At 47.6% G+C, this 105,756-nt stretch overlaps 3 protein-coding genes, 5 long non-coding RNA genes and 4 pseudogenes across 39 annotated transcripts; 11 read left to right on the top strand and 1 right to left on the bottom strand.

Moving 5' to 3' along the window:
- Positions 1-2,445: 2,445 nt before the first annotated feature.
- LOC120687351 lies at positions 2,446-5,743 on the top strand. Its single transcript, XR_005680702.1, has 2 exons — positions 2,446-4,994; positions 5,493-5,743. It is a non-coding gene; the product is annotated as an uncharacterized LOC120687351 (long non-coding RNA).
- Positions 5,744-8,273: 2,530 nt separating this feature from the next.
- Positions 8,274-10,087, top strand: LOC120687342 (annotated as a pseudogene).
- Positions 10,088-10,452: 365 nt separating this feature from the next.
- Positions 10,453-10,942, top strand: LOC120687359. The gene is made up of 2 exons (XR_005680703.1): positions 10,453-10,548; positions 10,668-10,942. It is a non-coding gene; the product is annotated as an uncharacterized LOC120687359 (long non-coding RNA).
- A 13,536-nt stretch (positions 10,943-24,478) lies between these two features.
- Positions 24,479-25,522, top strand: LOC120687374. Its single transcript, XR_005680706.1, has 2 exons — positions 24,479-24,773; positions 25,272-25,522. It is a non-coding gene; the product is annotated as an uncharacterized LOC120687374 (long non-coding RNA).
- Positions 25,523-28,016: 2,494 nt separating this feature from the next.
- On the top strand, positions 28,017-29,947 carry LOC120687366 (annotated as a pseudogene).
- Positions 29,948-30,224: 277 nt separating this feature from the next.
- Positions 30,225-30,713, top strand: LOC120687380. The gene is made up of 2 exons (XR_005680707.1): positions 30,225-30,320; positions 30,439-30,713. It is a non-coding gene; the product is annotated as an uncharacterized LOC120687380 (long non-coding RNA).
- Positions 30,714-39,589: 8,876 nt separating this feature from the next.
- Positions 39,590-55,152, top strand: LOC120695484 (annotated as a pseudogene).
- A 769-nt stretch (positions 55,153-55,921) lies between these two features.
- Positions 55,922-60,817, top strand: LOC120695485 (annotated as a pseudogene).
- A 1,651-nt stretch (positions 60,818-62,468) lies between these two features.
- On the top strand, positions 62,469-66,973 carry LOC120687384 (non-specific lipid-transfer protein C6-like). Of its 29 annotated transcripts, XR_005680753.1 has the most exons (8): positions 62,524-63,137; positions 63,247-63,355; positions 64,529-64,657; positions 64,753-64,917; positions 65,031-65,165; positions 65,256-65,333; positions 65,465-65,613; positions 65,766-66,090. XR_005680753.1 is itself a non-coding variant. In XM_039969366.1 (4 exons), exon 4 carries the CDS (start codon positions 66,420-66,422, stop codon positions 66,849-66,851), a length of 432 nt encoding a protein of 143 aa, XP_039825300.1. In that variant the 5' UTR covers positions 62,524-63,137; positions 63,247-64,657; positions 64,753-64,917; positions 65,766-66,419; the 3' UTR covers positions 66,852-66,973. The 29 variants fall into 29 exon arrangements, 3 of the variants coding, with proteins under 3 accessions (XP_039825300.1, XP_039825307.1, XP_039825315.1); XR_005680742.1 differs by having other exon boundaries at positions 63,247-64,657; XR_005680736.1 differs by having other exon boundaries at positions 63,247-64,657; positions 65,031-65,333.
- A 1,734-nt stretch (positions 66,974-68,707) lies between these two features.
- LOC120695486 (vegetative cell wall protein gp1-like) lies at positions 68,708-69,646 on the top strand. The gene is made up of 2 exons (XM_039978721.1): positions 68,708-69,448; positions 69,603-69,646. Exons 1-2 carry the CDS (start codon positions 68,716-68,718, stop codon positions 69,644-69,646), a joined length of 777 nt encoding a protein of 258 aa, XP_039834655.1. The 5' UTR covers positions 68,708-68,715.
- A 5,542-nt stretch (positions 69,647-75,188) lies between these two features.
- On the bottom strand, positions 75,189-77,302 carry LOC120687474. The gene is made up of 2 exons (XR_005680755.1): positions 75,669-77,302; positions 75,189-75,536 (listed from the first exon to the last, which is right to left on the bottom strand). It is a non-coding gene; the product is annotated as an uncharacterized LOC120687474 (long non-coding RNA).
- A 22,743-nt stretch (positions 77,303-100,045) lies between these two features.
- On the top strand, positions 100,046-103,106 carry LOC120687480 (PRA1 family protein H). Of its 4 annotated transcripts, none has more exons than XM_039969491.1 (4): positions 100,046-100,509; positions 100,656-100,795; positions 102,567-102,638; positions 102,714-103,066. In XM_039969491.1, exons 1-4 carry the CDS (start codon positions 100,118-100,120, stop codon positions 102,809-102,811), a joined length of 702 nt encoding a protein of 233 aa, XP_039825425.1. In that variant the 5' UTR covers positions 100,046-100,117; the 3' UTR covers positions 102,812-103,066. The 4 variants fall into 4 exon arrangements, with proteins under 4 accessions (XP_039825425.1, XP_039825441.1, XP_039825431.1 ...); XM_039969482.1 differs by having other exon boundaries at positions 100,090-100,560; positions 102,714-103,106; XM_039969507.1 differs by lacking the exons at positions 102,567-102,638; positions 102,714-103,066 and adding an exon at positions 101,056-101,664 and having other exon boundaries at positions 100,046-100,560.
- The last annotated feature ends 2,650 nt before the right edge of the window (positions 103,107-105,756 follow it).

Below are 105,756 nucleotides of genomic sequence, written 5' to 3' on the forward strand. Positions count from 1 at the left end.
TCCTCGACCCGGAAGCACCGATTCCGTCCCGAAAACTCGGAGTCGTTTTCGTTCCCGCCGTGTAAAAACCTCTCACAAGGACCGTATCTCGTTCCTCGACCCCGTCCCTCGACTCCATCGACACCGAATCTTTGTGACTACCAGTAGAGTGCACGTGCGGCACGCACGTGTTTCAAAAAATCCTAATACATAATAATTTTATATTACAAAAGTTGTAATGACTAATAATATTATATTTACAAAAAAGATATACATGTTGCAAAGGACTTTCCCTCCTCTTAGCCCCTGCTCTCCCTGCTCTCCCTCCCTTGGGATCTACATCGACACAGCCTCAGGGGATGGCCGCCGCACCACCTGGCACGGTCACGATGGCCGGCCGCACCGTCCGCCGCCTCTCGCCAAGCGAACTGGACGAATGCCGCCGCAACGGACTGTGCTTCAACTGCGATAAGTATGTCCGGGGCCACAACCGGATCTGCGCACGCCTCTTCGTCCTAGAGATAGCAAGCGACACCGACGCTGCGGTGGACAACCCCGAACCGGCACCTCAGATCTCCCTGCAAGCCATCTCGGGCGTTCGCACCCGGGACACCATGCAAGTGGAGGTTCAGCAGGGCTGCATCACGGTGACCGCTCTACCTGACTCCGTCTCCACCCACAACTTCATGTCATCGGCGGTGGCCATGAACACCGGCTTGTGCTTCATCCCGCGCACCGATCTAGCGGTGACGGTAGCCAATGGTGACCGTGTCCGCTGTCCGGGGGTGTTCCGTGACGCCGCGTTCTCCATCGACGGCGAGCCTTTCAGCGCCGACGTCTACATGCTCCCCCTCGACGGCTACGACATGGTGCTCGGCACAGATTGGTTGGCCACCTTGGGACCGATCCTTTGGGATTTTGGCCGCCAAACAATGTCGTTGTGGCATTCCAACCGGCGTGTGCGCTGGCGCGGTGTGCCGGGGCCACAAGGCTCGTAGCTCCATGCGACCCAAGGGCCGGACCTCCTGGATCTTCTCGCCGAGTTCGCAGATGTGTTCGCTGCTCCGACTAGATTGCCGCCACCACGTGCCCGGGATCACTTCATCCATCTCTTGCCGGGCACCCCACCAGTGACTGTGCGCCCCTACCGGTACCCGCAACTGCAGAAAGACGAACTGGAACGCTAGTGCCGCGCCATGGAGGAACAAGTTCTTATCCGACGCAGCTCCTCGGCCTTCTCCGCCCCAGTGCCCCTCGTCAAGAAATCAGATGGCACATGGCGCCTCTGTGTGGACTACAGAGCACTCAACGAGCGCACAGTGAAGGACAAATTTCCCATACCTGGGGTTGAGGAACCCTTGGACGAGCTACACGGTGCTCGATTCTTCTCCAAACTCGACCTCCGATCCGGCTACCACCAAGTGCGCATGAACCCGGACGACATCGCCAAGACAACGTTCAGAACACATGATGATCGATATGAGTTTCTCGTCATTCCCTTCGGCCTCACCAACGCGCTGGCCACATTCCAGGCTCTGATGAATGATGTGCTACGCCCGTTTCGCCACCATTTCGTGCCCGCCACGTTCTCCTTGTTGCCCGCGATCCTCGCCACGGCCCACAATGACAAACACGAAGGCGTTCAGCGCACACTTCATCGCCTCTGCCGCGACTTCCACGTGGCGAACGCCCGCGCTGCAGTGTAGGACTTTGTCCGTTCCTGCGTCGTCTGCCAACGGAACAAAGTAGAACCCCTTCAACCCGCTGGGCTCCTGCAACCACTACCGGTTCCATCTGCGGTCTGGCAGGACATTAGCATGGATTTCATCGAGGCATTACCAAAGGTCGGAGGCAAGTCTGTCATCCTCACCGTTGTGGATCATTTTTCAAAGTACGCGCACTTCATTCCCTTGGGGCATCCATACACGGCTGAGTCAGTGGCACGAGTTTTCTTCGCTGAAATCGTGCGCCTGCACAGCATCCCGACATCCATCGTCTCCGACCGTGACCCGATGTCCACATCGGCGTTCTGGAAGGCGTTATTCGCGGCGTCCGGCTCCAAACTTCTGATGAGCTCGGCGTTCCACCCCCAAATGGACGGACAGACAGAAGCAGTGAACAAGGCCATCGGTATGTATCTTCGTTGCATGATAGGGGATCGCCCTCGCCAATGGGTCCGCTGGCTCCCATGGGCCGAGTACATCTACAACACCGCTTTCCACACCTCTCTCAAGGAGACGCCGTTCCGTGTGGTCTATGGCCGGGATCCTCCAAGCATGCGCTCCTACGACCATGGCGATATCAGAGTGGCGGCTGTCGCCCAATCCATGGCCGAGTGCGATGCGATCCTGGCAGATGTGCGACTCCGGCTCAAGCAAGCTCAAGCGGTCGCCAAGGCTACCTATGATCGCTCCCACCAACCCTAGCACATCGCAGTTGGCGATTGGGTATGACTTCACCAACCCCTCCTTAGCTACCTCCAACGCACAACGGGGCTATCATGGCTGTTCCAGCAAAGGCACTCAAGGCTCGCCTCTGTCGCGGTGTTCGTCAGATTTTGGTGTAGTGGGAGGGACTCCCGCCCTCATCCGCGTCGTGGGAAGACCTGACAGCATTCCAGGAGCAGTAGCCTTCCTTCCAGCTTGAGGACAAGCTGTTGCTCGAGGGGGGGGGGGAGTGATGTTATGTGGGGGAAACAGTACGTGCGTCGTTCCAAGAAAGTGGTTGGTTAAACCATATGTATCCTTGCTTAGTCGACAGGTTAGTTGGTTGGATAGATTCGGAGGTTAGTCAGGATAGTTCGGTTAGTTAGATAAGGTTTGTTGGCAGATTTGATTAGTAGATTGGTTTGTTTGCAGTTTGTACGGGAGGCGACAATGCTGGATATATAACCAGCCGTGTAATCTGAAAACACTTAAGCAATGAAAGTATCTTCCTCCTACTTCTAATCTCTTAAGCGTGGAGCAGGAGGGACTAGATCCCTCTCCTCTATCGTCATCTACCCGACTAGGACCTAGCTACTACAATTTTCGTCCATTTTTCTTCCAATTACTTCGTGTTGGGTGGTAGGGGATTTGAAGTATGGTGGATTTGGGCATGGATGCGCATAGGTTGGGTTTAGGGTTGCGAAATTGTTGCCTTTGTTTGCCATGTTATCTAGTCGTCCGACTAGTCGCGATTAGTCGCGATTAGTCGGGCTTATCGGTCTATGGACCTCGATAAGGGGCACCGATTAGGTTGGAGCGACAAGTTTTCTAGTCGTCCGAATAGTCGTCGCCTAATCGCAATTAGTCGCGCCGATCAGCTAGAAAAACGATCAGACCACGAGCCGGTGGTGGGCTATTTTGCGTTGTGGGCTTGGGCCGGTGGTGGGCTGGAGAGGCGGCCCATTAGGTTTTAGGTATATAGTCAGACACAGCAGCTCCCAGCTCCAGACCACGACCGTCCGCCCGCTCCTCCAGACTACTAGCGCCGTCCGCCGCCGCCCGCCAAATCCGCGCCAAAATCGCGCTGCCCCGCCCAAAATTGTGCCGCCCCGTGGACCGCCGCCGCCTGCTACACGTCCGCCGGCGCAGCTGCTGGCCTGCTGCTGCTACCGCGGCAAGACCCGGCGGCCGGCGACCCTCTTTCTTCCGCTTCCTAAGTTCCTGGCTTTGCCTCCGCCTCCGCCAGGCCTTGGGCGCCGGCGTTCTGCAAGGCTGCCACCAGCAGCAGCACCTGAAGATGACCTCCTCTTCCTCCGACGGTAAGTGGCATGTTTCTTCTCTATGCTCTCCCCTCCCCTGCTTCACTATCTGCTCGTGCTTTTTCTCCATGCTCTCCGCTCCCCTGCTTTACTGTCTGCTCATACTCGAGCTCCGCTTCCCCTCTTGTTTGCTATTCTTCTAGCTTCTTTCTCTCCTCTGCTTAGTGTTATGTGTATGTGCAGATGTGGATCGACGCCACAGAGCTATGGAAGTGTTCCCGCACATACACTTCCACCATCATTGTTGCCTTCATGCTTGCTTTTTATTAAGTAATATGTAGTACATATATCATATCGGTCCTGGGACACTAGGACGACTAGGCAGACGACTAGAACCGACTAGGCTCGACTAATCGGCCTGATCGACGACTAATCGCGACTAGTCATCTGATCGGTCCCAAGGCGACTAGGTCCGACTAGACGATTTGAAAACATGGTTTGTTTGGATGTATACTTGGTGCGATGGGGATTGAATCAGTCGAGAATTGTAGGATCTGAAATTGGGTTATGTTCATGTGTTGAAATTTTCCAGCGAGTTAGCGTTGGATGGTATATTCGACAGTTTGATATGTGTTTTGGGTTAATTAGCCATGCGAGTACAAACAATTATTTCCACTTTATGTTCTTCCGATGGTAGCACAAGGAGTCTGAGTTCAACGAAACATGAGGGGGAAAAACTCTGTTCAATTGAAACTACCGTGAAATTTTGATTCATACCATCATAAGTGGCCTTGTCTATCTAGCTTCTAGGTTAATATTACTATCCTTTCACTGTGGTTCTAGCGCAATAATGTTCACATTAGTGATTAGTCAGATTGAAACTGGTAAGCCTCTAATAATTCTGACCAGTTAGAATCAGTGAATAATGGATGCTGCAACCCACAGAATCAAAGCAAACTTTTATTATCTCCTTTTTTTTGTTACAAGGAGTCTAGCTGAAAAGCACACGTATTCTTATCTCCAGCTTTTTCTAAACAAATGCCGCCAAAAGTAGATGTTGCATTGTAAATGCTTGACCATTTTTCGTAATGCTTGAATATTATTGCTGTTTATCTTGAACATTATTTCTAAAATCAGAGGGATTATTATGGTGGCCAATGAGGTTTTTGGCACACAACTTTTTTTTGGATTCGCAGTGATGCTCATCCTTGAATATATTGACTGATCTGTCATATTCTATTGCAGAACAGGATCATTTAGTCTCATTCTCAAATGGCTGGTTCGGACTTGGTATAATCTCCTCTGGCTCAACTGATGCTATTGTCCTCAGGTAGTGTTTAAGACACTGATCAGTAAAGCTTGGTTTGATCACTTGTTATTGGTGTGTTCCATTAATTCCCACTGAGTTTGTATATTGAGTACTCATTTTTATGGACCCATGATTATTCGGTGTGAGATACACTCGAGTAGTCAGATGTAAAGTAGCCCATATGAGCTACAGTATGAGCTTCTTTCCGACAGACTTCAAGCTCACCCATGAGGAATTTTGTAATACATGGTTAAGTAATTTGCAGTGACATAATTTTATAAACTAATTTCAGTTGGACATAAAGGCAAACTTGCTAAGAATAGTAGCCAACATGTCATAGCTGGCCACTATGAGTTTGAATGCTTTTGTTAAATTTTTATTACTACTAACAAATCGTAAGCATGGTTGCTTAATTAATGATATTAATTGAGTCTCATATTCAGTTGTCACCGTCATATAATATAATTTCAGTATGTAGACCCACTATCTGACATAGTTTCTGCATCTCTTTGCTACTAGGGCTGTACAAGGGAATGATTGGGAAGACTTTATTTGCTATCCAATTAAGCATCACTTGTGATTTTGTGAAGAAGTTATAGCTATAAGATCAAATGTATCGCCCAGACAAGTTATATTATCCTTATGGAAGATATGGACATGATTTACTATTTCACTTAATGATGATCACGTGAAATCTCCAAGATCATCTAATTATGCATGTGTGATGATCAACATGTTATCAATTATTTTATTTTTTCTTCGTTGCTTCATTTATTGCTAAAAACTAAAAAAATGAGCTCTCAGTAAAGATAGAACCTCATATTGCCAACGTGCATGGATTTGATTGGCTCCAAATTAATTCATGTAAACTCTCATTGGTTATTCCATCGCGTATCAATTGAGACTTTTCAGTAGCAGTTCAATGCAATCCAATCACTTTTAAACATCTCCACTTTAAACACGTGCCTGGGGCACGTGCATCTCTGCTAGTTGTATTAAAAATCGCATTCGATTCTTTTACATTTCTATCATTTTTACACTTTCCACAAATTATCTTCAAAAGTATCTATTTGTTCCTTAGATAACAGGATTGTATCGTTGACAAGCTAGGAACATTCACAATTTTTTTTTCTTGAATATGCAGAAGAGCTGCGCATCTTTGTATTAAGTAGAAGAAATATAGTTTGTTACAACGCTAGGATTACACTCTCGCCACAACTAGGAGCATTCATAAATTATGTACTTAAGTAAAGAATATATAATCATAGTCGTGTCCATTTACCCATCATGGCACACGGAACCAGTGCATATAGCATTTATTTGACCAAACAAAAAATAACTAAATCTTTTTGTATATTTGGAAAGGACTTTCCATCTACCACACGCTGAAAGGGCTATCAATCTATCCTTCGATCGATGGATAATAGGAACAAAAGCAATTAGCTAGGTAATTAAGAAAATTAATAGTGTAGCTTGGCGATGGAGCATCGGGTGCTAACCATGGTCGTGTAGCCAGCCGATCGATGATGCATGCACATGTGGCTCATTTCCACATCATCAACGTTTAGAAGTGTCGGCGACAGCGGGCGAGGTGCAGGACTTCTTGCAAGTCTCGATGTGAGAAGGGTCCGTCTCTCCCATACCACAGATGGTGTGGCACGCCTTGACGATCTCCGCAAGTCCAGCCTCATATTTTTTTTTGGCATCCATCCTCGCAAGCCTTGATGGAAGGGGGTTCCTTTAGCTCAGGGCATTTGCTATGGCACGTGAAACCCTCGAGGAACGCCGCATTGGCCCGCTGCCCAAGGCCGCACATTTCAACGCAATGGGGGCCTTTCTCAGCTTTGTCCTTACAGATTGGATGCCGCACGATTATCTATCCTCGGCTCCAACCATCCCCCCAACCAGCGTCTCCCATTGGATGTCACACGGATTGTGTTTTCTCCCGTCACATCGTGCATCCCGCAAGCCTCATGCAACCACATGCATGCTGCAGACAGGCACTCTGGATCCCTTGGCTCACCCACCACTTCACGCATCTCCTCGCTAGGCCGCGTCCATCGCCCAGCCTCCCTGCCGCCTGCCACCTTCTCGACCGCCGCGCGGCGCGGCCTCATCCTCCGCGGTGTACAGCGATGACGATGACGCCAGGGAGCCTTTTCTTCTTGGCGTCGATGGACACCGCGGCGTGTGGCGATGATGACGAGGCCGGGGCCGCTGCGCCTGCGGTGGTGAGGAGTTGGCCGACATCGTGGCGGTGGAGGAGGCCCACTCTCTCTCTCTCCACGGAGCACGTCGGCGCCGGCGCTCCCCTCGTCCCTCCTGTCACCGGCCTCTTACGTCTCTGCCCTTGTCTCCTCCGCCTCTGCCTCCCTCTCCTCCCTCCGGCTCCGCTTCCCCCTCCACCCTCGCCTCGTCCCCCTCCGCCTTCGCCTCCTCCGCCTTCTCGCCATGGTCTTCGGGGAGGGCAGCGCCACCGCACGTGGGCGCTCGAGCTCGAGCGTAGCGGCGGAGCTGCGGCGCCTGGCACTCCGCCCTCTCCTGCTCCCTCCTCTAGTGCCCTCCTATGGCGGGTGGCGCTGGCGGACGCCTGCGCGGTGGGGAGACGACGGGGCTAGCTAGATCCGGTGGCCTGGACCTCGGCCCGTGGCGGCGGCAGCTAGAATTGGCGGCCTCGATGTCCAGCTAGGGCGGTGGCGGCGCCCTCATCAAGCTCTGTCACGGCCCGATTAGGCGCGCCCTCCTTCCCCCTTCCTGGTCGGCGGCCATGGCGCGGGTGCCCGCGCGGGGCCCGGCAAGCGGCGCGGTGGAGCGGCGGCGGCAGCTCCTCCAGACGCGACACCGGAGTAGGAGCGCGGGCGGCCAGCGAGGCGCGGATCGAGGGACTGCGAGTTGATTTTCCAGTAGTAGAAGGGTTTTTATGCAAAAATCCTAGGATTTGCACGATCTAGACCGTCCGTGTGCCCGATCGGATAGCCGGGAAAAGCAGGTGATGTGGCCACACTGGCTGGCCACCTTTTGTTGCGCGAATCGTATTGTAAAGATTGCTAGCTTTTTCTATGCAAAATGCCATGACCGCCTGCCTTTCTTACAAGCGGGCCCGATTTTTGATGGGAGCCTAGCCTAGCCTAGCCCCTGGAAAACATAGCACGGCCCAAACATGGCCGCACGGAAGCCCAATCCGCCAAGCAAAGCCTTGGCCAGAGACTGCACTGCGGCCGCAGCCCACGGCAGCGCCGCCAGAACCCGCACCGTCTCCGCGGCACCCACCCCCCTTCTCCCACCGCACCGGTGGCCTCCACTACTCTACTCTCCGCTCACGCCATCGGCGTCGACGGCCCCCGGCAGCTGCCCCGATTCCGCCCCCCTCCCCACACACACACAGCTAAGAAACCCTAAACCCCCGGAACGAATTCGCAGCCCCTCAAGACCTCAGGCGATGCATCTCACTCTCGAATTCGGGTAATCCGTCTTCCAGCACCTCTCGTTTTCCTCCCGATTCCTCTTGCCTTGGCGCTTTAGTCTGCGTGAGCGCGGTTCCTGACGAGCAGAGCTGGTTTTGGGGGTTACAGGGGCGGGCTGGAGCTGCTCCTGGAAAACTCCACCAAGGTGCACAAGGTGGAGGTCTCGCCCAAGGACGGCGAAGGCAAGGTTACGATGAAGGGTTTGCTCTCCTGGGTCAAGGCCAATCTGATCAAGGAGCGCCCGGAGATGTTTGTCAAGGGAGATTCTGTGTATGTATCTGCTTTGCCCCCGTTTCTCTTCATTTCGACCAAAGGTGTCACACCCGGCTTTATAAAAAGCTTAGAAAGTGTTCTACAATGGTCGACCAGCTGGGGTTACCAGCGCACAAAGACAGAGTTTAGCAGCTTATTTCGAGCATGTTCATGCCGTGTGATGTAACTCATCTACATGTTCCTTCTTTGCTACAAAGATGCTCAGTGCTCCCATGTATTCAAGCAAAAATAAAGAAACACCAATCGAACTTATTGATGGAATTTAAAAAGTTAGCATTTATATACAACTAGATGCTATCTTTCACTCTTCTGTTTGAGGAGGGAAAATATAGGTATAAAGCCAACCCACAAAGCTGTAGAGCATTAGAGCTAGATGCCAAGCACAGCTAGGTGTTTAATTTGGATTTCGGAGGAAAGGCACAGGCACAGGCACAGGACCAGGCCCAGGCCCAAGCATGCAATCTAGTGCCTAACAGTAGGGAGTAGCAGTAGCCAGTAGAGTAGTGGAGGACAACACAGCGTGTACAGAGGCACAAGCCAGCGTGGGGCTGGAGGCAGAAGACTAGAGGAGCAGCATAGCATGCCTTAGGTGAGGATTTACCGAAAGGCAACCCTAGGTGCATCAAGAAAGTTTCCAGCTGCAACCTCTAGACAGTTCGTGACCAAGTCTGACCATCTCGACAATCTAGCTATCTAGCTCTACGTTTAGCCCCTAAACTTGTTATTGACACGCTGGCCAGTGCCTAGTTACCATCTAGATTCTAGGCAGACAATTATCCAGGTGAACACTGCATTAACTTCATCCCATTATCTCATTTTTTTCGTTGCAAAAAAAGTGAAGAGACATGAAAAGTGATACCTGACCGCCTTTTCTGTTATTTTTTCCTTCCAAATGATTTGGCAGAAATATATAGGTTACTTTTCTTGCCCATTTAGAGGTGTGTATGCTTTGTCAGTTCAGTAATGTTATAGTGTATTCAACTATTTCAAAACTAACAGTGGCCAGGTATTTGTTCTCATGGATTTTTCTTTGCTTCATGCGTGCAGGAGACCTGGGGTTCTTGTCCTTATAAATGACTGTGATTAGGAGCTGTGTGGTGGTCTTGATGCGGAGTTGGAAGAGAAGGATGCTGTGGTTTTCATATCCACTTTACATGGTGGTTAGTTTAATTATCGGGATGTGACATCTTATGATTCTTCTGATAATCGCATCTTGTATCATGTTGGAAATGGATTGCAAGTCGTGGAACTGAACCTGATGATATCAATATCATCAAACTATAGTTCCATTTTCCTGACTGAAACTCAGTCGCGGAATATTGTACACAACTGATCCTGTATTTGCAATACTGCTGTGCTACTCCTTGAATTGCTGTATACATAAGTGGATGGTCAAGTGACTGTATTTTAGCCACTGTTCCTTCATGACTATGGAGTTATCCTTAAAGTGAACAGTTTCGATGTACGAACGTGCTATTACTAGCGCGGATGCTGTTTCAGTTTTAAACCTAGTGAGTACTCTGGGGATAATTGCTCATGTTGTTTTGTATTTTACTCCTGAGCGCCATGGGTTTATTACTGGTGCGGTGGTGCTGAACTGCCGATGCCTCAGTTATGAATCAGGGTCAATCACTCGACAACCTCTCTGCAATGAAGCGTAACACGTAGCATGGAGAATGTGACTCGCGAATTTGTTCATATTTGAGCATGATTCGAGGATCAGTTATCCTGTACTGCAATAAGTTCAACCGCAGCTGCCTCAACGACGCGCTGGCGGAGTGCGTCATCAAGGCCTGATCCAGATGCATGATATGTTATGGCTATCTAAAGATAATCGGGTATCCATTGCTATCTGCCAACCTTCTCCAATTATCAGTTTTTTTGAACTGAAATTCTCCAATTATCAGTCAATGAATGCTCCAATTGTTTTTCCTTGGATGGTGCATACTGATTTCAGGCTATTGAAAGTTGGCCTGATCAACAGCACGGACGACCTATGTCAGGCCCAGACATGAGCAGCAGTGGCTGAAGCTGATGGCAAATAAAGGACACGCTGGACTTACATGGCGCCCGAGATCCTGCTTGGCATGGCCCATGGTTGGACACTGCCTGCTGCATCTTGTGCTCGTAGCTTTATTGCAATTATGGTGGGAAGTGTGTAAGTCATATTCAGTGACATTGCAATTGGATATCTCCAAGGCCTTGGACCGTGTTAGTTGGGTTTTCCTTTTAGAGACGTTGCAGGCTCTTGGCTTTGGCTAGCGATGGCGTGACTGGATTGCACCTTGTTGGTCACTTCCACTTCAAGAATTTTGCTTATTGGAGTGCCGGGGAGAAAATTCAAACATGTCCGGGGATTACGCCAAGGCGACCCATTATCGCCGATGTTATTCATCCTCGCAATTGATCCACTACACAAATTGATTGAATTGGCGGCAAGTAGAGGCATGCTACATCAGGTTCTCCCTAAATCAGCTAATCTACGTTGCTCCCTGTATGCGGACCCTCAGGCATCAGACGTGGAATAGGAGCGAGCAACAATTATTTTATTTAATTGCGCTAACTAGAATTCGAACTCGAGACCTCTGGCCCTGACCAATTCAACCCAAAAGCTTAAGCTGATGGGGAGAGGTGCGCAATTCACTTATATTCTAACAGTAGAGAGTTAAATAACATCAGCCAAGTGCTCACAATCTATAGGTATTGCTCAGGGCTTAAAGAAAATTTGAACGAGACCGAGATCTTCCCAATTAGATGTAGCAGGAGATTGTTTTGGACGTTTTGTTGGATTTTCTTGGAAAGGTGTGCAAATTCCCTGAAAAATACTTGGCCTTCCTTTGCACACGCGGATGTTTCTCCAAGAGAGTGGATCGAGTTTATGTAACCGGTGGTCCCCCAAAAGATAGCCCGGCTCACCTCTAGCGGTTAGATGAGCTAACTCCCTAGTTAATGTGTCTGAATGCAGTAAAAGGCCCATGAGAAATGTTGTGTCCTGACAAATAGCTGTAATGTGGCTTCTATGCCTCACTTTGAATTTGTACCACATTGACAGGACTCGAACATTAATCTGAACCATGGTTATTAATAGACATGAGCCAAGGGGTTAGCTTGTCAAAGTACCACTACCTGTGCCGTTTAAACTTTCATGATTAACGGTAACTTTTGGATTAATAAAAGTGGCAGCATCAACATTTATCATTATCCTCCCAAGGGAACAACTCCTAACCAACACATTTGGTTTGTGCATATAAAAATCATGTCGTTTGACTTATTCTGAAGGTAATTCGACAATTTTCGTAAATCACCATAGATATTATTGTTAAACTGTAGTAGAAAATTGAGGTTAATTTTGCATCTCAAAGAATACGAAATAAACTGCGCATCATCATGTTTTGCAGTTATTACAGAGTCAGGCACCTAATTGTATTAAAAATCGCATTCGATTCTTTTACATTTCTATCATTTTTACACTTTCCACAAATTATAATCACAAGTATCTATTTGTTCCTTTCCTATATCAATCCTTCTCCGGTACTTAGCGTCCCGACTTCTTCACCAGCGAATCACAAGATAATAGGATTATATTGTTGACAAGGTAGGAACATTCACAATTTTTTTTTCTCGAATATGGAGGAGAGCTGCATATCTTTGTATTAAGTAGAAGAAATAGAGTTTGTTACAACACGACGATTACACTCTCACCACAACTAGGAACATTCATAAATTATGTACTTAAGTAAAGAATATATAATCATAGTCGTGTACATTTACCCATCATGGGACACGGATCCTGTGCATATAGCATTTATTTGACCAAACAAAAAATAACCAAATCTTGTTGTATATTTGGAGAGGACATTCGATCCACCACACGCTGAAAGGGCTATCAATCTATCCTTCGATCGGTGGATAATAGGAGCAGAAGCAATTAGCTAGGTAATTAAGAAAATTAATAGTGTAGCTTGGCGCAGGAGCATCGGGTGCTAACCATGGGCGTGTAGCCAGCCGATCGATGATGCATGCACAGGTGGCTCATTTCCACATCATCAACGTTTAGGAGTGTCGGCGATAGCAGGCGAGGTGCAGGACTTCTTGCAGGTCTCGATGCGAGAAGGGTCTGTCTCTCCCATACCACAGATGGTGTGGCACGCCTTGACGATCTCCGCAAGTCCAGCCTCATATTTTTTTTGGCATCCATCCTCGCAAGCCTTGATGGAAGGGGGTTCCTTTAGCTCGGGGCATTTGCTATGGCACGTGAATCCCTCGAGGAACGCCGCATTGGCCCGCTGCCCAAGGCCGCACATCTCAACGCAATGGGGGCCTTTCTCAGATTTGTCCTTACAGAGCATCTCGCAGATTGCTAAAGCGGCCTGCTCTCCTTCACTAGTCTCTTTTGCCTGCAGCACTTTGGGAGATTGTAGAGCGAGGACCAACATGAAGAGCACGGGTAGGATGGTCATTTTCTGGGTCATTGATGCTATTTTGTTGAGCTTAGTGTTGCTGGATGATACTGACTTTCCTTGTGGAACTAATTTGTGTGGTGGCTATATATATAGAGGATGGTACACAAATAAAGTAGCGGTGACCATGCGGCCATTAGAGTTTCCCGCTCAACCTCACGGTCCTATTTGCATGTAGTTATATATGCCTGTGATTTATGACTCCTTGCATGTCCATTGTTTCTGGATGACCGCAAACAATTGTTGTCATACTCATGTAAATTTGCATATGACCTTGAAGTGCATGGCCGTAATCATTTATACATTTTTTTGCAATTTAAAGATATCGTTTACGGCACATGTACTTCGGATGTGTAGTAATTCCAAAAAAATATGTATCAACACATGTAAATTAGAAAAAGCATATTATTTAAAAATAATAATCCAACTATTTTCATAATTAAATATGTAAAATAGCTGATGTTAAATTTTCATGTAAAAAGAAAATGTTGGTTATTAATGGCCTTGCATCTCCCTAGTTACGATAGGGAAGAGAGGAAGACTAGGAAGATTTACTCTAATGTCGGGGTCAAATGAACCATATATTTGCAAATTTTTATTTTCTTGGTGAATCTTTTTTTTGGGATGTCATGATGATGTACTTTGGTATCCATCCAAACTTAGAATTTGGAGAGAAGATTTGCGTATTCTTATGGGGCTGGTGAACCGTACCTGAGTGGTTCTTTGAGCCAGCCCCCAAGCCGGCGACCTGAGTTGGAGCCCCGGTGCTGGCCACCAAGAGGCCCCTTTCCAGCCTTCTCTTTGAAAAAAATCCTTCTCTTTGAAAAAAAGATTTGTGTGTATTAAAAATTTAAAACTTTTAATGGGTTAAATAATTACTCTATAAGGATAAATTAGTACAACTAGGTGACACTTATTTTGTTGCATTCATGAAAATATATTCTTTTTAATGTTTACGATAGTAGTTTTGATTTCAAAATTTGTTGATATTTCAGAAGTAGAAAAGCGTGGCAGCCAACAATCAAAGATGCACAGAATTGTAGAGTAAATATTAGAAGATATGTAAATACGCCTTAGGTAGTCCAGTGGTGCATGTTCTTTTCCTTTCTGCAGAGGTCATGGTATCCAACGACCCCTGAAAGTCTTAATTTTTTTTTTCTCATTTGAACCAATGTATCCAGCAACCGTTTCTTCTTTAAATTTCCATTTAAACTAAAACTAAAATGTGGGACCCACACTGACACTTAGGACACCATAGTCAGTGGAGGTACCTGACTGCTGGGGCATGATTTCGCATGTGACAGTGGGACCTGCACTTAAATATTTTAAGTGCAACAAGACCGTATACAATTTTTTGCATAGATGGTTTGTAAATCGTGAGACGAATCTAATGAGCCTAATTAATCCGTTATTAGCATATGTTTACTGTAGCAATTTAGTGTCTAATCATTGTCTAATTAGGTTCGTTAGATTCATCTCGCGATTTACAATCCATTTGTGTAATGCAATTTTTTTTCCGACTACATTTAAAACACCATGCAGGCGCCACAAAAATCTTTTGGAATTTTGAATTTTGGATCTAAGCAAGACCTGAAACTGAGAGGAGTAGTTGGTAGCTGCCTGTATATTAAATTATTAATTAATTCGAGGCCATGACAACAAACAACATGCGAGAACTACTCGTAGCTATGGCTTGTGGTGATGAGGTGCATGCGTGGCCATCGGGTTTGGCCATGAGAGAGAGAATCGGCAAGAGCTAGCTTGCTACTGTAGCTTACTAGCCAATCGAGGCCACGACCACTCGGCTCGCCGCGCGCGCCTAACCTTCATTCATCACATCAGGCCTGCATCACATCACATCACATCACATCACATGGCACTGGCACTGGCATGCCATGATGGCCGTCGTAGAGAACAGTCCCCGGCGGCATGGTATAAATAGAGAGCCAGCAGCAGCCTAGCTTCGAGACGGAGACGCAGAGAAGAAGTAACTAGCTGGGGGCACCGATCGATCGAGAGAAAGCTAGAGTGCTCCGCGGATCGACGACGATGGCATCCGGCAAGAAGCTCGCGGTGGCGGCGGCGGCCATGCTCGCCGTCCTCGCTCTGCTCGCGCGTCCTGGCGACGGGCAGGAGCAGGCCCTGGTGGTGGGGGCGGCGGGTCCATCGTCGTCGTCTGCCCGGGCTGCATCAGCTGATCCACTGCGCGTTGTTGGTGAGTTCTCCCTGGGTGACATGTTCCCCGACCTCCCGAAGTACATCCGAGACCTGCCCAAGGACCTCCGGGCCAAGGTCGTGGAGTGCGTCAAGAGGATGGTGTCCAAGTGCGTCGTGCTGCCCACACGCAGCTGCCTCAAGGACGCGCTGGCGGAGTGCGTCATCAAGGCCTGATCCACCCGTTGTTGGGTTGTCTCGCTCACTCCATGGGACAACTGCATTTAATATGTGCGTGCTTAATTATATTGCTACTGGCTGACTGTATGTATGCAGTCGTCGTGTGTGGCGATGATCGAGCCTAATATGAGGCCGCAGCTTGTGAGAAAAGCAACTAAATAAAATAAACCATATATGCATGCAACTGAATGAGTTCTGAAACGCATCCACCAGGCACCTCTCGACGATCTAATAATTGGGAGATAAGTAAAATTATATATATTGTTTCATCAAATTAAACACACAAGTGCTACTACTTGTGGTAATAAATTAAAGGAAAATAATAAAGGTGAGCGAGATGCCATTGTATGATGGGCCACAGGCAACTCGGGCCACAGGCAACATATCTATTTCTTCCCCAAAAGTAATTCATCTCGGGTCCCCGACGAGATGAGGCAGGTGTTCTTCTAGTAGATCGTGCTCTCCGCGTCGCCTGACGCCGATGGCCGGGGCTGCGTGGCCATGGCCGTTCTCCCGAGCTCCACGGACGACTCCATGATAAAAAGAACTAATACAAGACAGGCAGAGAGCTTGCAAGTGACGTATATTCTGTGTTTGAAATTATGAAAAATAGCACATATAATATTTGTTCATAAATAACAGTGAATGTGCAATACTGGAGTCTGTATCTTTAAATAAATGACAACTAGCAAACTGAACATACTCATTTAAAAAGATTAAAACTTGGGTCAAATGTAGCAATTGACTGAGTCAAGCTGCTTTCAAATTTACGGTGGGCTATGCTCTTTTCCTACTCATGCTGCAATGCATTATGAAAGGTGTCGGCGATAGTGCGCGTGCGCGCCAACATGGGCCCGTACTTGGCCACGGCGTACGCGTCCGTGCAGCCCTTGCCGCCGGCGGCGCGCATCGGCAGGAGGCCCTTGCACCCGATGATGCCTAGCTCCACGACGCCAAGCGGTGGGTGCCAGAGCTGCCGCGACGGGAGGAGGTCGAGCCATTTGGACGCCACCTTCCTGTCGTCGACGTGCCGCTCGATGGTGGCGAGCGAGATGCTGGCCGAGCCGAAGGGGAAGGCCTCCTCGCCGTGGCGCACCTCAAGGGAGACGATGAGGCACCTGGAAGCCCAGCCGCGACGCGCACCGCGACACCGGCGTCGCTGGGAGGCGGCGCCGTCAGCGTGTCCTGCGCCTCGATGACGGTGAGGCGTAGGAGCCAGAGCTTCGGCGAGACGTAGATCTTGGCGCGCGAGGTGGCGGCGACTGCGGTGGAGTAAAGGAAAATAATAAAGGTGCTACACTTGTAAAATTATATTGTTTCATCAAATTAAACACACATGTGCTACTACTTGTGGTGAAGTAAAGGAAAATAATAAAAGATGCCATTGTGGCAGCCACCGTTGCAACTCGGTCACCGGGAACATATATATTTTTTTTCCCAAAGTAATCGATCTGTAATTTTTTACTAACAGAACAATAATGGAGTAATAATCCAATTTTATTTCGACCACGTGAATAATTAATTAGATCGTGAGTCACCTTTGTATGATGGGCCTCACCGTCGGCTTTATTACACATAAACATCCAGCTAGCGGCCTGTCACTGTCTTGTAAACTGGCCGACAGTATGTAAACCCAAAGATCTTGGAGGACTTGGCGTCCTTGCACCTGGAGAGGCTAGCAAGGTCCTTGCGACTTCGTTGGTACTGGTAAAAATGGAAAAACGATGACAGACCTTGGGCAAGTCTGGACTTTTCCTGTGACACCACGGATAAAGATCTTTTTAACGCCTCAATGATCGTCACAGTTGGAATAGGAGACAAGGTTTTTGGCACTCAAGTTGGATCAAGGGACCTTAATCGTGTTTATACAAATTACAAAACTTAAGCCATCTATTATTGCACCGACCGGTCAGGCAGACCGATCCGACCAGTCTATCTACTCCCTCCGTCCCATGTCAAGTGCAATCCTGAGTTTGAAAAAATCACACAAAGAGTGCAATTCTAGAGATTGGATCTCAATTACCTGCCTAATTAAGTGGTTAGATTTGAATTTCATGCCAAAACTAACCATATGTGGCAAACAAATGAGGGTATGAGAGTCTTTTCACACCACCACTAATCAGTCTGAGAAACATAGAATTGCACTCTTCACAAGACGGAGGGAGTAACACTTAAAACAGGCTGAACACAAGCCAACCGGTCAGACTGGTTGGAGTGTAGTCAGACCGGTCCACTGCAGAAACTGCACAAATATCATAGTTAACCCTTCCTCGAGCTCTAGCACCAAAGCAACTTGGTGTAGTGCCTCTGCAGGTGATATCTAGTATATTTTAAGACCATGAACACACAGAAACATCACACCAAAGTAGATCGACGTGGAAGCACAAATGCAGGCTAGAGAAATAAGATGTGAGGCAAACCACAAAGAAGACACAAATATTTGTTTCATTGAAGTTTGGATTCAGCCCGCGTACTCACGTATGAATCCTACCCTCTTGCGGAAGCTTATCTCGACTGCAAAATCAACCTATTTCCTCCTTTCCATTATATATATATATATATATATATATATATATATATATATATATATATATATATATATATATATATATATATATATATATATATATATATATATATATATATATATATATATATATGACCATACACCCTCTTGGCACAAGATCACTGCTGCAACAAACTTACCATTGCTCACCACAAGAGGACGGGGGTGACTGCACGGCGGCAGGTGGCGACGAAGGTGAGGGCGAGGGCGAGGGCGTGCGGGAGGCGACAACGGCGAGGGCACGGCGGGAGGCGGCAGTCGGGGTGCCTCCCGAGAGCATAGCGGTGGCAGGGAGGTGTCCGTGGGTTTGTGGGAGGCCAATTACCCTAGTACACTTCATCAAATAAATTTAATTAAAACTACTAATTTTGATAAGCACCCACAGGCATTAAAAGGCACCCATAACCACCATAAAAAGAGCTCAAAATCTTGAGAATATTGATGAGCTGTGGCTTTATCCTGAGATCATTTTGCTCTAATGCCTAAAAATATTGATGATCTATATCAGGCCCAGACATGAGCAGCAATGGCTGAAGCTAGTGGCAAAGGACACGCTCTCTTTAGTTCTGTTAGTTAGGGACAACTGCACCTCCTACTCCTAGGTATGGCTCTGACCGATGATGTTGCGAGGCAATGAACCTGCATATTTTATCTGGAACTTTCCCAGCCGGCCCTAGCGAGTGGATTAGGTTTGAGGGTATATTGTTATGTTTGAGGGTAATTTGATGTTGTGTTAACTCATTGTACAGACTGTAGGTTCCACTCTTCCGTCATTTTGCTGCTAGGGAGGCTGGAGCGTATCGTCTGCCTGCAATTGCAATTTCATTGAATCGGCGAGCATGCCTCAAACTGGGTGAGGCTAAGGTGTTGGTCTGCCTGCAATTGCAATTTCAATCTAATTCGAAGTGTATGCATCTGTCGCTGTATGTTGCTAGAGTTAGAAATATTTTATACCATGAGTATGAATGCTTATAGAATAATTTTTTTGCCCGTAGGAAGTAGGAACGCACGGGCCCAAACCTAGTAACAACTAATTTTCTTGCTCATGGTTTTTTAGTCGGGCCACCATGATACTTCTCCAAGAGAGAGAATCGGATCAAGTTTATAAACTAATTTTGGAACCCGCCGTCCGGCATTGCGACGCGCCGGCGGCCGCCGGGCCGGGCGCGCGCACTGTGACGCCATGTTTGTTCGGCTGCGACGGCGATGGCTCGTGACAGGGTTAGGCGGGAGGTCACCACTGTTTATGTAGCTATGGTCTTCGTGTGTTTGGATGCAGCAATGGCAAATCGGTTAGATGCTTACTTGGCTCAGGCCACGCCGGCGAGGACCACCACCATTCCACCTGCCGGCCATCGAGCGAGCCCGTAGTGCGGCGGCGGTACCGTTGCAAGCTAGCTGGCCGCCACGTCCTACAGATATTAGTTTTAACAGCCGCCACGTCCTGCAGCAAGCAACTCGATCACACAAACACTTAACCCTCAAGCTGATCAGCCGATGCATGTCTCTAAGCCGAGCACTGCGAGCCTCGGTGGGAGACGAGCACTTCGCGCGGGAGCTGATCGAGCAATCAGCTGGGCATCCATGCGGCGTACATGTAGATCAGGGCTGCACAGAGGGCGTTTTGCAACATAGTCACAGGATTCGGGTCGAGGGTACCGTTCCTCGACCTGGAAGCACCGATTCCGTCCCGAAAACTCGGAGTCGTTTTCGTTCCCGCCGTGTAAAAACCTCTCACAAGGACCGTATCTCGTTCCTCGACTCCATCGACACCGAATCTTTGTGACTACCAGTAGAGTGCACGTGCGGCACGCACGTGTTTCAAAAAATCCTAATACATAATAATTTTATATTACAAAAGTTGTAATGACTAATAATATTATATTTACAAAAAAGATATACATGTTGCAAAGGACTTTCCCTCCTCTTAGCCCCCTGCTCTCCCTGCTCTCCCTCCCTTGGGATCTACATCGACACAGCCTCAGGGGATGGCCGCCGCACCACCTGGCACGGTCACGATGGCCGGCCGCACCGTCCGCCGCCTCTCGCCAAGCGAACTGGACGAATGCCGCCGCAACGGACTGTGCTTCAACTGCGATAAGTATGTCCGGGGCCACAACCGGGTCTGCGCACGCCTCTTCGTCCTAGAGATAGCAAGCGACACCGACGCTGCGGTGGACAACCCCGAACCGGCACCTCAGATCTCCCTGCAAGCCATCTCGGGCGTTCGCACCCGGGACACCATGCAAGTGGAGGTTCAGCTAGGCTGCATCACGGTGACCGCTCTACCTGACTCCGTCTCCACCCACAACTTCATGTCGTCGGCGGTGGCCATGAACACCGGCTTGTGCTTCATCCCGCGCACCGATCTAGCGGTGACGGTAGCCAATGGTGACCGTGTCCGCTGTCCGGGGGTGTTCCGTGACGCCGCGTTCTCCATCGACGGCGAGCCTTTCCGCGCCGACGTCTACGTGCTCCCCCTCGACGGCTACGACATGGTGCTCGGCACAGATTGGTTGGCCACCTTGGGACCGATCCTTTGGGATTTTGGCCGCCAAACAATGTCGTTGTGGCATTCCAACCGGCGTGTGTGCTGGCGCGGTGTGCCGGGGCCACGAGGCTCGCAGCTCCATGCGACCCAAGGGCCGGACCTCCTGGATCTTCTCGCCGAGTTCGCAGATGTGTTCGCTGCTCCGACTAGATTGCCGCCACCACGTGCCCGGGATCACTTCATCCATCTCTTGCCGGGCACCCCACCAGTGACTGTGCGCCCCTACCGGTACCCGCAACTGCAGAAAGACGAACTGGAACGCTAGTGCCGCGCTATGGAGGAACAAGTTCTTATCCGACGCAGCTCCTCGGCCTTCTCCGCCCCAGTGCCCCTCGTCAAGAAATCAGATGGCACATGGCGCCTCTGTGTGGACTACAGAGCACTCAACGAGCGCACAGTGAAGGACAAATTTCCCATACCTGGGGTTGAGGAACCCTTGGACGAGCTACACGGTGCTCGATTCTTCTCCAAACTCGACCTCCGATCCGGCTACCACCAAGTGCGCATGAACCCGGACGACATCGCCAAGACAATGTTCAGAACACATGATGATCTATATGAGTTTCTCGTCATTCCCTTCGGCCTCACCAACGCGCTGGCCACATTCCAGGCTCTGATGAATGATGTGCTACGCCCGTTTCGCCACCATTTCGTGCCCGCCACGTTCTCCTTGTTGCCCGCGATCCTCGCCACGGCCCACAACGACAAACACGAAGGCGTTCAGCGCACACTTCATCGCCTCTGCCGCGACTTCCACATGGCGAACGCCCGCGCTGCAGTGTAGGACTTTGTCCGTTCCTGCGTCGTCTGCCAACGGAACAAAGTAGAACCCCTTCAACCCGCTGGGCTCCTGCAACCACTACCGGTTCCATCTGCGGTCTGGCAGGACATTAGCATGGATTTCATCGAGGCATTACCAAAGGTCGGAGGCAAGTCTGTCATCCTCACCATTGTGGATCATTTTTCAAAGTACGCGCACTTCATTCCCTTGGGGCATCCATACACGGCTGAGTCAGTGGCGCGAGTTTTCTTCGCTGAAATCGTGCGCCTGCACAGCATCCCGACATCCATCGTCTCCGACCGTGACCCGATGTCCACATCGGCGTTCTGGAAGGCGTTATTCGCGGCGTCCGGCTCCAAACTTCTGATGAGCTCGGCGTTCCACCCCCAAATGGACGGACAGACAGAAGCAGTGAACAAGGCCATCGGTATGTATCTTCGTTGCATGATAGGGGATCGCCCTCGCCAATGGGTCCGCTGGCTCCCATGGGCCGAGTACATCTACAACACCGCTTTCCACACCTCTCTCAAGGAGACGCCGTTCCGTGTGGTCTATGGCCGGGATCCTCCAAGCATGCGCTCCTACGACCATGGCGATATCAGAGTGGCGGCTGTCGCCCAATCCATGGCCGAGTGCGATGCGTTCCTGGCAGATGTGCGACTCCGGCTCAAGCAAGCTCAAGCGGTCGCCAAGGCTACCTATGATCGCTCCCACCAATCCTAGCACATCGCAGTTGGCGATTGGGTATGGCTTCACCAACCCCTCCTTAGCTACCTCCAACGCACAACGGGGCTATCATGGCTGTTCCAGCAAAGGCACTCAAGGCTCGCCTCTGTCGCGGTGTTCGTCAGATTTTGGTGTAGTGGGAGGGACTCCCGCCCTCATCCGCGTCGTGGGAAGACCTGACAACATTCCAGGAGCAGTAGCCTTCCTTCCAGCTTGAGGACAAGCTGTTGCTCGAGGGGGGGGGGAGTGATGTTATGTGGGGGAAACAGTACGTGCGTCGTTCCAAGAAAGTGGTTGGTTAAACCATATGTATCCTTGCTTAGTCGACAGGTTAGTTGGTTGGATAGATTCGGAGGTTAGTCAGGATAGTTCGGTTAGTTAGATAAGGTTTGTTGGCAGATTTGATTAGTAGATTGGTTTGTTTGCAGTTTGTACGGGAGGCGACAATGCTGGATATATAACCAGCCGTGTAATCTGAAAACACTTAAGCAATGAAAGTATCTTCCTCCTACTTCTAATCTCTTAAGCGTGGAGCAGGAGGGACTAGATCCCTCTCCTCTATCGTCATCTACCCGACTAGGACCTAGCTACTACAATTTTCGTCCATTTTTCTTCCAATTACTTCGTGTTGGGTGGTAGGGGATTTGAAGTATGGTGGATTTGGGCATGGATGCGCATAGGTTGGGTTTAGGGTTGCGAAATTGTTGCCTTTGTTTGCCATGTTATCTAGTCGTCCGACTAGTCGCGATTAGTCGCGATTAGTCGGGCTTATCGGTCTATGGACCTCGATAAGGGGCACCGATTAGGTTGGAGCGACAAGTTTTCTAGTCGTCCGAATAGTCGTCGCCTAATCGCAATTAGTCGCGCCGATCAGCTAGAAAAACGATCAGACCACGAGCCGGTGGTGGGCTATTTTGCGTTGTGGGCTTGGGCCGGTGGTGGGCTGGAGAGGCGGCCCATTAGGTTTTAGGTATATAGTCAGACACAGCAGCTCCCAGCTCCAGACCACGACCGTCCGCCCGCTCCTCCAGACTACTAGCGCCGTCCGCCGCCGCCCGCCAAATCCGCGCCAAAATCGCGCTGCCCCGCCCAAAATTGTGCCGCCCCGTGGACCGCCGCCGCCTGCTACACGTCCGCCGGCGCAGCTGCTGGCCTGCTGCTGCTACCGCGGCAAGACCCGGCGGCCGGCGACCCTCTTTCTTCCGCTTCCTAAGTTCCTGGCTTTGCCTCCGCCTCCGCCAGGCCTTGGGCGCCGGCGTTCTGCAAGGCTGCCACCAGCAGCAGCACCTGAAGATGACCTCCTCTTCCTCCAACGGTAAGTGGCATGTTTCTTCTCTATGCTCTCCCCTCCCCTGCTTCACTATCTGCTCGTGCTTTTTCTCCATGCTCTCCGCTCCCCTGCTTTACTGTCTGCTCATACTCGAGCTCCGCTTCCCCTCTTGTTTGCTATTCTTCTAGCTTCTTTCTCTCCTCTGCTTAGTGTTATGTGTATGTGCAGATGTGGATCGACGCCACAGAGCTATGGAAGTGTTCCCGCACATACACTTCCACCATCATTGTTGCCTTCATGCTTGCTTTTTATTAAGTAATATGTAGTACATATATCATATCGGTCCTGGGACACTAGGACGACTAGGCAGACGACTAGAACCGACTAGGCTCGACTAATCGGCCTGATCGACGACTAACCGCGACTAGTCGTCTGATCGGTCCCAAGGCGACTAGGTCCGACTAGACGATTTGAAAACATGGTTTGTTTGGATGTATACTTGGTGCGATGGGGATTGAATCAGTCGAGAATTGTAGGATCTGAAATTGGGTTATGTTCATGTGTTGAAATTTTCCAGCGAGTTAGCGTTGGATGGTATATTCGACAGTTTGATATGTGTTTTGGGTTAATTAGCCATGCGAGTACAAACAATTATTTCCACTTTATGTTCTTCCGATGGTAGCACAAGGAGTCTGAGTTCAACGAAACATGAGGGGGAAAAACTCTGTTCAATTGAAACTACCGTGAAATTTTGATTCATACCATCATAAGTGGCCTTGTCTATCTAGCTTCTAGGTTAATATTACTATCCTTTCACTGTGGTTCTAGCGCAATAATGTTCACATTAGTGATTAGTCAGATTGAAACTGGTAAGCCTCTAATAATTCTGACCAGTTAGAATCAGTGAATAATGGATGCTGCAACCCACAGAATCAAAGCAAACTTTTATTATCTCCTTTTTTTTGTTACAAGGAGTCTAGCTGAAAAGCACACGTATTCTTATCTCCAGCTCTTTCTAAACAAATGCCGCCAAAAGTAGATGTTGCATTGTAAATGCTTGACCATTTTTCGTAATGCTTGAATATTATTGCTGTTTATCTTGAACATTATTTCTAAAATCAGAGGGATTATTATGGTGGCCAATGAGGTTTTTGGCACACAACTTTTTTTTGGATTCGCAGTGATGCTCATCCTTGAATATATTGACTGATCTGTCATATTCTATTGCAGAACAGGATCATTTAGTCTCATTCTCAAATGGCTGGTTCGGACTTGGTATAATCTCCTCTGGCTCAACTGATGCTATTGTCCTCAGGTAGTGTTTAAGACACTGATCAGTAAAGCTTGGTTTGATCACTTGTTATTGGTGTGTTCCATTAATTCCCACTGAGTTTGTATATTGAGTACTCATTTTTATGGACCCATGATTATTCGGTGTGAGATACACTCGAGTAGTCAGATGTAAAGTAGCCCATATGAGCTACAGTATGAGCTTCTTTCCGACAGACTTCAAGCTCACCCATGAGGAATTTTGTAATACATGGTTAAGTAATTTGCAGTGACATAATTTTATAAACTAATTTCAGTTGGACATAAAGGCAAACTTGCTAAGAATAGTAGCCAACATGTCATAGCTGGCCACTATGAGTTTGAATGCTTTTGTTAAATTTTTATTACTACTAACAAATCGTAAGCATGGTTGCTTAATTAATGATATTAATTGAGTCTCATATTCAGTTGTCACCGTCATATAATATAATTTCAGTATGTAGACCCACTATCTGACATAGTTTCTGCATCTCTTTGCTACTAGGGCTGTACAAGGGAATGATTGGGAAGACTTTATTTGCTATCCAATTAAGCATCACTTGTGATTTTGTGAAGAAGTTATAGCTATAAGATCAAATGTATCGCCCAGACAAGTTATATTATCCTTATGGAAGATATGGACATGATTTACTATTTCACTTAATGATGATCACGTGAAATCTCCAAGATCATCTAATTATGCATGTGTGATGATCAACATGTTATCAATTATTTTATTTTTTCTTCGTTGCTTCATTTATTGCTAAAAACTAAAAAAATGAGCTCTCAGTAAAGATAGAACCTCATATTGCCAACGTGCATGGATTTGATTGGCTCCAAATTAATTCATGTAAACTCTCATTGGTTATTCCATCGCGTAACAATTGAGACTTTTCAGTAGCAGTTCAATGCAATCCAATCACTTTTAAACATCTCCACTTTAAACACGTGCCTGGGGCACGTGCATCTCTGCTAGTTGTATTAAAAATCGCATTCGATTCTTTTACATTTCTATCATTTTTACACTTTCCACAAATTATCTTCAAAAGTATCTATTTGTTCCTTAGATAACAGGATTGTATCGTTGACAAGCTAGGAACATTCACAATTTTTTTTCTTGAATATGCAGAAGAGCTGCGCATCTTTGTATTAAGTAGAAGAAATATAGTTTGTTACAACGCGAGGATTACACTCTCGCCACAACTAGGAGCATTCATAAATTATGTACTTAAGTAAAGAATATATAATCATAGTCGTGTCCATTTACCCATCATGGCACACGGAACCAGTGCATATAGCATTTATTTGACCAAACAAAAAATAACTAAATCTTTTTGTATATTTGGAAAGGACTTTCCATCTACCACACGCTGAAAGGGCTATCAATCTATCCTTCGATCGATGGATAATAGGAACAAAAGCAATTAGCTAGGTAATTAAGAAAATTAATAGTGTAGCTTGGCGATGGAGCATCGGGTGCTAACCATGGTCGTGTAGCCAGCCGATCGATGATGCATGCACATGTGGCTCATTTCCACATCATCAACGTTTAGAAGTGTCGGCGACAGCGGGCGAGGTGCAGGACTTCTTGCAAGTCTCGATGTGAGAAGGGTCCGTCTCTCCCATACCACAGATGGTGTGGCACGCCTTGACGATCTCCGCAAGTCCAGCCTCATATTTTTTTTGGCATCCATCCTCGCAAGCCTTGATGGAAGGGGGTTCCTTTAGCTCGGGGCATTTGCTATGGCACGTGAAACCCTCGAGGAACGCCGCATTGGCCCGCTGCCCAAGGCCGCACATTTCAACGCAATGGGGGCCTTTCTCAGCTTTGTCCTTACAGATTGGATGCCGCACGATTATCTATCCTCGGCTCCAACCATCCCCCCAACCAGCGTCTCCCATTGGATGTCGCACGGATTGTGTTTTCTCCCGTCACATCGTGCATCCCGCAAGCCTCATGCAACCACATGCATGCTGCAGACAGGCACTCTGGATCCCTTGGCTCACCCACCACTTCACGCATCTCCTCGCTAGGCCGCGTCCATCGCCCAGCCTCCCTGCCGCCTGTCACCTTCTCGACCGCCGCGCGGCGCGGCCTCATCCTCCGCGGTGTACAGCGATGACGATGACGCCAGGGAGCCTTTTCTTCTTGGCGTCGATGGACACCGCGGCGTGTGGCGATGATGACGAGGCCGGGGCCGCTGCGCCTGCGGTGGTGAGGAGTTGGCCGACATCGTGGCGGTGGAGGAGGCCCACTCTCTCTCTCTCTCCACGGAGCACGTCGGCGCCGGCGCTCCCCTCGTCCCTCCTGTCACCGGCCTCTTCCGTCTCTGCCCTTGTCTCCTCCGCCTCTGCCTCCCTCTCCTCCCTCCGGCTCCGCTCCCCCCTCCACCCTCGCCTCGTCCCCCTCCGCCTTCGCCTCCTCCGCCTTCTCGCCATGGTCTTCGGGGAGGGCAGCGCCACCGCACGTGGGCGCTCGAGCTCGAGCGTAGCGGCGGAGCTGCGGCGCCCGGCACTCCGCCCTCTCCTGCTCCCTCCTCTAGTGCCCTCCTATGGCGGTGGCGCTGGCGGACGCCTGCGCGGTGGGGAGACGACGGGGCTAGCTAGATCCGGTGGCCTGGACCTCGGCCCGTGGCGGCGGCAGCCAGAATTGGCGGCCTCGATGTCCGGCTAGGGCGGTGGCGGCGCCCTCATCAAGCTCTGTCACGGCCCGATTAGGCGCGCCCTCCTTCCCCCTTCCTGGTCGGCGGCCATGGCGCGGGTGCCCGCGCGGGGCCCGGCAAGCGGCGCGGTGGAGCGGCGGCGGCAACTCCTCCAGACGCGACATCGGAGTAGGAGCGGGGGCGGCCAGCGAGGCGCGGATCGAGGGACTGTGAGTTGATTTTCCAGTAGTAGAAGGGTTTTTATGCAAAAATTCTAGGATTTGCACGATCTAGACCGTCCGTGTGCCCGATCGGATGGCCGGGAAAAGCCGGTGATGTGGCCACACTGGCTGGCCACCTTTTGTTGCACGAATCGTATTGTAAAGATTGCTAGCTTTTTCTATGCAAAATGCCATGACCGCCTGCCTTTCTCACAAGCGGGCCCGATTTTTGATGGGAGCCTAGCCTAGCCTAGCCCCTGGAAAACATAGCACGGCCCAAACATGGCCGCACGGAAGCCCAATCCGCCAAGCAAAGCCTTGGCCAGAGACTGCACTGCGGCCGCAGCCCACGGCAGCGCCGCCGGAACCCGCACCGTCTCCGCGGCACCCACCCCCCTTCTCCCACCGCGCCGGTGGCCTCCACTACTCTACTCTCCGCTCACGCCATCGGCGTCGACGGCCCCCGGCAGCTGCCCCGATTCCGCCCCCCTCCCCACACACACACAGCTAAGAAACCCTAAACCCCCGGAACGAATTCGCAGCCCCTCAAGACCTCAGGCGATGCATCTCACTCTCGAATTCGGGTAATCCGTCTTCCAGCACCTCTCGCTTTCCTCCCGATTCCTCTTGCCTTGGCGCTTTAGTCTGCGTGAGCGCGGTTCCTGACGGGCAGAGCTGGTTTTGGGGGTTACAGGGGCGGGCTGGAGCTGCTCCTGGAAAACTCCACCAAGGTGCACAAGGTGGAGGTCTCGCCCAAGGACGGCGAAGGCAAGGTTACGATGAAGGGTTTGCTCTCCTGGGTCAAGGCCAATCTGATCAAGGAGCGCCCGGAGATGTTTGTCAAGGGAGATTCTGTGTATGTATCTGCTTTGCCCCCGTTTCTCTTCATTTCGACCAAAGGTGTCACACCCGGCTTTATAAAAAGCTTAGAAAGTGTTCTACAATGGTCGACCAGCTGGGGTTACCAGCGCACAAAGACAGAGTTTAGCAGCTTATTTCGAGCATGTTCATGCCGTGTGATGTAACTCATCTACATGTTCCTTCTTTGCTACAAAGATGCTCAGTGCTCCCATGTATTCAAGCAAAAATAAAGAAACACCAATCGAACTTATTGATGGAATTTAAAAAGTTAGCATTTATATACAACTAGATGCTATCTTTCACTCTTCTGTTTGAGGAGGGAAAATATAGGTATAAAGCCAACCCACAAAGCTGTAGAGCATTAGAGCTAGATGCCAAGCACAGCTAGGTGTTTAATTTGGATTTCGGAGGAAAGGCACAGGCACAGGCACAGGCCCAGGCCCAAGCATGCAATCTAGTGCCTAACAGTAGGGAGTAGCAGTAGCCAGTAGAGTAGTGGAGGACAACACAGCGTGTACAGAGGCACAAGCCAGCGTGGGGCTGGAGGCAGAAGACTAGAGGAGCAGCATAGCATGCCTTAGGTGAGGATTTACCGAAAGGCAACCCTAGGTGCATCAAGAAAGTTTCCAGCTGCAACCTCTAGACAGTTCGTGACCAAGTCTGACCATCTCGACAATCTAGCTATCTAGCTCTACGTTTAGCCCCTAAACTTGTTATTGACACGCTGGCCAGTGCCTAGTTACCATCTAGATTCTAGGCAGACAATTATCCAGGTGAACACTGCATTAACTTCATCCCATTATCTCATTTTTTTCGTTGCAAAAAAAGTGAAGAGACATGAAAAGTGATACCTGACCGCCTTTTCTGTTATTTTTTCCTTCCAAATGATTTGGCAGAAATATATAGGTTACTTTTCTTGCCCATTTAGAGGTGTGTATGCTTTGTCAGTTCAGTAATGTTATAGTGTATTCAACTATTTCAAAACTAACAGTGGCCAGGTATTTGTTCTCATGGATTTTTCTTTGCTTCATGCGTGCAGGAGACCTGGGGTTCTTGTCCTTATAAATGACTGTGATTAGGAGCTGTGTGGTGGTCTTGATGCGGAGTTGGAAGAGAAGGATGCTGTGGTTTTCATATCCACTTTACATGGTGGTTAGTTTAATTATCGGGATGTGACATCTTATGATTCTTCTGATAATCGCATCTTGTATCATGTTGGAAATGGATTGCAAGTCGTGGAACTGAACCTGATGATATCAATATCATCAAACTATAGTTCCATTTTCCTGACTGAAACTCAGTCGCGGAATATTGTACACAACTGATCCTGTATTTGCAATACTGCTGTGCTACTCCTTGAATTGCTGTATACATAAGTGGATGGTCAAGTGACCGTATTTTAGCCACTGTTCCTTCATGACTATGGAGTTATCCTTAAAGTGAACAGTTTCGATGTACGAACGTGCTATTACTAGCGCGGATGCTGTTTCAGTTTTAAACCTAGTGAGTACTCTGGGGATAATTGCTCATGTTGTTTTGTATTTTACTCCTGAGCGCCATGGGTTTATTACTGGTGCGGTGGTGCTGAACTGCCGATGCCTCAGTTATGAATCAGGGTCAATCACTTGACAACCTCTCTGCAATGAAGCGTAACACGTAGCATGGAGAATGTGACTCGCGAATTTGTTCATATTTGAGCATGATTCGAGGATCAGTTATCCTGTACTGCAATAAGTTCAACCGCAGCTGCCTCAACGACGCGCTGGCGGAGTGCGTCATCAAGGCCTGATCCAGATGCATGATATGTTATGGCTATCTAAAGATAATCGGGTATCCATTGCTATCTGCCAACCTTCTCCAATTATCAGTTTTTTGAACTGAAATTCTCCAATTATCAGTCAATGAATGCTCCAATTGTTTTTCCTTGGATGGTGCATACTGATTTCAGGCTATTGAAAGTTGGCCTGATCAACAGCACGGACGACCTATGTCAGGCCCAGACATGAGCAGCAGTGGCTGAAGCTGATGGCAAATAAAGGACACGCTGGACTTACATGGCGCCCGAGATCCTGCTTGGCATGGCCCATGGTTGGACACTGCCTGCTGCATCTTGTGCTCGTAGCTTTATTGCAATTATGGTGGGAAGTGTGTAAGTCATATTCAGTGACATTGCAATTGGATATCTCCAAGGCCTTGGACCGTGTTAGTTGGGTTTTCCTTTTAGAGACGTTGCAGGCTCTTGGCTTTGGCTAGCGATGGCGTGACTGGATTGCGTCTTGTTGGCCACTTCCACTTCAAGAATTTTGCTTATTGGAGTGCCGGGGAGAAAATTCAAACATGCCCGGGGATTACGCCAAGGCGACCCATTATCGCCGATGTTATTCATCCTCGCAATTGATCCACTACACAAATTGATTGAACTGGCGGCAAGTAGAGGCATGCTACATCAGGTTCTCCCTAAATCAGCTAATCTACGTTGCTCCCTGTACGCGGACCCTCGGGTATCAGACGTAGACGTGGAATAGGAGCGAGTAACAATTATTTTATTTAATTGCGCTAACCAGAAGTCGAACTCGAGACCTCTGGCCCTGACCAATTCAACCCAAAAGTTTAAGCTGATGGGGAGAGGTGCGCAATTCACTTATATTCTAACAGTAGAGAGTTAAATAACATCAGCCAAGTGCTCACAATCTATGGGTATTGCTCGGGGCTTAAAGAAAATTTGAACGAGACCAAGATCTTCCCAATTAGATGTAGCAGGAGATTGTTTCGGACGTTGTGTGCAAATTCCCTGAAAAATACTTGGGCCTACCTCTGCACACGCGGATATTTCTCCAAGAGAGTGGATCGAGTTTATGTAACCGGTGGTCCCCCAAATGATAGCCCGGCTCACCTCTAGCGGTTAGATGAGCTAACTCCCTAGTTAATGTGTCTGAATGCAGTAAAAGGCCCATGAGAAATGTTGTGTCCCGACAAATAGCTGTAATGTGGCTTCTATGCCTCACTTTGAATTTGTACCACATTGACAGGACTCGAACATTAATCTGAACCATGGTTATTAATAGACATGAGCCAAGGGGTTAGCTTGTCAAAGTACCACTACCTGTGCCGTTTAAACTTTCATGATTCACGGTAACCTTTGGATTAATAAAAGTGGCAGCATGAACATTTATCATTATCCTCCCAAGGGAACAACTCCTAACCAACACATTTGGTTTGTGCATATAAAAATCATGTCGTTTGACTTATTCTGAAGGTAATTCGACAATTTTCGTAAATCACCATAGATATTATTGTTAAACTGTAGTAGAAAATTGAGGTTAATTTTGCATCTCAAAGAATTCGAAATAAACTGCGCATCATCATTTTTTGCAGTTGTTACAGAGTTAGGCACCTAAGTGTATTAAAAATCACATTCGATTCTTTTACATTTCTATCATTTTTACACTTTCCACAAATTATCTTCACATCTATTTGTTCCTTTCCTATATCAGTCCTTCTCCGGTACTTAGCGTCCCGATTTCTTCGCCAGCGAATCACAAGATAATAGGATTGTATTGTTGACAAGCTAGGAACATTCACAATTTTTTTCTCGAATATGGAGGAGAGCTGCGCATCTTTGTATTAAGTAGAAGAAATAGAGTTTGTTACAACGCGACGATTACACTCTCACCACAACTAGGAACATTCATAAATTATGTACTTAAGTAAAGAATATATAATCATAGTCGTGTACATTTACCCATCATGGCACACAGATCCGGTGCATATAGCATTTATTTGACCAAACAAAAAATAACCAAATCTTTTTGTATATTTGGAAAGGACATTCGATCCACCACACGCTGAAAGGGATATCAATCTATCCTTCGATCGGTGGATAACAGGAGCAGAAGCAATTAGCTAGGTAATTAAGAAAATTAATAGTGTAGCTTGGCGCAGGAGCATCGGGTGCTAACCATGGGCGTGTAGCCAGCCGATCGATGATGCATGCACAGGTGGCTCATTTCCACATCATCAACGTTTAGGAGTGTCGGCGATAGCGGGCGAGGTGCAGGACTTCTTGCAGGTCTCGATGCGAGAAGGGTCCGTCTCTCCCATACCACAGATGGTGTGGCATGCCTTGACGATCTCCGCAAGTCCAGCCTCATATTTTTTTTGGCATCCATCCTCGCAAGCCTTGATGGAAGGGGGTTCCTTTAGCTCGGGACATTTGCTATGGCACGTGAAACCCTCGAGGAACGCCGCATTGGCCCGCTGCCCAAGGCCGCACATCTCAACGCAATGGGGGCCTTTCTCAACTTTGTCCTTACAGAGCATCTCGCAGATTGCTAAAGCGGCCTGCTCTCCTTCACTAGTCTCTTTTGCCTGCAGCACTTGGGGAGATTGTAGAGCGAGGACCAACATGAAGAGCACGGGTAGGATGGTCATTTTCTGGGCCATTGATGCTATTTTGTGGAGCTTAGTGTTGCTGGATGATACTGACTTTCCTTGTGGAACTAATTTGTGTGGTGGCTATATATATAGAGGATGGTACACAAATAAAGGAGCGGTGACCATGCGGCCATTAGAGTTTCCCGCTCAACCTCACGGTCCTATTTGCATGTAGTTATATATGCCTGTGATTTATGGCTCCTTGCATATCCATTAATTCTGGATGACCGCGAACAATTGTTGCCAGACTCATGTAAATTTGCATATGACCCTGAAGTGCATGGCCGTAATCATTTATACAGTTTTTTTGCAATTTAAAGATATCGTTTACAGCACATGTACTTCGAATGTGTAGTAATTCCAAAAAAAATATGTATCAACACATGTAAATGAGAAAAAGCATATTATTTAAAAAATAATAATCCAATTATTTTCATAATTAAATATGTAAAAATAGCTTATGTTAAATTTTCATGTAAAAAGAAAATGTTGATTATTAATCGCCTTGCATCACCCTAGTCAGAGCAACTCCATCAGCTTATCTAAATCTATCTAGTCATGTAAAAATAGAAAAAAAAAAACAGCAAAAAACTCCGTCCAACAGACTCTCCATCCGCTTCGCTCAGCTATCCGCCACTCCATCCCCGGCCTCCCGTGAGGCATATTTCCCGAGCTGCTCTGCTAGCTATCCTGAGGACCCGGGCCCGTCCTCTCATCCTCTCGCCTTGCCGTCACCGCCACGCCAGCCACCGCCGCCATCGTCCCGGCGGAGGGCGAAGTCGAGCGCGAGGGTGCGGACGCGGGGTCAGGTGCGCGTGGAGCTCATCCACGAGATGGCTGCGGAGGAGGGAGATGGGTCTGCCGGTGGTAGAGGGAGATGAGGTGGCCGCCGGTCGAGTGGAGGTGGAAGATGCGGCGGCTCGCCGCGCGTGGAGCTCGTCCACGAGATGGCTGCGGAGGAGGGAGATGGGGCGCGTGGCGGTGGAGGGAGATGAGGTGGCCGACGGCCGGGCGGAGGAGGGAGATGCGGCGGTCGGCGATGGAGAGGGAGGGAGGGCGCGGCGATGGGAGATGCGGCGGCCGGCGATGGAGAGGGAGGTGGGGCGCGGCGGTGGAGGGAGATGGGGCGGCCGATTGCTGGACGGAGGAGGGAGATGGGCCGGCGATGGGAGGAGGCGGATGGAGCCGGAGGAGGGAAAAGAACAGGAGGAGCAGATGACACTGTGGGTCCACTTGTCAGTGAGATGGAGAGAGGAGAGTAGGAGATGAAGAGGGAAATTTCACTAGTCTGTTGGTTTCCAACCCCTTGGAAAGCTAAATAGTTAGCTAAATGGAAGTTTAGCTAGTGTGATTTGAAGAAGCTCTTGATAGGATATGGAAGAGAGGAAGACTAGGAAGATGTACTCTAATGTCGGGGTCAAATGAACCATATATTTGCAAATTTTGATTTTCTTGGCGAATCTTTTTTTGGGATGTCATAATGATGTACTTTAGTATCCATCCAAATTTTAGAATTTGGAGAGATGATTTGCGTTTTCTTGTGGGGCTGGTGAACCGTACTTGAGTGGTTCTTTGAGCCAGCCCCCAAGCCGGCGACCTGGGTTCGAGCCCCGGTGTTGGCACCGATAGGCCCCTTTGCAGCCTTCTCTTTGAAAAAAGAAGAAGATTTGTGTATTATTAAAAATTAAAACTATTAAGTGTGGGAAATAATTACTCTATAAAGATAAATTAGTACAGCCAGGTGACACTTATTTTGTTGCATTCATGAAAATATATTCTTTTTAATGTTTACGACAGTAGTTTTGATTTCAAAATTTGTTGATATTTCAGAAGTAGAAAAGCGTGGCAGCCGATCAAAGATGCACAGAATTGTAGAGTAAATATTACAAGATATGTAAATATGCCTTGAGTAGTCCAGTGGTGCATGTTCTCTTTCTTTCTGTAGAGGTCATGGCATCCAACCCCCGAAAGTCTTAATTATTTTTTTCTCATTTGAACCAATGTATCCAGCAACCGTTTCTTCTTTATAATTTTCCATTTAAACTAAAAATAAAATGTGGGACTCACACTGACATGTAGGACGCCATAGTCAGTGGAGATACCTGACTGATGGGGCATGATTTCGCATGTGACAGTGGGACCTGCACTTAAATATTTTCCTTTAAAAAATCATTACATATCATGTCGGACTAGCTGTGTGAAAAAAAAAATCATCACAAATGTGATCTAAGCGTAGTTTATGATGATTTCGCCACTAAGTAGAATCGCCACCTACAAAACATCATTCACTAATAGAGTTATTTAACAACTAATAGACAGAGAGCACCATTTCAGATGGGAGAGAGGTTGGGTTGCTACTGAAGTTTTCAGAAGAGCAGATGTTCCCGTTAAACAAAAGAGAAGACGTCAATTCGGCAGTTTAATATTTTTTTCTTGTCAACTTGCAGATGTGGTCAGTCAAGTGATGTACGATGTATCAGAGGTGGAGAGGATTCTTTTTTTTTTTTTTGACAAACTGCTTCCTGCAGACAAATGGTGTATCCTTTTTATTCAGTGGTGTGAGGGACAAACAAATGAACAAGCACCTGCACTACAGGATACACTATATCTCGCAGCTCTGTAGCAGGTCGATACACGAACACGACCATCTAATTAAACTTGTTTCTCTTCATACCTAATTAGCATCTAAACTTGGTACTAACACACTGACTATCGCCTGCTAGTTGCCGTCCAGACATGCTAGATGATCATCCAGGTGAATCTGATGACATCAAATATACCATCAAACTATAGTTCCATTTTCGCAACTGAAACACAGTCACCAAATGGTGTACACAACTGATCCTGTATTTTTGCAGTACTGCAGTGGTTCTCCTTGAGTAGTGCTGTATGCATAAGTGGATGGCCAAGTGAAGTGTTCCTAGAAGTGAACAGTTTCACTAAAAATGAACTGTTTTTGTCGTGCATGGCTGCACTGCAGAGAGTTCAGAGTAAGCGCTGCGTGCGCGAGGCGCGCTGCGGCCGCCGCGAAGCGCCGGTCGAGGAAGGAGAGCATCAGGAGGACGATCCCCACCAACCACAGCAGGAACCCGACGGCGGCATGGGCCACCACGGTGACGCGGCCGAGCCCCGCCGCCGCGGACGGCGGCGCCGAGGACCAGGAGGAGCGTGCCGCCCATCGTCATGTACGTTGCGGCGTAGGCGCGGAGGCTCCGTGAACGTGCGATGTCGTTGCCACCACGCCGCCGCCGGTGGTGGTGATCATTGGGAACGCGCTGGCCGCCATCCGCAGCCTGTGGAGGAGAGCGTCGCCGTTGAGCTGGCGGCGGCCGCCATACAAGCAGGCTAGCTGCTGTCGTGGTACCTAGTAAATCTGAAATGCTGCGTTGGTGCTGCTCTGCTTTGCTTGGCGAGGGAAAAGCAGGGGTGCTGGGCCAGCTTATATATGGCCATATGGGGCTTGAGGATCGATATCGTGTCGTGACCTTTGCAAGGAGAAGTTGTGCATATTCCTTTTTGTCTTGATATCCTTATCTCAGTATATGGAGTAGTATAGATTTGGAAGACAGTAATCTCAGCACACATTATCCCATTCTTTTTTACTCCTCGTTTTGGTCACTGACATGCAGTAGCGGAGGAAGAATTAAATCTGAGGTATGGCGGGCAACAAATTTGAGCATGTATATATTATCCATTAGAATATAAAAAAATAAGGTAGATAGATAAACATGTAGTGTATTTATCAAAAAACAAGGTATTCCCTCAATATTTAAGGTAAAGAAAGTCGTTTTAGACGCGGTGATAACATCAAATAATCATGTGCGTGCTCATATCTCCATTCTGAGGAACTCATCGATCAGAGGCCAGTTACACTTCAAAACAAGCATATCATTGCCAGTAGTTTACGTTTGCCCTCAAGCCCGCCAAGAGCATATATACGATAACAAAGAAACAAAAGCACCATGCATACTACAGCGAAATATGCAATGTTGTAGTTTAAACTTAGATCTCGATCAGGTCCTTACTAATGCTGTTAATGGCAGCATTAAATGACATGTTTTTGCACGAACTAGAAACAGCGTCATCTAACTTACATAACAAGGATACTGGTTCAAACATGAAATGATACTTCAGTCATCAGTCATAGCTAAAACAGAGTAATTCAGCCAGTAGAGCAAAAACTGCCTACTTCAACACGGTTACATCACCATCCGTGTATGCATATTGGATGCGGCGACTGCTGGTTCTGCGGCGGCTGGCTACGACTTTGTGTTCCTCTTCAAGTTCACGTTCATCCATACTACCTGGATCAGGTAATATCCACCTCCCATTCAAAATTTCCCCACAATGAAAAACGATGATAAATTTACAAAGACGGTAATGAGATGTATCAACATACTGGTTTTGCTCGCAGTCCTTGTCTTCAAGAATGTGGCGCACCTTCCCAACCATTGACCGATACTCAGCCCTGTCAATCAAAATAAAAGCTAAGATACATATAGAGAATTATGGCGACTGTATCTCCTTTAACCAGATAATGGAAATGTTCATTCAAGTACAGTCTAGTGCAAAGCAAAACCAAATACTAACACTGACATGCAATTTAAATAATAAAAAAGAAATCTAATAAACATACTTTTTCGTCTTGAAATATTGCGGATTCCACCGACAACGTCAAAAAAAAAAAGAAATGGAGTTCCCATTTTCTTGTCATAGTAGTTCATGCCAACAAAAGTCCCATCGATACCAACAAGGGGGCCTCCAATCCCAACCTAAGCAAGGTTACACGGAGGTCATTAGCTGTGCAAATAAGGTTATGGTACTCATTCACGTAACATGTAAGTGGGCAGAAAGAAAATCAACAAATAGTACCTTACTGATCTTAAGTAGAGTAACAAAGATCCTCGCAATCAAAAGGGCCAGACCAGCAGGTCCCTTCCCCACTTGTAGCCATTAATACACCTGATTCAAAAGAACGGCCCACAGCTACTACCGTGGAAGAAAAATTTACTGCACATTGTTCAAGATTCACATGATGAACATAACAGCAGTTCTTGACACTGATTAGAGCAACATTGTACTGTAAACTACAATGTTTCAATTTCCCTTCTTTACTTTGATTGTTTGGAAGCAACACCTTAATCTGCAAATGATATAATGATACTTAAGCAGTATCCTGGACAAACAAGTATCAGAGTGTATTAGAAGCACCAACCTTCAGGCCCTCAACAATCTTATTTGAACCATCAGGATCCCTAACCAAGGTTGCTGAAGTCAGAATAGTCTGACATTCATCATCAAAGTTAATTGTAGAAGGGATAGAATTGGTATAATGTGGTCGATTGTATTGCAATGAGCCCCTTGGGCGGTATATATAGGAGTACAAGGCTTGGAGGGCAAGACACCTCACATAGAGATAAGGAAGGCTATCACGGGATTACATCAATCCTAAACTACCATATCTGGAGTTGCCTAATATACTCTAACATCCCCCCCCCCCCCGCAGTCGTAGCGGTAGCAACACGAACGGTCAGACTGGAGAACAATGGAGACGTATCCCCCCTGCAGTCGGAACGCCGGTGCGAAAGCTTTGACTGGAGACTCATGCAGATGATAGCCCTTTAGTGCCATAGTAGCCGAAGTCGAGGTGGACGTGGTCGAAGCCGTGGAGGGGACACGGGTCGAAGCATCGTCGAGGTGCTCGAGTACACAAACTCAGCAGCTTCTTGCCGAAGATAGCAGCAGGACGGTGCGGCGGATGACGATGGTAGACGGCGCGGTTTGCGACTTAGGTCACGCTCAGGACAGGGGTGGCGACGGCGTAGGTTGCAGCAAGTGTCGCACTCAGATCAGGGGTGGCGATGACGTCTTCCTTCAGGAACATCGGCGGCGATGTCCGCGTGAGAAAGGCTGGAGGCGCGGAGGCGGATCGAGCGCCTGCTTGACGAAGACCGGCGGCGAGTGGCGCTACCGCCTGAAAAGGCCACGACACCGGTAGGGTGGCTTGATCATGAACATCATTGTTGTAGCCTGGAGGGCACAACAACAACCTCGTCCTTCGGGAGTGTCGATGACGAACGGCGACGAACGGCAGGGCGACGCAAACCCGATAACGAATCGGGAAAAAACCTAAGAAAAACACACAGCAGCAACATGGTGACCTCCGGGTACAATCTCGGGTGCCGTAGTGAATTCCTCTCTCCTCTTTGTCTCTTCCCCGCGTGGTCAACACGGGACAGAGAAAACAGAGGAGATTGGAAAACCCGAGCGGCTCTCCTCCGATCGTCAGGCCAAGATCCGCCCCCACAGCCGCGTCTTCTCGAGAAGCAGAGGCGGCGCTGGGGGAGGTAGCCGGCGAGGAAAGGGCGGTGGGGCGGAGCCCACGACGCGGCGGCCTGACAGCGACGTCGACCGGCGATGCTGCGGCCCGTCCGCCCGACGGCGCGGTCTTGGCTCCTCCCCTCCAGCCGCGCACGCGCGCGGTGCGCAAGCCGTGCGGCGGCACTGGGAGGGGCTCCTTCCCCTCGGCAGCCGCGCACGCGCGCTGTCGTGCGGCGGCGGCGGTGCTGGGAGGGGTAGCTGGCCTGAGGCACGGAAGGGGCGGGGAAGCCGTGAGCGGGGCCGGGGACGACGACGCAGAGGCGGCGACGGCCCAAGGCGGGGCCATGGCGATGCCGACGAGCGACGCGGCCACGGCGACGGTAGAGGTCAGCTCTCCTGCTGCTTGTGGACGACGACGGCGGCGTGGATCAGAGGGATCCACGGCGCATCCTAGGAGGGCGCTGCCCCCGGCGGAGATCAATCTCGATCTCCCCGGGGGCGCGCGGGTGCAGCGGAAGCGGCGGCGCGACTATGAGGGAGGCGGGCAGCCGGCTCCCTGCGGCGGCGCTGGAGGTCCTGCGCCGGGCGGCTCCCCGCCGGGAGAGGCCGCGGAGGGGCGGTTGAAGCCGAGCGGCTCCCTCCCTTGCGGTGGCTGGAGCTCGCGCGGGGAGAGGCGTCTGGAGCCCGCGCGGTGAAGGGGCGGCGCCGTCATGCATGCCGCCGGCGACGAGGTCGACGTGCTGTGTCGGGGCCCCTGCTGCCACCACGGCAGCACTGGGTAGGGCACGGACGCCGGAGGAGACTGCGGCTGCCACCACGGCAGCGCAGATCGGGGTCGTCGACGACAGCTTTCATGGCGGCGGTGACGAGGTACGTCACGATCTGCTGCTGCTAGACGCGAGGATGGCGGCGGATTAACTCGATCCGCCGCGATGGAGGGTGCTGCCCCCGGCGGAGGTCATGGGGGACCTCCCGGGGGCGCGCTAGGAGGCCGTCGATGGGGCGCCCTGGATGGGAGCCATGGGGGACGGCCGGCGGCGCTAGGGTTAGGTCAACGGAAGATAGCCTAGGAACTCAAACCCTAATCTCGTGATACCATGTAGAAGGGATAGAATTGGTATAATGTGGTCGATTGTATTGCAATGAGCCCCTTGGGCGGTATATATAGGAGTACAAAGCTTGGAGGGCAAGACACCTCACCTAGAGATAAGAAAGGCTATCACGGGATTACATCAATCCTAAACTACCATATCTGGAGTTGCCTAATATACTCTAACATTAATGAAAAATCATGTGCATGAAAAAAACTTTGTTCCTCCTGGATACAGTAATTTTGATTATTAGCTACAGATGGTCATAATATAAATAGGAATACAAGTTTGAACACTACTATAAACTCACCATTGAACGAAGCAAGTGCAACAACACTTTTTGATAAGAGAAGAGAAAAACTTTTATCGAAATTACCCCAGACACCATCAGGATACACATCACCAAAAGGATCACGATGAGCATTAAGCAAAGCGATGCCACCTGGTACAAGAGACAACGATATAATAATTGTCAATTGTACAGCAGATCTGTGAAAAGGCTCAATTGCCAGATAACTAAGTGTAGAAACATTGACTCACGATTGATCGTATCCCTTGATGTACTGGGGGGGGGGGGGGGTGGTGGTAACCCCTAGACCCATTCTCAGACTCTGCATTGCTGGGAACATCCTCATATGCTGAAGAAAGAAGGGAGATTAACAGACATGCTAATTCTAAATACAGTAATGTAGCAATCACATAGGTTTCTGCAAATAGTATTGTATGTAAGATTAGAAATATATGGCATATTGTGCAACCAACCACTCATATTAGATGTGACTAGGCATCTTGGACAGATTTAGCCCAAGAGTTGTTAGGCATGGGCTAGCATTAGAAAGAGATTTAGCCCAAGTGCATAGAAAAATACTTTTTTTTTTTACTTTTACCATTGCGTTAGCAGGGGCACACTACTAAATTAGAAGTGACTAGGCTTGAATATACCCATGATCATCTCTACGTTTTACGGAGCGGCTGATGCTCATGGTGTGCAGGCCTTTTCTGGACCAATCTATAGACATGCTGTAGCATTTTATTCTACCACAAACAATTGCACTACCTGCATGTGCATACGTATGAATGATTGATGATACGACTTCATATAGTAGTATAAAATTAGATCATAGTACTTCTTGATGAATCTATAGACGTATGCTGTGGTATTACTTACAATGCAACGCACATGCGCAATGTAGGCATGGTAAAAACATTAATTGGTTAGCGCTAACACTACGATACAAACTGTAAATGACTAATATTATATTAGTATAAATGTTATGCTTAATTTGAACCACTAGAGGACCTTACAAATAGTGATTTTGTACTCACCTTGAGGACGGGAGTAGTGTTTCACATCTTGAAAAAATAAGCATGATACCCTGGACATAGAAATTCCAAGAACACAAGAACTGAGCAGACCTCCATAGTCAAGATACACCATATCCCAACTAATAATGTGAATATTTTAGTCTCAACAAAAATTCTATGGTTTTAAGTTAGACAAACATATATGGCTACTAAACAACAGAGTAAATGTGACACATGCCACTAGGACTAATTGGTCCTGTTTTCAGTAAAGATACCGAAGCATCATGTTGTTATTAGGGGTAAACATTAAATGCTGCAACTAGAAACATAGATAAGCATATTGGAAATATATTTCCACACCTAAAAGTGACAGACTTCACCTTTTCACCAAAAAATACTGACCTTTGAGGCGTACGTAAATGCTTCCACCGTTCAAGAATTGTACTCCTTGGCAAGATAATGGGTAATCTCATACCCAAATCAAGGTTCATGCCAACAAAGTTCCCATCAAAATCAAAAGACCACCCCCCCTGCCAACCCTAGAACAAAAAATAAAGCAGCGGGAAACAAGGGTTACACTGAAACAAATTTTACAAGGAATATGCTTACTTTCACATGACATCATGGAAATCGTAAATGCTACTGTTTAACAATAAAATTGAAAATAGAAATATAATTTTGAAGTATGTTCCATTGCAGATCTAGCCATACGAAATCCATTCAGCTTAACTATAACAAAGTTTAAAAGGTATTAGAGGTCAAACTTTTTGCAGTACAGTCAACAGTGACAAATAAAAGTAAAAAAAGAGGGAATACAATGGGTCTGTCAAATGATTAAAACACTGATAATAATGCAAGTGTACCTCAGGTAGTTTACAAGTAGTAGAGAACATAATAAGATAACCACCAGCTTCACCATCTGAACGTTCAAGTTTGCCGGTTGTCACCATTAGTTTCCCATATACGTCTCAGGCGACTGCTACTACCGTAGTCTCCGGCATCCATTCCACAACAGGATTGAGAGGTACGCAATAAACATCAAGGGCGGTCATAGCTTGGACAAAAGCAATTTTATGATCCAAATCAAATTCTTCCAGAACACCTATGACAACTTCATAGCACACTTCAATCTACAATTATAAAAAAAGAAAACAGTATAGAATGGTTACATTTATTTTGAGTAAACAAGGAAAAAGAACACTAAATGGCCATCATCAACACCAACCTTAACGTCACTATGTAAAGGTGTAACCAAACTTGCTGCGGTAACAAACCTTGTGAACTACCTCCGGCGTTCTATAGCTACGCCAGAGCATGCAAATAGCACTTTGTGTCCTACACAAGATCATAGTTTATATCATTCACATCTAACAATGTTCAATTATCTGAAAACTAACAATGTTCAATTATCAGAAAACTAAGGGTAAAGCAGTGTAATCACCATGAGAAAAAAACAAGTGTGGCAACACTTCTAAACAGATCTGTTGAAACTTGTTCACCCAACACACTCTGTATACGTTGATAGTCGCAGCATAATTCATCCAGATACATGATACAAGACATCTGTGAGTGCTCTAACGGTCATAGAAAATACATGCATAAAAAAAAGGAAGAACAAGCAGACCTGAAATCAATGACTCAGTTGTCCCTCCTTCCGCACTGCACGTTCTTTTATTCTCATTTGAGGATTTCGTGGGATCAGCAGCAGCTCTCTTACCTGCTACCATCTTTCGAACTGAAGCAGAATTAAAGAAAGTTAAATGTAAGTCATAACGAGTAAAGTTTGAAAAAAAAATTACTCAGATCAATCAATCAACAATCTAGAAAAAGAAATGTTCACCACAAACGCATCTTGCACCAACATGAAATAAAATTGATTAGTTATACAAATCACAGCTCCTTTGAAGTGAAAATCGCAAACAAATCAATAACAAATCTCACAAATACAAAAGTGCTTGTGTCAGTATGAGAAACTAGATGCAAAAAGGCAAGAGACGCCTCTTATGTTCACTACGAGGACGAGAAAAAGGAGACGCAACACGGCTACCGGCGAGGATAAGTAGCACCACGCGCTGCGTCGTGCGGCGTCTGGCGGCTGCGGGGGCAGCTGGGGTATGGGGATTGAAGAACCGAGCCCTCCACCGACCCGTTGTCCGATCGCACAGCTCCCGACCACGGACCACCTCCCCTCTGCCGCCCCTCCTAGCCGCACTCGCCCCTCCCAGCCGCACTGGTCCTGGTTGCCGTCCTCCTGTGTCTCTCTCCTGGCGGTCCGGCGTGGGCGCTCTCCCGCTGCCGCCGCCCACCGCCCGGCCCTCCGGGAGTGGTCACCGCGCTCTCGAGCCCCGTGGTGCACCGCACGCTGGCCGCGCTGTCCCGCGCCGTCGACGGCGGCGCGGCGGTGATGTACTTCTCGGTCGGCCTCACCCACGCTCCTCAGGTGCCGCCCCGGTTATTTGATCGGTTTTGGGAAGTTCAGGAGTAGAATATCTGGTTTTTAGATTGGGGTGAAGTAGTCTAATAGTCGAGGGGGTTATGTAGATTTTTTTGGAACAGTTTTTTCCTCACCAGCCCGGCGTTCGGCGACTGCCCCGTCAAGGATGCGGTGCGCCACCTCCTGTTCCACCGCACCATGGGCTTCGCCCCCGTATGGCGGCGCGCACTCGCGCGGGCTCCGCGGCCTTGCTACCGCCATGGCGCCGCCATGGCCTCCGACGTCGCCGCCGCCATGGCCCGCCACGGCGAGGTTCCCATGAAGCGCGTGCTGCATGCCGCGTCGCTCAAGCACGTCATGGCCGCCGTCTTCGGCAAGCACTACGACGACCTGGAGATCCAGGAGGGTGCCTTGCTAGGGCGCCTTGCTGGAGGAGATGGTGGCCGAGGGGTACGACCTCCTGGGGACTTTCAACTGGACCGACCACCTGCCATTGCTCAAGTGGCTCGACCTCCAGGGCGTGCGTCGCCGCTGCAACAGGTTAGTTCAAAAGGTCGAGGTGTTCGTTGGTAAGATCATTCAGGAGCACAGGGAGAGGCGCGCCGGCGGCTGGGGCGTCGCCGACGAGATCACCGGTGACTTCGTCGACGTCCTTCTCGGCCTCGAGGGAGACGACAAGATGTCAGATTCCGACATGATCGCAGTTCTTTGGGTACGACGATCAAGTAATTTCTTTGTAGCACAATGCATGCTCTTTAATTTATTTTTATTGCATTTCAATTTTTTTGTTCGATCTTCAATGTTTTGTATGTTTTGTTTTCATCATCAGGAAATGATCTTCAGAGGCACCGACACGGTGGCGATCCTGATGGAGTGGATTTTGGTGAGGATGGTGCTGCACCCTGACATCCAGGCAAAGGCGCAGGCGGAGCTGGACGCCGTGGTGGGCGGCGACCGCGGCGTCGCCGACGCCGACGTCGCCAGGGCGCCAGGCTCCCCTACATCCAGTGCATCGTCAAAGAGACGTTGCGGATGCACCACTACTACAGAACAGGTCTTTGTTACAAGCCATTTGTCCCGGCAGCCTTTGGGCCCGGGACAATAGGTGGCTTTTGTCCCGAGTCTAACGGCTAGCCGGGCCAGCGGGGGACAGGGGCCTTTTGTCCCGGTTGGTGGCACCAACCGGGACAAAAGGGGGGGGCTTTTATCCCGGTTGGAGCCACCAACCGGGATAAAAGGCCCCCCCTTGTCCCGGTTGGTGTCTCCAACTGGGACAAAACTCCTTGGCCCCCTTATCCCCTTCCCTATCTCCCCGTCCGAGCCATTCAGCTCACTTGTTCTTGCTGTTTTTGGCTCGGGAGAGAGAAGTTCTTGCTCATTTCTTCACCACATTTGTGAAGATATTTGATTCCCCGTCCATCCATCGGCGCTAAAGGTTTGGTGCTTGTTTTTCTCTTCTTCCTTGGTTTGTATAGCTCATTTCATGCTTTAGAAATAGAGAAAATGTGTAGCTAGCTCATTTCTTGGACATTTATATTGCATATGTAGGTGTGATTTTCTTTTAGATTTCGATGAGTATGTGGATAGTAGAAATTTTTAGAATGAGTGTAGACACTTCATGTGATGTACTTGTATATATGACCATATTGTGGATAGTTGATTTTTGTATTCATGAATGAATTAATGAAATGAGTATATTACAATTTTTTGTATTATGAATGGATTATTTTGACACTCTAGTGATGTATTTATTCAGGCTCACATTGAAACCATCTAGAAGGTTACGGTTCGTCACCACAAAACTCGGAGGTTTCAGCTCCGCCATCTTCTTCTGCGCCAGCAAGAAATCCGTTAGAGCATTCTGCGTTCCAACGCAAGGACGGTTGAAAACCTATGTGTTGTTGTCCGAATTTTTAAGTTTCATGTATAGTACTCCTTTGTTAGGTTCTGTAATGGATTAAGTACTCCTTTTAATTAATCAAGATGTATGATGGATATTGCAGATCTTTTAATTATTCATGTTATGTTACATTTAGTTTAATTTAGGTTTGATATATTTTATTTATTCGATACGTGTAAAGAATTCAAATCGATTTATTTAAAATGCAGATGGACCGGCAATGGATATATAATGCTGACCGACGTTCGATAGAATTCATTGATGGCCTGCATTATTTTTTGTCTGTGGCTGAGGCAAACAAGCAGAATGGTTTTATGTGCTGCCCGTGTGTTCATTGCAACAATAACAAGGATTACTCGTCTTCAAGAATCCTACACAGCCACATTTTCGCAAATGGTTTCATGGAGAAGTATGTTTGTTGGACAAAGCACGGAGAACAGGGGGTTACCATGGAAGACAATGAAGAAGAAGATTTTGACGACCACTTTTCCGGGAATGCTGGAATCGGTGCATTCGATGACGATATTCCCATGGAAGAGCCCGAAGTAGATGTAGCAGAAAATGATCCCAGCGACGATCTGGGGCAGGCATTGCACAATGTGCAGGCAGACTGTGAGAGTGAAATGGAGAGGTTGAAGTTCCAGAAGTTGTTAGAGGACCACCGTAAGTTGTTGTACCCAGATTGTCAAAATGGATTGAAGAAACTTGACACCACCTTGGAGTTGCTGCAATGAAAGACGACACATGGTGTATCCGACAAGGGATTTGGTGAATTACTCAAACTTGTTAAAAAAATACTTCCTAAGGACAACGAATTGCCTGCCACAACGTATGAAGCCAAACAACTTATTTGCCCTTTAAGATTGGAAGTGCAAAAGATACATGCATGCCCTAACGACTGCATCCTCTACCGAGGCGAGTACGAGAATTTGGATGCATGTCCCGTATGCAGTGCATTGCGTTACAAGATTAGAAAAGATGATCCTGGAGATGTCGAGGGGGAGCCTCCCCGGAAGAGAGTTCCTGTGAAGGTCATGTGGTATTCGCCTATAATACCACATTTGAAGCGTCTATTTAGAAATAAAGATAATGCTAAGTTGATGCGATGGCACAAAGAGGAACGCAAGAAAGACTCGATGTTGAGACACCCCGCTGATGGGTCGCAGTGGAGAAAAATAGATAGAACATACCCTGAATTTGATTTGGATGCGAGAAACATAAGGTTCGGTTTGAGTACGGATGGCATGAATCCTTTTGGTGAGATGAGCAGTGGTCATAGCACTTGGCCCGTGACTCTTTGTATGTACAATCTTCCACCATGGCTCTGCATGAAACGAAAATTCATCATGATGCCAGTGCTTATCCCGGGTCCAAAGCAGCCCGGAAATAACATTGATGTGTACCTAAGACCATTGGTCGAAGAACTCTTATTGCTCTGGGGCGATGAAGGTGTACGGATGTGGGATGAATACAAACAGGAAAACTTCAACCTACGAGCATTACTGTTCGTAATAATCAATGACTGGCCTGCTCTTAGTAACTTGTCAGGACATTCGAACAAAGGGATACAAAGCATGCACACACTGTTTAGATGATACCGATAATATATGGTTGACTCACTGTAAGAAGGTTGTATACATGGGTCATCGTCGATTTCTTCCCATCAGGCATGCGATACGAAAGAAGGGCAAGCATTTCAAAGGCCAAGCGGACCACCGAACAAAACCGATGCACCGTAGTGGTAAAGACATCTCCAACATGGTAAAAGATCTAGAAGTTATTTTTGGAAAGGGATCTGGTAGCCAACCTGTTCCGAACGAAAACGGAATGGCGCCCATGTGGAAGAAGAAATCTATATTTTGGGAGCTACCTTATTGGGAAGTCTTAGATGTTCGTCATGCAATTGATGTGATGCACCTCACGAAGAATTTTTGCGTCAACCTGATAGCATTCTTGGGAGTGTACGGAAAGACAAAAGATACAGTAGAAGCACGTCAAGAATTGCAACGTATGGAAGAATGAGATGCCTTACATCCACAACAGCGAGATAATGGACGACAATACTTAAGTCCTGCCAGCTATACTCTTAGCAAGGAAAAGAAAGAAACCATGTTTGACTGCTTGAGCAGTATAAAGGTTCCATCTGGATACTCATACAATATAAAAGGAATCTTAAATTTGGCAGAGAAGAAATTTACAAATCTCAAGTCCCATGACTGACATGTGCTTATGACCGAACTTCTTCCGGTTGTGCTGCGGGGGATTCTGCCTGATAACGTCCGGTTAACCATCGTGAAGCTATTTGCCTTCCTCAACGCAGTTTCTCAGAAGATAATTGACCCGGAGAATTTGATAAAGCTGCAAAATGATGTGGTGCAATGTCTTGTCGGCTTTGAGCTGATATTTCCACCATCTTTCTTTAAAATCATGACACATCTTCTAGTGCACCTTGTGAAAGAGATTGATATCCTCGGACCAGTATTTCTACACAACATATTCCCATTCGAAAGGTTCATGGGGGTACTCAAGAAATGTGTTCGTAATCGAGCTCGTCCAGAAGGAAGCATCGCCAGTGCCTACGGAACTGAGGAGGTCATTGACTTTTGTGTTGATTTTATTGATGACCTTAAACCGATTGGAGTCCCTGAATCGCGATTTGAGGGGAGACTAACTGGAAAGGGTACATTAGGAAAGAAATCTTATGTCTGCATAGATGATTTCTCATTCAAGAAAGCGCATTATACGGTTCTTCAACAATCATCCTTGGTTGACCCATATATCGAGGAACACAAGAAAATTCTACTGTCCAATTTCCCGGAAAAGTCTGAGGCATGGATTACACGTAAGCACATGAACACTTTCTGCAGCTAGTTGCGGAAGCATCTAATGCATAACATGGATATAAGTGAACAACTGTTCTTATTGGCTAGGGGACCATCTTGAAATATCGTAACATACCAAGGGTATGAGATAAATGGAAACACATTTTATACGATAGCCCAAGATAAAAAGAGTACCAACCAAAACAGCGGTGTTCGTATGGATGCCACGGACAATAATGGAAAAAAGGACACATATTACGGCTACATTGAAGAGATATGGGAGCTGGATTACGGTCCCAATTTCAAGGTGCCTCTATTTCGTTGCCAATGGGTTAAGCTATCTGGAGGAGGGGTAACAAAAGATGAGTATGGGATGACAATAGTTGATCTCAACAATCTTGGATATAGAGACGAGCCATTTGTCCTAGCCCAGGATGTCGCTCAGGTTTTCTACATTAAGGACATGTCCAGCAAGCCAAAGAAGGGGATAAACAAGCAAAATGATTTAGCCTAAGCGACACATAGTTCTATTAGGAAAGAGAAACATCGATGGAGTGGAGGACAATACAGACTTGTCAGAAGAATATAATAATTTTGTTGTCATTCCACCTTTCGAAGTAAATGCTGATCCATGCATCCTGCTAGCCAATGATGATGCTCCATACTTGCGCCGTGATCATAATCAAGGGACATTTGTGAAGAGTAAGTCTGTTACCGCTAATCCTTCATGTACTTGAATCATTTTATATTATTGTATAAAAACGTAATCGCAATTCGAATACTTTTATTATATATGTACTGTACAATTATACTTTATGTGTTATATATATATCATTTTTTATATTTTTCACTTGATTACCAGACTCAATTATAATTTTCATTCAATAATGGATTACTCAACTAATTTTATTTATTTCATGAAATTACATTCACATTAACACACTATACTCTCTCACTAACACACACAATCTCTCTAACACACACTATCTCTCAAACTCACACTACTCATTAATATCATGAAATTACTTAATTTTATGTAAAATTCACTTTTTAAACGTTAATATCGTGATAGAATCCACTTTCTGTCGAAAAGCAACAGTTTGAAAAAATTTGTTCACTTAATATATTTTTGCATGGTAAAAATAGCAAATATGATTTCAAAAAAGGTAGATATTTCGTTGACCCAATCACTTGAATGAAAATTAATTATTTTTGTTACGTGTATCAAGTTTATATAGAGATAAGAAATTTTGTTCCATAATTTTTGGAATCATAATTTTATTAACTGAATTAACAAATGAAAGTCTATTTTAAAAGAGAAGTAAAAATAAACAAAAACAAACATAAGATTTGGCGGGAATGAGGGAAAACGGGCCCCTTTTGTCCCGGGTGGTAGATCCACCCGGGACTAAAGGTGGGACGCGGGCTGGGAATTTTCCCGGCCCGCCCAAAAACACCTTTTGTCCTGGGTGGTGCCACGACCCGGGACAAAAGGCCCTTTTGTCCCGGGTGGTGGCTTCACCCGGAACAAAAGAGGGACCCCTATATATGTCCCTTCTTCCTCCGCCTTCTTCCAACACTTGGGCACAGTTCTTGATCTGCTCCGCCACCGTCCCCGAGCGCCGTCGACGTCCCCCACCATCCCCGAGCGCCGCCGCCGCCACGCCCCGGCCGCCTTGGACGATGACCCCGCCAGGCCACTCACCGGTGCGCCGCCGTCCTTCCCCCATGCCACCTCATCTTCGCCGCCCCAGCCTCCACTCCACCGTGGAATTTCCTCACCGCCGGTGTCCCCCCAGCCGCGCTGACCACTTCCCTGGCTTCGCATCGCGACGCAGAACCCGTTCGTGGGGATCAGAAACCCGGAGCCGTCCTGCAATGACCTCGCCCACGAGCTCTATCGAGCGCCGCCGCCGTATCTCGACGCCGGCCATCCTACACTGCAGCATCCTCCACTTCAGGCCCTCGGTGAGCACCACGTTGCCTCCCTGATCCTTTTTACGCCGGTTCCGGTAGGCCATAGCTACCCCTGCAGCCAGAACGCGAACACCGGCGCTCCGCCGCCGCCGCTCCACCGCGGCCATGCCCCTGCGGCCCTGCACAGCACCGCACCGATCCGGTTTCGCGTCACCCTTGCACTGCGCACGCGCACACGCCCTTTTGCCCAGTTCCCGTGCCTAGAACTGTGTGCGAACGCGCTCGCCGGTGAGCCCGCCGCGCAGATCCGCCCCCGCAACTTTGCCCGCTGCTCCGCGCCCTGGCGAGCCCCGCTGTGACCCCAGGTGGGTTACGCGTGTCGCACTGAGCCTCCATGGTCCTTTTCCCGCTCGAATCCCAGCCCAGAGGACTGAGTTTGGCCAACTCCGGCAGCACCCCGCCGCGGGAGCTCTGTCTCCGGCGAGCCTCGCCGCCGACCCGCGCTCCGATGAGCCCTGGCCGCCCGATCCGCATCCAACGCTCACGATTAGATCCTGAACCATTATGATCCGAGCCGTTCATTCGCGATCTGACGATCCGGACCCCTTGGTACCGGTTCGGCCTAGAAACTTTGCTAAAGAGTCCCTGGCTTTTTCTTGAATTAACCCGCAGTCCACGTTAGTTAAAAAATAATTCCAGATCGGCCCAGAATCTTTCACAGAACCCCCTGAGCTTTCCATTTTTTGGGTCCGCTGTCCAGCCCCTGTCTTTTTGCATGTTAGACCCTAGATCTAACCTTTAATTACATTTAGGTCCCTGGTTTTTGCTCAGAACCCCCTATAGTTCCAGTTTTCTCGCAGTTTAGTCCCTGGACCTTGTTTTAGCCCTAGATTTCGCGTTCTAGCTCCGTTTTAGGCGTTCTTTATGTCCACGCGACCATTGTAACGCGTAGAATAGTTCTATCTCAGTTTTGTTTGCTGTTTTTATGTATTATTATACTGTTTCTTAGTTTTTTCCTTGTTTGCATGTATGTGTATGTGCTGGACTTTGTTTTGGCGTTGCGATCGTGAGTAGACGTTGAGCAGTCGGAGGAGTACCAGGAGCTACCTTCCGCGGGACACTTCAAGCAGCAGGAGCAGTTTGAGGAAGGCAAGTTTATTTCTCGAATTACTTAGAGAATATTACTCAACCTCGTCCATCGATCGATACTTAGTCAAATGCTCGCAAATATGTGGATTATTTAGAGCATTTTTAAGGGTTTTATTTGTATTCATATTTTAGTTATGATGGACCCGCGACATACAGATGCAGAAGACGAACAGTTCCTATTGAATATGATTGCCGAAGGTCAAGGAGATGTCCCTGAACAAGCTGATGATGGCAGCAATACCGACATATATTTGAATATGTCCGGTGATGGAATTGAGCCACCATCTATTCAGGATGATGCTGCTGGTGAACAAAGTGCTAATGTATATATCACAACTATACTTATTTGTAACCCTAAAAAAACTATACTTATTTGCAGTGAAAATCATATTTTCATCTAAATCTATATGAATACTATGAATGTTTTTTTATAGACGTCTGGATCATCGTCGCAGCAGAAAAAGACGAAGCGAGGCCCGACAAAAAAACTGGAAGGGCGGTTCATTATAACGGAAGTTGGTCCAGATGGCGAACCGATCGCTCCAGAAGCTGCCGCCAAAAAATTCATAAGACAATCTGGATGTATTGTCAGGGACCACATCCCGATCAGCTTCAGGCTCTGGAAAGGTTCCAATCCAAGCGAGGAACGGGATGCGGTACCCGAAAGAGAAAAAGAATGGTGTTGGCGGGAGCTTAAGAAAAACTTCACGGTTCCAGCTGAATCCGAAGAGATATGCAAGCGCTGGACCCTGAGTAAGATGGCCGAATAGCTGCAATCATTCAAGAAAATTTTGACGATAAAATATATCAAGACCGGGACCACACCTGTATTTACCGGCGAGCTCGAAAAGCTTAGGGGTCACTGGGATGCATTTGTGGAATACAAGTCTTCAGAGCTTGGGCTTCAGAAGGTGCAGAAGGCCAAAAACAACGCCTCGAAGAAAGTGTACCATCACACTCTAGGCCAAGGAGGCTACAAGCTTGCAATACCCAAATGGGAGAAGATGGAGCAGGATCTGCTTGACAGAGGTATCCAACCTGCGACCATGAACTGGCTTGAAAGGTCAAGGACCTGATTTTATGGTCACGGGGGAAGCTTGGGCTCATTGACTGGTGACTGCATCTATGGGCCAAACATCCAGCGTGCAGCCCAGAGACTACAGGAGGCCATACAAGCAGCGGCCGAGGGAATATTCCAGCCGGATAGAGAGAGGGACGAGCTGACTTACGCCCTTGGGAATCCAGAGCATCCGGGCCGCACAAGAGGCAAAGGCGTGGTTCCGTGGAAGTATGGGTTCAGGGATTACATTGAATCATATAGAAGCCGGCAAAGAAGAAAGAATGATGAGCGGGAGCACTTGCGAAGGCTAGAGGAACGGCTCATGTCACACGATCAAAGACTGGAGGAAAAGGTTCAATGCCAAGTGGCCATAGCAATGAGCTAGCAACAGCAAGCGCAAACGGTGCCTCCAGAGCCTAATGTCGCAGCCGATCATCTGTCTCAGCGAAAAAGCAGCTGCGCTTCCACATACGTCGCCGTCGCCGAGCCAACGGGGATCCAGGCCGCAGTTGAAGCGACGGCCCCGCAGCGATTTCCAGTGGATGAGATCACCCAGCGGACACCTCGTGACCTGCAGACTGCCCTAAGAACTTAATGTTCACTGTTGTATACAGTACCGCCATGCCAACCCAACCAGGCGACGTGTACCACGGGCAGCAAATTCCGCCAGGATACACAAGAGTTGGCGTGGAGCAGGTGTGCCAGGGTTGGGAGACGCTCGAGCTTGATATTCCTGTAGGCGGTTGGGAGAGGACACTAGCAGAAGCCATTCATGCACAGGATTTGAAAACAATTCGCTAAAAATCATTCAGGCAAATTTGACAAGGAATTGGAGATCAAGACAGATTTTGCGGTACGCACTTAGATGATTCGTTGCACGATTCATTAGTTTTATTATATATTCATGTAAATACCTGATAATTTCTTCTCTCTTAAAGTGTATGAGGCAGAAACAAGGCACTAATTTATGCGCATACTATGTATGCGAGAACATTCATGGTCTGGTAGGTCCTCCAAGGGCCTGGACAGATTGGGAGGAGGAAGTAAGTAAAAAACTTGTTAATATTTGAACTAGTATTTTAATTAGTCGAAATTAATTATCCCATTTTTTCATAGGTCGAGGAGATGCGCGATAAACTCATACCGGAGGAAAAGATTATGGCGATTCAAGAACAATTGTCCGGATTTATTGTTGAGCAAGTCCTCGATCCAAAAGGCGAATTCTACTATGATGGACTATCTAATATTGACAATCGCAGCAAATATGATAATATACGCGTATATATGTAATTAAGAACGAATATACCTATGTAAATATATATATATGTGTGTATTAAATTTTTATTTATGAGTATGTATGTATTATATATATAAGCACTCCAATAATATATATATGTGTGTGTGTATATATATAATATATACATATATATATAAGTAACTATATATATATAATATTGTTCCTGGACATTTTCATATGTAAAGGAATTCACATGTATAGATATGTGTATACATATATATATAAGTGAATTAATTTATATATGAAAACTATCTAGGACAAATATTATATAAGTAACTATATATGTATATATTAGTGGAGATCATACACACTGAATTCCAATACATAAGTTTAATTGAAATGTAAAAGTATAATTGAAATAGAAAAAAAATTGAGAAAAAGAAAACATGGAAAAAAGGACTTTTTTGTCCCGGACAAAAGGGTGCGCCAGCCACGTGGCGCTGGCATCACCTTTTGTCCCGGTTGGTGCCAACCGAGACATTTTCATATATATAGTAGTGCACCCTTTTGTCCCGGTCTAACGTTCCCGGTTGGGATACCGGGATAACAAGGGTTTCCCAAACAGAACAAATTAGCGTTTCTGTAGTAGTGCACCTTCCGAGCCCGCTCCTCTGGTGGGCGCACCTCGCCACCCACGACGCGCTCAACGGCGGCCGCCTGGTCCCCGCCGGCACGACCCGGCGGTCTGGGCCGAGCCGCCTGCCCGGAGCGCTTCCAGGAGGAGGACGTGAGCGTGCTCGGCGCCGGCCGCCGCGTGTGCCCGGGCAAGATGCTGGCGCTGGCCACCACCCACCTATGGATCGCCCAGCTGCTGCACCGGTTCGAGTGGGCGCCCACGGCGGGCGGCGTCAGACATGTCTGAGCGCCTGAACATATCGCTGGAGATGGCCACGCCGCTGGTGTGCAAGGCCGTCCCCAGGGTCCAAGCCTGACCAGCCGCCGCCAGGTCTCCGACCATCCAACTCCATGCATGGCCGAGTGGTCTCCTACTATATGTGTTCGTGTCCACTGTTCTTTATTTCGCATGCCCCCAGCCGCTAGGTTGTGGGTGGTTTTTGTGCTCTGTCGTGTCGGACAATATTGTGGTGTGATCGTTTGTGACCTTGGTTATATGACGGAAGATGAGCGGCAATATTAAGAATGATCAGTTATGATATAAAAAAAATTTGGCCCAGTCCCATTTCTCTTTTTTTTTAATGTATACATCTGTAATTTGTTGATGGTTCTTTGTTCCTCATCCTCGCGCATGCAAGACGCAATGCAATGCATCTGAAATCAACAAATAAATCCTTAAGCATTTTGTTGAGGGGTTCTTGCAAGTTACTACATGGCAACATGGCCACATGCATGCAAGACGAAATGCAAGCAGCTAGCATGCTATGGGACTTTGCTGAATTCCTTGGTGGGGAAAACCCAACCCTTTTTTTTAGAATAAGGAAAAAGGCAACCTGCATGAAACAAATCTTCGGTGCCCCCACAGTGTTAATATCTTCCGTGCCGATCGAATCCTCGAGATCTAAACCAACCCCCACAACAAACAGCTACGATCACATCCAAAACCAGCAGAGAAATCTAACCAATTTCATCTGCAAGGAACCATTTCATCAGAAACTAATCTCTACTCGAAGCATCATATAAATAAACATGCCTCGCACGCCCATCGCCCATACACACGCGCACCAAAACGCCTCCACAGCAGCCATGGCGTCCTCCAAGCTCGTCGCCGGCCTCTTCCTCGCCTTGGCGATGGCCTTCGCCACCACGCCACAGCCCTCGCAAACCGCCAGGGCCGAGCCCGGCTGCTGCGCGATGGGCATTAGATGGGCCAGGAACTGAGAGATTAGGGTTACACGTTTCTATATATACTCAAGCCACCGTTGGGCATTAGATGGGATGAATTGATGCGGATCTAACGGCTATATGTCTGCGGTACATAGATTCGCTATACCCCTTCGCAGTACAAACCCTTGCAGTTGCGGCGGCTATCTAAGCGGGGAAGTGCGGCGGCGAGGAGGTGTCCGGCGAGCAAGACGTCATGGTAATATCTCCACATTCCACATTTAGTTTCTTCAAGCCTCTCATTCCAAGTTTAGTTTTCTTCAAGCCTTTGGATTGTGGATCATCAGCAGGGCTTATCCGTACAAGGGTTTATAGTAGGTCGGTTAATGGCTCCATCACGAAAATAAAATAGAAGGTCGAGGAGCAGGGCCGGACAGGGCGGGCAGTAGCAGGATGGTCGTCGCACTTTTCATGCGATGCATTTGAACTGGTAGATTCTGCTAGATTTGGATTTGATTGGGACATCCATCTTCTCTAATCCAATAGTGTCGTGTCAGCGCAAGGACCACGCCCCCTTTGCTGCCTTGGCGGAGGTCGGCTGCGCGCCGTTGCCACCATGGATGACCTCACTCGCGCTGCCCGTAGCCAGGCCGAGCTCACTGTCGCCTTTACCACTATGAATAACTAATATGTGCTCTTTTATTTTGCCGCAAAACCAGAGTGAGCTTCTCCTAAATCTCTCAACGTCGGTTTTGCCTTCAGTTGTAGCAGTTGAAGACAAGTATCATGGAGAGTTTTAGGTGGGTTGTATTAAGGTTCTAAATAGCCGGCTATAGTCTTTAGGAGAGGAGAAAGTTAGGATATTCATCTCTTAACTCTAAAAAAGCTAAATCTGCTAATAGCTGGCAATATTCCGCTATAGCCAGCTATATCCTATTATAGCCGCTAAATTAAGAGTTATTTAGCCAGTTAAACTATATAATTAGTCTTTATTTATTATTTTTTCAGTATTGAACTTTGTCATTTACAAAATTTAATATTTCCTCAATAATGTAATGAGGGAAAGAAGCCCAAGACGTACTTCAATACATAAAATTTTCTTGATTTCATGTTTATATGTAAAATTACTCATAAATTTATGCATGGTGTTGAAGTAGAAATGCATAATTGTGAGAAGCTTCTAAAAGATTAGATAGTATGCATGAACCATGGTTACCATACTTCATGGTGAAATACAGAATACTCTAGAAATTAGATATTTGTATGGTTAGATAAGTGTGAGAAAAATTCTAGAGTTAAATATTTTCTAAAGAAGTGTGTAGAAGATGGACACATGGCAAAATCATATGAGCCATGAAATCCTATAAATATGGGTACTCCCCTCCCTCTTGCTATGTAGTGTAGCAGTAGTGTCATGGTAGGATAGCCACATAAAGAGTGTAAGAATCTTGTGTTGTACTAAGTTACAGTGAACAAAGAGTTGAGTTCTCGGTCTCTCATATTAGTGTCTAGGTGAAAGTTTTCTTGGTGTACCGTGAGTATAGGGCCCACAGAAGAAGTGGTATCACACTGCTTCGGTACAACTTCGCAGAAGTCATTGTCAATGTTAGGATCGTTGATTTCTCAACACATGATATTTACAAAACCGCTAAATAGGTTAGCTAGGCTATAGCCCACTAAAGTTTTTCTTAGCTTTTATTAACACCAAACGCTAAATGTCTTAGCCCGCTATTTTAAACACTAGGTTGTATCATCCACAAGTTTGCTGGTGGTATTTTCATTCTGACTCAATCAAAGTTCATCAAATAAAAATCTTAGCTATTTGTTCATTTCCATGACAACTTGGAGGCAGAAGCTAAGCCTTTAGTTTGTTATTCATCCCAATTCGTTGTGTTGTATTTGGAGGAACAACATGAGAGCAATACTGCAGTTCAGTTCAGGGACCAGGATTGTACTTTCTTTGAGGTTCTGTGCATTATTCCAAAGTCAGTAACCACATTTCAGAGCATATCAGATTTTATTCGTGCCATCATGTCAATCAAATGGTGCTAAGGGAGTTAGGCAGGGGTCAGGCGATTACTTTCTCTTCATGTGTCATCAAGAAGACACACCAACAATCACGCCAGCCCCGGCCTTTCACGAAGATGGAGATATCAATGGATTTGTCATTAGGGACTGTGCCATATATCATGATGATAACAAGGTCGACATCCATATGAAGATCTGTATTAAGTCTGGTGGAGTGGTGGTTTGGTTGAAGAAAATTATCAATCAGAAAGACTGGAAGCTATAATTTATTCATACTTTCTCTCTTTTAACTTAGAAAAAGTGAACTTACTATTAGATCCGAAAGTGGATTTTCAATCTAGTTCAAGTCTACTAACTGTCTTCGGCAAGCATTACGACGACCTGGCGAGCCAGGAGGGCGCCTTGCTGGAGGAGATGGTGGCCGAGGGGTATGACCTACTAGGGACTTTCAACTGTGCCGACCATCTACCATTGCTCAAGTGGCTCGACCTCTAGGGCGTGCGTCGCCACTGCAGCAGGCTAGTTCAAAAGGTTGAGGTGTTTGTTGGCAAGATCATTCAGGAGCACAGAGAGATGCACGCCAGCGGGGGTGTCGTCGTTGATGAGATCGCGGGTGACTTCGTCGACGTCCTTCTCGGCCTCGAGAGACACTACCGGAATCGAGTAGTTTGCCGTGTGCCTGGGGCACACGGCAAAGCCCATATTGCACACGGCAAAAACTTTGCCGTGTGCAACACACGGCAACGCGCACACGGCATACATGTGTCGGTAAAGTGCTCATGGCACACGGCGAAGCTTCCGACACACGGCAAAATAAATGAACAGTAAATAAAAAATTGGGCCTGGCCACACCCCCGCCACCGCTCGCACCCCCGTCGCTGCTGCCCTGCCGGCCGCCGCACACCGCCGCCACCAACAGATTGCCACCACCGCTACCACTAGAAGCCGCCGCCGCTAGAGCCATATCCCCCTCCACCGTCGACGTCGAGCACCGGAGGAAGAGTTCGTCGCCATCGCCGTCGCCGTCCCCCAGTGCGCCCTCCCGGCGGGGAAGAAGGGAAGGGCCGGCACGTGGTGGCTCCAGCGGCGGGATCCAGCGGCGGCGGGCCGGATCCGGTCTCCCACAGGGGAAGGAGGGTCCGGGCCCACAGATCCGGCGGCGGGAGAGGAGAGGAAAGGGGTCGCATGGCGGAGGAGGAGCCGGGGCCGCAGATCTGGTGGCCGGAGAGGAGAAGGAGAGGGCCGTGCGCCAGAGGAGGAGCAGGGCCGCCGCACCGTGAGAGGGCCGCGCTGGGAGGGGGCTGCCGGACCTTGCGCCGTCCGCCGCCGCTGCCGGAGCTCGCGTCGTCCGCCGTCGCTGCCGGAGCTCGCGCCTCACAGTCCGCTGCCGCTGCCGAATCTCGAGCCGAAGCTCGCGCCGCGCCTGGAGCTCGCTGCCGGCAGGGGCGCTCCCAGTACGCCGCCGCCGCTCCTCGCCCCGCCGCTGCTCCTCACTACCGGTGAGGGGCGAGCGGAGGGGGAGGGGAGGAGAGGCAGAGGAGGGGCCTCCCGGCCTGGCAGGAGAGGGGAGGAGAGGAGAGTAGGGGAGGGGAGGCGACCAGGCAGGAGTGGGGGCCAGGAGGGGGGCGAATCTGAGGAAGGAGAGGTAGGGAGGTGGTGCCGATTAAGTGTGTGGGTGGGTGGGTTGGTGGGGTGGGGGGTTGTTTGCCGTGTGCCCTAGATCTGGGCACACGGCAAACAGTTTACCGTGTGTTTTTTGCTCGACACACGACAAATGGTCCGTTTGCCGTGTGCTCGAAAATTTGCACACGGCAAAAGTTTGGACACACGGCAAATTGGCCGTTTCCCGTAGTGAGAGACGACAAGATGTCAGATTCCGACATGATCGCTGCTCTTTGTGCACCATTGAGTTTTCTTTCTTTGAACTAGCACAATGCACACTTTTTAATTTATTTTTCTATTGCATTTGAATTTACGCTTGTTTTTCCTCGATGTTTTTTGTCTTGTTTTCATCATCAGGAATTGATCTTCAGAGGAACCGACACGGTGGCGATGCAGATGGAGTGGATCATGGCGAGGATGGTGCTGCACCTCGACATCTAGGTGAAGGCGCAGGCGGAGCTGGACGCCGTGGTGGGCCGCGGCTGCGGGGTCGCCGATGCCGACATCACCAGCCTCCCCTACATCCAGTGCATCATCAAGGAGACGTTGCGCGTGCACCCTCCGAGCCCGCTCCTCTCGTGGGCGCGCCTCGCCATCCACGAGACCACGACCCACACGCGTTGGTGGCCACCTGCAGGGGCGTAGACAGGGGGCGGGCAGGGGCCTGGCCCCCCTATGACTCCCAAATTTACATTGAAAATTTGAATTTTGATTAAATTTTTATATAAATTAGCATGGTTGGCTCTCCTAATAATAAAATAAATAAATTCCTGGCTCCGCCCCTGTCCACCTGGTCCCCGCCAGCACGACGGCGATGGTGAACATGTGGGCCACCGCGCATGACCAGGCCGTCTGGGTCGAGCCGGAGGCATTCCGCCTGGAGCGCTTCCAGGAGGAGGACGTGAGCGTGCTCGGGAGTGACCTCCGCCTGGCCCCCTTCGGCGCCGGCCGCCGCGTGTGCTCGGGCAAGGTGCTGGCGCTGGCCACCACGCACCTTTGGATCGCCCAGCTGCTGGTGCACTGGTTCCGGTGGGCGCCGGCGGCGTCGAACTGTCGGAGCGCCTGGATATGTCGCTGGAGATGGCTAGGCCGCTGGTGTGCAAGGCCGTCCCTAGGGTCCAAACCTGACCAGCCAAGGCCAGCCGCCGCCAGGTCTCCGACGATCCACCTCCATGCTTGACCGCGGCGTCTCATCTTCTTGAATTGGTCTCTTCGGGCCGAAGAAGGAAGCCACTTATGGTCCGTCATAGTATCTCCGATCCTACTATACGTGTTCGTGTCTTAAGTCCTTTATTTCGCATGCCTCAGACGCTAGGTTGTGGGTGGTTTTTGTGCTCTGTCATGTCTGACAATATTGTGGTGCGGATCGTCGATTGTGACCTTGGTTGTATGGCTGAACATGAGCGGCAATATTAAGAATTGAGTTATCATAAAAATTTGGCCCCAGTCCCATTTCTCTTTTTTATGCACTGTATCTATAATTTGTTGATGGGTCGCATCTGAAATCAACAAATAAATCATTAGCACTTTATTGAGGGGTTCTTGCAAGTTAATTACTACTCCGTACATGGCAACATGGCTACGTGCATGCAAGATGAAATCATGCAAGCAGCTAGCAATAGGGGTGGTAAGCCCAACATGATTCTTAAATTTTTTAGTTCAAAATTATATAAAATTAGAGTCTCTTAAATTTTTTAGGCCAAAATCTAGAACCCTTTACCACCCCTAGCTAGCATGAACTTAGCCGAATTTCTTAGATGTGAAAAACCCAAACTGCATGCAGCAAATCTTCGGTGTCGTCACAGTGTTCATATCTTCCGGTGCCGATCGAATCCTAAGATCTACACCAACCCCGCAACAAACCGCTACGATCAGATCCAAAACCGTACCACCAGAGAAATCTAACCAATTTTATCAGCACGGAACCATTTCAACAGAAACTATCTCTACTCGAAGCATCAGAATTGTTAATAGCTGCTGCCTGGTGCTCGCACGCCCCTATTCCACGCCAAAAAGTGGACGCGTGGCGTTCGGCGTTGCTTTGACAAATTTGCAAAAAAGCCCTCCTTGTTTCCAGTAATAACAAGTAAGCTCATCTCATCCAAACAGTATATGATCCACATTCATATATTTTTCACATAGAACCTTGCACTAATGTTTATTTCGACATATAGAAGCGAAAATTTGATAATGCTGCCATCTTCACAAAAACCTCCCTGCGAGGCACTTTTGCAGTAACCCCCTCCCGCAGCCCAAACCCTTACCTTCTCTCTCCTCCCCGACTCCCCGGAGCCCTCCCCCTCCCTCTCCTGCGCTCCCCGCCGCCGCCCTCTCCTGCTCCCCGCCGCTGCCTCCCCTCCCCTTCTCCCTCTTCGCCTGCCTCCTCGTCCCTCCCCGCCACCGCTCCTCCTGCTCTCCTCCGTCGCCACCCGCTCTCCCGCGGGATCCAGATCCGGCGCGGGGAGCAGCTCGGAGGGATGGGGGTGTGGGCCGGCCTGGGCACGCTCGAACAGGTAGCCGTCCGCATCGCCGTTGGCGGCTGGTGGCTGCGCATCGCCTGGGCGTGGGCGTGGCGCTCGTGGCCGCGTTGGCCGACGACTTCCTGGCGGCCGTCGAGCTCCTCGACCCGCCCTCCGGCATGCCGTTGCTGGACGAGCTCGCCATCAGCCTCGGCGCCGAGGGGACCACCCCACGTGCGGCGTTCCTGAGGCGGCCATGCACCCACTCCTCCATCTTGAGCTACAGGTCACCACCCCGTCATCTCCGAGTGCTTCGCCCTTCATCTCGTGAGTGCTTCGCCCTTCATCTCGTGAGAGTGCATGGTCAAGGTAAATCAATCCACCACAATTGCCGGTCCATTTGGATCTCGATTACATGATATTTAGTCCATCTATTGATTCTGTTCCTAGGATCTGTTTGAATTAATGCTTAGGCCATCGAACTCAAACTGAGAGAGAAGGCACAATGCCCCCAATTGATTTTTTTTGCAGAATTCAATGGATTGTGTTTTTGCTGCTCTGTCTCGTGGTTTATGCTGATCTGAATGAGGAGCTTAGACATCTAAAAGTCCTAGAAGCCAATTTACAGACTAAAGAACTTATGTGTAACTTGGCAAAATTAATGTGAAGGTCTCACGAATGTTGAATGGGGACTATTAATGTAGATAAAAGGGAGACTCAATTTATTTTTTTAGTTTGAAATTTGATGGTTATTGTACCTGTCGGTTATGGAGCTTGGTAGGGCCTATTATGATTTGTGATGATTATAAAAAAAATTGCAGTGTCAAGAGCATGTACGTTGATTTCTGACAGGTTATACCGGCTTGCTTCCATTGGCTTTGCAACATTCGGTGTCTTCGTTCTTGCAAAGTGTGCTATACAGCATTTTCTAGAAATAAAGCGCCAGGCCGCCAGCATGCATGGGTTGGAGAGTATCAAATGCATACAAGGTGTGTTAAATTTCTGAAGATTAATATAGCCTTTTGATCCATTGATAACTGAATATTGATATCTGAAGTCTCACCATCATTGATAGTATTCATTGGTGCACTGTTGCAGATTTCTAAAGGCTTGCTTGACAAGTATGGTCCTGATAGGATTCTCCACATGCTTGTAACAGAGTTGAGCTATTAAAATGTTGAATTGTTGCTGTCTACTTTCAGTATATGTAAGCATGATCGCACACTTACTCATTTCCCTTCATATCTCAGGCTACCACACATTTCCAATTACTCTGGTTTCTGTGGTCATTCCATGATTCGAGGGTAGATGTCGAACGATCTCGCATGTAAGGCACAAAGATGCTACCATAATGATGTCATCTTTAAGTGTTGCTTAAATTATGAAGAGGAATTCCAAATCTGCATTGACCAGAAGGACACTGCACATATTCACTAAGCTTCCACGTCCACCTATTTGGTCAGGACCTCATTTCAGTGTCTCCTTATCTGAACCTTAATACAGTACACAATGATCGCAGGAATAACAACATATTAGTGTAGTTCCCAGGTCTACACCATAGGGATCTAATGTTCTTTCTTAAGTATTTTAAATAGCATCATAAAAGGCTTAGCATGCACAGTCATATTCTTAATCAGGTCTTCTGCAACCAAAGTGTAGCATTGTTCAGGTCTTCCTTTTAGAGGTAAGCCGGCAGCAGCAGCAGTCAAACACAGGTAGGAGGTGGCCAGCAATTTGACTTACATCTGTGTTGTCTTTGGTCCATTCCTAGATATATGGGTTTTTCTAACAGTGCTCATGGTACCCGTAAAAATAATACTTCTCTTGATCTCTTCTTCATGCTTTGCTAGCTAGGAAATATAATTTATCACATTTTGTTTCTCTCACAATTACAGAACATGAATTATCATTACAATGGAATACCATTCTACTTAGTGTCTGAATTTCATATATAAAGCAGGTCACTGATGTTTCCTGAATATCTCAATAATTGTTGTTTGCCTAGCTTCTTTGGTTCTATGACTTCATTTAATTCTTAGAAATACCACCAAATTGGATCATATAACGATTAATATTTTCATTTATCACTTAACTTATATTCAGCTTTCCCTTTCCCCCCTAGCTCTAGCTTTTAGAGCCACATGTAGAGAGCTGACACCATAGAAGCCATATGTGTTAGTGCATAATTTTTTTGACTGCTCGTCAAAATCCCCACTATAATCAGATAAATGTGCACCATGGTCTATTCTTTCAGTTTCAGATGCTCCTACAGATCTCAATCTTCTTTACCTAATGTGTGGTTTAGTCCCCAGTCTTAAGAACTTTCCATTCACTTTGTGAATTTTCTCCATAAGTAAGGGGACTCATTTTAATGAAACAGGCCAATGTCGCCAAATCCGGAGTGAAGTGGGCGGCTCACATCAGAGCAGCGGCGCAGCATGTGGAACTGGCAGGCTCCACGAGCGACAAACAGTTCGAGTGAAGCTGCAGTGACTCTCCTTCATATCCTGTAAGAACCTAACAAGCATCCTGAAATCGACATTATATTTCATTCCTTGTCACCTGCTTTAATCAATAACTAAACCCATCATCTATTCATGTTAGGGATATTTTTTTGAGATTATTCATGTTAGGGATATGGATGAATGAATACATGATGAATGAGCTTTGGTTGCAAAGAACCTGGAAGATGGGTGCCAGCTAGCCATGAAATTGTTGACCGATGCGAGTGGGAATCCTGGAAGGACTTGGAATTGATTCGATTTGTTGGTAAGAAGCCTAACATCCTCGGATAGATTTTTCCCCTTGGGAACCTTTGGAATTATTAGCCGTACAATGATAAATTAGAGCTGGATTAACCCAACTGATTTATATGTTTCCAGATATTAAAACTTGCATTGAGAGACAAGATGATGGCGTACAACTGTGATAAATTTCTTACCTTCCAAGCGTTTATGCTCTTGCTCTCTACTGACAGTATTTACACATGTTTCATGATATTTATTCTTTTTTCTTCGGTAAGTATGTGTTTTTATTTGTCATGTTTTGCAAGAAATGAGATATTCTATGAGCATTCCAATTGTAACATAAAGTTATATTGAACTTAGCAAAACTAGAATCCAGTGGAAATTGTCAATCTTCTAAAGTTCTGCAATGTGTTTCATGCGAAGCATCAAATATCAAAGGTGTGTGCTGCCGTCCCATCTTTGTTTTTCTACTAATATTACCTGAGTCAATCTGTTGTGCCTTGATTTGCTAATTTCGACCATGGTTAGATATATAACCCTCACTGTCTCACATGATTGATTTTTATCAGGGGCAATGGATGTATATTCTTCGGTTGCAAATAATGAAAGAAAACAACAATAACCTTACTGAGCTCAGTTGTCGTTTCTGTTCTGGAGAATATTTGAGCTATAGTTTGCCAAAAAAAAAATTGAACACCACTTGCATGAAAATTTAAAGGTATTCAGATTTGAAGATGTTAATCTCACTGAGCTCAATTGCTGCCTCTGTTCTTTTTCTTTGGGATATATGTGTGGTGTTCAGTGCACTGAAGATCAAAAAAGTGGATTGCCAACCTCTAGAGATTTTATATGTTTTCGCTTCACTTTCAGGAAACATTTAGGAAAGCAACACAGAGAGGCGTTTTGCTGGTTGGTGTTATGAAGCTTGATGATAAAGAACCGTCGTCAATGGCTGATGTGCCAGGCTTACAATGACCAAAGGACAAGGCAAATTATTACAATCATTTGATGGGTATTGCCGGCAGTCTCCCTGGTTTAGCTTGGGTTGCAATTTTAGGAAAAGATTGTGAAGTTGATTTTTTTTACACGGGTTGAGTATGTATTTTAAGTTAACAAGTAATGGAGTGCATATGCCCATTTTCTTTAGAAAAAGTATGAATGCTATATAAGATATGTGTGGCTAATCTTTGCTTTATATTCTCACCATAACACATGTTGCAATATCTAGAAGAACATATTCAAAAAATAGCAATAATGAGATTGTTTATATTTTGAGAAAATAAGAGAAGTGATTCTACTTTGAAAATGTTAACAGCATTAGAACTCACATTCCAGTGTCACAACTTTGTCTTGTCTATGTGTAAACTCAATCTGAAAAGTGTTGAATCAAATATGAAATATTTTAATAAATTTTTGTTGTTGCCATGATAGGGCGCGCAACACGCGCCAAATGTTCTAGTGATATAAATAAACACGCCTGCGCACGCAGGCCACACGCCCATCGCCCATACACGCGCAGCAGCCATGGCGTCGTCCAAGCTCGTCGCCAGCCTCTTCCTCGCCTTGGCGCTGGTCGTCGCCACCACGCCACAGCCCTCGCAGGCCGCCAGGGCCGAGCCCGGCTGCTGCGGCACCCCGTCGCCGGCACCGTCACCGGAAGCAAGCCCGCCGGAGCAGGCGACGGCGTCGTGCGTGTCGTGGTTCCTGGGGATGACCCCGTGCATGGACTTCTTCACCGACGCGAGCGTGCCGGCGCCTTCGAGCGCCTGCTGCAGGGGCCTCGAGTCGCTCGTCGACGGCGCGGCCGTCTGCCTCTGCCACGCCATGAACGGCGACATCGACAACCTCATGCCGGCGAACACCGACTTTACCCGCGTGTCGGACCTCCCGGCGACCTGCGGCGTCGCGTTGCCGGTGGAAACGCTCTCCAAGTGCGGAAGTGAGTCGACCGTCTAGCTATGCACGTGTCTTAGTACTAATTAAGCAGTTTCATGTTTTTTGTGTGTGGATATATAGCATCTAATCTATGATGAACATTGGTCTCATTGATCAGCGGAACCGGTGCCGCCGTTGTTGCCTCCTAGTCCTGCCCCATGCATGAGCATCGATCTCATATGGTATTAATTTCTTCTTCTTTTCAATTACTTTTCTAGCAATTGTTATCGTGTGATACCAGGTTGTTAGTGTTCTTACCAAACCATGCATGCATGCTTGTTATGTTTTGCAGGAAAGCCACACCGTACCACCAGTAGCAGAAGGCGGTTGAAGAACAGCAAATTTAGTTTGGAATAGATTAGCTAGATTAGATCAGATGCGTGGATTAATTGCAGAATTGCAATAGTGTTGGAGGAAAAAAAGAGTATTATGAATAAGAGTTAACTTTGTGTTAAGAGAGCACGTGCAAAATTGTTCCAAGTTAAGATTCCATTTTGATTCACTTTATTAAAGATGATAACGGTACCTTTCGTGATTTTTTGCTGTTTACATGTGGCAGAATGCCACGAACTGAGTATAGCTCAGTCATTTTTTGAAATGAATTTATACTGATTTTTTGGGCGAGAAACATAACGTTTCGGCCACTTTATCTTTTCCTCCTTTCCGGATCTAGCAAGAGTTTTCAGTTATGAGTTTTCTAATTCTTAACTCATCTCTTTTCCTTGCTGCTGGTCCCTTTTTCTGAATCTTGCACGCTGCAATCACTGCTTACTAATGTCAGAACTGCTCCAGAAAAGCAAACAAACTTTGTGATGCAATTACATTCTTTTAAATTTTGGACACTGTTTGGAGTGCACTACTCCTGTAGGATACAAATATTCTCAAGTTGCTCACTGCTTCCAATTTTTTGAAGGGAACGGCAAGAGAATTGCTGTAAATTTTATTAGAAAGATTTTTTAAAAACAAAAAATACAAATAATTCCAAACCCCCACACAACTGAAACCGTTCTAGGTGTAAGACCACTACAAAAGAACAATAAAAATAGGTGAGGACAAAAAGAACAAAAAACGGAATTCCAGCAGCAACTATGCTAAAAATAACAACAACAACAACATTTTCTAAAACCTAATCTGTAAATTCTAATCAAATTATGTGCTGAAATCTGTTCAGGTCGATAGGTTTAAGCTTTAAATAGATCACCACGCATAAAAGTAGAGGTGATAGATTCTAATACTTTTGGTAGATTGAAAACCTTGCGATAAACTGATCTTCCGAACGACATGGCATATGTGGTGATTCTGTCAACCCCAGTATTTGGTTGTCTATCCTCCCGTAGAAGTTCATATGAGTGTGATTATATTGTTTGTTTATCTACAGTGCACATGTTTAATTGTTTATGCACTACATTTTCTTTCATAAAACCAAATCTTTATTTTCTAGAGTTAAATTATGCAACAGGTGATAGAGTCCAATCTTTTTGGTACAAGAGAGGATAGAAAACCTCGAGATACATAAACTGATCTAGGAGCAACAACACTATTACCGTTTAAATCCTTCTCTATCTTGAGAGTATTTGGCCATCCAATAAATAGGTGTGCGTGTGTACGACGGTCTGCGTATATACTGTTTTTTCAAAAAAAAAAACCTCTGCACCCTAGAACCAAATATAGCGATTAAACTCGTGATAAAGCAGAGGTGATAGGGTCCGATCTTATCGGTACACGAGACAATGGAAAAAATCTTGAGATAAACCGATCTTCCGAGCAACAGTTTTGCCGTTTAAATCCTCTATCTCAACACGACGCCCTCCAATAAATAGACGCCCCCTTGCACGCCTGCACCTACACAACGAAACAGCAATCCTTCGGCACGGGCATCCAAGCCATGGCGCCGTCCAAGTGCACGATTGCCGCCATCCTCCTCGTCTTCGCCGCCGTGGCAGCCAGCCTCGGCCCCTCGTCGGCGGCCAGGGTCCAGCTGCAAGCGGAAGAGGCTGCTCCGCAGCCGCCGTCCTTCTGGCGGCCCCGGATACCGCTCCCGCAGATCCCCTGCATCCCCGGCCTGCCGCGTCCCCGGTTCCTGCCCCCCTGCGACGGCTCCGCCGGCGCGCCGCTGCCGCCACTGCCACCGGCACGAAGGGTACCGCTCCCGCCGATCCCCTGCATCCCGGGCCTGCCGCGTCCCCGGTTCCTGCCACCATGCAACGACTCCGGCGCGCCGGCGGTGCCGCTACCACCGGCACGACGGCTGCCGCTCCCGCCGATCCCCTGCATCCCGGGCCTGCCGCGGCCCAGCTTCCTGCCACCCTGCGGCGGGTCCGCCGCGGCGCCGGCCCCGCCTTCGCCGCAGCCGGCGGAGTGCAGCACGTCCCTGTCGGGGCTGACGGCGTGCGCGGACTTCCTCAGCGCCAACGCCACCAGCTTCCTGGCGGCGCCCGCGGCGGCGTGCTGCGACGGGGTCAGGTCGCTGGTGAAGGACGCGCCCGTGTGCCTGTGCCACGTGATGAGCGGCGACCTCGGCGAGCTCCTGCCGGCGCCCGGGCTCCGCCTGCGCGCCGTGGCGCTCCCCCGCGCGTGCGGCGTCGCGGTGCCCTTCGGCACGCTTCGCCAGTGCATCAGTAAGTCGCATATATAATTATATATACCATATATATACGTATGTATATATAAATCTCCATGCATATGCTAAGCTTGATCGAGGTAGCAGCAGTCGACATCATGAATCCATGGCCGTGAAGAAACTTATCCATGCGTTGTGGTTGGATTGAGCAGGGGGGCCTGTGCCGCCGATGGACGCGCCAGCACCGCCGTCGTGAGCGTAGAGGGAACCAACACTGCCGGCCGGTTGCAGCAGTTGAATATGGTACTACTACTATTTGATTCTTCTTTTCAGATACTCTTTTAAAACAGATTGGTCTCTGGCACAATTTGATTCATATAAATCTGCGTCTGAAACTCTGAACTCGTTTTTGCAGTTGGGTGTTGATGAGGTGCAGAAATCGGCCGGTTGGATTATATATGCTTCGCCATCAGGAGTAGTAGTTAGATTAGATTAGGTATCGATAGATGTGGTGGCATGAGGAATCGTAGCTAAGTCGTCGTTTACACCGTAGCAGTGTGTCAGGGGTATCTTTGACAATTGTCGTGTCAATCTAGAGAAGTCATATTGCACTGAAGTAATATACACACCATTATCAACCTCAGTTTATTATGCGTTATTTTCTTCAGATTAAGCTTGTGGGGTGTGATTTTTGCGATTTAATTTAATCTACTATTTTATCCGTGAGATCTGATTCGTACAAATTACGCCTAGCTATGCGATAAATACGGGCAATAAACACCCGAGATGTCCACAACGCGTTGCTAATAATATAATTGTTAGTAGGCTACTGTTGTTGGATGTTGCCATATCCAGCCAGTGATATGGTAATAGATCATAACTCTAGTGCTGTCTTCATAATATAATATAACTGGGCTCTTATATATTTGTAGCTAAAAAGATTGTATAAGAAGTCTGACCGTTTTTAGCTCCCGACCTTTAGATTATTTAGACTAAAATTTGAGATCCTCCTGTCATCTAATCCAGATCATAATATGCTCGTACAACAGGCTGGTTGAGCTGTGAATTGTGATGTGTTTTCGGAGGACATGTTGGGTGCTCCCATGGCATAGGCAGAGCGTGCCTTTTTAAGTTTTATATATGATTCTCGAGTGCTCGACAGATCAGCCATGCAAAAACCTCTAAGATCCATGGATCATGGACATGGTTGGCCACGGGGCTCACCCTGTGAAAGTGTGTAGTTGCATAGTACGACGTGAGGCCTGGCCTGAATGGCAGGGTACCTGGTTCTTTAATTACGCGGCGATCCTACGATGTGGTGCGCGGGGGTCAAAGAAACTCTCTCTTGGAATCTAAATCTGCGTAGATTCATTCTGAAAATATTACTCCTATATATAGATCACATATTTAATAGTTAAGATAAATATACAAATATAAGCTGATGTGGCGAGACGGCAGCCTGCAAGTCGGTGTGTGCATCCTGCTGACCGTTGCCTAGACCCTGATCGATCGATCTGGATTCGATTACCAGCTGATGGTGAGAAATCAAACACGACACCAAGATCAAAGAGGTTGAATACGAAGTTTGTGTGCCAGAGCTAGAACAGTTTCAAGCGCAAGCTCGTCGAGCGCAGCCTGTGCCACGGCGGCGGCCACCGCAGCCACCGCGGGGAGGCGGGTGGCGACGGAGGAGAGCAGCAGGAGCGCCGTCCCTGCCATCCACAGCAGGAAGCCCACGAGGATGCGGTCGTGGTCGCCGGCGACGAGCACTGAGGCGCCCAGCGCCAGGTACGCGGCCGAGCACGCGCGGAGCTGCCGAGCCACGTGGCGGTCGGGGTCGAGGTCGCGCGCCATCGGGGGGTTGCGGTGGTGGTTGAGAGCAGCAGCGGCGACGGCGGCGAGAACCGCGTCCATCTTGGTACGTATATGAGATGTGTGTGTACTCCACTGGATCAGAGCAAGCTCAAGCGCTGGATACGTGGCTATATAGTCGCGGTGAATAATCGGGTACGGACATCCCGTCTGCAAACTTTTTTGCCACTTGATAGTAAAAAACATGAATTGTTACTACTGGCCGCCAGTGACATACGCATTGTTACCTAGCTACTGGGCCGAGCGTTCCAAAACAGCTTCCATTATATTTCAAAATTATGAACAGTTCCAAAAAGAATGAAGAGAAGTAAATTGCATTTCCACACCAAGGAAAGATTTTTGCTGGATTGCTAAATCCACTTATCTAGTTGTAAACTAATCTCCATGGGCAGTTTCAGTTTGGCACTAGCTAGCAACATCCCATATATGACATAGGAGTACATATAGCAAGTTAACCAACTATTTTCCAGTTATATGTTCGCCGAATAGCGTGCCATGAATTTTCAGGTGAAATTGCAAAACAAAGACACTTTATGCTTGTTGAAAACTAACAAACCTCTGATGAGTTGCTGGTGTATTGTCTACTGAGTGCTGTTTCAATTTGGTATCTAATTTAAGTGAAAAGAGAATAGTAGTGATGAGACTGGATAAGTACTATATAATGTGACGACATATAGCCAAGCATATGGGAGCACACAAATTAAACTAGTCGTGGAGTTCTTTTATGCGGCAATTATGCGCTCCAGGTGTGGGGATCGGAGCAGCTCGAGAGGAATCTTTTCTTCTTATTGTTTTTTTAGAAAAGGTGCACTTACTCGTATCTAATTAAAAAGGCTGAAATGATGCGCATTATAAAACATATAGATCTGCATCTGGTGACATGATCACTGCCTTGATTTTCCCTGGAACATTAAGAACTTACCATGCAATTACCTGATCAGCTTACTATGGCATTGTGGACATGGAAACTAATAAAGCTACGCACGTTAAAGATCTGATAAAAGTTCATTATTTCTCATACAGCAATATAAATAGATGAAAATCCAAGGCTATTCATCATTACAAACCTAATTGGATTTCATAAAACATGCACTCCATGTTGCTTATTAGCTTCAATTGAAGTAGTCAGGTGGACAGCAAAACAGGATCGATGTTAGGTTTTCCATAGAAATTCAAATTTCTTCAATTGAAGTAGTACAATTATTTAATGTGTTAGTGCTAGAAAGCAAAATGATGAGGCTGTGCAGATGTGTAGTTTCTGTATCAACTCATATTTTCTCTGATGAATTATTTGTCCCATGCAAAGTTAATGATCTTTTGTTGTTTATTGGCAAAGTTTGGTGACAGAACGCAAGGGAGGTTTGTCACAAAACAGCAAGATCTGTAGTGACGTAAATATGCTATTGTATACAAAGTTGTTATTTCCACTATCTCCTCCATCAATCAGCAGTAAGCTTTGTCTTTGGATGATGTTCAATTCTGCGCGGTGACCTGCCGCCGAGCCAATGCTTATGTAATGGCTTGAAAATCAGGGTTCCAAAGAGTACAAGTGGGCATGCCTTTTGCTTTTCCTAACTTCACACATATAGGCAATGGTAGTTTCTTAGACACACAGGTTTTATGTGTGACCTTATAAAACTAGAGGCAAGTGGATGGACCAATCTGCCAAGAAGCTCACTTGAGTTATTGCCATTCGTGATTTGGCTCGGTAAAAGTGGATAGATGACCAATATATACTCGACACTCAAGCAACATATGTTGCATTGGGAAAAGGCCTTAGCAATGCTTGTTTTCAAGCAGTATTGAGCTAAGAGTCTTCAGTGATGAGGATGCTGGCATCTCATGATACAGCCAAAATGTGTTCGCTAATGTTTTTTTTTTGCGAGTGTGTTCGCTAATGTTATTAAAGAAGTTATTTATAATGGAGGACAGTTTCTGCCGTTATGAATCAGAAAAAAAATTACATACAGTACTTAGCTTACAAATGCTGTATCCCTAAATCTTGATTTTATTAAATACTATTGGTGAAGATACGCCTTCCCCCTTAAGTATTTGTCCATTCCTGTACTTATATAAATGCTTTAGTTATGTCAGCACAACTGATCGATTAATATCCTCTCCAATTAATTTATCTCATCACTAAGCTTTACTGATCGATTAATATCCTCTCCAATTAATTTATCTCATCACTAAGCTTTACTGAACTTCATTGGTAAGTGAACTTCATGATGGGATGACAAAGAGGTTCGTCATCAAAAGAGGATGATCTGATTGGACAATCGTGCTGCAAATATGTTGGGTTATGCGGTGACCAGCCGATGGGGTGGTGCTTACCTAGATACCATGAAAATGAACAAAATTCTAAAGAGTACAAGTGGGCATGACTCTCTTTGCTAGCTCCAAGTATAGGGGACTGCGGCGGTTTCTTGGATGAAAAGGTTTCAAGTGTGCCTTTTTGGGGCTTAAGTGGAAGAAGCATTAATGACTCATTTTTTTATTTATTAACCTTCTATGGTTCAAGGGGAAAAAAACTCTCGACTTGCAGCCATCTTATGACTCAGCTTGATGAAAAAAGTTATATATGATAAGTGCGCCACACTTCATCAGCCTAAGCTTGTCCAGAATGGGAGGCGGCGTGGGGGAAAGGTTGATTATCAAGACTCAGGAGGGGCTATGCCAACGAATTACTCAAAACCATCTGTTGAAAGAGCTCCACTATGGCATGTTAACTCTGCGGCGTCAGAGTGTCATTAAGTACAGCGCAGGATTACTGAGTGTTAATTCTACTATATATCGGTGATCCGTCCCCACATTCCCTGATTTGTCCTCAATATCGCACCAAACAGAATCGTAATAGTAATGTTATGGGCTCATGGCGATGTTGGCTGACCTGCAGGGACTTATTCATCCTTCCAGTTCCTGTCCCTGCAATTCAACAGTGGAGTGAATTTCATTATACAAATAAAAAATAATCATTGCTACATAAACACCCCTGGTGTTTTTCAGATAAGCCCCTCTTCCTCCTCGTTTGGGTTGCCCTGTCCTCGTCGCGACGACCCGCCGCCGCACCTCTCGCCCAGTGCAGGCGCAAGGTCCAACTCCATCCAACCCATTGCTTCCCCCCTCAAACCCCATAACCAACTCTTTTCCCTCGGCCGTCCCACTTGAGATTCGTCAGCTCCCGTGCGGAAGGACATCGGATCGAGCCGAGATTCGCTCCGTCGGCTCCAGCCGGTGACGCTTCGCTGATCCGCCTACCTCGTCTGATCGTTGGCGTGCGGGGCGAGATCAGCTCATTCAGATTAGAGCTGACCCTGTGCAGGTACATCAGGGATCCAGGGATGTCGAACGGCGTGGGGTGCTTCTCGGTCGACTCCTTTTTATTGAGGGCGTCGAGGAGCGAGCGGGGCCCACGATGGGGGAGGCGGCCCAATAAAAGGCGGTAGGCGAGCTGCCTCTTCTACCATCACTCTCCCCAATAAAATGAAGTGAAGTGGTAAATTAAAAAAAAGGAAAAAAAAACTTGTCGGCGCTACAGCTATAGTTCATGAGAGGCAACGAGCACATCTTCTTTAGGAATAGGAATAGGGGTCACCGGGGAAACCCCAGCCAAGGGATGCAGATATTTCAGCTGAAATGCTCCAAAGAGGAGGAGCCCCTTTGCTCAATCTAGCTTCCAGAGGGCATGAGCGTTGGCTCACACGACAATGGGGAGCACAGCCGACGGGGGAAGTGTAGGGGCCTTGTGGGTTTCAGGTGCCGCCGGAAATGCAATGCGAACCTCGACGGGCATCAAGCTACAGCAGAAACCACTGAGCCTGTTTCTTAGGTTTGCGGATCGTCAGGCAAGCCAAACAGCAAACAGCCACGGGCGCCTCTTCGTGCCATGTGCACGAAACTCCACAATATTGCTGCGATGCCAAGTGTTTTAGTGCAACATTGTTTACTCGTATAGCTCATAAAACTCTACGGGATCATACAACTGATACCAGTCAAATAGTACAGCCTTCGTTCAATGTTCTATGTCTTGGAGCTAGTTGCACACATCTTACAGGAAATTCTTAATCCAATTATCTGTTCCAACTGCAAACCAGACAAACTCAAGAAAAAATTACATAAGCAGAAAACAAAAATTCCAGACCCTTCACAATCATGCGTTCTGACATAATTTAAGATCACAATCAACCCTGCAGCCACGGGGAGTCATGAGACTGCAAGATGGTACCAACAAACCAATAAGCTGGTGCAAGCCAATCCTTGAGTTCAGAGACGGCCTGGGGGGCAGCCGAACATGAATGTATGTTAATACTATGTTTAACGAGCATACATTACAAAACGCAGCAATATCGAGTAGATCTGTAATAACAAATAAATACAAAGGACAATGGAATGAAAGAACAACTGACCACTTGGACCCATCGAGTAGTCTTGATGCAATTGCTGGTCTGCTGTGCCAGTGCCAGTCTCTGAAGTCTGAACATGAGGAGCACATGGAAAGATCACAAGGATAGCTTCTGTCACTCGACCCTGCCAGCAAACCACCGGTGATGGAGCATGTTGAGTGATGCAGGCATGGCTACTCATGGCCGGAGTAAGATCAGAAGAAGCCTAATTGATTTTTTTTTCCGACAAAAATAAAGAATAATTTAAGAACGTCAGCTATCCACAGATTGACCTGAGTAACTGACTATTTTTGTAGCTAAATATCTGTTTAGATTATGCTAGCTTGTCACCTACAAACTTAATACGGTTCTCAAGTTTAAGGACTTAATGTGCACATTTCAGGTTCGAAGACACACAATACTTATACACAAGCTTAGGTGGTGTACTTATTATGCCTACACCCTACGGCGCGATTCACTCCAAGCAAAAAACTGAAGCTACCCTGTTTGTATATGCCCAATACCAAGAATGTAGACCATGTTTGATTCCCTTGTGCACCTTTATCTCTAGGCAAGTACAAGCAAGGATTTGCTTTGATTGAAACCAGAGCTTCCAAAAACAGTAATTTCTGTGTCAGCCATCCTGACTGAGAAAGGGTTGGCAAGGCAAACCCAGCATGCCTTACTTTCCCTGAAACTTTGCAAACGCAAAACCCCTATGTAGTTCTAGGCACCATTCCCTCTTCAGTTTTTTGTATTTATATTCTCCGACCTAGCATTCTAGCTGTTGGTGACCACTGTATAATGAGCTAGAAAAAGCATGATGTGAAGCAAAAACATAGGACAATAAAGGGCAAAGGATATGGGGAAAACATAAGTACTCTGCTGTCAACTGTGTATATATATATATTCTTGTGCCCTCCCTTCCTAGGGTTATCTTCCGCATTAGAAGAAACAAAAAAAGAAGAAGAGAGAATGCACTCCTCTTGCAACCAGCCAACCAGGTAGGTGTTTGGGAATAAGTGGCATCAGGAACAATCCAGCTACCTCAAGTTTTTGGAAGTGCATAAAGCCTAAGCAAGTCAGCACACTTAAGACTATCCACGCAAGAAACAACGCGATGGACATATCAAACAGCAATGCTTGTTTATTCGTAGTAATTGTGAACTCAGCTTGTAAGTCCAGCCACATAGTCGTTACAGAAATCACTTTACATTATGGATTGTAGTCAGTCAAAATAAGCTAATCAGCTAGTCTCAAGGCAGATGAGCAGTATAAGGGAGCAAAATTGTTTGATTCTGAACTGCAAGTGGGGAATAATAACTTGACGAAAAGTGCCAGATACACAAATAACCCTTGAACAATTCTCTTTTGCCAGTCACTGGCTGACAGCTCCCCAGCCTATGGCAAAATCACGAGTGGTCAATGTTTTCAGTATTGCAATTTTTTCCTCCCGAGCCTATCTCTTTCATATGAATCATTTGAACAGCCGTGATCCAACTAATCTTGGATTGACAGTTAGATCCCATACTTACTCGTTCCTATCCTGCTAGATAATCTTTGAGCTATTCGGATCCGTACTTACACATACATTTTCTCAGGCTACAATCGGGGTAGAAAAAATTGAAAGATACAAACCAGAAGAGAAGAGGGGTGGTTAGTACCAGCAACGGGACAGCAATCTCAGGTCAACTAATCTTGGTGCTGACTTCGGTGCGAGCTCCGGCGGAGGCCCAGGGCGGGGAGCACGTACAGCCACGCCACGGAGACGCAGAGCACAGCCGCGGCGGCGATCTCCGCCGGCGCCGGCCGCTCGGCGAGGCCGACCCCGCCGGCGCGCCACCGGCGGACGAGGATGTAGGCGGAGGCGACGGCCAGAGTCCTGAAGAAGCGGTCGGTGTGGTGGCCGCCCATCGTCGAGGGCGACGCGAGGTCGGCGCCGGCGAGGTGGGTCGAGCTCATGGCGAGATTTCGAGGGGGGTTGGGGGACGGGCGAGGTGGGTCTGCTTTGGTCAACTCGAATAGCCCATTTTTCTTTTCTTTTTTTACTTTTTTTTTAAAAAAAATCCATTTTCGAGATTGGCCAAATCTTAAGAATCGAAACCTGGGCTCAAATCGGGCAAAACTACTGGGCCACGTCGCGTCCAAAACATCAACCGTTGGATTCCTCATCTAGGGTGGAAAAAGCACGTACACGGGCCGCCTCTCGGCCATCTTCAGATGCTTCGCTTGCCGTCTCCCCTCGGCCCGCTGCTTTCTCTCCCTAAGGCCGCGCCGGCGCCCGCGCGGGGTTCGCAGTGGCGGCGCAGCTGCTACTTCGCTGGCCTGCGCACATCTCTGCCCGGCCCTGCCTCCTCTGCGACCGCCTGCGAGCGACCCTGCGACCCTGTCCAACCGTTGCGCTTCTTTCCGGCCTCCTACGCGGCTGCGTCCCTATCGGCCTCCTCACTTCTCCCGGCGACCGTCTCCCGTGAGTGCCCCGAGGACATCAACCAGCGACAGAGGCCATGTCCCGCCCGTGCCTAGGCCTGCAGGATCCCGGACCGCTGCTCCTTGGGGTGCCTCAAGAACGGGTCCGCGCCAAACGCCATGGAGCACGGCTGGACACCGCCGGCGCCTATCGACATGAACGCGAAGCCGGAGAGCAGCAACGCGATTTGCCTCGCCACCGGCGGCGCGCACTGCTCGTTGTCGTTGCACGGAGGCGGACGAGCTCCGAGGATCGTGGCTGTAACATCCCGAAAACTCACCAAATTAAAACGTGCGCTAAAATTGTTTTTCGTCGTTGAGTTCGACCCCCCCTAAACCCTGAACCCTAATCCCAGAATCTCTCTTGAACAACCCGACACCCGAATTCAATTCACGTCCCATCCATTTCCTAGCCAGCGCGACGCGTCGCGTCCGACCGCCGCGAATCTCGCCCCTCTTTTTTCCCTCTCTCCTTTTCCTCCCTTCCCTCCTGGCCGCGTGCCCATCCCCGTGGCCCGCACTCGCGTGGCGACACCACGCGTGGCCGACCGCGGCCGCAGTCGCCGCTGGCGCGCACTGCCCCTTTCCCCTCCTTTTCTTTTCCCTTTCTCCCATTTTCTTTTCTCTTTTCTCCATTTCTTTTCCTTTATTTCTTTTTTCCTTTTTTTCCCTTTTCTTTCTTTTCTTTTTCCTCCTCTCTTCTTTCCCTCTTCCGCGCACGCTCAGCTCGGCCTGCCCCGCGTGCCACGCCGCCCTCCGCGCTCGGCCGCTCCCCGCGCCCGCGCACACGCCTCGGCTCGCCGCCTGGCCGCACTCGCGCGCGCCTGCGCCGGCTGCACCACGCCGCCCTGGCCCCAGCCTCGCCCAGCTCGCTCGCCCCGCCCCTGTGCGCGCGCCTGCCCATGCGCACGCGCACGCGCGCACGCACACGGCGCCCCGGCCGACCGCGCCACGCCGCGGCCGCCATCACCGCCGCGTCGCTCGTCGAACCGCGTCCCGCCTATCTCCGCTTGCGCATGCACCGCGTGCCCGCACCCCCGCTACTGCCACCTCCGCGTGGCCTCGCTGCACGCCGAACCGCAGCGACGCGAGCTCCGTCGAGCCACGTGCGCCGCCCCGCCACCTTTGCTGCCGCCTCCCTGTGCCGCACAGCGCCACTGGCCCCGCTCGCCGCCTGTCCGAGTGGTCAAATCACCGCTGTGCGACCTCACCGGCCGCGCCGCCGCGTCCCGACGCCAGCAAGCGGCCGGAGCGCCATAACTCCGCCCCGCAACGCTCGCCGGACGCACCTACCGGCCGCCACCGGCTCACCCCACCCCCACCGCCTCATTTCTCCTATAAAAGGGGCCTTCGCGACGTTCTTCGCCACCACGAGCCACCCCTGCCGCCTTAGCCCCTCTTCTGCTCCCCTAGCACCGCCACCAGAACCGCCCTCGCCGCCTCCGCTGGCCACCGTGGCCAGGCCGCCACACGCCACCTCCGCCCGAGGTGAGGCAGGGGATCAATCCCCCGCAGCTCCCTCTCTCTTTCCCCCTTGATCCCGGCCGCCGCCGCGGCCCAGAGAGCCCGAATCGGGCCGCCGCCGTTCCGCACGGCCGCCTCCCCTGTTTCCCGTGGAAGGGGGAGGAAGGGGATGGCAGTTTTGCCACTAGCCCCCTCCACTTTCCTTTAATCCATAAAGAACCCTCCCCCTTATAACCTTTTTTTCCAAAAACACCCTCCCTGTTTTCCTATTTTGCAAACAAACCCTCCGTTATTTAAACTTAATGATAACCAGACCCCTGCACTGTTCTAGTAGGCCCAAATATTCTTAAAAATTATAACCAAGCCCTTTCTATTCCAGAAAAATTTGCAAACAAGTCCCTGAACTATTGATTCAACCCTAACCCCCTCGTTGCCCTATCATTTTATGTACCAAACGAACTCTGATCAACCCAAAATTTCACCACGCCTCTTATAACTCAGTTTCGGCCATGCCATTAGAAAACCACTCGAAAATACTACTCCGTACTCTATATTTTATGTGTTTCCGTTTCGAGCTCAACGATAAATCTTTAAGTTCTATGTCTTGATTGGGTGCTTGTTTGTGTGCGCTGAGACCACGGAGTGAACGAAGGAGAGCCCGCCAGCGAGCAGTTCTGTGAGCAGGAGAACGAGGACCCGTTCCGCGACCCCGAGCCCGAAGGACAGGACCTCCCTGAAGGATACGAAGACGGCAAGTTCAATCCCATCCTTTGATGCATGTTTCTGTCCTAGTTTTTATAAATACAACCCAATGACCTGCTTTATAAAATTGCACATGTTTTGCTTGCATGAAAACACGGTTGGATAGCCACCCCTTGATTTGTGATGATCATTCCTTGACCACCTAGATTAACGTCTGTAAGGATCGATGGACCAAGAGGGGGGGTGAATTGGGCCTTTTTCAATTTCTAAAACAAGGTAAAGCAACCTTAACCTATGCAATGCTAGTAGGGCACCAATTCACCAACCGGATAACTAAGCTACCTACACAAGCTAAGAGAGATAAAAACAAATTAAAGCCTAGTAAGGTAGAGCTAAGTTATGATCTCTAAGTCAAGCACATGAATAAATTGCATGAAAGAAAATGCTTGAATAAAGAGAGTGGACAAGAGACGACCGGATTTTTTCCCGTGGTATCGATGTGTTGGCACACACCCCTAATCCACGTTGTGACACTCACAAAGAGTCTTGTCACCTCCCATGTCACCGAGACTTGGGCGCTCACTAAGAGTCTCCGTTCACCATCCCGGCGTGGTGGAGCTCAAGCCACGTACAATCTTCTTCTCCGGGCTCCCACAATCCTTGGCAAGCTCCGCGAGAAACACCTCGATCACCAAGATCACCTAGGTGATGCCAATCACCAAGAGTAACAAGCTAAGGCCTTCACTTGAGCAAGAACCGATCACCAAGAACGGATGCACACTAGCTTCTCTCTACTCAAGTCCTTAATCTTGCTTCTTGATTGATTGAATGCACAAGTATGTGAATGATGAAGCTCAATGTGGCTCTTGACTATAGTATAAGTGTATGGATGTTGCCTGGTGTCAAGAGTGGGCGAAATGACTCATTGGAGGGGTATATATAGGCAGCTCACACAAATAGAGCCGTTGGAGAAAAGCTGCCAGAAAACTGCGTAGCGCCGGTTAATCCGACGTCCCTCCCATAGTCATCGTCGGTTTAACCGGTGAATGTAAACTGCCTCTTCTGAAAACTAGCCGTTACCACTTGGGCAGATTAACCGACGTATCATCGGTTTAACCGGTGAGTGTAGTTGTCCACTGATCAACTGAAAAACCAAGTCTCTGGACAACTGCACCGACGTTAACTCAAACCTATCGTCGGTTTAACCGGTGAGTACAACTTTTGAATTCCTCTGAAAAACCATCTCACTGGTCAATTGCACCGACGTCTTGATTTAAACAGCGTCGGTTTAACCGGTGTATAGAACTTGAAATACCCTGGAAAAACCAACTCTGGACTAATGCACCGACGTTAATTTCAAACACGTCGGTTTAACCGGTGTATTGAATTTGTCCAGACTCTGCTGACTTCGTTTAACCGACGTATAGAAAATTGAGAGCGTCGGTTAAACCGGTGTATAGACTTTTTCTGATTTTGTCTTTTCTGATCTGAGTCTTGAATGAAATCCAAATATTCTTGAGATATAGTTTGAGAGCCACTTATTTGAACTTCTAGAAACCTGAGTGACCATAGTGTGCATCCATTTTCAAATGACCATGTCCATGCTCAAGTTACTTAGCCTTAACCCCTCTTAATAGTGCGATCACTACAAAACTATAAAACCTATACTAACCTAAGTGTCCTTCTCAACCTTATGACACTTAGGACTAGAAAGATCCTTAGTCTTGCCATATAATTGAGTTGAATACCGAGATCGCCTTTTTTGAATAATGAAATTGAGGGGCCTCTTTTGACATATGACCAAATGAGCGATAATGATCTATTAAGCTGCACAAACTCATTAGTCACAATAATGGTTGTCATTAATCACCGAAACATACCTTGAGGGCCTAGATGCTTACAATCTCCCCCTTTTGGTGATTGATGACAACACAAACATAAATAACGAGAGAGCGAGAAAGATAAAGCAAGATAAACACAAGCAAACTCGAAAAAAAGGACCAAAGAGCTAACGGCTCAAACGAAATCCATAGATATGTCTCAAAGCACGGCATACTCAAGCGACAAATGTACATATCCATGAACTAACACTAAATGTGATACAAAGAATCAAAGTCCTGATAACTATGAGCTCTCTCTAGCTCTACCCTCCCCCTAACTCTGTGGCTCCCCCTAACACCTCTCCCCCTTTGGCATCAAAACACCAAAAGGCGAGCTACGGGTCGTGCTGTCGTGGTACGGCGAGGAAGCGGTCCGGGTCGTCGTCGTCGTCGTCGTCGGACGGAGAACCCTCACCCTCGGTGACAGACGGAAGCTGCTGGTCTGGGTCTGAGCTCACTGGGGGGGTGACTGTCGTGGAGGCTCTCGTGCTGGCACTGCCTGGTAGAGGATCCGTAGAAGTCGTAACCGGGCCAGCAGAAGAAGTATCAACATCTGAAGAAGTGACCGCTGAGGCTGCCGGCTGCGTCGACTGTGGAAGCAGGGACTCCTCTACTGCTCCTCCCCCTGAAGATGCTGCCTGAAGTGAGGAAGGGAGGGCGACCGACTGAACCGCTGACGGTGAGTCCTGAAAGAGTGTGGTCGCTGGCAGTGGTGAAAAGAGCGGACGACCGGCAGACCCAAAGAGTGCGGACATCGAGAACGTGGTCTCCGGTGTCGCTGTGGTAGCTGGAGCTACAGTGGGGGGTGGAGGAGGAGGAGCTGGTGTGACTGTAAGCTGAGGTGCTCCTACACCCTGAAGTCCGGGCTGCTGCTGCTGTGGGGCGAGTCCGGTGTGAGAGTAAAGCTGGGAGATCATCCCGAACATCGCCATCATGCCCTGCTGCATCTGCTGGAACTGAGCGTCTGTCCTCTGTGAAACTCTGTCAATGAGGCCGACAAAACGCTCCTCTGTCGCTGCACGCTCTCGGGCTGCCTCTCTCTAAATAGCTGCAATCTGGGCCTCATGGGCTCTCCTGGCCTCCTCCTGAGCAAGTCTGTCCTCCCTCTGCTGAGTCATGAGCTGCTGTAGTAGTGCAGTGAGCTCGGACGGCTGAGTCACCTGGGACTCAGAGACTATAGCAGCTGCTGAAGTCGGAGGAGCTGGCTCTCCGGAACCTCCTGCCTCGTGGTCGTGACTGGCTGGGGCAGCTGAAGGAAAGTACTCTACGTCGTCGGAGGAGTCTGACTCAAGCTCAGACCAGTGAATCTCATCATCTCCCACGGGAAGCTGTGCCTCTGCTGCCAGGAGTGCCTCATCCTCCTCTGCCACTCGTGCCTGAACCTCCGGTGACAGTCGAGCCATCGCTGCTCTATCTGCGTGTCTGCCCCTCCTCCTGTCCTGTGGAGCTGTGGGTCGGTAGACAGGGAACCTGGGAACCTCGTCGTGACGGTAAGGGGCGCTGATGGGTGACTCTGCTGGCACTATCATAGAGCATATGTAACTGATCCAGTGCGCATAAGGAAACTGTCGCACCACACCCATCCCATCGGTGATCACATCCTCGATCTCAGCCAGAATAAAGTCAACTATATCAAATGGCTCGTGAGTGAGGATGTGTAGGAGCAAGAGCTGCTGCAAACCTGTGAACCCCTCTGGGTAGTCACTCCTCGGTAACAGAGTCCTTCGGAGTGCCATGTGAACAGCGTATGCCTCTGGAGTCAGCAAGCTCGGCACTCTGGCGTAAGAGGCTGGGAACGGCTGGCGGAAGCACTGAGAGATCGCCTCATGAGAAGGAGCAATCCCGCCAACCATCGCCCTGCGGGGTGGATCTGAGTCCCCGTAAACCCTCTCGTGCAGCGAGACGTCGACCAGGTCAACTCCAAGTATACCAGCAATGGTCGCCCTCGACAATCCAAAGTCCTGCCCTCCAAACATGAAGTGCACGGCTCTGCGCTCGGGTGCTATCCAAGCTGTGGTGTAGAACACTCTGACCCAGTCCTCGATATAACGGTTCTGCTCCATCTTTAGCAGCCTGGGCAGTCCTCTGAAGTGAGCGAAGTGTGCTCTCACATCTGCTCCCCCTGCGGCTGTCCTCAGTGAGACCCAGTCAAGAACCCTGTGCTGGAAGATCCGGTGTCCCCTCCGCTGGAAGGTCTCGTAGAAGCTGGCCTGTAGCAGGGTCCAGAACCTCCTGTCGACTCTGCTGTCTCGGGTCACTGGGAACCAGACCTCCTCCTCAACACTCCACCTGAGCCTCTTGACCTTGGCCGCATTGGCTCGGGTCAAGTTCTGGAGCATCACACCTGGCTCCAGACGCACAACAGTGTCCATACTGAACACTGCGCGCTCGGCCTCTAGGGCCTCGGCTCTGCGAGCTGCTGCTGCTGCTGCTGACCTGCGGGGCTCCTGTGGCTGGTGTCCTCCCCGAGTCCTCGGTCCAGTGCGACGCTCTGTCGCTGCCGGGGAACCTCCCTCAGACGACTGTTGTGGAGAACTCTGCCCCTCTAACTGTGCTGCCTCTGAGTCAGAACCATCTGAATCTGTCGCTACTGCTGCTGCTGTCGCGGCTCTGGTGGCCCTGGCACCTCTCACTCTACCCATACCCCTGCCTCTGCCTCTGCCTCTGGGGTCCTCCCTGATCTGGAACGGACGAGCACGGCCTGATGCCTGCTCCTCGGCGGCCTTGGCCACCATCTCGGCCCTCTCGGCCTCCTTCTCTGCACGAGTCCGCTTGCGAGCGGGCTTCTCAACCACGACCTCCTTCCCCTTCCTCTTTTCGCGACCCATCTTGACTGACGGTGTGCGAAACACGAACGCGGCGCGAAAGTAGTAGCTCAGGCAAAACGTCGAGCACCTGACGAGCACTTGGTGAGAAGGTGCTGTGATTGCGGCGTGGGGCTGCGGCGTTGAAGGCGTGGGGGCATGAAGCACGGCGGCGCTTGGCAAGGTTGAGCAGGCAGCGCTTGGAGCACGGAGGTGCGCGCGGGCGGCGTGTTGGCGGCGCGGGCGCGGGTGAGGAGCGGCGCAGGGTGAGCGCGAGGGCGCACGGCGGTGGCTTGAAACGGCGGCGGCGCGGCAGCTGTGGTGTGGAACGGCGGTGGCGGCGTGCAGGCGAGCGCGGGAGTGGCGGCGGCTGCGTAGGCAAGCGGCGGCGCGAGATCGAGGGCAAGCGGCGGCGGCTTGAGTCGGGCGAAAACAGAGAGGAAGAAGGCTGGTGTCCGCGGGCAAAACACATATATGACAGGTGGGACCCGCGATTTTCTTTAACACCGGTTGATCCGATGCGTAGGGTTTGAACGCCGGTTGATTGCGTCGGTGTAGTTCACCCGAGACTCTGCAGATCTGAAACTGAACACCGGTTGAACCGATGATATGCAATTTGTACTCGTCGGTTGATTGATCAAAACACCGGTTGATTGTTAGGTCTGATCTGCATTTATGATCACCGGTTGATTCGATGCTCTGACTTTTGAATACGTCGGTTAAACACCTGAAACTGCCTGAGCTGAGACCCAACTTTAGTAACGCCGGTTAAACCGATGGGTATAGATCCTTTGAACGTCGGTTTAACCGGTGAAGCCAAAAACCCCACACTCAGCTCACTCTTCTATGCTAAGTCCAATAACATTATAAAACTCAAATAAACTCAAGCTAATGGACTTGCATAGGCGACTTTACCCCTCAAAATAAATAGGATAGCACACTTGCTTAAATAATTTTCTTTTCAAACAAAAAGGAAAAGCCGCAAGAAAGACAAAGCGCCAAATAAAATGTATGAGCCTTGTCATAGGAATATTGAAGATAGAGAGCTTCAAACTCATTATGACATGACTCACTAGGCAAGAACACACCTAACACTTTGCTCTTTTCACTTTTAATGAATTAAGATCTTGTATATGAAACAAGTCTCATTTTCATCAAGTGATCTCCTTTGTGACCCTTACGCATGCAATGATGGTGCAAGCTACAACCACATACGAAAGTAAAATAAACATGAAGTGCACATCTATATGACAAGAAATGCATAACAAAAAATTAAGATCTACTTGTCAAGTTTGAACCCACGGGAAGCTTCTTCATGATGAGCCTTTCTACAAGCCTAGAGGAAAACAAGTGGACCACCACCTCTAGCTAAACCCTCGATCATCACTATCTTACCATGGTTAGACAAGTGTCCTATATGTATGCATTTTTCTATATGACATGGCAACTTACATGGCGTTTGCCGCATCTAACACATTAAGCTCATTCCTTAGCCTAACAAAGGTACTCTCGTCTAATGGTTTTGTGAAGATATCCGCCAATTGCTCCTCGGATGTCACACCTTGAAGAGATATGTCTCCTTTGGCTTCGTGATCACGCAAGAAGTGATGCGCGAATATCAATGTGCTTTGTGCGAGAGTGTTGAACCGGATTCTTGGCAATTTTTACGGCACTTTCATTGTCACAAAGGAGTGGGATCCTATCTAGTTTCACACCAAAGTCCAAAAGGGTTTGCTTCATATATAGGATTTGGGCACAATATGCACCGGCTGCTATATATTCCGCTTCCGCGGTGGACAAAGCCACGGAATTTTGCTTCTAACTCGACCAAGAAACTAGAGAACGCCCAAGCAAGTGGCAACCCCCGGAGGTACTCTTGCGATCCACACGGCTTCCGGCAAAATCCGAATCCGAGTATCCCAAGAGATCTAAACTAGCGCCTTTGGGGTACCACAAGCCTATGCTAGGGGTGTGCTTGAGATACCGAAGGATCCTATTCACAGCCGAAAGGTGTGACTCCTTTGGGTTAGCTTGAAAGCGGGCACACAAGCACACACTAAACATTATATCGGGCCTAGATGCGGTAAGGTAAAGCAAAGACCCTATCATAGAACGATACAGGGATTGATCAACCGGTTTACCGTCCACATCCAAGTCGAGATGCCCATTGGTTGCCATGGGTGTCTTGATTGGCTTGCACTCATCCATCTTGAACTTCTTAAAGATATCTTTAGTATACTTTTCTTGATGGATGAATGTCCCTTCCTTCATTTGTTTGACTTGAAAACCAAGGAAAAAGGTCAATTCGCCAATCATGGACATCTCGAATTCCCTAGACATCATGGTAGCAAACTCATGGCTTAGTAAATCATTAGTTGAGCCAAAGATAATATCGTCAACATAAATTTGACAAATGAAAAGATCCCCGTTGACGTCTTTTGTGAACAAAGTGGTGTCCACCCTCCCGATCTTGAAGCCTTGCATGATTAGGAAGTCACGAAGCCTCTCATACCAAGCCCTTGGAGCTTGTTTGAGCCCATAGAGTGCCTTGTGCAACCTATAAACATGGTTAGGTTTCCTCGGATCTTCAAACCCGGGAGGTTGCTCAACATAAACAAGTTCGTTAATAACGCCATTTAAGAATGCACTTTTCACATTCATTTGATACAATTTAATGTTATGATGTGAAGAGTAAGCAAGAAGGATACGGATAGCTTCAAGTCTTGCGACCGGAGCAAAAGTTTCACCAAAATCCAAACCTTCGACTTGAGAGAACCCTTTTGCCACAAGTCTTGCTTTGTTGCGTATCACCACCCCATGTTCATCTTGCTTGTTTCGAAAGACCCACTTGGTGCCGATGATGTTCTTGTCTTTCGGAGGAGCTTCGAGGACCCAAACTTCATTGCGGGTGAAGTTGTTCAACTCATCTTGCATAGCCATCACCCAATCCGAGTCCTCAAGCGCTTCCTCTATGCTAGTGGATTCAATACAAGAGACAAACGAGTGATATTCGCAAAATGAAGCATGTTTAGAGCGAGTTCTTACTCCCTTGGAAGGACTGCCAATGATTTGATCAATTGGATGATCCTTGGAGATGCGACCATGCTTCACTAGCGGTATTTGCGTGGATGCTTGTTGGGGTGGATCATGGGTGACTTGTGCTTGTGGTGGAACACTTTGCTCTTCTTGTTCTTGAACTTGGGGTGTTGGCGTTGGCACATCTTCTTGAGGTTGTGTATCATCTTTTTCTTGATCTTCATCCACTTGGGGCGCCGTGGAGGTGCTTGGTGTAGATGAGGAAGGTCCCCCCCCCTTGATCATTGCCTTCATGCACCTCTTCCGGCTTGATATCCCCAATGGACATATTCTTCAAAACTTCATCAATCTCCTCATCACCTACATTTTCATAGCCAACAACCTCCTCTTGGGAGCCATTAGATTCATCAAACTCCACATCACATGTTTCTTCAACTAACCCGGAGGTTTGATTGAATACTCTATATGCTTTGGAGTTTGATGCATAACCAAGAAAGAAACCTTCATCACATCTACTTTCAAACTTACCGAGCCTTTTCTTCTTGTAGATGAAGCATTTGCAACCAAAGACTCGAAAGTATGATATATTTGGTTTCTTCCCGGTGATGAGCTCATATGGAGTTTTCTTGAGGAGTCGGTGAGGATATACTCGGTTGGATGCATGACACGCCGTGTTGATTGCTTCCGCCCAAAACTTCTCGGACGTGCCATAATCATCCAACATTGCTCTAGCTAGGGTGATGAGTGTATTGTTCTTTCTTTCCACCACTCCATTTTGTTGAGGCGTGTAGGTGGCGGAAAACTCATGCTTGATGCCCTCTTCATCGCACCATTCTTCAATCTTCATGTTCTTGAACTCGATGCCGTTGTCACTCCGGATCTTCACAATTGGGGAGTTGTACTCCCTTTGAGCTCTTCTTGCAAAAGTCTTGAAGATTTCCGGAGTTTCACCCTTATCGCCTAGAAACATAACCCAAGTGTAACGTGAAAAATCATCAACAATTACTAGGCAATAGAGGTTACCACCAATGCTCTTGTATGTAGTTGGACCAAAGAGATCCATGTGAAGTAGCTCGAGCGGCTTGGAGGTAGACAACATCGTCTTAATGGAATGATGTGTTGCAACTTGCTTCCCGGCTTGACATGCTTTACATAGCTTGTTCTTGTCAAACGTGACATCCTTCAAGCCGGTGATCATCCCTCTCTTGTGGGCTTTCTTGAGGTTGCTCATGCCAATATGAGCAATTCTTCTATGCCAAAGCCACCCAAGAGAAGACTTGGTGAAGAGGCATGTCATGGTACTTGTTTGCTTTGAAGAGAAGTCCACTAAATAGATGTTGCCATGCCTAAACCCCGTGAATACCATTGACTTGTCTTCTTCAAGAGTTACTATAACACCATTCTTATCAAAGGTATACATTAGTCCAAGATCACACAATTGAGCAATAGAAATAAGATTAAAACTAAGTGCTTCTACAAACAAAACATTAGAAATAGATAAATCTTTAGAGATAGCTATTCTACCCAAACCTAAAACTTTTCCCCTTGAGTTATCACCATAGGTGACATGTTCATGATCGCCGGGGTCTTCAAGGGAGGTGAACATGCTATCATTGCCGGTCATGTGTTGAGAGCAACCGCTATCAAGTACCCAATGTTTTCCACCGGCTTTGTAGTTCACCTACACACATGAGAATTCACTTTTGAGTTTTAGGAACCCAAACAAGCTTTGGGCCTTGCACATGTGTGACAAGAGCTTTTGGGACCCAAAGTTGCTTGGGGAGCTTCTTCTTTGACTCCTTAGTGAGTTTGCCAATGAATTTGGCCTTCACCTTGCCCTTCACTTTACTCAAGAGAAAATGGTTATTTTGAAACATTGAAGAGTAATTCTTGGGTAGGAAGAGGACGTGATGGTAAAGTGCACTCCCTAGTGTGGTGCCCGGTGACTTGGCAATGTTGGCAATATGATCCAACTTCCTTGATGAAGCTAATCTTTATCTCCGGAGAAGGAGTAGTAGCTATGTTTGGCTCCGGAAATGAACCAAGACCTCTCTTGCCATAGTCACGGGCATTGTTGAAGAGAATCTCTTTGTGGATGTATTCTCCTCTTGAGAGCTTCTCCACACTACTCTTGAGGCTTGCAACTTGATCCATCAATTCCTTTTCCCTAGAAGGTGCAAGCTCGGGCAAAGCATTAGTAGCATTTGCATTAATGAGTAGGTCATCACATGAAGTAGAAGCATTGACCTTCTCAATAGTTTCATGAACAAAGTTCTCAAGACTTGAGTCAATTGCTTCATAGGCAAATTCAAGTTCTTGATACTTGTGAGCCAACTCCCTATGCTCTTGTTTAAGCTTTTTGTGGCTCTCTTCAACTTGCTTAGCAAGTACAAGTGATTCATTGTGCTTTTTGAGCAAGTCATTGTACTTGCCAAGCAAATCGGAGTGGGCAAGCTCTAACTTGGCACGAGTGCTCTCAAGAACCTTGACTTTGCCCTTTTCCCTCTTGATAACGGATGTATACTCATTAATGAGGTTAGCAAACTCATTAGGGTCAAGCTCATCATCACTATCATCTTCACTCTCACATACCTTAGAGTTACCTTTGGCCATGAGGCACATTGGAGGTGGAGGTAGTGATGGTTCTTCATTTGTGAGGGCGATGGTGACGATGTCTTCTTCATCACTTGAATCTTCGCTTGATGAGACATCGGTCACCCATTCTTGTTTTTCCACCAAGAAGCTTCTCTTGGTGTGCCCTTTCTTCTTTGGGAAGAGCTTGGTCTTCTTGTCATGGCTCTTCTTCTTCCCAAGCTTTTTATTCTTGTTCTTTTTCTCATCTTCTTCATCATCGCTTGAATCATGGCGATGTTTGCCTTTGTTGTCCTTCTTTCTTTTGTCCGGCTTGGGGCAATCGGGAGAGATGTGTCCTTTTTCCCCACAATTGTAGCATGTTTTGTACTTGACATCTTCCCTATACCGGAACATCCTTCTTTTGGGGTCAAAGTTGTAACCCTTCTTGTTTATCTTGTCGCTCAAGCGTGTGAACTTTCTCATCATGAGAGCAAGTTCCCCATCTTCTTCATTATTGGATGAGCTTTCATGATGATCTTCTTCTTCATTGCTTGAGCTAGATTCTTGCTTGACCATCTTGAGCTTGCGGTGCTTGTTGGCCTTGGTTTTGAGAGCAATTGATTTGCTTGTTGTTGGCTCTTCGGTCATACCAAGGATACTCATTTCATGAGCGCGAATTTCGCCCACAAACTCTCCCACTTCCATTGTATCAAGATTCTCCTTTTGAAGCATAGCATAGATAATGTTGTACTTGGGCTTAGGAAGAAGCATGAGAATCTTGCAGTTGATGGAGCCACTGTCAATTTTGGAAACTTCAAGAGCATTAATGTCCTTGACAATGACATTCAAGCGAGAGTACATATCATTGCAATTTTCATGAGCTAGCATTTTAAAAGAATCATAATTAGCTCTAAACAAGTGATATTTTTGCTCACGAACTTTAGTGGAGCCTTCATGAATTTCAATGAGCTCCTTCCAAATATCACTTGCTAAGTCCATGCCATTAACTCTAGCAAAGACTTCCTCACTAATGGCTTCGAAAATTGCATTTCTAGCCTTGGCATTCCATTTTAATTGTTCGGTGGTGGGAGTTCCGGTGAACCCGGTCTTAGTGGCCAACCACACTTCGGGGGCAATCGCATCAAGGTATGCGGCCATGCGAACTTTCCAATAAGCAAAGTTCTTGCCCTCGAAGTGAGGCGGCGAACCACCCATCTTGGCCATAGCTCTAGGCGGTGAAGCCTAATGATCCAAATGAGCAACGAGGCTCTGATACCAATTGTAAGGATCGATGGACCAAGAGGGGGGTGAATTGGGCCTTTTTCAATTTCTAAAACAAGGTAAAGCAACCTTAACCTATGCAATGCTAGTAGGACACCAATTCACCAACCGGATAACTAAGCTACCTACACAAGCTAAGAGAGATAAAAACAAAGTAAAGCCTAGTAAGGTAGAGCTAAGTTATGATCTCTAAGTCAAGCACATGAATAAATTGCATGAAAGAAAATGCTTGAATAAAGAGAGTGGACAAGAGACGACCGGATTTTTTCCCGTGGTATCGATATGTTGGCACACACCCCTAATCCACGTTGTGACACTCACAAAGAGTCTTGTCACCTCCCATGTCACCGAGACTTGGGCACTCACTAAGAGTCTCCGTTCACCATCCCGGCGTGGTGGAGCTCAAGCCACGTACAATCTTCTTCTCCGGGCTCCCACAATCCTTGGCAAGCTCCGCGAGAAACACCTCGATCACCAAGATCGCCTAGGTGATGCCAATCACCAAGAGTAACAAGCTAAGGCCTTCACTTGAGCAAGAACCGATCACCATGAACGGATGCACACTAGCTTCTCTCTACTCAAGTCCTTAATCTTGCTTCTTGATTGATTGAATGCACAAGTATGTGAATGATGAAGCTCAATGTGGCTCTTGACTATAGTATGAGTGTATGGATGTTGCCTGGTGTCAAGAGTGGGCGAAATGACCCATTGGAGGGGTATATATAGGCAGCTCACACAAATAGAGCCGTTGGAGAAAAGCTGCCAGAAAACTGCGTAGCGCCGGTTAATCCGACGTCCCTCCCATAGTCATCGTCGGTTTAACCGGTGAATGTAAACTGCCTCTTCTAAAAACTAGCCGTTACCACTTGGGCAGATTAACCGACGTATCATCGGTTTAACCGGTGAGTGTAGTTGTCCACTGATCAACTGAAAAACTAAGTCTCTGGACAACTGCACCGACGTTAACTCAAACCTATCGTCGGTTTAACCGGTGAGTACAACTTTTGAATTCCTCTGAAAAACCATCTCACTGGTCAATTGCACCGACGTCTTGATTTAAACAGCGTCGGTTTAACCGGTGTATAGAACTTGAAATACCCTGGAAAAACCAACTCTGGACTAATGCACCGACGTTAATTTTAAACACGTCGGTTTAACCGGTGTATTGAATTTGTCCAGACTCTGCTGACTTCGTTTAACCGACGTATAGAAAATTGAGAGCGTCGGTTAAACCGGTGTATAGACTTTTTCTGATTTTGTCTTTTCTGATCTGAGTCTTGAATGAAATCCAAATATTCTTGAGATATAGTTTGAGAGCCACTTATTTGAACTTCTAGAAACCTGAGTGACCATAGTGTGCATCCATTTTCAAATGACCATGTCCATGCTCAAGTTACTTAGCCTTAACCCCTCTTAATAGTGTGATCACTACAAAACTATAAAACCTATACTAACCTAAGTGTCCTTCTCAACCTTATGACACTTAGGACTAGAAAGATCCTTAGTCTTGCCATATAATTGAGTTGAATACCGAGATCGCCTTTTTTGAATAATGAAATTGAGGGGCCTCTTTTGACATATGACCAAATGAGCGATAATGATCTATTAAGCTGCACAAACTCATTAGTCACAATAATGGTTGTCATTAATCACCGAAACATACCTTGAGAGCCTAGATGCTTACAACGTCTGATTTTGCTTGGACGTTAATCGATATTAGAACGCTTAGGACTTTACTCATACTACGATTTATTTTATAAAGAAAATGTGTGCGTGTGGGATGGGATAAATGTGGTGTTTTTGTAAAGAAAGTTTAGACGGGATGGATGGCATTTCTACGGATTTGCCATTTGGTGTGCTCGTGCCAATGTGGCAGGGCAAAGAAGGGGGATATCCATCTTGTCACAACTAAGGACCGAGTTGGTGTGTCATCTCACCTAACTCCACTATCGTGCAAACCACTCGACCGTTGAATGGGAAACGGCGTAGCATAAATCCCACTAGTTGGTGTGATAGCCATCAGGAGGGCTGAGAGCAACGGGTGACCAAGGAGCAGGGATATGCTCAGTATGACTTATACCCCGGTTATACCTCAGAGTTAGGTCGATGACCCCTTGGTGAATCCCGTGATGGCTAGTCAGGCTTAGCTAAGGTGGGTAATGGCTATGTTGGGATCTACACCGACACGACGGTGTTCGAGATGTGGTATCCTACTTGTGGGTAAAGTTGCACACCTCTGCAGAGTTAAGAATCTATTCGAATAGCCGTGCCCACGGTACTGGGCGAGTTATGGTGTGGTCACATAACTAGTATTTCATTGGGATGGGCTGGTGTGAGTTGTTTTGGATTTGTGTCCGGCAGTTGTGCCGTGTGCTACGACGGACGGGGAGTCCGGTAGCAGTTTAAAACTTGAACTCCGTGTTACTACAAAAACTGATTTTTCTAAAAAGGTTTCCTGTTAAGTGAACCCCTGCATAAAGTATCGTTTTTCTGAAAAATTAAACCGTAACCTTATCCTTGATTTACCTATGCATATTATTCTGATATAACCCCCTCCGTGGGTGTGGTTGAACTTGCTGAGTACGTTTGTACTCACCCCACTCTTATTTTTTTTACAGAAGAAGACCCAGACTTCGTGCCAGACAACGCTGAGTAGGGTTATCGTTCTACACCCAACCTTGCCTGTGGAATCGGCCCTGTTCGAGATGCCTTCGCTGTCGCAATACTCTGAGCCCGTGCTAGACCACATGTGGTTTGCGGTCTGGTGTTATGTCATAGCTTGGTTACTTATTATTATTATCTGTATCGAGTGTCCTCCAAGGTTTGTACGGTTTTGAACCATCTGATGTAATAAATGTGGCATCAGCCTCCTGGGACTGGTGTTTTGTATCACATTTAAGTCCTCTCTTATGAGGGGACGCTTCAGTGGCGCTCAGCCACAGGGAGACCATCCAGGGAGACCATCCAATGTGAAGCGAGTGAAGAAACGAAGGCGATGGCTTCATGGCGTTAAGAAACTCCCTTGCTTCTGCCTAGTGAATTGAAGAAGAAAGGCAGTGAACCTCCGATCTCTGTGCACTTACAATACGAGGCTGTTCGACCAAAATTAGAAGGCTGCTGAGACAAATGAGTGTTAATTTTACCCTGTTCTCCTGAACTCTCGATACAAATTATGGTATTCTGTATTCAAGCATTCGATTCAGAGTTTCAAGAAAGGGCAAATCACTATGGATTCTAGCAGCTTAAACCCTTTTTACTTCAATTCTCATTCAGGTTTGCATATTGGAGTACAAGTCTAGCCAGGTTTTCATGAATTGTTTTCTGGAAAAAAAAACTTGCAGTTTTCAGATGACAGTACCTACCTATATCAATAATTCCTAATAGAGCGAACCAAGAAACTATGAATCCTCCGAATGCAAGAGCTTACCTTATAACATGCCTAAAAAATAGCATAGGAAACCGTAAATGTTGTATTCACAAGTACGATTTAAAAATTCTTGTATTGATTTCTGTATGTATGTGCATAATTGTGCACACTACTATACCTGTTGGCTTCCAATTCTCAGACAAGATACCCGTGCATGACTGTTGTTATTGTTACTGGCAGAGATATACTTGTTTAACTATTACAGGTCCTTCCTTGCTTATAAATAACTTTTGAATTCTACCTTTGCTGCCACAGATATCACATGTTGGATTCAAATAATTCTCGATTTGAGAATCATCTTGTTTTTTTTGTTTCAACAAAAAAGGAACATTCTATTTAATATTTGCAATGTATGTGTCGATGAGATTCATGGTTTCCCTTCAATTGCAGCCAAAACCAAGAGCTATATACATAATGAAAGTGGTGGGATGAAGCCTGACACCAAAACCTGGACTTTCATATATGATTGATGTATGTAATGATTTTTCCTCTTGCTTCCTTTTTTTATTTCATTCGCATTCGGGGAGTTCGAGGAGAAAAACAAAACATAACATTTGTAGTATGTAGTGCTACTAATAGAAAATTTGGCTCATATATATTTATAGTCCTGCAACTTTAACAGCTGGGGAATGCACATGATATGACCATATACTTTTACGTAACATGTTCAGCACTTCAGCAAGAGGGAAGTGTATCATTTGGCGACCATGAAACAATCAACAACAGAACTTGTGGCATTTCATACAATATAATATAATTATAACCTTATAGAGAGGTATTTATCTCACAACGATTATTATGTCTCCATATCATTCTTGAAATGTGTAGGCAGAACTTTCTCTTAATCATTCTTTTTGGTTCTTCAAAAATTGCAGAGGTTTTGATCGTAAAAAATTGTAGAGGTTTTGTTACTTCATTATTCTAGAGTAAAATGCACTGGGGTCCTTAAACTAGTTGGTCTATTCTGTTAGGTCCATGAACTTCGAAAATGCATTTATAGGTCCACAATCTATTCAAGTGTGTCATCTAGGTCCAATTCAGCCACGCCATACCCTAGAAGCTGATGTGGCAGGTTGACTGTGCGGTGACGTGGATCCTTACATGTGGGGCCCCTATGTCGGCCTCCTCCCTTCTTCTTCCTCCCCCGGCTTGCGCGAGCCCCTGCGCGGCGGCGGGACGGCGGCCATGGCGCGCGGCGGGGTGACCACGGCGGCGAGGCGGAGCTCCTCGCGTGCGCGGGCTGGCGCTAGCCCCTGCCCCCGGCGGCGGAGCTCGCGGTGCCCGCTCCTACCCCCCGGCGGCTTGGCTCCTCGAGCGAGCGGCTTGCGCGGATGGTATTCGCAGAGGGCGACGCGGAGGGCGGCGCGGACAGGATCCCGCGGGATCCGGCGCTCCTACCTCCTCGGCAGGGATCCGGTGGCGCCACCTCCTGCCTTGGCCGGCGCCCCTCCTCGCGGCTCGGTGGCCTGCGACGGGCGCGCCCCCTCGCTGCTCTCTCGGTGGGCTGGAGCAGAGGGAGGCCCGCCGCCGCCTCCTTGACACCGCCGTCTTCCGCACCTCCTCCGCGCCGCCGGTGCCAGCGCGTGGGCCAGCTCGAGGTGGGGAGGGGCGGCGCGGCTCACTGCTCTACGTGAGCAGGGAGGACGCTCGCCCGCCGCGCGTGCCCGGCCCTGCTCGCCATGGAGCAGGGGCCGCGGCGGCGCCCTGCTCTCCCCCCCCCCCCGTGAGCTCGAGCGGGAGGGAGAGGGAGGGAGGAGGGAGGGAGAGGGAGAGGGAGGGAGGAGGGGCCGCCGTTGCCATGGCCGCGCCATGACCCGCCATGGCCGGCGGCCAGAGAGACGGCCCGAGCTCAGTCCGCGCTGCCGGGGGCGGGGCAACGCCGCGCCGCGCGCGGATCCGGCCGGCGGCGGGGCGCCTCCGTGGCGAGGGAGGAGGAGGACCGGGGCGGCGCGGCGAGGGAGGAGGGGAGAGGCCGCGGCAACGTGGAGCTGAGGCCGGAGGAGGAAGGGAGGAGGGGCGCACCCATGGCCGGCGCGGGGAGGGAGCAGGGGTGCCCATGGCCGAGGCGCAGGGAGGGAGCCGAGCAGCGGGGCTGCAGCGGCCCGGCGGTGCGGGAGCAAAGGAGATGAAAGGATGGGGGAGGCGGCCCCGTTGGATCGGACGTGGCTGTCCACGTAGGCAGTCAATGGTGGTGAGAGATATTTTGGACCTAGATGACACACTTGAATATATTATGGACCTATAAATGCATTTTCGAAGTTCATGGACCTAAATAGAACAGGTCAACTAGTTTAAGGACCCCCAGTGCATTTTACTCATTATTCTATAATCTACTTGAGGTTTACCTATGCAAAGAAAATGAAGAAATTCCAACAGAAAAGTCAATATATAAAATTTATAGCCAGCCTACATGGTACATAGATGTTTATAACTTTCTGATGAGTTGAATTCCTTTAGTAGCCCTCGCTCCAATTTCTTCCTAAACAAGCCTAGCCCCTCATGTGCTTGTTTTCAGGTAAGCGAAGGAGGTAATAATATATTAGGAAGTAATGTAAAGTATATCGAATTTGAGCGAAAGCATATACCTATTTGGCTTCATATTAAGTTCTAATAATTACTTGGCCGACTACCTCCAAAATGGCGCGACAACGTGGCGCCTAAGGTTTTCTAGTGGAGAGACTGATGCCCCGCCATGTGACTGAGCTACTAGTTAAAAAGAAACAAAGCCCCAGAAAAGGAAGCAACAAATTTATGAATTAGACTATCCAACAACTACTTATCACATGCACGCTCTTTCCTGCTGGGGATAAATGTTGGTCTCAAGGGAATTGTGCAGGGCATTTTTTTCCTTCAATTATGTTCTGAAACAACACATGATAAAACAACTAAGACTCCTCTGCGTGCCGATTGGATATGTGCGTGCTTATTTCTCGGTGCTCTACTCTCTTTGTGTTCATCTTTTCCCAAAAGATGGGAGCATGCATATCTTATACTCCATCCATATATGAAAACAAAGTTGTTTTGAGGTTATCCTAAGTCAAATATTTTAAATTTTGACTATAGATAAAAAAATTTGTTGCGTTTGAAATATAAAAGTGATGTAAGTAGATTTATTTTGAAATATAGTTTTGTAAAAGTATATATTGACCATATTTTATAAATTTTTATAGCAAAACGATAATGATCAAAGTTGTTTTCGAAGACAGTGTCGATCTCTGAAACAATTTCCTTTACCAACCTGGAGGGTCCAGAAGCTTCATTAATCAACATATTGGCTGTAGGCATAGAATATTTATCTTTGAGAGTAGCTTTGCTAAGATTTCTAAAATCAATGTAGACTCTAATTTTATCTGAATCCTTCTTTTCATCGGGCACAATATTAGAGATCCAATCAGCATAACAATAAGACTAAATAAAACTAACATCTAATAAATGCTTAATTTCTTCTTTGATTTGGTCATATATAATGTTACACAAAAGACGGCAAATAAACGATGCAAAACAGTAGATCAATCACAGAGGACACGAGGATTTAACATGAAAACCCCTCCCAAGGCGGAAGGGAAAAACCGCAGGCGCAAGCCAACAAATCTTCACTATATCGAGTGTGCGGTTACAAAACACCTAACGGCGGCTTACAAGAGGTATATATGGAGTAACCTTAATGTGTACCACGAGGGAGCCTCCGCTACGCGACGTTCGAAGTCAGTCTTTATATGTATATGACTGAATTTGGATCACAAATCAACATATAACAGGATTGAAACGCCCAACAGGTTACCTATAAGGTCTAAAACCAGCTTTAATGAGTAACCAATGTTCAACTAAATCACGACTCAAACTAGACATTTCATGATACCCCCAAGCAAAATAATTGTTATATTTTTTAATAAATTAACCAAATTAGCTTTATACTCAACCGATAATTTTTTGTTTACAAAAGTCGGCCAAGAAATAGTACCATCACCAAGACCTACCCTTTCTAAAGGATCAACCGATGTAAAAATCTTGACCTAACTTATCTAGGTCATTAGAGTCGTCAATCAAGCCTGTGGGACCATTCGGATCCACAGGTCTGATCGGTCAGCTCTGGTTGCTGATCCGAAGAAGACTAGTCTGACCAGTCATGCGACCCGATCTGACCGGTTGCGCCAGTCATCTGATTGACTCATCTTGATCACATTAAATGATTTAGCCAATTCTCCATCGACTTTAGTGTAGCAGGGATAAAATTATTCTTGGCACAACGTAATTAGATTGATCCAAACCCAATAAACATTTGATATTGTCATGTGCGCTAATAAAATTGGAATCGGCCAGCAATGAAAGATGAAGTATCACTATTTACCACTTCAATCTCGTCGCAGATCCATTGAATAACAAACCGATGCAAGATAGATGACACACATTAATTTGTATAGATCCAATTACGTTAAAAAATTAGACCGATGTTATCTTGCAACAAGAGGAGGTAAAGAGCCTAAAATTTTGAACTAGAAAATCTAAGAGCCGAATCTTAAAGAATTAGGCTCTAATCTTATACAATTTTGAGCTAAAATATTTAAAAATTTTGTTGGACTGTGAAGAGAGCACTAGGGCCATGATCCATTACCACCTCTACTTAGCAACTCAATTTGAAGACGAAGAAGGCTGTGGCGAAGGTCTTTCTCCGTGTTGAAATATTTTAAACATGTGTCTCGCGTGAAAGAAACGAGCGTGTTTGCTGTGGATGAAGGGCCTCGCTGGACTGCTGGTTGAATCCGGTAAAGCCAGAGGGCTTTTTTGCATAAAGATGATCCCCTCTTCTTCCTCGTCAGGCAACGCCAATCCATTTCCATGGCGCCCTCGTTCAAGCCGAATCCGCTGTCACTGAGCGTGCCGGACCCTGCGCTCGACCGCTGGCTCCGCGATTCCGGCTACCTCGACCTCCTGGACTCCGCCGCCACAGCCTCCACCTCATCCGCCTCGGCCTCCTCCACCGCCACCGTCAGCCCCACTGCCGGCTCCACCCCAGCCTCCTCCGGCTTAGCCGTGGACGTCCTCTCCTTCGCCCGCACCCTCGCCTCGCTCCTCGCGCTCAACCCCTTCGCGCGCCTCTCCTCCGCGGACCTCGCCGCGCCCACCCCGTCCTGGTCTCCCGCCTTCGTCGGCCCCCCCGGCGTCGCGTCCTACTCTTGGCCGCCGACCCCGACCCAGGCTAGGCTCCGCGTCCAGGAGAACGTCCGCCGGTACGCCCGCAACTACGCTGCGCTCGCCATCCTCGTCTTCGCATGCTGCCTGTATGTATATTATATTGTATCCCAATCCCCTCCTCCTCCACCCTCTCCAATTCTCAAAGCAGCTAGCTTGATGAAATTGCGTTAACACCGGGCAGGTACCGGATGCCGATGGCGCTGCTAGGTATGCTGGCCAGCCTCGCGGTTTGGGAAGGCGTGCGTTACTGCCGTGACTACTGGGGTCTCACCACCAGCGCTCCAGGGATTGCCCAGTCTCTGCTGCACTGTGCGCAGATTGGTGAGTATGCTATTCCTGCCCAACACTTGCTTTGATATATTTTACTTGCAAAGTAACAATTGGGATTCAGGCGCTAGAAAAATTAAGGGCCTGTTTGGATCAAGTGACTAAAAGCAGTAACTAAATTTTTGTCACCCCCTGTGAGCTTGTCACTGATTCCTAGTCCCTATGGTCGTTCGCCGGTTCCTCACCTATCCGGTCATAACCAGTTTCTAGATCCTGTCAATAATCTTGAGTCCCCCTACTACTGAATCACGCAGGAGATGACTCGATTGCTTCCATGGGCAGCTCCCATGAAGTAGATTGTGCTCCTCCTGTATGCGCACTGTAGGCAAGGGCAAGGTCGATGGTTCCAGAGAGAGCCGGCGCCACAAGACATGGAAGCTCTGAACAGGAACGGATTTGACAAGATTACCCTCTCTTACCCAGTCAACTTATGCATAATATCCCTACCCTTCCCCTGATGGGTAGATGATTTGTACCCATGGCCTACCTAAAAGCTCTTGGGTGTGGATTTATGCTATGGGTATAATTGTCAATTTGGCATCCTGTGTTTCAGTTCATCCAAAATAATTAGGGGGAATCTCCTATTTATCATCCACGAGGTAGCTTACCTTGTATATGCCATGGCGAACATATCAAACCATTTTCTGTTCATGTCAAGCATAGAGAGGTCAAACAGCATCACTGATAGATGAGAAATGATATGGATGAGCATGTCTATAATTTTGGCTTTTGGGAAATGGTGATCCACCGAGATGTTATTGTATATTGCATCACAGCCCAATGTTGCATACTTGCATTATATATTTAGTCATGAAAAAGGACTTGATTGTAGAAACTAGAAGCAATGAATAGTGTTCAAATGGCAAGTGATAAGAGTGGTCTGACATATTTGTGGTGAATTTCTAGGTTTGTACTTCTTTGTTAGCTTCCTCCTGCCATTAGTTCCACTACAATCTAGCAGTTTGTTGTGAGTTATGTAAAGATGTCAAAATATTGCACTGCTTAGAAATCTCAGCAGATTGAACTGGTGCTCGATTCTTCTCCCTCATGTAATTTGTGTCTTATGGTAGAGGGAGCAGAGTGGGTGTTGGTCTACTAACTCTGCCCGACTCGGGGCAGCTACTCAGCAGGATAGCCCAGCCCCTTCAGAGACACACTAAACAGCTGTCAGACTTAAACAGGAATAGTCCTGCTCACAAATATTCTGGAGCATCGCTGTACTTCTCATTATTCTAAATGGGCTCAAACTGAACTAATCTTCAGACTTACATGAGAACCAGCTTTTGCATCTGTAAGAACCAATTTAGACGTACTAGAAGCTCATTATACTGCAGTCAAATGCCACAATTTACCGTTTGAGAAACCATTGCTTTTGGATCTGTGAGAACCAATTTACATAATGTAAAAAAAATATTACACACTATTACCAAACAATCAATCATTTTGAGGCGATACCTACCATTCCCACCTAAGCTTAGTTACTAGTAGTAACTAGCAGGCTATTCCTGGTTCCAGTTATCTCTTTTGGCGTGCAACAGGTTACTGGCAAGACCCAGCCAGATGATGATTGCAGGATGCTAGTCGGTGGACTTTAGAACCCACAGAAAGACATAGTGCTACGTTTTTCCATTTGGGATTTCACCCTGGCATCACAATTCACACATGGTTAAAGTTTTTTTATTCCCATGAGTCATGTCATTTTTATTTTTGTTCTAAAAATCATTCCTACCCTTTTGTATTGACTACTAGTTCTGTGTCTTAACAGCTACTGCCATACTATTGTACGTTTGCAACCTGCATTTTGTTCTTGTGTGTGCTATTGGATTGAGTTATGCAGGTGAGTGGTCTCCAGGTTTTCTCCCATTCCTTATTTCCTCCGACTGAGAATAACACAGGGCACTATGTGCTGCAGTGATGATATTGCACGCCTCTCTTCGAAAGTTGACCCCCTCAAATCTACCAGATCCTGTTAATTATAACAGGAGGGCACAACCAAAACAGAACTACTAAGTTACATGTCAGACAGCAAAGGAGATGTTGAAGGCTAGAGATGTGTCATTTAAACATTGCAGATGGCTGATACGTACACTTTTGGTAACCAGGCGATGACAATGTGCACTGAGATTGGTCTTATGGCTACATTCTAAATAAATCCTGGTGCCAATACAATCCTGCATTGTTACTTGTGAGTAAATCATTGTGAGTAAATCATGTGTAATGAAAGTTACAACATTTTTTCTCTGTTCAACTATGGCCATTCAATTTTGCTGGATTCATCTATATTTTGGCCGATTGTTTCTCTACAGGAGGTTTTTACATGTGCCTTAGGTTCCTTCTTTACCATTTCGTCCATGGGAAAATTTAGTCTTGCATGTGCTAGACAAATTAGACTCAGGTTCTATTTATTACTTTATTTTGATAATATCACCTTTTGTAAGCTTTAATTTCTTTAACTTTAGTCTATGTATAATCGGTATATAAGGGACTAACCCCTCTTATATTTCTTAAAAAGAATATAGTTGCCGTCAGAGACTGAGCTGAGCACATCGAATTTTGTCCTGATACAATCATACAATTGGTTCAACGAGATAGATTCATGCTCAATACATTGATTTCTGGAAATTTAAAAACATTTGACCAATTGTGTGATTTTTTTCAAGTTCTTTTTTTTCAAAGACTTGGTTTTGCGCATATGCCCTTGCGTCAATATATTTATATTTTTCAAAGAATCATTCTCCTCTCTTTTGGAAATGACGTCTAATATACAAATACAAAGCATACTACCATCATCGAAGACATCAGAACAAATCCACATGGATAGTTCATGCAAGCCACTCGTCTAACTTTATGTCTACTCTAACCAATTGAACCCTGCACAATCGTAGTACTATCGTAATGTGAAAAAGTTTAACTTATTAATTTGCTCACCAACTTTCCATCAATTATTGTGTGTGGTGTACATACATAGTCTCCTCCTTCATTGTCTGTATTTATACACGCCCTTAATTGGGTACCACAATCCATCACTCTAGCTGCCTTCGCTCTCCACATTTTGAGGACACGGATCAATCACGCATGGGTGAAAAAGTATGAGGTCTGTCGCCAACAAATTTCTTCGATTTCTCCTTGAGGCACAGCGTATAGGTGCACAGGCGCACATGCATTCTAGTTTTGTGAATGGGTGGCGTCGAGAAAACCAAGTCTGGATCATGTCAACAAGCAGTGGCTATCTTGTGCAGAGCTGTGGGTGTGTTTCTCTAGCAAGTCTGGAACACGCCACAAATAGAGAGCTGGGAATTCTCTAGCGGCGCATCATGCTAGCCTGTGACCGTGACTGGTGCTGGTAGAAACACCACTTGCAAGTCTCAGTGTAGCCAAGTGTGTTGTATCTCAAATTAATGTAGGCCACACATGTTTCTACCTTGTTTTCCCTGAAAATTTGCAAAACCACAACAACGCCTGTATATATATAGTTGTACGCACCATTTCTCCCGCCTGCTTTTCTATTTATTATACCTTTGAATCTAGTAGTTGTTTGGTCGTCTCCACCATATTATGTGCTAGAAATTAAACACGTAATGCGAGCCAAAACAACGTATACTGGTGAAGCGCAGATGATTGAAAAAGAGAGTACTCTGCTGTGAGATCATAATACACTATATTGTGGCTTCCCCTTCTTGAGTTCTTTCTGTGTATAGTAGATAGAACAAACAAAGAGAGGATTGCTCCTGCGAACCGGATAGGTGTTTGGGATTGGGAATAGGTGGCATCGGAAAGTTGGATTCCAGATCCCCTCAAATGGAGGAGGGGAACGAAGAGGGGTGGTTACCAACAGCAGCACGGCGATCTGTGGTCAACTAATCTTGGTGTCAAAGTTGGTACGAGCTACGGCGGAGAGCTGGGAGGAGATACAACCACACCACGGAGGTGCAGAGCACAGTCTTGGGTCGTGGGCTCGTGGCAGCGATCACATCTCCGCCGGCGACGGTGGCTCGCCGGATCCAACCCCGCCGTCGGGCCACTGACGACGGATGGGGATGGAGACGGAACTCGGAAGCGATGTCCAGCGCCCTGAACCTGTGATCGGTGTGGCCACCCATCGCTGAGACGCTGAGGTCGAAGCAAAGTAGGCGCCAGTGAGGTGGGTTGAGCTCATGTCGAGATTTGTTTGAAAGGGCGACGAAATCAGGAGGATTGAATGCCATAGTCAAAAGGTTGGTCGATTTCTCATTTCGTTTCCAATCCACGGCTAAGGCCAACAAAGAGAGCTCTGTACAAATCTGCAAACGAAATACTAACGTATACTTCCTGCTTTTTTTCGCAACACTCGTATTCACGCAACATAAATCTTGTTCACGTGCTCACACAGCAACACTCGTATTCACGTGCTCACACAGCAACCACTCGTATTACAAAACGCGAGCACATAAATCTTGTTCATATGAACTCTGGAAGACCACCAAGCCGGCGTTTCTTTGGGACTGACGAAGTCACTTGAGACGCCAGACTGTCAAGAGCCACCTGTATATACTGCTAAAAAAGTTAGCCATCCATGTTGAGTCAACAAGTTAGCACCTACCTTGTATAAATGTTGGCCTTCTTATTGACTTCCGACGCATTTATTTTCCTATTGTTCTCTTACAACATACAGTATATAGGTCAGGGAAGTGCCCGAGATAAAATTAAAAGAACGGACTCTTTTGCAAGGCAATAGGCATGTTCATGTGTGTCCTTGGTGCTACTCTCTTTGTGATTATCTTTCCCAAAAGTTGATATTTCTTATAGCATATGTAGGCCTTGTTTGAGAATAAGAGACATCAGGAGCAGTGGCGGAGCTAGGATTGAACATAAGAGGGGGCCAAGTGCTACAGTAATCACAACAACGCTAAGCCTCGCCTCAACGTCTGCTCACACACAACTTTGATTAATTTGATGCTGGACTAAAGGATTTGAAG

Source organism: Panicum virgatum, chromosome 2K (assembly GCF_016808335.1).
Source record: "Panicum virgatum strain AP13 chromosome 2K, P.virgatum_v5, whole genome shotgun sequence".
Lineage (NCBI taxonomy): Eukaryota > Viridiplantae > Streptophyta > Magnoliopsida > Poales > Poaceae > Panicum > Panicum virgatum.

Excerpts from the sequence above, each read along its gene's own strand:
- LOC120695486 (XM_039978721.1), top strand. The coding sequence starts at position 68,716 with ATGGCGCCGTCCAAGTGCACGATTGCCGCCATCCTCCTCGTCTTCGCC. Across the intron at positions 69,449-69,602 it reads CACGCTTCGCCAGTGCATCA|GGGGGCCTGTGCCGCCGATG; the intron begins GTAAGTCGCATA and ends TGGATTGAGCAG.
- LOC120687384 (XM_039969366.1), top strand. The coding sequence starts at position 66,420 with ATGGCGTCGTCCAAGCTCGTCGCCAGCCTCTTCCTCGCCTTGGCGCTG.
- LOC120687480 (XM_039969482.1), top strand. The coding sequence starts at position 100,118 with ATGGCGCCCTCGTTCAAGCCGAATCCGCTGTCACTGAGCGTGCCGGAC. Across the intron at positions 100,561-100,655 it reads CTCGTCTTCGCATGCTGCCT|GTACCGGATGCCGATGGCGC; the intron begins GTATGTATATTA and ends AACACCGGGCAG. Across the intron at positions 102,639-102,713 it reads TATTGGATTGAGTTATGCAG|TGATGATATTGCACGCCTCT; the intron begins GTGAGTGGTCTC and ends TATGTGCTGCAG.